Here is a 144,179-nt window from a genome sequence, read left to right as displayed (position 1 = left end):
AGCTTTAGTTAAAGTGGTCCACAGTCATTTTTAAATGCATGGGGGCCTAATACACATGAAGGTATGGCATTTTAATTAGAGTGCCTCTCTGGGAACCACTCTAATTAACATCCTCCCTCTCTCCCCCCCCCACCAAGCATGTGTATAGGCACCTGTTCAGAATTGAGGTGTAGTAACTACTAAGCATGTGTAAAATGGGATCTTCAGAGGTGTATAGTTCAGCTCAGTCTGGGTGACTTTTTCTGAAGACAGGAAAAGGCAACTCGCTAGGCCTAGGACTACCCTGGAGTACTGTGTATAGTTTGGGCCCCCCACTATAGAAAGAATATGGACAAATTGGAGAGAGCCCAAAGGAGGGAAACAAAAATAGTGAGGGGGCTGGGGATATGACTTACGAGGAGACACTGAGGAACTGGGCTTATTTAGTTTGGAGAAGAGAAGACTGAGGGGGGATTTAATAGCAGCCTTCAACTACCTGAAGTGAGGTTCAAAAGACAGTGGTGATGCACAGGAGGTGTGTAAGGGGTGCACAGGAGTGCATGTGCACCCCTGGACAGCCAGCGTTTCTGCTTAGGTGATGGGCGGGGGGGCAGGCGGGAGAGCTGGTGCCCCCCTGAGAGCACTGGCTGAGCAGTGGGGGTGCCAGGAGAAGTGCCGCTGGCACTTCCGGGTCGATGCGATCATCCCATGATCAGCCGTGGGGAGAACCCTCTCCCCTAGTCAGCAAGTGCCTCCCCGACTCAGGAGGTACCAGTTGCCCATGCCGAAAGAGGATGGAGCTAAACTGTTGTCAAACAGAACAAGGAGCAACGGTTCGCTTGCTGCAACGGTCTCAAATTGCAGCAAGGGAAGTTTAGGTTAGATATTAGGAAAAACTTTCACATGTGGAGTATAGTAAAACACTAGAACAGGTTATCCAGGGAGGTTGTGAAATCTCCATCCTTGGAGGTTTTTAAGACCCAGCTAGACAAAGCCTCGCCTGGAATGATATAGCTGGGGGTGGCCCTGTTTAAGCAGGATGTTGGATTAAATATCGTCCTGAGATCTCTTCCAAGTCTAATTTCCTATGATTCTATGACTTGTGAGAGCGCAGCGGTGGCGGCAGGGCAGTGTCCCAGATTTCCCAGATTATGTCCCGGATTTCTGGGATTTCCATAGAGTCAGACTAACTGGTACATCCCCAGCATGAACTATTTCAGTCCAAATAGTCAAAGCCTGGTAAAATTATAAGCAATAACAAAAAGTGGGCTTGGGAAGTATCAGGCAGCATTTATAATTAGTTGTGCTATCAGTCCATTCCACAATGCACATACAGATGTTGAACCCAGATCCCTCTTTAATAAAGGATAATTTTTGCTTTTTTTTGGTCAGACCTTCCTCTCCTTCCCATTTTATTAGTGCTCAGATCTTTCTGTTGAAGCATATATCAATGTCACCAAAGACGGTGTGTGTTGGGCAAGAGGGAGGCTTCCTCCCCTTTTATATTAGGGACATTTTTACTGATCCAAGCAAATTCCCTCATCGGTGGGCTGTATCATCCATTGGTGGAACTTACTCCATTTATGAGAGCCAAACCAATTCCAAAGGGCAGAATAAGTTCCCTTTCCTTGCTCCAGAAAAGGATTTTTGCTTTCTCTGACCCTCAAGAACTCTGCTATATCCCATTCTAACCATGGGTTGTGCTTGGCTGAGGAATTGGTTCTAAAATAATTAGAAAATATAAGAAACTTCAAATGCTGACATTTTGTTTGCTTTAGATGGATTTTTAATGATTCCTCTCTCTTCTCTTGTAGGAACAAAAATTTAAAAAGAAGGGACCAAAACGAGAGCAAAATAGAGATAAGCAACTGAATGGAAAGAGTGTGAAAAGTGAGGAGGAGAAGGAGGAAGAAAGAGGGCATATTCAAAGTGCAGAATACAATGATCACCAAGAGAGAAACAGTGTCTCAGAAAAAGTATAATGCCCCCCTTCCATTTTGGGGGCAGAACTATGGGTGAGCAGTGACTGCAAGAGCCTAGCATATTATCATCTTAAACAGGCTACCGTAAGTGTAGGTCTTAGGCATGTCAGGTCTTTATTATAATTAGGGAAGTGTAGGACAAGTAATGTAGGGTAGGATATGAAAACTCTTCTTTGTCATTGCCAAGAAATACCTAACACTGTATGACGGCTGATAAACATTAATGAAATAGGGAGCAAAGCTGCAACTATGAATTGATTTTAGTATAGGTAACTAATCCAGCTGACTCATACTAAATTTTTCCTCTTTTTTTAAAAATCATTTTAGTGTCCAAAGATCTACCAGTGAAAACTGACTTGGGTGACTGCATGCAGTTTTAAGCAGGGGGTTAAAATGTGTTTAGGGGCTGGACCATCTCTTTTGAACAGAGCAATGGCTGGATGAAGAACCTTCCCTCCTATTCACAATTACACAGACCACTTCCTTCCCTATTCATGACTGCATGCCACCTTTGTGTCAGTTACAGTAGTGTCACATGGGGTGGGCAAAGGAGCACATGCCCTGGGTACTGCCTAAGGGGGAGCCAGAAGGATGGGGCAGAGGGACTCCACTTTCCCCCAGGGCTACTACCTGCTTCACTGTTACCTTTACAGAGGGCTTCAGGAAGGCGCTGGCACAGACAATGTGTGTAATGAAGCACATGGCATTCTGGGAATCACAGTTTGGCAGGGCAGCAGTAGATTTCAGTGCTGTTGGGGGAAGAACTGAGCTCGTTTTTTTAGCCAATGAAATCAGCATTTTTTTGCCCTCTGGACATGCGCTTCAGTGGCCAAACCAGAGCGAAAGTTTCCCCCTGGTACTGCTCTAGAAAACTATGATTCCCAGAACATCTTGCATCGGCTGCTGCTTGCTGCTGTTCTTCCACCTGCAAGCCAGAAGGTACAGGGAGGAAGGGAGTTTAGGGGAGGGTGAGATGACTGCCCAGGGTACATTTTGTCCATGGTAGGCCCTAGTCAGTTATGGTAACTGCATTCAGAGACTGTACCATTAGAAGGATATGAAATATATTCCTAGCTTCCTTTAATGGAATCAAGTGGCTTAAAGCAAGGAGACACAGCACAGCGTGACCAGCTAGCCCTATATGCACAACCAGGAAGTGTTCTACAAGCCACCAAGGGCCTACAGGATAGAGCGTGGGAACTTCCCTACTAGAGGATGCATCCCATGTTATTTAGTTTTAAAATGTAATACTTCATAAGCAGGGATCCTGGTTTTCTCTAATTAAAAAAAAAAATCCCTAATTTTCAGTTTAAAAAAAAGTAACCCCAAATCCACATTTTTCCATGATTTAAATGAAACACCTAAATATCTATATATTAGTGGTGTTTCATTTAAATCATGGAAAAATGTGGATTTGGGGTTACTTTTTTTTAAACTGAAAATTAGGGATTTTTTTTAAATCAGAGAAAACCAGGATCCCTGTTCATAAGAAACACCCAGTAAACCCACAAACAAGTGTACTAAGCCAGACAAATCAAGTGAAACTTCAGCTCCCTTAGAGGATAGAAAACCTGAAGCCAAATAAAAGGCTGTATTAAGTATTGGCTTTTGCTTGTTTGCAATAAAATGTACATCTCTGACTAACGTACTCTTGGAGACTAGTAACTCTCTTTAGAGACGTTCTTCTAATAATATTTTACATGTCAGAGACTGTTGAACTGAACATGTTCTCAATTGTAATGGAACTATGGTTCAAATAACTGACTCTGTGGTCATCATGTAGCTCGCAGCTATTACCTCTGGAAAATCTACTAACCCCTAATATGGCCTGATCCAACGTCTACTGAAGTCAAGAGAAAAGTCAGTATTGGCTTATGTGTTTTGGACCCTGGGCCAAGCACTGAAGAGCTTAGACCAGCCCCCTTTTTCTATGGGTCAGCCATTAGAGTGCAGTATAGCTGCATCACCTTCAGCAGGTGTGCTCCATATCTAATGCCATTACCCATCCATATCAGACCATTGCACGGTTAGATGACACTTGTTCCCAAACATCCATGATTTGCAGGAGTGCTAATACAGGAGTGTCTATCCACAGCAAACCTATTGTTTCTGAGCACATATTTGTTACAGAATATTATGCAAGAGCACAGGGTTTGATTCAGCATCGTTTCATTCTTAGGTAGATATTTAACAGCACAATTATTCTAGCAAAAAAACCCTGTAGTTCACTCTAACTCTCCCTTGATACAGAAGAAACAGGCTGGCCTGTTTTTTTAAAAGAATTAATACATTGCATCAGTATATACACCGGTGCCAATAAACCAAAACAAAACACAAAAAAAACCCCTCCAACAAATGATCCCAGGGAGTCATTATACCATTTCTATAAAAGGGTGCAAAGTATCCCTAGCAATTTTGATGGCTGAATCAAAATTCTTGTTTGCTTTTTGTTTGGTAAATGCATCAAATTAGGATAACACGACCCCCCATAAAAGATTGTTGAATGCCCCTGAAGTATAATTGACCAGAATGGCTATTCTTTTCCAAAGCCTTGGAACCATGATGAAAAACTTTTTACTTAAATTTTGTAGACTTTAGGTTTTATTGGAATTTCAGTATAAATGGTTATTTTGAACACAATATAAGATTACAGAAAGAACTGTCATAGATTTGGGGTCAAATTCCACTTCCAATTATACTGGATTTTTACATCTTTAGAAATGACATAATTTGTTTCTTTATGTAGTTTAAACTGAATTTGTTAATTTTGTACCAGACTTGTTTGCATAGGTTTGCAGTTCCTGACTTACAACAAAATTAGCATTTGGTCTGAAACTCTTTAAGATTGTCTAACACAAAGTTTTAAAAGCATGTGACTGGCCTCTTAAAATAATGAGATTTTATCTGAAGTCATGAGATAAACAATCTTTTGCATTTTTCTATTTGCGTGGCTGTTTTGGAGCCTTTAGGTTCTATGTTTTCAAGCTCTTCTTTGCAATCATGAGAACTGTAAACTTTCAAAAGAAGGAAACTAAGATTCTAACATAATATGAGAGGAACAATAAATAACCTGCCAAAATGAAAAGTCACGATAAAATTAACAACTTTGAACTCTCACAGGAATGGTTAACCCATAAGCAAAGTTTGAGTTCAAGCACATTCTCCTGTGTCTGAATAAGTTTATAATCAGTTCATCAGAACAATATTCAAAACACAGTGGTGGGTTTTATCTGGAGAAAGAACAAAACATATATATATTAAAAGCAACCGCCCCCCCCCCCCCCCAAAGAACAGTGGAGAAGTGAGAGCAGTAGACTAAGGTGTAGTGACACCTGGTGGATACCGGGATAAACTACAGCCTAGTTTCTGGGACAGTTTTATTGCAGGAAGCTGTGTCATCTGCAGTCCAAATTACTTACATGGACTTCATCATCATTATCTGAACATGCCCAGTTATTAAAAAAACTAATTATTGGCCCAACACACCCCTCTGCGAGGTTGCAAAGCAATATTATTTCCTTTTTAGAGAGGAGGAACTGAGGGACAGGGAACCAAGGCCTAGATGCACACAAATCAATAGGAGTTAGGTGCCTAAATACTTTTGTGGACCGGTCCTAAGTGAATTACCCAAAGTGCCACAAGAAATTGGACTTCAACACAGTGCTGAACCCAGGTTTTACCCAAGGGAAAGTACCCTAACCACTAGACAAGCCTTCCTCTTTCAGACAGACAGAACTGGCTTGATCTGAACAAGCAGGATTTACAAGGACATGTAGTAGCATCTTGGGGCTGTGGAAAGATAGGAGAGTATTTCCCTACAGAGCTTCCTATAAGCCTTGACAGATATCCTTGCAGGCCATGAGAGAAGAAGAACTTAAACAATGGAGAGCAAGAGTAAGTAAATGGACTGGGGACTTCTGAAGGAGGCAAAGATGACTCTTCTTAGGAAAAGGTAAAGGTGATCCAACTGCTCCCCCACTACTCTTCGACAAGCCAGTGGTGTGACTGAGAAAAAGGCGCCTTGCCTCCCAGTCCTCTAGTACAGATGCATCATTTCTGCCTCAAGCAGACGAAGAAAAGTTAAATGAGGAAGGAAAATTGGAATGGAAAGTTCCAGTCAACTCCACATCCTGCATCACCCTGGCTCTCTTTACAAGACAAACATAGCCCAGATTTGTTTATTTTTGAAATGGCAGATGGCCTTCCTTTTAAATTAAATCTTACAACATTGCTAAGAAAATGTATCAGCTCAAACACAGAAGCAATTCGCTTGCCGTTTGCCAAAATAATACTTGCAAAAATTATGTATACGTTTACATATCTTTGAGCAACTGATCTGCCTGTCAAAAAATCCTGATACTAGCCGTAGCCAAATAAAATTTTGCTATAAAAATATGTTTAAGTAACAATGAGGTCTTTCTCCCAACCACAGGAGTTTGAAGTTTAATACCGCATTACAGGAATAAGAATAAAATGTATCAGCAGAAAAACTTGACATAAATTTTAGTTACTTTCGTTCCATGACTTGCTGAAAGTCTTTTTGATCAGCCCTTAATGGTTGTATAAAGGAGAATTTCAAAGAGACGGGTGAGTGAGAAAAAGACCTGCTGTCTAAAACCTGCTTCTTCAATGTTTGCCAGGAAGACAAATATGCCCCAAACTCTGCAGCAATCTGGTGCAGCAAACAGCAAATTCTGTAAGTCTTGTTTAAGTTTTAAAACTTGTATTTTATCATGAATTCAATACAGAGCCACATTATAAGTACAGCAGTTCTGGTGGTTTTAAATTTAATAATGCATATAATTTCTCTCCCCTGAGTTTCAGTAAGCCAAAACTTCTGTGTTGCCATCCAACAAGTATGTGAAATGGTTAGAAAGATATTTGAAATTGTGCATCTCACTTGCACAGTGCAGACACACATGTATACCTATTAAAGTGCATTGAACCAAACTATGTGGTGGTTTAATTCCAATAATTTCAGTATTTGGTCCATTAAAAAGCAGTAGCTAATCCCTTCTTGACAATCTAATTTGGTTGTTGTTTTAGGTCTGCCTATTCTCAACAGCATAGTTTCATAGTTGGTAGGGTCGGAAGGGACCTGAGCAGATCATCAAGTCTGACCCCCTGCCATGGGCAGGAAAGAATGCTGGGGTCAAATGACCCCGGCTAGGTGTCTATCTAGCCTCCTTTTGAAGACCCCCAGGGTAGGAGTGAGCACCACTTTCCTTGGAAGTTGGTTCCAGATCCTAGCTGCCCTGACTATGAAGTAGCGCCTCCTGATATCTAGCCTGAATCTACTCACCATCAACTTATGGCCGTTATTCCTTGTTACTCCTGGTAGTGCTCGGGGGAACAGGGACTCTCCCATTGCCTGCTGGTCTCCCTTGCCCAGTTTATAGACAGCCACCAGATCCCCTCTCAGCCTTCTCTGGTGGAGACTGAACAGGCTGAACAGCAAGATTTTTAGAAAATAGCATTTTATTGATAGGTAATGTTATTTACCTGCACTGTACTGCATTGCAGCAGAAACACACAAACCATTACATAGTGCCACAGTGGCCAAACCGCAGCTCGCGAGTCACATGCAGCCTGCTGGCATAGTACTTGCAGCTCTTGCCCCAGTTCTTGAAGCCTTGCTCACTTCTCCTGGGACTGCCGGTTTGGGCTGCCAGGGTGGGGGCTGCAGTTGTGCTGCTTACTCTGGGTCGCACTCCCTGCGGGAAAAGTCAGAGCAGCTCAACACTGACCACCTCCCCCCCACTCTGTCACTGGGTCACTCAGCACCCCCACCCCACTCCCCCCAGCTTTTGAACTGTAGGGTAGAATTGGATGTGGCTCCCAGGGTGAGTAACTTTTTGACAGATTAGAAGTGTGCCTACATGGCACAATGCACCAGTAACTGAGGCAGCGCTGGTGGAGATAATTAGCCATGCAGAGAAGCAAGTAGAGTAGCATAAGTAGCATTCTAAATTAGACTTCAGCAACCTGAAAATAGCGTTGCATTTTGCTGTATAGACACACCAAACAGATACACTACCTTGTCTACAGGGCAAAAAAAGCATTGTGTTCATAATTTGGGTTTGTCACTCATGTTATAGTAACAAAGTAGGCAAGATTACTTGCATTAGCAACTTAATTTCAAGCCCATCAGGTTAGGTCTACACAGCAAAATTAAAGGGGTGACTGCGAGATGCAGCTGCATGCATGGATTCAGGCCAGCCCAGCAGCAAAAGCACGAGACTTCCCAGACCCCAATTCCTTTCCCTGTTTCTGTATCTTCTGCCATTGTTACCTGTGCTAGCTAGCTTGCTGATAATGCAAGCTTGCCTACTTATGCTGCAGTCGCACCTGCAATTTGCTATGCAGTTAATCTAGTCATGCTCTTACAGACTTAGGCTCAAGCCGCTAACCCAAGTTAAATTCCAAATGACTTTGTCTTCATGGCTACTTTAACTTTAGTTAACTCACTCATGTTAATCGAGCCAAGTTAAGAAGGGTTAAGGGTCTGGGGCACATGACTTCGGAGGAGAGGCTGAGGGAACTGGGTTTATTTATTCTAGAGAAGAGAAGACTGAGGGGATTTAATAGCAGTCTTCAGCTACCTGAAGGAGGGTTCGAAAGAGGATGGAGCTAGACTGTTCTCAGTGGTAGTAGATGACAGAACAAGGAGCAATGGTCTCAAGTTGTAGCACGGGAAGTTTTGGTTAGATATTAAGAAACACTTTCTTACAACGAGAGTAGTAAAGCACTGGAACAGGTTATCCAGAGAGGTTGTAGACTGGCTATCCTTGGAGGTTTTTAAGACCTGGCTAGACGAAGCCTTGTCTGGGATTATCTAGTTGGGGATGGTTGTGCTCTGAGCAGGGGTTGGACTAGGTAACCTCCTGAGATCCCTTCCAACCTTAATTTTCGAAGATGCTAAGAATGCCTTTTTTTCCTGGTGTAGATATAGAGTATGTGGAGACATTGATAGTGCTCTCATCCCCCTTTACCTGTGAAGTTAGGACATTCTTGGTGTTTTGGGGCACTGTGCCTGGTAGTAGTGCAAGAGGGTTGTTCATGCATTTTTGAGAATGTTAGACAAACAGTTGCATAGGATGGTTTAGATAGGGATATCCTACCTTGAGATAGATGGGAGTGCAGGTGGTAAGGCATGCAACAACTTCATAGCTCAGAAGTCACAAGTTTGAGGCCATAGTAGAAGTGCTTAGGGCTTGGCCCTGTCAGATTTTAATGAAACTGAATTCTGCTAAATACCTTGTCAGAGGGACATGGAAAAGGAAGGACCTTGAGCTAGGTGACCTCCATCTCTATTTCTCTAGGATTCTGTGCCTTTGAAATGTTCCAAATCCTGGAGTACTTCAAATCTGGCACACTTTAACACCATGCAGATGTGCACATCCACACTCACCCCTCCAGAGCATTTCAAAATGGCCAGGAAGGCTTGCAGTGACACTGCTCGCCAGTCAGAATTTAAAGCTGTGGATGTTACCAGGTCTAAGCTAACACATTCTACATAGCACCTTCTAAACCTGCAGCCAAGAATATAGCCATAGATGGAGCACTTCAAAAAGCACATCTAAGTGCCTTCGAAAGAGAAACATCTCTTCTGGAGGCTGGAGAGCAGTAATCCCTGCATGTTTCTGGACCTACAGCCTCTGGCCACTGGAAAGCTCAAGGACAGCCAAGCCGCAGGAGAGCATTCATTGTGTGTCCATCCTGCTCTGCTGTCTGCATAGGAAGTGTGGTGGGGTGCAGAACACTGTAGCATGCCAGAGGGATGCAGACGTTTCAGGAAGAATTTAAGAATGAAGCACTTCAAATATTATTATTGTTATTATTATTTAGATTTATATCCTACCCTAGCCAGAAAGGCTCCAAGCAAATTACAATATATTACAGGCAACCCACAGACAAGAAAATAAGTTTTTCTTTTTTTTGAGGGTTATTGATGAAGTGCTTTAGATATTTTTTGAAGCATTTCTTTGGCTGTGAACATTAGTACCTTGCTGTTTAGAGCACTTCAAAGGCACTTGAAACACTTCAACCAGCAGAGTTTGCTGCAGTTTTAGAAGGTACTACCTTAATGCAGTAATTTAGACCATTAACACCACTGCTTGAAATCTGGGCTAGACAAGGCTTCACCTATGGAACTAAAAATAAATAACAGGCAAGATGACAGACTGGCAGAGCCAGATATATGATTAAAAAAAAGAGAGAGACAAGATTTCAGTGCAACTCCATTGACTTCAGTGGACTTATAACAGCAGTGAACTATCTACTTTACCCCTCTGAGTCAAGGAAACTCAGCTGAAGTGCACCTATGTCAGGTATGAGAAGTCAGGTAAAATGATTTTGGCAGACCATCAAGTACTTCAGCTATGGTCATCTAATCAGGTGTGTAACCCCCCCCCCCCCCCCAAACAAAACCCTGGTTCAAACTCTAGTCAGTGGTGAAAAAAATCTGTGGCCATGTCCAGATGTGCAGGGGTGTGCATTTGCAGCAGCAAAAATAATAGCGGCACACATTTGTGCTGCTACTTTTTGCCTCAGTGTACGCCCTTGTATGTGTGTTTTGCTGAGGGACAAATTGTTCCACTTCAGGCAAACTGCTCTTGCCCAGATTCTCTCAGCATGCTGGAGGAGTTTAGGCATAACTGAAGGAGTGGAGATGCTTTGGCTCACAGCCAAAGCATCCCCCTGGAGGACCACGCCTCTGTGTCTGCCAACACATGTTCCTGTTGTGTGTGCCACACTGTGTTTTTTCCCAGCGTTTTTTTTCCTATCAGAATTTTTCAGTACCAAATTATGGTCCTGCTCTGCAAATTTGCAGTGCAGGGCACGTTTTAACATTCTCCATGTGCAATTTGTGGCATCACAAACTGCACACCCCTCTTTGTCTGGATACAGCTGGTGTCTGCACATTTTCATATACACTTAAAAGGAGACTCATGCCTATTTTTTTGCTGAAAAGTTGACACGAAATTCCAGCAAACCAGTACCAGTGCAAAAAGCCAGTCTGAACTGGCAATTAGTCAATACTGATTTCAAGTGTGTTAGAGGTTTGAGTTGAATACTTTGCACAGTTCTAGCTTTCTCAAGCTTTGATTTTGCAAGTTGGAGGCTGCAGCCCATTTATTTTATGCTGAGTGCAACTAATAACAGCTGTAAAATGGTGCTGGCTGCTTGACAGGGCATAATACTTTTATCCTCTGACCTTTCTGAGAGAAGAAGCAAGGTTGGAGTATATGCACACTCGTGCATTTTTTCCATAGTAGAAAATATTATACTGATGCATTTAATTATTATACAGACTGATTAACAGTTTCCACTTTTACTAAACTAGTAAACAACTATGATTTAAATCATATTTATTTTTTGTACCTTACTTGGAAAGGGTCTCTTTTGTAATGTATGTTGAAATTACATTACTTCTGATGTCAATCTGTTCTCCTTGATCTGCAAATTCTACAGCCACCGGGATAACAGGGCAGTCCTGCATAGAAGTCTGAAACAAATTTGGGGCACTAAAGTTAGGCACCTAACTGAATTGTCTCTTTTCAAAGATGTAAGTGGTCAGTTCCTGTGGGAGAGGGAGACACAAAATAAAACACAGCTAACAGAGGTGTAACAATGTGGCCAGGCACCCAGGGCAGGGCAACTAAGGCGGACATAGAGCTAAGACTAGCATCCAAGATCAAAGATAATAAAAAGTCCTTTTTCAAATATATAGGGAGGATGAAGAAGGCGCCGGAAAATGTGGGGCCCCTGCAAGATACATTGGGAAATCTGGTGGTCACGCCAGAGGAGAAGGCAGACATCTTTCACAAATTCTTCACCTCCGTTTTCTTGTGCAGGGACAGGGACTCCCCCACCGTGATTCAAGACGGACTCGAGGGGAACGCCTCCAGACCTAAGGTTGAGGAGGACCAGGTTAGAGTGCTTCTGGAGGGGCTGGACGTGTTCAAATCAGCAGGTCCAGCTGCTCTCCACCCCAGGGTGTTGAGGGAGCTAGCAGGGGTTATTGCAGGGCCCTTGGCACAGCTTTACAAGCGCTCGTGGTGTTTGGGCCAGGTGCCAGATGATTGGAAGATAGCCAATGTGGTCCCCATCTTTAAAAAAGGGAGGAGGGAGGACCCGGGCAACTATAGGCCCGTCAGTCTTACCTCAATCCTGGGGAAACTCTTTGAGAAGATCAAGGAGCACATCTGTGATGGGCAGGCATCGGTGATCATGCTCAAGGGCAACCAGCATGGTTTCATTAAGGGCAGGTCATGTCAGACCAACCTGATTGCCTTCTACGATCAGGTCACAAAAGCATTGGATGCAGGTGTCGCCGTGGATGTAGTCTTTCTGGACTTCAGCAAGGCCTTTGACACTGTGTCCCACCCCATCCTCATTAAAAAACTAGGTGACTGTGGCATCGATGCCTACATGGTCAGATGGATTGCAAATTGGCTGAAGGGTTGTACTCAGAGGGTGGTGGTGGACGGGTCATATTTGACCTGGGGGGAAGTGGGCAGCGCAGTCCCCCAGGGCTCAGTCCTTGGGCCCGCGCTGTTCAATTTCTTTATCAGCAATTTGGACAACAGGGTGAAAAGCAACCTGTTCAAATTTGCTGATGATACCAAAATATGGGGAGAGGTGGGCACATTAGCAGGGAGGGAAAGACTGCAGAAAGACCTGGATACGTTGCAAGGGTGGGCTAACAAAAACAGGATGCGTTTCAGTACTGACAAGTGCAGGGTGGTGCACTTGGGCAGTAGTAACCAGCAGCACACTTATAAGATGGGAAACTCCCTTCTTGAGAGCAGAAAGGGATCTTGGAGTCGTTATTGACTCCAAGATGAACATGAGCCGACAATGCGAGGTCACGGTCGGCAGGGCTAACCGGACTCTATTGTGCATCCACAGGTGCATCTCAAGTAGGTCCAAGGAGGTGATCCTCCCCCTCTACGCGACACTGGTCAGGCCACAGCTGGAGTACTGTGTCCAGTTCTGGGCACCCCACTTCAAGACGGATGTGGACAACATTGAGAGGGTCCAGAGGAGGGCCACCCACATGATCCGGGGACAGCAGGGCAGACCCTACAATGAGAGGCTACGGGACCTGAACCTGTTCAGCCTTCACAAGAAAAGGCTGAGGGGGGACCTTGTGACCGTCTATAAACTCACTAGGGGGGACCAGAAGGGTTTGGGGGAGACCTTGTTTCCCCTAGCGCCCCCCGGGATAACAAAGAATAACAGCCACAAGTTGTTGGAGAGTAGGTTTAGATTAGACATCTGTAGGAACTACTTCACAGTTAGGGCGGCTAGGATCTGGAACCAACTTCCAAGGGAAGTGGTGCTGGCTCCTACCCTGGGGGTCTTTAAGCGGCTTGATGCTTACCTGGCTGGGGTCACTTGAGCCCAGTTTTCTTCCTGCCCAGGCAGGGGGTCGGACCTGAAGATCTGCAAGGTCCCTTCCGACCCTACTTCTGTGATTCTATGAACTTCTGGTTGCTGCTGCTATCCGTGCTGTGCTCACATGGGAATGGTGGCAGCCATTCCACTCCTCTCTCCTTCTCTCCACATCCCCCCACCCCTCCCAAGTAAGTTACCAGGGCAGAAACACCAGGGTATTTCTTCCTCAGGATAGGAGTGGGGGTGCAATCTTCTGTACACACTGCAGTTGTAAGAGGTTTTGCTCACTAACTCCTGGAAAGGGCTTGTGGCATATGCAGAGCATGGGACTCCCACAAACCATCTGTGCCCCAGCACAGGTGACTGGTAGGGGGAGCATGGGGGGTATGGGGGACACATGCTCCACCTGAGATTGGCCTCTGACTCGGCACCACTCAGGTCAGGGCAGTTTTTTTTGCCACGCAGGCCAGCAGCATGTTGCGGGGGCAGGGGGGCACTAAGCCATGGCACGGAAGTATAGGGGTGGATATGGGGCTTTTGGCCCACCCCCGGGCCCACCCACAAATTGTGCCCCCCCCAGACTCAGGAGGCACCAGTCACCCCTGTGCCCCAGATTGCCCCAGATTTCAAGATCGAGCCAGTTCTTCAGCTTTCTTTTCATGCTAAATGAGCTATGCTGCTATGTGACAACTGCTGGCAGCAGCTGCACAAAATAAATTCAAGCAAATGTAAGAGGGAATGGGTGGAGATTTACAGTCATACAGGGAAGTATTTTGTTATTTGTCCCACCAGCAAAATCTTGTGGGAAATATGCCTGTATCCAAGAGGAATTGTTTCCTACCCTTTAAGTGGCAGAACTTCTGTTCTTTACTCCTGAATGGTGTGAAGAAAACTTCATCTGTATCACTGTTCCCACAACATTGTGGGTTTCATCCCTTATGGTGGCAAGTGAAGTTTTCCAGAGATAAGTTTTTGGCTAAGTACAGACAGTCAAAAAACCCAAGGCTGAATCGATTCAATCTTTGCAGGTTAGTCTAAGCTGTGTAGACTGAACCAATAAGCAAGCAGACAGACATTCACTTGTGATTCCCAAATGCAGCCACATGCTTGCAGTGGCCCAGGCCAGAAGCCCCAGGGGGCACTAGATCATGCCTCCCTCCTTGGCTGGAGCTTGGGCGAAGGCTAGCCCACCTACCCTGTAGGGGCGGGAGGGGAGAAGGTTATGTGGGGGTGTAAAACATCCTGGGATGCCATGGGACTGAGAGTTAACTTGAATCTGCAGAGAATATAGGACACAAGTTCAATAAACGAATTTAACCTAAATCAGTTAAGTCTGATACTGCATCCATCCAGGTTTATCTTAAACTGGTTTTGGCCACTATAAAAGCAGTTTATGTGCACAGAACTTCTGTTGTGTTACAGATTGGAATTGGTTTCTGATCATGTATACCAGTTTACGTGTTATTTCTGTCTCTAGCCCTTATAACCAAAATGTTTATATTTTGGGTAATTGAAGCAACCAAAATTAACTGAAAAAAGTAAAAGAAGTCTAAATAGCTTGTTGACTTCTTTAATGAAAGTTTCTGATTTTGTTTCAAAAGGACACATTTTAAATATAGGAAGAAATAGAGAAATTTGAAGAAGATTAATGCCCTGACCCCTGGGAAAAGAACATTTAATTCAACCTGAAAAAAACTTTGTTTTTCATTTCAGCATGCAAATGATGGTGGGGGAACAAAACAAGAACAATAACAAAACCTGTATTTGCACAGCTCTAGTCTCTAACCCAGCACACTGGGTAGAAGGTAATGTGCAACTCTAACTTACAGTTAAGCATTCAAACTAGTTGAAATGATTGAAGAAGTAATAAATACAATCTGACTACATATAGAAATGCCTAAGATTCTTGTAGGGCTCCATGCGTTGTCAGATACAATCTGTCTGTCTCTTTCTCCACTGTTCTGCAGCAATGACTTCTCTAGTCATCTCCATATTCCCAACAAGGAATTTCAGTCTCAAGGTGATTAAACATATAGATCTTTTAGTGCTCCGTGATTGTGACTCACGTCTACAAGGACATTCCAGTCAGTACAAAATTGGTAAGACACTTCATAAGTTAAATTCCAGTAGGGGATTCCAGAGTTCTCAGCCTCTTTGAGCTGAATAGTTGAGTCTTTTGAGGCTCAGAATCTTGAAACCAGACAGTGCTACTTTCAGCAAAGAGAAAGGGTCTGTTGTCTAGGGCTAAATACAGACAGTCAAAAAGCCCAAAGCTGAATTGATTCAGTTTTTGCAGGTTAGTCTAAACTGTGTAGATTGATCTGATAAGCAAGTGAACAGACATTAACTTTTGATTCCAGAAATGCAGTCACATGCCTGCAGTGACCCAGGCCAGAAGCCAGGTTGTGGGGCACTACAGCATGCCTCCCTGCTTGGCTGGAGCAGACAGCTTGAGCCAAGGCTAGCCCACCCACCCTGCAAGGGAGGAGAGGGGGTGTTGGGGAGGTGCAAAGCATCCTGGGATGCTGGGGGACTGTGCATTAACTAGAATCGGGAGGGGATCTGTGACAGAAGTTCAATTAAGTCTGATACTACATCCATTCAGGTTTATCTTAAACCGGTTTTGGCCATTTTGAAAGTGGTTTATGTACACTGAACTTCTGTTGTGTTACAGATTTGAACTGGTTTCCGATCGCTTGTACTGGTTTATGTATAATTTTTGTCCCTAGCCTAGAAGTCAGAATGGGAAATTTTAGAGCAGTGGTTTTCAAACTGTGTTTTGTGGAATCCTGGGGTCCACAATCGGTCATTGAGGGTTCTGGAAAGAGACTGGAGGTAGTGGTGGGCCAGGGCCAGGAGGCAGTGAGCTGCCATTGCGGTACCAAATTTCCTGGCTCCATGTCAGTCCTTAGGGTAGGGGTAGGAGATCTGTGGCACAAGAAGTGATACAAAAGCGTTCTGTGACTTTAGGAAGTTTGAAAAGCACTGGCTTAGAGGTATAAGAGTTGCCCTATTTCCCTTACTTTGTATTTGTAGGTGACTGGGAATTTAAGATTTAAGTAACATGAACTTTGTAGTCAAGCTGCTCCATGGTATATTTTCTCCACTCCCAGCACAGGGAATGGGATGGAAAGGAAAAGGAGCCATTGATGCATCAAGGAGAAGGCTACATCTCCCTGATCCGCTAGCCTCACTAAATAGCAAACTAGGGTCTGCTCTAACTCAATTTGAATAACCACTCTCTCTCAGCACTAATCCCCAGGTCTAGCTCTGCCACAACCCTTGTCCCACAACCTCCAGCTGAGACCCTGTTCCATCAGAAAGGAATGCTTGTATTCATCCTTCCACCAACAGAAATCCATTTGAATGAAGGCTACCCCAGATGGAAAAGCTCTTTCATTTATCAAATGGAGTAGTTAACAAGTGCTGGCTTTATCAGGCGTCTAGCAGACAGATGCCACAAGTGGGTCTAATAAGAAAGGGTCACAAAACATTTGATAATAACCCATAACAAAGCTATCCTGTGATGCTACTAAAAGAATGTGTTTAACCAAGTTGCTAGAACAATCAGATTGGCAGTCACAAAAATAAAATGCAATTCTGCCAAACCATCTGAAATGCCACCCCTGTTCCTAATATTAACAATCATGAATAGCCAAAAAAACACATTTCAGTATGAGGAAATGTAGCACTGTTATCCATGATAAATGCAGATCTCAATGAGAAGCCAAAAAGAGACAAGGGATGTAATTGTTAAATACTACCTGTGAGACGTGTCCAAATTTCACATGCTGTGTTCAATTCCTGTGATGCATCAGTAAAAGGAATGGGACCATGAAATGATTTCTGGTTCTCCCGTTATAATTTAATTAATATGTAGCATGCCTATAGTTTAACAGTATTTTGCAAACATATTAAGAGGGGAGCTTCACTGAATACAGTAAAAGTTCTGTTATCCAGCCTCCATGGGGGATGGGGGGTGCTGGTTAATCAAATATGCCAGTTATCTGAGACCTTATCTCCAGTGGGTTGGAGACGTCTTTGCCAGTGCACCAGGGCTTTCACTCCCTGGCATCAGTATGCCAGTGGACAGGGAGAGGGGTCCCATGCAGGTTGCTTTGCCCCAGGCTGTGGTCCTCAAGGAAGAACTGGGTGACAAAACCGGAAGTGCCACGATGGGACTTCTGGTTTCGCTTTTGCCGCGTTGATCTACTGTCATAAACAACAGATGCCATTTATGACAAATGCCGGTTAATGGAGCATTCTGGATGGTAAAGTGCCAGATAACACATCTTTTACTGTATTTTCAACATGGCACAAAATATGGGGGGGGGGGGGGCACGAGACCCTAGCACCAACTTAGTGGGGGGCTCAGAATAGTACCCCCACCCCTGCAGCCTTTGTCATGGCAGAAACAGCCCTTCTCTAATGGCTGGAAGAGTTGGGCTGGGCTGTAACAGCCCTGTACTACCAGCCAGAGGAGCCAGGTGCAGGGACACCTGGGGAAGTAGGGTGTCCCTGCACCCGCCCTTTCCCGTCTTTCCAGGGCTTGGAATCTATGCGCTCCTCAGGGCACAAAACTCATAAGTTCTGCCTCTGTGGGCAGGTCTTAATGATTTTTTTGGAACCTCACCACTTGACGACAGGAAAGAAGTTCAGAAGGTCAGGCTGAGGATTTATATGTCCTGTGGCCTTTGAGGAATGGTAACACTCCCTGGAATAACACATAGAGGAACAAGCTTTAGGACCTGTTTCCGAGTCTCTGCCCTTTTCTCAGTGGTTTTATAATCATCTGCATATTTTACTGCAGATACTAGAGGAAAGGATAAACTGAGAAATATCCTTAGAGTAAAATGCAACCCTGGGAACAAATGATGCATGAGAGGTCAGATGGCTTGTATTAAATGTGAAATTCTCACCCATGCCAATAGCCAGGCCAAGGCCTAAAAAATACTTGTTTTACTTTGGCAGACAAAACTCTTGGTGCAGAAGTGATATATTTTTTTATTAGATCAACTAAATAGTAGCAAAAAATCCTTTCTTTGCAAGTTTTTGGGCTCAAACTCCAGATTCAACTCCAAAGTGAGTCCCATTTTCCATTTCTGGTTGCCCAATTCCCTCCCTCTCCCCCACAAAAACTGCAAACCAATAGGACTGATGACTAGAATATAGCCTGAAATTTCAGGGTTGATTCCATATAATCAGAACTTTAAAAAAATTATATCCAAACAAGAAGTATAATGGAGGCATCAGGATGCGCTTTCTAAATCATATAATGAAGGCATCAAGACGCACTTCCTAAATCTCTTTTGCTGTGAGCACTAATTTACCTTACACCTGGCCTTCCTCATTAGCTATCCCAGTCATAATTTTTCATATTACTAGACAACTTTGTCTAGCTTTAGAGATGGATACTTTATGAGACATATTTATTGCCTTTCTATTCATTTCATATTCTGTTGAAAGTTTCTCCATATTAAAGAATTCTGCTAAGACTACAACACCAGCTATCATGTGGGCTCTATAAAGGCACACACCATATTGTCCTTCCATTCTCCTGCATGGTGAACGGCAATGGACACATCATGTCAGGTACAGCACAACATACACCCATTCATACAATAAGGTATTTTTTCACATGATTCACAACATTGAATTAAGGCTGATGCAATTTTTTCCCCTCCTGCTGCTATGTCCAGGACTTTTTTTTTTTTAAAGCTTTCCTCAGGACTGTTGGGTGTTGACTGCAGTCAAAGCTGAGGACTTTGACTGGGGTGTGTCAGGTTCCTATCAGGTCTTGCCCTTCTGTTCAAGGTCAGACCAATTACCATTTTTGGGGTCAGGAATTAATTTAACCCATGGTCAGATTGGTGTGAACTGTGGAGGTTTTTGCCTTTCTCTGTAGTGGTGGATATAGCTATCTTTCTTGGATCTCCCAAACTTTGCAGCAGCAGGATGTTGGCCACCATGGTCCTCTTGCTTCACCTGTGGCAGGTTAGGATGTTATGTCTTGTGGTTTTGTCAGGGTTGACAGTGGATTTGTATAGGATGGTTTGGATAGGGCTGATCCTGCCTCAGGCAGGGGGGCAGACTAGATGACCTATGGAGGTCCCTTCCAGCCCTGCTTCTCCATGATTCTATGTACCGTCAGTCTGAGATAAAACAAGAAGGTGTTGGCTACAAATGTCCAATTCAGGATCCTTAAAATTCTGGTTTATTAGGCGGATTGAAGCACTGTAATGAAGTTAAATCATAAACCTTGGGGCTGGTCCCCACACACACACACACACACAAACACACACACACATGCACACACACAGTAGCAAGCTACAAGAGTCAGGTATACCTATCCTACAAGCGCTGGAGTCTGCTGTTGATGGCCAGTCAAGGCTTTTTTCAGCGTGGTGTTATCCTCCAGAAGGGGGTTGCCAGCTGGTCCTTCTGGCTGGACAGGTCGGGTGCTGGTTGAGTTGGAGATCAAGAGGGCGCCACTGAGGATCACTTTTCACTGCTTTTTATCTGTCCTTGGCAGACTTTGGTGACTCCCCAGTTTTCAGGTTTGCCCAATCCAGGGGTCGTTGATCCTCATGGGACTTCCCCCTCGGTGGCTACTGGATGGCATCTGTCAGCCCCAGGGGTCATCCGCATGTACGTGCAGGTTTGGGAGTCCATTGATGAATTTTGAATAGGGCTCTGGGAGCGGTCGATCTGGAGATATTCAGCCCAAAAGTTGGTCCCCGGCGTTGATTAACTCAGGCCAGGGCTTCTAGCCCTTGATCAGTGACGTTTAGAGATGTCCTGGTTGCTACATTGTCTTCTATTGAGTTCTTCCCTTCGTTGATCTGCAGTTTCCTTAGGTGTTAATTGCTGCCTGCTACTGCGTTACACATTCAATCACTGATTCACTCGCTCTTTCAGGGGCCAGCCTGATACAGGGAAGCGGCAGTTTGACTCCTGCCCTTGTTAACATTGTTACTAAACACATTTACAGTTGAAAGTTGAAAGGTGAGGAGTATAAAATATAAGCTACAAATGCCATGGCACACAAATAGATAAACATACCAAAATACAAGGGGAGATATAAAATGCACACATACAAATTTTAAAACACAATTCCTTATCTTAAAGTGCAAGAAAGAGGAAGGAAGAAAAGGTAGAAGAGGAAAAATATATCCAAGGAGGGGAGAGCAACTGCAGGCAAGAGGAAAAGGGGGCTTTCTGCTACAAAGGGATATTTCCAAAATGAAAATATTTTTTTCCTAGGATAAGGATCTAATTCATCCCCAGTAAAGGAGAAAAGGCATTGGGGCACAAGCAGTGGGGCTGCTCTGATGCACTGTAATTACAGTGCATCAGAGCAGGCTTGATTAATCAAATCTGCTGGAGGTTGGTAATTACTGTGCTCCAGCAGACTCATGTATAAGCATTCCTGTGCTGAAAAATGGCAGTGGGGGCACTTTAAGTAAAACTCATTGAAAAAGCTTAATTAAAGCAACCCTGCCACCATTTTTAAGTGTGGGGATGCTAATACATGAGATGCTCTGGGTGCTTTAATTAGAGCGGCTCTTAGAGCCACTCTAATTAAATCACCCCTTCCCCACTCCTCGAGCATGTGTATAAATGCCCATTGGGAGTGAGATTCTGTCCATTTATGTATGCTGGCTTCAGTCCTAAGGAACCAATTTGGTGAGGCACAGAAAGCATCTTCAACTCCCATTGATTCCAATTAGAACTGAGGGTACTATGCACTGTAGGAGTGGGCCCTATGTCTGGTCCAGTAAGTCTAGACAGTGAAAAGCTATTCATCTTGGCTTGTATATATGTAGTAAAGAGACAAAGGTTGTTTTAAAAAAAAATCATTGACTGTTGGAATAAATAAGCCTGGGAATTTGCAAACAAGAAACAAAACCTTGGAGTTTAGCATCACCAGCAGAAAGAAGGTAGATGTTTTGCTATACGAAAATTCTAAAGCCTAAATACCCTAGCAATCATCAGTTTTGTGTCAGGAACTGAAAGCATTTTTGGAAGACAAATGTCTTATAAAGAACTGCTACTTCTTGCTCTTGGATGAAGTAGAGCAGCCAGAGAAATAAATTGTTCGATACCAATATTAAAGTGTGCCAGTGTCAGGAAACTCAGGGTTAACTACAAGTATTAATCCACAGCAAGCAATAACTATATGAAACATTGCCCCCTAGTGCTTAATTAGCATATATTTTCATTTTCTTTTAAGTGGTTATTCAAGGGGAAAAGCAATTCAGATTAAAATAAATCTGCCACTGTACTGTATGGTGCTTCTGATAGTCTGAACAGATCATTAGGACTGTGTGAAGTTTTGGTCTCTGATTCGATTCAGTGGAGATTCAACCTGATTCGGTGGCTGAATCTCCAAATCTGAATCGAATCAAAGGACCCTTTAATCTCTCCAAATCGAACTGGAACCCTCTGAATTGATTTGGAAAGATTTGGCGATTCGGACATAGACACAGCGTTAAATGTTTTCTCTACATACCTCTAGGTAGCAGGGGGCTCATGAATGCTGCGATGCTGGGGTGCATGGAGCATCCCACAGACGTGCATGGAGCATCCCACAGGAGCGCGGGGGGGTGGGTCCCTTAGCACGCCTGGCAGCAGACCCAGAAGTGGACCAGAAGCACTTCCAGTCCACTTCTGGGTCCACTGGGGAGTGTGCGGTAGCAGGGCTCCCCACGCTTCCCTGGCTCAGCAACTGGTGCCTGGGTTGGGGGGGGCACCCAAGGTCTTTCTGTGGCCAATCGCTGAGCCAGAGGGCGCCAAGGGTCCCCCTGTGCGCTACCCGGTGGACTCAGAAGTGGATCAGAAGTATTTCTGGCCCACTTCTGGGTTCGCCACTAAGCACATAGAGGCTCCCCCCCCCCACTCCTGTGGGACTCTCCATGTGCCCCAACATCCAGGCATTCACAAGCCACACTGGAACCTTGAGGTATGTAGAAAAAACATTTAAAGATGTCTGTCTGAATCGCTGATTCTCCAAATCAAATCTTCAGATTTGGATTTGGTGGAATCTAATCAATGAACTGAATCACTGTCCTGGATTTGGCCCAAATCCAAATCTAATAGTGCCCGCTTTGCACACCCCTACAGATCATCTGCTTAAGTGTTTAACGCTGAACAGGTCCACAGACACAATCCTGCAGAAATTCAGTGCTAAATTGTATCTAGATTATCAGTTTCCTTTTAGCCTTAGGTCAAATACAAAGGCCCATTTAATATTTGTCCAGAGGAGGATTTGTATTGACAAGTATCTGGTCATGATACATGGATGGTTAAACAAAAGAGCTCCATCGTATCTGCCGATAGAAAACTGGATTAACTAAATTGGGGTGGCCAACCTACAGCACATGTGCCACAAGTGGCATGGGCAACCTCTGTGTGTGGCATGGGATAGATCTGAGAGGGGACAGGAAGGGCAGCAGACAAGGTAGGAAGGAGAAAGCAGAGCAGCAGATCAGGCAGGGGAAGGGGAATACATGGTCACTTGAGGAGGCTACAGAGCTAATTTGTGGCAAGCCTACCAAACAAGTTGGCCCACAATGCATGAAATATTACTTCATATTCAAAGTTTAATTTTATCTGCTTCTTCTCATTGCAGTGCTTCCTCTCTCATCTCCACTCTGGTTATGTAACTGGATGCCATATAATGCTCCCCTAACAAATATTTTAAATCCAATTTGGGGGATTCCCTGAGTAATGACGGTTGACTAGCTCCTCTGAGAACTGATATGGATATTAGAGGCTACAACCCATTTCCAGGTATACACCTTAGTCAGCAGATAGAAGAGAGAGCAGGGGAGGGGGATATAGGGTTTGGGGACAATGGGGTATAAAACAGACATCTCATTTGAGGCTGTTCTGATTAATCAGACTCAAAACCAGGAACAAAAGAGGAGTAGCACAGCCCTTTACACAGAGTTGTTAATAGCTCATCTGGTAATTAACTCAAATGAAACAGGACTACACAGCTTTGTCCTGGAAAAAGTGTTAGCATATTTTATTTTGCGTACTTCACAGCTACTTAGAGTGGGTTTGTAGGTCTGTGCGATTCCAGGATAAAAGACTTCCTTCTGAAAAAAAATTAAAGGTATGTTTTTACTTAAAGAATCATGGAGAGGAGTCAGGGGACATGGCTACACCAGATGTTTATTGCTGAGTTGCCTAATTAGCTCTGCAGTAAACATCTCATGTCTTCATGTGTAGCCCTATTAGGCCACAGGATACTAAATAACTTCGCAGCAGGGTAGTATTTGTAAATACAAGTGATACTCTGCTATGGAGTTTTTTGCTCCACAGCAGCTCATGTGTAGACACTGACATAGCTGGCTGGGGCACAAGGATGTTTCAGTGCGGGGGCTGCATAGCAGCTAGACCTGCACTGGAGCACCCTCATGCACCAGCCAGGCCCTCCATAACACATTGAGATGGGTTGGAGTAGCCCCAGGCTGGCAGGCTGACCCACAGGGCCCCCTGCCAGCCAGGGCTGCTTTGATCTGGCTCAGTGTGCTGTGGTCCCAGGCACACATGTAAACGTGGTACCCAGGAGCAATAAACTGTGGTCCAATATGCACCAGAGTTTATTGCTGCATGCGGATAGCATGTGCAGATGCACCTACTGAGAACTAGTGGATTGTATTCATTTTTCCAAAGCTCTTACATGGTTTTTCTTCACACAAAACCCCATTGACTTCACTTATATAGAGACTTTCATCCAAGCACTTATACACATTGATTAAACCGTATAAATAATAAACAAATCAGTTGATTAAACTCTGTTCACTGAGTCACTGAAATTCAGCCACTACTGGGGTGAATATTCTACCTATTTTACAGTTTGAAGACTACATAACTGCTAAGTATCAAGTGATTTTTCTGGTTATCCCCCTACTTCACTTTTGCCTGTTTCAACAACACTCCAACCCTACTCAAGAAGTAATGGAAAGACAGCCAGTCCATGTGATGTATTAGAAGCAGCAGCAAAAGCCAATGGCATAAGTATGCACATTTACAGAGGAAAACATGAAGCCAAGGGAACAAGAAAACTGACATTTTCACTCTCTGCCAGAGACATTACAAAGAGACAGCAGAACCTCCTGATCACAACGCTCACTTTTACAAAACCAGTTGAAGTGTTTTGTTAATGTAGACTAGTACCCTTTGTTTGGCAGCAGACAGTATCTGCCAGCATAGCAATTTACTCACTCACATCAGCATCAAATCCTGCAGTGGTAAAAAAAACAAACTACTGGGATAATTAAGGGCTTGACCTGCAAGTATGAGTTGAGGTCACTTAACATCTTGCAGTAAATTCTCAGCACTGTATAGACTGGGCTTTACCAAATACATACCTCTAGTATACTACTCTCAGGGCTGGGGTGTCAAGCGTTGGGGGGAGGGGATAGGATTGATTCAGGGATTTTAAAAGCCCCTGGCCGCTATTCTATGGTGTGGTCTCTCCACTCTTAGGGGAAGGGGGAGGAGTTGGGAATGAAGGTGCAGCCACTCCTTCTGCACTACTCCCAAATCTCTCTTTACAAAACCTTGGATCTGCCCATGGAAGTTGATAAAAGTATGTTGTTAAAGTAAAAAGGGAAGAAAGTAACTAATAATAACTATCATATAAATTCGATGAGCTTATAAAGGAAGAGCACTTTGATTTACTGATACAAATGTTGCTCAAGAAGTTTTTTAAGGCACTTGCAAAGAAGCAGCCCTTGAACTAGCAAAGCCAACAATGGCTTGAAGTTGCATCAAGCTAGGTGTAGACTTAATATCCAGGAAAATGTCTTCACTGTTAGAACAGTGAGGCAGTGGAGAACACTGCCTGGGGAATTTGGAGGTGATCAAGAAGAAGCTGGATAAGTATTGGTCAGGGATGAACTAAAAGTAGCTATTCCTATGCTATGTTCATAGAAAGCATTATAGGAATTTCCTGTGCTTCTTGGTTTTGCTGGTTGCTGCCTGGGTTGGAAAAGAATATTTTCTCCCCCGTTTGTTTCCGGGTTTGTTTTTTTGGTTTAGTTTGTTTGCCTCTCTCAGTAGCAGTGGGTGCTGGCTGCAACCAAGGCTGGGAAGTTTGACTGGGGAGTACCAATACTTCTGCTGCAACTAAAACTGGGAGATTCCTGGCTAGAGGGTCCTGACACTCTACTCAGGGTCAATTAAAAATATTTTTACCCCACTGTCAAATTGGTATGGACTGTGTCTGTTAGCTTGACCCCTGAGCAACCTCTGATAGTCGCTCTCTCTTCCACTCTTGAAAAAGAGGCTTTTAAACTACTTATAGCCTCTGGATTTGTTGGTTCTCAGCTGTGTTACTTCATCCTGGAGTTGGAAGTATGTGCTTGCCTTCAGTGACTGCCAAAAGATTGTTTATCTACTACGTTTTCCTGCTTCCCTTTCATTGTCACCTCTTAAATGAGATCAATATATTTATAAAGGGAAGGTTAATAACCACAGTCAGTAACTTCACTTCACGTATAGTATTCATCAAGTCAATTCATAACATGTAGCCACATCTGTCACATTCTAATTCTCATAAAGGCACTGATACAGCAAAGAAATAAGCTTATGCTTAACTTTAAGTTTGGGATTAGTCATGGGCTTAGAGTTCAGGGGTGGGCAAAATGTGGCCCAGGAGCCAGATGTGGCCCACCAGGCCATACTATCCGGCCCGCAGGGCGCCTAAAAAATTTAGAAAATTAATATTAATCTGCCCTGGGCTACCTGTCATGTGGCCCTCAATGGCTTGCCGAAACTCAGTAAGCGGCCCTCTGCCCAGAATAATTGCCCACCCCTGGCCTAGACTCTGATCCAGCAAAGCACTTTTGTCTATAGAAGTCCTATAATTCTCCTCACATCAACATTTACTACAGGAAGGCTGGACAGATACGCACCTTTATAGACTGACAAAATAAGATACATATAGAGCACAAGCTTTCATGAACTCGCTTCATCAGAAGTTGTGAAAGGATATGCAGAAAGCGGAGTACAAGGAGAGAGAAATTAGAATATAAAAACAAGGGAAGGGGGCAGGGGGAAAGAGAGAGAGAGAGAGAGAGAGAGAGATTTAGGTGAATGGGGCAGTGCTAGGAGAGAAAAGCAAATGAGCAGTAAACACATACGGACAAAGTGGGTCCTGAGATTATTGTTATTAGAAATAAGAAAAGAAAAACAGTGTCCCTTTGCAGTTCTCTCACCCAATAAAAATAAGTTGGATACTAGCTGAACAGCAGGATTAGCTTGAGATACAACATTTGGGTCTCAGAATTTTTTCCGTCAGCATCTTATGGTCTTTTCACCTAGACGTTTTGTTTAGTCCATCATATCAAGATACAGGCCAGCCATGGAGTGTAGATCCTGACCCAATCCAAATTGCTAAGAATTGAAGAATAATCAAATACAGGTTTTGATTTGGGCCCATCTCTAAATAATGTATTAATATGGAATAAGATTACAGAAGTAAAAAATGATCTTCAGGCTTTCAAAGGACTCCAGTAGAAAATATCACAGCCCTGGCTAGGCATGCAAAGCACCCACATTACTTCTAGAAGAGAAGCTTTCTAATGTTAACAAAGCTAAAGAGGCAAAGGTTTGATTTCCCTTCCGTTGTAGATCAAGAGTGAAGTCAATTGAGTTATATACCATGTACAGGACACCTGCAGAAACACTTCTTTTCAATGAACATGAAGGGCATGAGTAGGGCCAGACAGCAGTTCACAGTGTGTCAAATGCATCAACTCTCTCTGCCAGAGTGGCTCCAGAGTCCAATTTCACCCTTGGCAAGTACTCTAGTTTCATGCCATGAAATCAAAGAGTCGCATAGTAACATTCACATTCACTCAGTAGTGATGGGAACAGAGCTTTTAAATTAATATATATTTCCCTGCCTCAAGAGATGTGACTCCTTGCCACACAATTAATCTTCAAAAAGTGAGCAACACATTGGAAATGTGTACTCAGATGCAGGGGTGCTTAGAACTAATTCTTACTACTCACTTATTCAGATCCCCCTTTCAAACACTGGAAGTTGTAACTTTCTTATTGTACCATTTCTGTCTCATTAAACTCAGGTCTATAGGCAACTATCTACTTTGCCCTTCTGGTGAGCACAGGTGGGCACAGTGCTTCTCAATAGCAGTCTTACAAAGATGCCTGGAACTGAATAAGAACGAATGTAATAATGTGACTATTAGGCTAGGTACCGACATTCAGAAAGGCGAAGACAGACTGGATCTAAGTGTAACCCTTCTGCCAGGCATTGGTCAGCAGCAAAAAGGGCTGGGTTCACATTTCAAAGTACCTTATAAATTATACCAGTGGCTCAAGCCCCCACCCAGAAATCTGGGAACACTAAATTTGCTGGGGCATCCCATGTAGACAAACCCCCACCCCCCATACGGTGTAAACACAAAACACAAATTTATTACAAAGAACAACAAAAAAAGCCAAAAGAAAACACTAACTATATTTTTAAAATACTATATACTATAAAACAAAGTCTGTAGGTGGCACCCCTTTGGGGTGGCTTTACCCATGCCCAGGGAGTCTGGGACTTGGGGCTCCCCAATGGGTAGTTCTGGGGGCCAGCACCTCTATACCTGCCCTTTAGCAATGGGCTGGAGAGAGGGGCCCACACCGGAAAGTCCTAAGCTGCTTTTTGGGTTCACTGCACTGTGGGCAGCTGCTTGAGAACATGGGTCCTTCTGCATTGTCAGGGGCTCCAGGAGACATGGTAGAGTGCCAACCTCCACTTCTGCGTGGTGGCTTTGAGGGGTTAACTGCAACTCTCGTCAGCATAGATTTCATAGACATTCAGACTGGAAGGGATCTCACGAGATCATTGGGTCCAGCGCCCTGCCCAAAGGGCAGGAAGTCAGCTGAGGTCAGATTATCCCAGAAAGATAAGCATCCAAGTGTTTCTTAAAGGTATCCAGAGTAGGTGCTTGCACCACTTCTGGGGGGGGGAGTCTATTCCAGATTCTGTGGACTCGGATAGTAAAGAATATTTTCCTTATGTCCAGTCTAAGATGGTCTTCCAGCAGTTTGTGACCATTAGACCTTGTCTTCCCTTGGGGTCCCCTGGTGAACAGGCATTCCCCCAGTTCCTGATGCACACCCCTTATATACTTATAGGTGGCTACCAAGTCCCCCCGGAGCCTTCTCTTCTCCAGGCTGAAGAGTCCTATGCCTCTCAGCCTCTCCTCATAAGGCCTGTTCTCTTGACCTCTAATCATGTGCGTGGCTCTTCTTTGGACTCTCTCAAGATTCACCACATTCTTTCTAAAGTGTGGAGCCCAGATTTGGATGCAGTACTCCAGCTTCAGCCTCACCAAGGCCAAATAAAGTGGAAGAATGACTTCTTGGGTCTTGCTTGAGATGCAAACCAGAGTGTTATTTGCTTTGCTGGCTGCAGCATTGCATTGGTGGCTCATGTTCATCGCGTGGTCAGTCATGACCCCCAAGTCTCTTTCAGTAATGGTGCTAGCGAGTGTAGCACGGCCAAGCCCATAAGTATGATGTGGGTTTTTTCTCCCGAGGTGGAGCACCTTGCATTTCTCTGTGTTGAATGCCATCAGGTTTTGATCTGCCCACCTTGCGAGCCTGTCCAGGTCAGCCTGAATTGCCAGCCTATCCTCTAGAGTAATCGCCCTTCCCCATAATTTGGTGTCGCCTGTGAACTTAGCCAGTCTGCTTCTGACACCCAAATCTGGATCATTTATGAATATTAAAGAGTACTGGTCTGAGTACTGAGTCCTGGGGGAATGCCACTGGTCACCATCCACCATGTTGACTCCGTTCCATCAACTATCACTATCTGGGTCTGACCACGGAGCCAGTTCCCCAGCCATTGGACTGTAAGGTTGTCAAGGCCACAGTTCCCCAATTTTACCATGAGGACATCAAGGGAGGCCAAGTCAAAGGTTTTTTTGAAATCTAAATATATGGTATATATTTAGATACCGCGCCTCAAAATTTCTAGTTCCAATCCCAGCCCTGCAGGGAACCAAACTGCAAAAGGACTCAAAGAAAAGGTTGATCCTTTCTTGGCTTGGGCCTGAACTACAACCACACTGCTTAGTTGGGACATAAACTACAAAAAGTGACAAAAGGAGGCCTAGGCCTATCTCGCTGGGCCTGAACTGGGCAGCAGAAAGCCAGCCATGCCTATACTGCACTGAGGCCTGGATAGACAACAAGTAGTGTCAGGTCTCATCCTGGTTCAAACTGTGCCAGGGTTTACCCTGGCCCAAATGTGCCAGCCAAACTTACGGCTGGTGTTCAGCCATACAGCTAGACTGAAATTTAACAGCTGTGAAACATCAAAAAGGACCCAGGCCTATGGCTGCAGCTGGACATCTGTTCTCAGCTATACCACAATGCTGATCTCTAAATACAGGGGCCCAGTAACAGTCAGGACCCCATTCCTGGTCAGTCTGCTCCAGGGATTAATACACCCATGGTATTACCCCACTCAAGAAAAAGAAATGGGGAAGAGGGAGGGAAATCAGAATCTCAAACTCTAAGACAGACTTTCTCTCCCTGTACTTGAGGCTTTCCCATGACATAGCTTTGCTTGTCTCTCTAGTGAGGAGGGGGGGAACCCCACATGGGGAGCAGGTTTCCTGGCTCCCAGTTTAGCTATGTAGCTCTCAGAAGCCCCAGGAGAAAGAGAGATCAGCCCGGGTGGGCAGAACCTTAACTTTTCTGACATCATCACAGGGTCCCAATCAAGAAACAGCATCATTTGAACTCTGTTAAATGAGGTCAGTGCTCCTGGTTCTGGCCGGATTCACTAAACTGGTTTTATGGGTTCTTTAAAGGAATCTTAATACAATAGTCTGGACACAATGAGGGAGAGGGGAGGTGGTTGTCTTCCAGTCCCCTCCCCAACCCCCCCCGGAAACCCTCCCCACAATATACAACAATCAAAAGTACACGCTTTATCCCACACAACCCCAAGTGTGTGTAGGTGTTATGTAAGTTACACTGTTTTCTGTAAGAGGCATTTAGATCGGTAGTGAACAGAACATACATTCACCTTTTGTTTGCAGGGAGGAGAGTAAATCTTAGACCAGGTTCCACCATTTTTAAGCCAGTCTGTGCGTGCCAAACTTTTATTCTGTTATGACTGTAGACTGGTTTCTGTTCACTTGTACCAGTAAAAGTGTAATGTGTGTACCTAGCCTTAAGGTAGATTAGTATTTGCTCAGTATTAACTTCCTTGAGACTCACTGTTTGTGGGAATGTTACCATTATAGTGTATGTTCATAGCTTTGTCCCTATGAGATGTGATGACCAAGAGATCACAGTGTCCACTAACATAGCATGCATAAGGTGATAACAGGGCAGTGAGAATTGCTGCTATACATTTACTAGCAGCCACTGTTTCAACAAGAGGATAAATGTATTTTGATGATATCTTTTGAGGTACACAATACAGGGTTTTCTTTGGTGGATGCCTAGCATAAGCCCAGTGCTTTTAACACCCAACTTATCAGAGACTGATATGAATCAGGATACAGTACAGTCAGAATCACCCAGCAAGTGAGCTACTGCTACACCATTCTTCAGATCTCAACAAAATTTATGGAGCTGAAATTCAGTGTTTGTGAATCTGCCCAGAGTTTCATTTCATCACTGTCAGGTAACAGGTCAAGTCCTTGGGAAGAGGCCATAAGAAGGCTCAGCTCCATACCTGATTGCATAGAGAAAGATTGGTATTTAGACTGGAAAGCCAGCTGAAGAAGCAACATTACAGCAAAAACCAGAAGCTATTTTTTTCCTCTGTCAACATCCAAGTTCCAATCTGAGAGGAATAAACTTGAAAATATGTTTTACCAGTAATCCAAGCCCCTGTCTGAATGCTGAATTTGTGAAATCATAGTACAGACTTCAAAGAATTACAGCTCCATCTGTATCAGGGACATAAGTGGTCTGTTGATGCTATGGCTAACACCACATGAAACACTATATAAAGGAGGAGATATGAGCCATTGGGGGCGGGGGCACATTCGGTTTGTTTCTACCTTAGATTTCTAACAGTGATCCTCTAGCAGAATACAGTTTAGGGCAGGGTATCTTAATGGAGATCCTCCTACATATGGCCATGAATGCGCTGTGTGTTGTTACAATTCATAGGATACACGGAACACAATTTCTTTGGGCCTCATCTTAAGAGGTGCAAAGTAAAGCTTTTCCTACTAGAAGGAAAGATAGAGCAGGCCCTTATCAATGGCATCTCTCCCTCAAAGAAAACGAAAGACGTTGCAGCATGCAACAACTAAAGTAGTTGGTGCCTTTTTTGTGACTTGAAGGGGTAGAGACATGCAAATTACCACGGCCTAATCAATTTGGAATTGTAATTGCATCAGCAGCAATTTTTAGTGGCTGGATGTGCCAGGTAATATAATACTTCCAGGAAAAAGAGAAAAAAAATCTAGACTGAGAGCAGAACAAGCCAAAAGCATCTCATCTTTCTTTCCAGTATATCTAGTTTGGCTTGTCACTTTTACTATTTTTAGATTGGGTCCTCCTCTCTTGTATCCTTTTCAACCTTACTTTGCTTCTAACCTACATAACCCATTACAGTATCCTGACAAAGCAGTCTAAGGGATACAAGACAAATTAGTAAAGACAAAAATAACATGTAGGGCCAAGTCCACCTACACATGCATCAGTATAATCTGTTTAGCTTCAACAAAGAGGAGGCCAAGTTGGGGTGAACATGATCTCTATGCTAAGGGCTGCCTTTTGTTGCCTTCAGTTTTGGCTTCTGAATGTCTGGACATATCCTCACTCTGTCTGATCTTATTTATTTATTTAAAAAACAACCCTAATTTCTTCAAAGAGCCTTTTTCCAAGTCAAAATTATTTAAATACATTAAGAATTCTCTGTAGACAAATAAAATAGATCTATTGAAATATAAAAATCACATAAAATAGTATGAAACTGATTGTGAAAGCAAAACCTGTAAAATAGAATTATTTGGACAGAAAAAGAGAGCCAAGTTTTGATTTTGGCTATTAGGGTATATATCCAATAAAAAATTCCTAACAGTGACTGAAATTGCTCTGGGTCTACACCATTACAACAGTTCAAAAATCTACCCAAAAGAACACCAGATACACTAAGACTTCTTAATTTAAATAATCCAACAATAAATTTACTTGCTGTAAAAAACATGAAAAAATAGAGATAAAGCCAAAAGAAAAAAAAAAAGGACAAAGCAAAATAGTTAAATAATGAAGGTAATTTGTAATAAGTAGGTAGAAGGCTACAGTAAATAATTAAATAAATAAATAATGATCTGGCAGTAGAAAGGAATGCTTTACTACAGAAGCCTATCTAGAGAAAAAGGAAAAGTCATTATTTGGTTCCTGTCTAAAAAATGAACAAGTTTCCTAAAATATTTTTGTACAATAACCTGGTAGAAAATTTGGCAAAACTAATGGGAACATTTACAATCCCCCATCTCCCTATAGGCAGGGTTTGCTTCTAATCTGCTTCAAACACAGTCCACACACTACATGTTGTCAAAACTCACCCCTTTTCTGGGGTCTGGCTTATTACACAGAGATTAACAAGTGCAACTAAGTCCGACAGCCCACTCTTCCGGCTGTTCCTAATATTTCCACTGCAGGACTCCTCCCTCCCACATTCTAGCTCTTTGCCACTACAGCCACTCATACTTTCCCTATATCTAGACAGGAATAGGAGCCACCTGCGTTGGTCATTCAGCAGTAACCTCAAAACCTTTTCCCAGGAGGATCAACACCTCCCAGCAAGGTGAGGGCTTTCAGACAAATATTCCCACCTCCATTAAATTCCTATGAAGACTTACTATAACTTCAAAACACCACTGGGGAAACCTCTTTAGGAGGGAAAGGAAATCTTTCAGTAGATAAAACCTGACACCCCAAAACAACTAAAATGAATGTAAACAGTTTCAATTGTATTTAATGAGGAGTCAGAAAAATAAATCAATAAATACTGACAGACATTTGAAGGAAATAAAGTAGGGTACAACTTTAAGGCAACTGAACCAAACTGCCAAGTATAAAAAGTTAAGAGGACAGTTGGGGGATGGGGAGGGGGGAAACCCAGGAGATATAAAATATTAGAGTTCTACTTCTGCAAACAAGTTTTTTAACCTGGCTGCCTGGACAATTTTGATAACACCCTACAACTAGGGTGGCCATCAAGGTTCATCAAGAATACAGGCATGGGTGTCTGGTGCCTCCCCTGGCACATACCCTCCTGACACCAGTCAGTGACCACAGGGGAGCAAGAGGGATCCCCTGGCAGCTGATCCCGCTGACCCGGTGGGGGGGAAATCTCACTCACCATAAAACTCACAGAATTCTTGCGGTCACTTCTGGTTTTGCTGGTGGTCCCACTCCCTGGCCAGCACTCACAGGGAGGGCACTGGTGCTCCTGCCTGCCTGCTGGCTAAACAGGGAGTGTGGCCTGACAGGGGGTGCACCAGCACTCTCAGGGGTTGCACGTGTACTCTCTACACATTGCCCCTGAATACAGGACAGTGCCCCCTCCAGCCTCCTGAGGCAGGGGGAGCATGGCAAGCTCCCACAGGTGTCAGCAGCAGGGGCCTGGCGGCGGTGAGCAGGGAGCTCCTGTAGGCAGCCACAGCGTTGTCTGTGGCAGGTGGAGAGAGGTGCTGCTGAGCGCTGAAAAACAGAGGACATAAAGGCAGCCAGTAGAGGACAAAGGACAGAGGATGAGAAAACTGGACTGTACTCTATAAAACCAAACAAATGGCCACCCTACCTACAACAGATACCATTAGCAAGCCAGTGAACAAATCAACACTTCTCAAAAGTAACATGAATGCACGTAATTTTCAAAAAGTTCGGCTTATTGCTAGCGATACTACAAATCAGCTTTTGACCAGGGGAACTGTGCACTCTTGGATACTAGTTCAGGGAGCTTTTTCTTTCTCATCCCGAAGTATTCACTCATGGGTGTCAGGCATCAATTTAAAGTTAGAGCACAACGTTTTTTGGAACAGTTCACAGTGCCATGACCCCACATATGCAATACAGCACGACGGATCTGCAGGGGAACTCTGAAATTAATCACAAGCTGGCAAAGTGGATCTACTCCCTCACGCAGCATTCAACGGAGCACTGCCTTGGAGATCAATCCACTGGGCCCAGATACTCTTAAGCTTTCCTTGGCCTGAGCAAGCCACAGCTACAAGCTATCAGAGGGGCAAAGAGGCTCTCCTCCCTCATGCACCATTCAATAGAGCGCAGCTTAGATCCCAATCCAGAGTCCAGATGCTCTTAAACTTCCTTAGGCCTGAGCGAGTTGCAGCTCTGCTTCTTTCTGTGGTTTTTCTAAACCAGCGGTTTTCAACCTGTGGTCTGTGGACCTTTGTGGGTCCATCAGTAGATACCCCTGTGGGTCCGTAGACCATGTCTAAAGGGCCTGCAAAAGATGACTATGATCAATCAAAAGTATGTGAACACCCACGCTTACAATTCGAAGTGGTCTGTACCTCCACTCAAATTTTTTAGAAGTCCGGAAAGAAAAAAAAGGTTGAAAAATCACTGGTCTAGTATAAAGGGTGCCTGTACACGAGTGCAGAGGCTGCTCCCATGTACTGTAATTACACATTGGAGCAGACTTGATTAATCAAGTCTGCTGGAGGGTGGTAAATACTGCGTTCCAGCAGCCTCCCATGTGCCACGTATCACTATCCCCACGCTTCAAAATGGCAGCTGGGGGGCTTGAACTAAAACTCATCAAACGAGCTTTAGTTCAAGCACCCTTGCTGCCATTTTGAAACATGGGGGGACATGCACATGATGCTTCAGGCACTTTAATTAGAGTGGCTCTTCAAGTCGCTCTAATTAAAGCGCTGCCTTCATCCCTGAGCATGTCTATACAGCACCATTGGAGCTGCTCTAATTAAAGCGCTTCCCCCCCTCAGAGTACATGTATTAGTGCCCCAAAAGTTAAGAGGGTGGTAAAGGAAGGGGAACTCGGGAGATGGGTGCTCCGGTTCCGCAGGCAGACCCTCTGCCCACTGCTGCTGCGTGCAAACAGGTCCCCACCCCCAGACGCTCAGAAACTGGAACACAGCGAATGGGGACCACGAGGGAGGCAGGACACTACGTGGGATGCTCCAGCCCTGCTTCTCTCTGAGTCTAGTGGCAGGCGCTCAATGAGGCAGGTCCCCCTTACCGTCTGCCCCAGAGTCAAACAGGCCGCACACACCCTGCCCCTGGTTTGTACGTGTATCGGCCGCGCGCGCACCAAGGCCACCTAGCCCCGCGCGCCGGGGGGAGGCGGGGCCAGTCTTGCGCCCCGCCCCCGGGCGCTGGAACCGCCCGGAACCATTCTCCTAGGCCCGCCGTTTCCGGGGGAAGGGGTGCGGCGGCGCACTGTAACGCCGGCGCTGGGAAGCGTTGGTGTGGGGCGCGCGGCGTGGAACGCGGCTGCGGCGGAGCCGGGGCTGGGGGGACGCCGTTACCCTGCGTGTATCCCCTCCTCCCCTCTCGCGAGACCTCGCGCTCCCCTGCGGCGCGCGCGGGAGGATGAACCTGGAGCACCTGCGGCGGCGCGTGCGGCAGTACATCGACCAGGTGCGCGCCGGGGGGGGCCCTGGCCCTGGCCCTGGCCCTGGCCATGTGCTCTGCTGGGTGCTGCAGCCTGGGGCGGGGGCGGAAATCCTCCCTTGCTGCTGCTTCCTGTTTCAGGTGGTTTTTAAGCCTCGAGATGAAAATCTGGACCGCTTTCGGGGACAGAGCAGCCAGGGATGGGGATGGGGACCGGGGGGCACCGCTGCTCCAGCTGGGACCTGAGGCTGGAGGGGCTGGTCCCTTTGCTTGGGGTCAGCCCTCTGATTTGCTCCTTTTAGGGATTATGGGCACAGGACCACCAAGAAAATGTATAACCTGCCCTTAAGTGGGGACTGAGAAAGGAACCATGAATTTCTTGGGGCAAACAAAACCAGGAACAGGGAAGGGAGTGAGGTCGCAGGGTCAAAATAAGGGGTCCGGAAGGGGACACTGGCCAGCACCCGCTAGCCCCTGAAGGAGTTGAGGGAGCTTGTGGACTAGGGATGGGAATATAATTTAAAAATGTGTCAATTTAAGCTCTTCTAATGATATCACTTAAATGATTAACTGATAGCACAGCAGCTGGGATGGGGCTGCTGCTAGCAGCTGCTTCCCTTGGGCCTTTGTTGGTGGGAGGGAGGGGGAGATGGAGGTGGTGGGGGGCTCCCCTGGGCCTGTGAGGTGGTGGGCAGCAGCAGAAGGCGAGCACTGGGAAGGAGCAGCTAACTGCTTAATGTGGGTCCCAAACTTTGACAGATTGAGCACCACCAGTTTAAAACGATACAACTTTAAGTGCCACCAGCAATTTTTTGTCTTATAGAGTAATTATAATAAATCTGTTAATGTGTATCACTGACGGGTTGTCTGGGGACCACTGGCGGTACACAAATGCCACAGATTGTGAACCTCTTAATTGATGAGTCATTAGGTCACCCCCTGTTTTCCTCTTAGGTTATGGGTACTAGTCCCCCCCATTTGTCCCTCCCTCTTCCCTCCTTGCTCCTTCCTGCCTGCCCTGCTGTCTTCTTGTTCTAGAGACACTGTGCTGCTTCCTTTACGTTAACTGGTAATGTGTTACTGGTATAAATATACTTATTGTTTAAACATTTAACATTTCACACCCCTACTGTGGAAGTGGAGAGTGAAACTCTGCTCGGACAGGTGAGTGGAGGAGTTACAGGACATCAGCCTCATTCACCCAGGTTCCTTCCGGCCAGAGGCTTCTTCCTGGACTTATAGGTGGCCAGCTTGGTAAGAGCCAGGAGGAGGTTGACTAGGAGGTTCCAGGGCTTGGTGGGGCCACATACGGGATAGGGAGCGCATAACAGTAAAGGTGCAGGGAGAAGTGCAGCCAGACCTCAACTGTAGGTTCAGGAGGAGGCAGAAGAGAGGCTGCAACCTGGTGCACTTGAGGTAGGCATGTGCCAGTTGGGGACAGCCATGTCACCATGTTTCATAGAAATCAGAGAGAAGCAAGGCTGGAAGGGACCTCCAGAGGCCATCTAGCATGACCCCCTGCCTGAAGCAGAATCATCCCCGTCCAAGCTATCCCACAGAAACTATAATTGAACCTCTTTGTAAGACTACTGTCCATATTTGGGGTTAGCAAGGAATTTTGCCCCATGCCCAGATTAGTACAGATTAGGAGTGTGGGCGGAGTTTGTCTTCCTCTTTAATTGGCATGCAGCTGTCTCCCTGGGATCTCTTGAGCATATGTTAACAGCCAGTTACAGCAGCTGGATGTTGGTGGTTGTGGTCCCCCTGCTTTGCCTGTGGTTGATATGGGGGTTATATTTTGTGTTGTGTCAGGGTTGACTAGTTTTGCCAAGAGATAAGACAGTGGATTTGGATAGGGATGATCCTGCCTCAGACAGGGGTTAGACTAGATGGCCTCTGGAGGTCCCTTCTGGACCTGCTTCTGTATGGGTATTTATACACACACATTTTTGTGATCCAGTGCACCAGAGATGTGTTGCATTGCTCTGCATGCAAACTGGTGTGCACTGTGCTGCACTGCATGCAGTTGTATAAGTGGTGAAATGCATGTCAGCACGCACAAAATGGCAGCGGTGTGCTTTTGACTAAAACACCTTGGCGGCCCCCTCTTCCCCCTCCCCCCCATGCCACTCCCAGTGCCACCCCCCTGCCTGCCACAGCCCCAGCTCTTCCCAGCATGTGGGTGAAGGTGGGGGGTTGAAATGGGTGTGCGGGGTGACAGCAGCACTGGGAGCAGTGCTGTGGCGGGGCTACAGTGAAATCTGGTGTGGCTGCAGCCCCCTCCCAGTGCCACTGCTTCCCACCCTGAACCCAGGCCCCACTGAGAAGAGTCTGGCTCAGTCAAGCCTGCAGCTGCCGCTTGCCCGCCCTGCCCCCACGCAGATCCAGGGGCACCCTCCCCCTCATCATCAACCCCCACCCCCAACGAGCTGCAGCTCTGTCCCATGTGCTGCCTCACCCTGGCTGGGTAGTGCCTGTACCTGCCCCCTCCCTTCTTCACTGAGGGGGGGCCTTGATCTGCCTCCACTCCCCTTCCCTCCCCACTCCCCTTCCATTACAACAGACTTACCAGCTGCATGCAGCTGTATCGGAAATCAGATTGGTATTGGCTGATATGCCTCCTTAAATATCAGCTATTGGTATTGGCTCCCAAAATCTCTGTCGGTGCACCCCTAATTCTGTGAGCCCCTTTGTTGGGTGCTGTCATGGCCAGGTGGAGCTGCCCCATGCATCATCTCCACAGCTAGACTGAGGAGCAGCTGTAACCCAAACCTGTGCTTTTCTCACAGCCCTTCCCTGTCTGGCCCATGCACTTCTTCCAGAACAGGCACACCACGCTGGTGGGACTACCCCACACCCCTCTATTTCCAAGCAGAGCATCCAGGGTCAGCTCAGGAAGGGCTGTGGCAAAAGCATGCACTCCGGCCACAGCCTTTGGCTCTGCCCAGCAAGAGAGATTAGGCTAGTCGGGAGCAGCCCAGTGGGGTGTAATGGTAGGTGGTGCTACAGAGAAATGACTGTACACTTCCTGTTTATATAGTGCTCTTCTAGGTTCAAAATGCCCCTTTAGGCTTTATTTATGCAAGTTTCATGCTGTTGCTTTTTATCCCAGAAGAAATAGCAAACCACATAAATGCATAAAAGCTTGAGTGGAGAAAATGCATAAAAGCTTGAGTGGAGAAAATGTTTTGGTTAAAGATACATGACCCTTTGATCAAAAAGGAAATAAAAAATACAGACACAGCAACAAAAGCTGTTTTTACCACAGTCTGAAAGATTTCCATTTGTTACAAATAGTATTTTAGTCAAGTGCAAGATGTTATATAAATAAATAATACTTTTAGATCTTCCGTGTCCCTTATTCCTAAGATTCAAGGCCCCTTCTCTCAGACTTGGGTAAATTGCTGAGAAGTGTTTGGGAAGTGCATAATTTGGCCTTTGTAAATGTGTTAGCGGCTGTGAATTATTTGGTCATCAGTTAACTTAGCATAAAAAATACAAAAACTAGCCTTCATAGCCATTTGTGAAGATTTTGGTGGTGGTGTAGTTACTGTTGGTAACTAGAATATCCCAAATATATTTTAAACTAATCTAAACACTTTTAACATTCTTCTACAGCAACAGTATCAAAGTGCCCTATTTTGGGCAGACAAAGTTGCTTCACTATCTCATGGTAAGTAATCCTTTTTATGTCAGATTTCATATAATTTAAAATCTTAACTTCATTCAGACTTGTTCCTATTGATTTTTTTTCAGGGACTTGTATATTTGTAGGCTTTTTTACGTATTGCTCTTCTGCGAATTTCTTTATAATTCTACCTATTCAGCTAGTGCATCAATGATTCCAGCTCAAAAATCAAGTGAATATAATCCATTCTTCATTCATGCGTAACCCTTTTGCCAGGTAACGGGCAGCAGTAACAAGGTCTGGGTTCAAATTTAGGGGTAAAGATCAATTTTTTAAATTTAGCTCAAACCCCCACCCAGAAACATGGGAAAATAAATGTTAACTAGGTGTTCTAATGTGAACAGGCCTCCTCCCTCAAGCAAATATTAAATTAAACTAGGGTTTATTACAAGGGGAAAAAGGGGAGCAAATGGGGATCATAACCAAAACCATAACTATTATAATAGTAACTAAAACTCTACAGAGGTCATAGTTACCAGCAAACCAATTCAGCACCCACCTAGTCCAGGCAGATGGGAAGGGAGACTCCCCTAAGGGTACCATCTAGGGGCCCTACCAGCCGTGGCAGCAAAAGTAGCAAATGCTTGGTAGGAAGGTTTACCCCAGAAACCTTGTTGCTCTTCCCTGCCAGGGGTTGCTGCTCTGCTCTTGGGGTTTTACCGCATACGCCAACCAAAATAGCAAGTACTCAGGAGGAAGACCTATGCTGAATTTACTGCCACTCTGATGCTGGGGACACTGCTAGGATGCAAGGCTGGGGTCCACTGCTTTGGCCACTGGGGCGCATTGGTAGAGATTGCTTCTAGGGAGTGCTGCGCTGACTGCTGCCTCCAGGGGTTACTGCTGCTCCACATCGCTGGGGTGGCTACTGCTAGTCCCCTTCAAGGTTTACTTATATAAACCTAAGTACTTCTCAGTCTTGACCTTCAGTTTTAACTACAATGAATGTCAGGCTTCTACTATGAGGTCCTGTGCACAGAAACACTTTTACTTTGAGGAGCTGGTGAACCACAAGGCCGTCCCAGGAATGACTCCTGTCTGGGTCTCTTCTTTCCTTACACACACAACTTCGTACTAAAACTGAAGGCCACTCCATTGCAGATCTCTGCACAGCTCACAGTGTGGTCTGACTTTTGTATAGCTTAGTATTAATAATGGTTTTGTGCCTACAAACTTCATACATCTGGAAGGGAGGGCTGGTGGACACACAATCTGATCCACCTGTCCTTTACTGGTGCACACTTTTACCTATCCTCAGACAGTATAAACTAAGTCCACAGGCAGTGAAAATGGGCATGAATAGCCCACAAAACCTTTATACAAATGAGGCTATACAGATACAGAATACAGAAAGTTACTAGTATAGAACATAAACATAATCAAACATGCAGAACACAAGAAGGATTACACACGTTTGATTCCTGGCCTGAAAATATACTACTTAACTTACAGTGTTCAATCTTTTTAGCCAATCTTTTTTAAGTACTTCTCCTTCACTTTCCTGAATTTTGCAGGACCCCATTTTAGAATTGATGAGCTAGAACCTGAATTCAGCTAGGATTTAACTGATCTAGCTGGTATTAGTTAAGAGTGGGGGGGGGCAGGGCCTAACCCTCCTGTGCTCTGCTATTTGCACTGTCTGCCTCCTCCCTGCTCCCCACCATCTGTGCCTGAGCAGGCAAGGGAAGTGCTTGCTGCTGAGACTGATCCTGTAGTGTCTCGTACACCAGCAACCATTGCTGCAGCCACACCCACTGACCTCTGGATTTTGTGAGGGTGAAGGGCAAGAGCTGGGCTACAGATCTCATCTCTGTCTACATGTCTGCCAGCCTGCGAGAGCATGCTGCTGGGGGTGTGGGAGGGCAGCAGTAATGGCAGTCCTCAAAGAAGCAGCTGTAGGCACCATTGGGTAGCTGCAGGGGGAGGGAAGAAACAGTGCAGGACTGGGAAAGAGAGCATTGACCGCCTTGCACACTGGCCAGACAGCACAGTACCTGTAAGCAGGGGTGGGCAATTTTATGGGCCCAGGGGCAACATATGGAGTTTTGATGAGTTGTCATGGGCTGGGTGGAGGAGGGGCAAGAGGGTGTGCACATCAGAGCTGACCCATTGCCAAGCCCTGCCCTCTGCCACCTGGGGCAGCCTGTGCCATGCTCCCACTTGCACCTGCCAGGCTGCTCCTAGTACAGCTGCAACTGCCTGGGTGCTGCTCAGCTCCTCTTCCTGTTCAGCCCGGAACAGCACAGCAGGGAGGAAGCTTCAGCCAGGCAGCTCCTGCCCTAGCTCCTGGCTGCCTTTCACTACTCGGCTGCCTGTGCCAGACTGGTGGAGTGGGTGGAAGGCAGCTGAGAGATGGAGCCCCATGGAGCACTGCTGCCAAGAACCCTTCAAAAAGTCCAGCAAAGCCACCTCAAAGAAGTCCTTCCAAATCAATATGATTGCTATTTACAATATAAATACATTATGTAACTATATTACTTATCTATAATTGATTGAGTACAAAATCCTGGGTTATTTTTGATGAAAATAGGGTATTGGGCCTTGGTTCAGGAACCAATCCCCCATTTATAACGTTTCCTGTGGGAAAATCAGTTCTGAGTTATGTTTTGACTTCAGACATGGTTTTCAGGAACCAATTGTATTGGTAAGTCTGAGGACTGCCTGTAATAATTTGTTTTATCCATCCCTTTTTCAGTGTAAAATTGTTTCCTACAGTGGCTCCGTAGTGCTTAGTCTATTTTACATATATAGAACCAGCATTGCTATATCTTCTGTATTTTGAAGAATAGTAAAGTGTCGACAATTTTGAAGAGTCTCCCAGTATATCATGACTTAACACAGGTTGTGTGTCACCCAGATTAATTGATCTTTTTTCCAAATATTTATTTTCAGTTCTTTATCTGTGTCTATCTTAAAATGACTTTATATAAATCTGATCCTGCAGAAGCTTGAATTACTAATGGTACATAAAGTGTAACATATACATAAGTTCTTACTGGATCTGAGCGTACTATTATACATCTACAACTTGGAAAAAATTGTTTTATTTAACAAGTACTTGATTCCACAAAAGCTTTAAGTGTGGGGAAGGGAAGAAGAAATAGATGACACCTGTGTTTTCTTCTGTGGCCTCATTCAGGGGCAGGATCTACTTATAACAGTCATGCATGCTGTTTTTCTTGTCTTCATTAATTATAATCCCCTTCTATTATGATACGCAAACTGATGGTAGATTGTTTACATTCTTGCTTGACAGTTATTTTTGCTGGAGTCCTGGAGGGTGAACTTCCATCTTTTCTTTTCAGACATGTACCCTAGGGTGCATTTTTAATTATCACAAAGTGAAGGTTTAATTATTAATTTCTAATTCTAGAGATGATTAGTACAAGGAAAAATAGGGTAATAACTTTCTAATGACCTGAAAATATATATGCCTTTCAAAAGTTGTGATATTTATAATAAAGTGGTTTAGAATTGTGTTTAATTTGATATAATATATTACATATATTAAGTATAATAATATAAATCTTGTATTTTTATAAAGAGGAACCTCAGGACATCTATTGGCTGGCCCAGTGTCTTTACTTGACAGCACAATATCATAGGGCAGCACATGCCCTGCGATCACGCAAGTTGGATAAGGCAAGTAATTTCAGGCAAGAAGTATTATTTCTGTTTTAAAACAAAACACCTGCTAAGCAGTTGATCTGTACTAAATGTAGGGGTTTTTTTTGCCCCCTTTAGATCTTACGGTCTAAGGAGTGGCCATGCTGCAGCATGGGTGCCACAAGTGATGCGGACAGCCTCTGTGGTGCACAGCAGATTGGGAGGGGACAGGTAGCACAGTTCCAGATAGGGTAAGGAGCAAAAAACAGCATCAGATCAGACAGGGAGCACAGGGCAGAAAGCAGAATGCAGAACAGCATAGCAGGTAAGGGAAAGGGATCGAACTAGCACTTGGAGAGGGTTTAGGGCTAATTTGTGGCACATCTGCCAAAAGGCCTATCTCCCACTGATCTAAAGGGAAAGTAACTGCATTGTATTGCATTATGCAGTCTGTAAAAACAAATATAGCCACTTGCTCATGTAACCAGAATGCAAAGAGTAGGACCAACTAAAGTCAGAGAGAATTCTAAAGAGGAAAGGGGAGGGACAAATATGAGGAAAGCAAGGAGTTGGTCAAAGGCTGTGCTATTCTATTTCTCCCACTTTGCTAGTGATAGTTATGGAGGCCTGGAAAGGAGAAAGTATTGCTGGAATAAGAGCCCTTAAAAATAATATTGAAGTGCATCACAGGCTGGGTCTGATCATTAATAACTATGATAAGGGAGGTTCTGCTGAGATAGTAAAAGGTTAACCAGACTGCAAGACGCAAAGAAAAGAGAGCAGACTAAATCCAGTAGCTGGCTTAAACAGCATGCTGTGTGACACTAAAGTCAAAAAAGAGAAAGGAAATACTGTGAGATATAAAAGCATGTTGCAGTAACATAACAAAATGGGGATGAAAAAATAGAAGAGGCTGTGTTGTCAGACCAACTGCCACCATGTTGCCAGAAGAGCAGACAGTGATACTGCCCTGCCTATGTATCACTACTACCCAGGCACCACGTTGCATCTCTGGTATGTTGATATGGAATGGGGAAAAAGAGTGCCTAATGTGTGCAAAGAGGAATGGAGGGGGATAAGTTCAGACCGAGGAGATAGAATGGTGCTTGAGAAATCTGGAGTCAAAGTTTTAAGTAAATGATGCAAAGGTAGTACCATCTTTAGGTAGATTTTTAGTTAGAAAACAGGTGTTTTTTACAGTAGTAGCTTTTTGCTGTTGAATATTTGGGACTTTTGCTTGCAGCTTCTTTAAGTTTAATATAATTTACACTTCTGTTTCTTTCTCAGTTATATGAAGCATGTCGATACCTTGCAGCAAGATGTCATGTAAGTATATATTTTAGTTAATACTAGAAACAAATCAAACTAAACAAAACTTACAATGTAAGTGTGCATCTTGCACATCAGAAGATTGTAGACTAGAGGAGGGATATGTATTGGTCTAAATCTGAGGTTTGCAACAATTCGCTGAAGCTGTGGGTTCATATTCTCTGATGCTAGTCTTGTTTTGTCATTGTTCTAAGCTAGATTTTTTTTTTGGAACCATATTGTGTGGGTCTTTTGAATGAGACTAGAAAATACCAACACCTCTTTGTTCATCCCAAATGCTAAATTTCTGAGAGTATGGAGTTTGGTTGTTACCTATGCATCAGAATTTCCTTAGTCTACAATGTTGTTTGTGAGGATATGCCCCAAAGATGGCTTTGTTGTAGTGGTGCCATGAATGCAAAAGTGTTGCATTTATAGTTACATATGTAGAAGAATGAGTAAAGTAAAATTGAATAGTATGTATTTCAGTTGGGTTTTGTATCATTTGTTGCAACTTGTTGTTTATTTCAAGATAAATATCTTTAGACGTCTATAATCAGACAGTGTTAAACAATATGATAAATGCCTATGAATAATTTAATTTCCAGTTTCTGATTTGATTTAATTGTTTGGTTGTACAATATAGAAATATTTAATAAACTACTAGTCTACTAGTAATTATTTTTTAATAAACTACTAATACTAGTGGGGTGCATCTGCACAAGACATTTACTGTGGAGCTGCCTAATTAGCTTTGCAGTAAACATCTCAGCGTCTACAGGTACAGCCCTATTAAGCTTCAGTAAACTAATAAACTCTGCAGAGGATAGTACTTGTACTTACACTGCTGCAGTTTTTTAGTGTGCAGCAGTGCATGTGTAGATGCTGACTTGGCTGGCTGGGGCACAAGGGTGCTTCAGTGTGGGGGCTGCCTGCTGCAATATGTTGAGCTGGGCAGGAGCAGCCCCAGGCTGGCAGGCTGACTCCCAGGGGCCTCTGCCAGCCAGAGCTGCTCCAAGCCAACTCAAGTGTGCTGTGGTCCTAAGTGAATGTTCAGCCAGCATGCCCAGGAGCAATACACTCCAGTGTGATAAGTGCTGGAGTTCATTGCTGTGCCTTTATTGCACGTGCAGACAAACACATGGGCTACTAGATTATGTTGATAAATTAATCCGCAACCAAAATAAATGTCTAAATACAAATAATGCCCTAGGTTATTAAAAGCATTTATGCTTTTCTTATGATAGTATATTTATTTGTGCTTTAATTTATATAAATGCTTAAAACCTAAATCATTTTTTTTCCTGTAGTATGCTGCAAAAGAGCATCAACAGGCCCTTGATATTCTTGACATGGAAGAGCCAATCAACAAAAGACTATTTGAGAAATACATGAAAGATGAAAGTGGGCTCAAAGACTCCAGCAGTGATTGGGAGATGTCACAATCCTCTGTAAGTATCATTTTTTAAATATCATATTTTAATTGTTGAAAAAAATGTTTAATTAGTACAGGTATTTATCAAAGTACTGGCACTGCAATCATCTTCACTGTGTTTTCTCAGAAACCTGTTTCTGAAATTGAGGAGCATTATTATTATTATTAGCTGCCTTGGTTATTGCCTCTGTGGAATAATTATCTTGGCCTGTCAGTAGTAGCAGTCCCACGCAAATACTTCCTCAGAATTGGTAGCTGAAGATTTAAATTCTAGGCTTGCTGAGTTGTGACTTGAGATTTGACAACATAGGTTCACTTGCACTGTAGGCTCAGAAAGCAGCAGTCCTCTGCCCATCAACTATTTTAATGAGGTATTACTTTAATTACTTCAGTACTGCTTTCAAGGGGCCATTCCTCATCTGTACTTGAAAGGTAGGAAGTGTACTTAAAGTACAGCAGTTATTCTTGCTTGATTCCATATTTAGACAGACTTGTGCTCTAATCAGAGTTAAAGGTACAAAACAATTTTATTTATAATAATACTGTTTTATTAACTCCATAAATTTCTGAAACATGTACGATTTGCTATACAATAAAAAATGCGATTGGTCCTTACCCAAAATATTTTTTTAAATATTTGAACCAATTGTTCTTAATCTCTCTTTTTTTCCCTCATCCTGATTTGGGTATTCTGTTTCATATGCCTAAACTCATATTCCTACCCCCATCCAAACACAAGCAGCTGAATTCTGCTTATTCACACTTAAGTCCTCTCCTACAACCACAGATTCATTCCTGGGATATCTTATAGTTGTGAAACAATACATTAAGCCAGTGGTTTCTTTAATCTTCATAGGCCCTTGTTTGAAATACTGACTGCCTACTTTTTTCAAGCATATATTTTACTAGTTCTCATTTGTTAGAAGCCTGCTATAGTCTTTATATTGGTTTAGCTTATGAATAACTTTTTTTAAATTTCAAGGTAGTACTAGAAAATCAAATCACATCATGTAAAATGCTTTTTACTTTTCAGGGAGTCCATTTGCTATGTGCTCAAAACCCAATTGCAAACATTGATTCAGTCTCTGACCTCCAGCCCTGCTTTTCCACCAGATTAAGAGCTCTATATGCCTTTTGCGAGGGAAGATCTATGATGCTTTGGATAATAGAACCCTAGCAACCTACAGCTACAAAGAGGCATTGAAGCTTGATGTTTACTGCTTTGAAGCATTTGACCTTTTAACATCACACCACATGTTAACAGCACAAGAAGGTTTGGAGAACAATATTTATTTTTCAGATGTAAACAAAATTAAACCTCCAGTTTCACAGTCCTGAATAAAATTAATGTTGCATATTACAAATCTTAGTTCTGAACTAATTTGAAAGAATAGCATGTACTCAGTTTTATTTGTATTTATTAAAGATTCTGGTTATGTTAAATAGATAAAGTATTCTAACTTTCTGAAATTTGCACTTAAACTTTAGATTTCAGCTCATGGGGTGCAATCTCTGGGTTATGTTAGGTGACTACTACATCTTAAAAATCAGCAAAATTATGTAACTATTAAGACTTGAAAAGAGCAAAGTAAGCCCAGCCTCTGTGGCTAGTTTTCTCCAGTAACTTCCATGCCCATTACTTAGATTTAGCATCTGTTTTCTCTATGAGCTCAATGCCATAGTCCTTTGAAGCCACAAAGCATTGTGAGATTACGGTGAAAAGTCATAGTTGTTTTTGGCATTGTGTATGGAAAAAGGTTAAAAGTAATTGTTTTATCCAGTGCCCCCCTCTTCAGTGAAAAACCTTAACCCTAGAGTCAATATAAAACTGTAGATTGTAGTACCCCATCAAGTTGAATTTGACTCAGTTAAGTTCTGTAGAGAAGAATTTAAAAAGTAAGAATTCAGTCATTCACCTTCATGCTTAGGATTACTGTATCATAATGCAGTTGTTTAGGATCATTAATAACGTGATGCTTTACTTGTATTGGAACAGACATTTCAAACTTGTGTTTTTGAGCCCTGTGAATTTTTTACTTGTTTGGGGTTTTTTTGTGCTTGTTTTAATTTACACAGAAAAAGAACTGCTTGAATCTCTACCTCTTAGTAAACAGTGTATGGAAGAACAAGAATTGCTACATTTTCTGTTTGAGAATAAACTGAAAAAGGTAAAAAATAAAAAAATAAATAAAAAAAAAGGAAAAGCAAAAAAATGTTTGAATTGGAAAACTTGTCCTAAATGCTAATTTTATATGATTGTGTTTTGTTTTGAGCTTTTGAAACATCAAAATTAAAAAATGTATTTTTACTTTTGCTTATAATTACTTCATGTATTAAATTACCCAGTTCATTAAATTATTAAATGTAATTACTTAATTTATATTACTGCTTTTCATATATAGAAATATAAAAAAGATAAGTGTTTCATGTAGGCTTTATTCCACAAATTTTATAGTTTCGTTTGATAAAAATCACTACATGGCTGACTTGCAGTTTTTTGAGAAACATCCAAGTATAGAATAATGCTGTAACAATTGCTTTAATAATGTTGGTGCACTGAAGCTTGTTTGTATAAAAGGATGTAAGGGATTTTACAGTAAGAATATATTATGTCTAAAGTGCTGTTGCTGGAACTGCACCACAGCATTGGCCAACATGGGGGTCAGCAAGTGCCCTGTCACTCAGCATTGTTCTTTCAGAGACTGCACTTGAAAAACTGGTAATGAAATATCTTTCACTGTCTAAAACTTGTTGACATGAGTCAATGAGCTATTAATAAATATTAGTTTTTTACTTAACGCAGACCTTCTAAGCACAAGTCAATTTTAAGAGATCCAGAAAAATATTAAAATACCTTTGAATTATTATTTCAGACAGAACCTAAAAGCAGATATTATTAAAATCATTTTTTTCATTTTATACAAATTCTTATGGTTGTTAAAATGCCTTCTTTTTCAGTATAACAAACCTAGTGAAACAGTGATTCCGGAATCTGTAGATGGCCTCCAGGACAATCTGGATGTTGTAGTATCCTTAGCCGAAAGACATTATTATAACTGTGATTTCAAAATGTGCTACAAGCTTACATCTGTGTAAGTACATAAAGCAACTGTGATATTTCAAGATTTTATTTCTGCTACTTCTCAGGTGTCATGTAGGAAATATCATATGATCACAAATATACCCAAATCTATCATTCAGTTGTTTAATATATCTTTTGCAAACTAATATTATCTCAGCTGAGGTAAGTTTCATGGTTTCATACCAAAGTCCCAGCTGGTTAAGAAACTGTGAAAATAAATATGTTTTGTTTTGAACAAACACACAACAAAATGTGATAGTGTTCTATAAAGCTTCTTTATCTTAAGCTCTAGATTTACTACATGTCAGTACTCAAACTATTGGTCTTGTAAAATAAAATAAGCTTTCAGCAAAGACAGTGCTATATTGAATCTAATCTTGTTTCCAGCAGTGGCAGGACCTGAGAATGCTGTAAAGGCAGTATACTAAATTTGTCAGTAGAAATATTTGATTGCTATCCTAATTGCATATTCCATCTGCCAAGTGTTTTGTTAACCAGTTCAGCTAAATTAATTCTAGCTGGTTCTAAATTAGCTATTATTATGCTAGTAACATCATGTAGCTAGAACATGACTGTTGGCTTATTCAAGTGCTGATTGCTTGCAGTATTACATGTTGTTATAACATTATTTTCTTTCTAATTCAGTTAAGTTACATGAACCATTTATTGTATAATATGTTTTGTTTTTAATAGGGTAATGGAAAAAGATCCCTTCCATGCAAATTGTTTACCTGTGCATATAGGGACACTTGTGGAATTGAATAAAGCAAATGGTGAGAATTGTTATTGACTAACAATCTAATAAGACTCAAATGAATGTAGAGTTTTAAAAGCATCATAGCTAATTTTGACAGTGCCTTTTGAATAGATTTCTCAACAGTCAAGCAGAAAGTAGCATTTTCTACAAATAAACCCCAAAAAATGAGATTAAGGAAAAAAACATTTTAAACTTTAAATTAAAAAATGTAAACGTTGCAGAGCTGGGTAGGGATCACATGAGTGGTTTTCCTGTGCTCTAACAGCATTTTCTGCCTCTTGGGTTATATAGCCAATGAGTTGCAGAGAACCAAACTTTTTATTAATGTCTACTGTGTGTTGAATACTGTGGTAAATGTAGGTTTATTTTCCTTCCAAAAATTAAAGAAAATATATTTTCAACAAATATAAGAGGGAAATTTTTAAGAATGGCTACTTGTGACCACAAAATCTGTGGATAGATCTATTGTGTTTTTCAGGTAGGATCAGATTTATTTTCTGTAGAGTGAACTGCCTGCAAACAGAGACCTGTTTCATAAGTTATCTCTTCCTATTTGCAGTTATAAACACTGCTTCAATTATGACCCTGTTCATAACCATACAGTCTTCTTGTGACAGTTACATCAATAGTTTAGCTACAGTTTGTTTCCAGACTCTTTCCAAGAAGGTCTTGGAAGTATTTGGAAACAATTTGAAATGAGAATGAGGACATGACATCAAATGGCCTTCACTCTTTCAGTGTATTAATCTGAAATAAAGTATGAAAATTCCACTTTTGTACAAACAGGTAGGCCATTACATATGCTAGTATATCTTTGTAAGCAGTTGGTGTGCTTCAGCTTCTTTAATTGCAAGAGTCAACAATTTTTTTTTTTTTTTTTAATTTGGCCAGTAGTCTACTTTTTCTGAGGGTCAGTTGAGAGCTACTTCTATAAAAAGTGAGAAGTACTGTGAACAGAATTTTTATAATAGGCCTCCATTTAAAGTTTTGAATTGGGGGAAAGAACTCCAGTGGTGAGACTTGCACTGTGGATCTTTCATTACATTCAGAGAACAATGTTTTTTTGTTATTCCTTCCCATGGGGAGGAGAAGACCTGGGGAAAGGAGGGTAGTGTTGTTACACTTTGTAAGTGTTATTGATAGTAAAGTGCTGGAACAGGTTACCCAGAAAGGTTGTGGAATCTCCATCCTTGGACATTTTTAAGACCTGGGTAGACAAAGCCTTGGCTGGGATGATCTCACTGGGGATAGTCTTGCTTTGAGGAGGGTGTTGAAGTAGGTGACCTCCTGAGGTCTCTTCTAACCCTAATTTTCTATGATTCTATATAGTTCTGCTTTTATTTATTAAAGTAATTAAGTGATAAAACACTTCAGGATTATTTTTATTCAACATACAGAAACTTTGGTTACGTGTTTAGGTCCTTGATCTCTTAATTTTAGTAATTCTGAGGCAGAATTCTTTAAACACTAAGTTATCGTACATTGTCAATGTTGAAAGTAGAAACAAGTCATTGTAGTTAATTTATAAGAAGCGGAACTTTTAAAATTATTTCAAGTATACGTGGCAATATTTTTGAAAATGTAATACTGTACTTTAGCTGACTATGTTCTAATTTGCTCCAACATTACGTAGGCTAGGATTTTCTTAATAACCCGGTTGAGTCAAATGCACAACTTGTCTGTTATGCTCTTCACATACTCAGGCTGGAAACTGACATCTCATTTGAGGTGATCATGACTCAACCAGATTTTAACTCTGGTAAAAGCACAAGTGGCATAGCCGTTTATACACTTAGGTTTTTCAAGCTGTATTGCTGCCCCTCTGACAGGTCTGTCCTGGGATGACTGGCAGTTAACTTGAATGAGCTGTGGTTAATTTCCAGACATACACAGCATTGTCCTGGGGAAAAATATTATCACACTTTACCTCACTTATTTCACAGGTACTTGAAGTGGGACAATGGACGTGTGTGTCTGTGGGATCCTGGGGCAAGCAGCTTTCTCTTGGGAGAAATGCTATCTATGTGCATCTACAGTGCTTTGAATTTGTATTCAAATACACACAAACTTATTCAAGCTTTAGGTTTTGTAAAAATAGATTAAAATAGAAAGTTAAAGGGTCATTTTTTAAAGGATCTGTTTAAAGAGTAAAACATTTAGCTCTGAGTTTATAGACTAACTTTCAACACGTAGTGCGAGATGCATGTAATGATACTTTATAACTATATGTTGTCCAGAATTGTCTTTTGTTTAATGTACTATAATTTTCTCTCCTCCCACCCCCTGCCCTTTACAGAGCTTTTCTATCTTTCTCATAAATTGGTGGATTTGTACCCAAACAATCCTGTAAGTTTTTACTTTACTTTTTAAAATAAAAAAAAATCCTTATGTGAAATACATTTAACCTCAGGAATTGATCAAGGTTTTAAATCTAGTTTTAGAATACCTAATATTTAAACTATTCAAAGTAAAATAGAATATTTTATGCTTCCGAATATAAACACTCAAGAATTTTCTGTCATATCAGATATTATATAACTAATTCTTTCAAAGTTCTGTGATGGTGAGGGTCTTCATCATTTTTAGGAGTTTTGTTATATAGTTTAAGCCATTTTTTGAAAAGTCTTAATCAACTTTCTGCTCCTTCATATTGGAGATTGTGTACAGGGAAAGCATGTTTTACTGCCTAGAATTGTTTCCTGTGCTTTTGATTAACCAAAAAGGCTTTAACTTTTAAAACTTTCAGACTTGGCATTAGTGAGAACTTACTTTTAGATGGTTGAAGAAATGTGGTGTATAAATAGCAATATTGTGATAGTTTAAAAGTATACTGTGCAGGCAGTTTGCTCCTTTCTACTTATTTAAGTACATACAGGTATACAGTTCCAGATATACATCTATCTGGAGTAGTTTACATCTGAAAAAAGCATATCTGTATGTACACCACCTTTCTGCTGTCCTGTGAAATATGAATTTTCATTTCTACCTAGGAGAAATATTACAATCTGTGTACTCTTCTATGCCTGAGGAAGGGTGTGTGCGCCCAAAAACTTGCAGATAAACATTTCTTTTGCAACCATCTAGTTGGTCTAATAAAAGTTATCACCTCCCCAAGAGTTCTGATTACTTTTTTATTCATTGAGTACACATTCAAATGAGCATCCTATATAAATCTGAAACTTATTGAAGTATTGTCATAATTGATAAGTGAAGTTCAAATATGTTTGTATGCTTACATATATGAGTTGCATTTGTTCGTGATTAATTTATTTTCTCTTTTAGAAAACAAATTTTAAAAAGCTAATACCAAGTTTACATCGAGTGTGCAAAATTCAAAGCCTTCTAGGGTTACTACTGTGTAGCTTTACTTGTGGGCTGCAAACTTATATCCAAAACTTTGTGTATTCTCACATACCACATGCCTCCAGATAAGATATGCACCTCCTTTTTAGAAGGTAAAATATAGAGGCAAAACTATTTTTCTGGAGTCCTGGCCTAGAGCTGGCTGCTTTTTGTGGAGGTAGTGCTGCAAGATGGCTGCCAACTTCTTTCTGAGATAGCAAGCACGAGGGTTGTATTCAATATTAACCTTTTCACAGCTAGTCACAAAGGCAAAAGAGAGAGCTGGTTTATCCTGGGGTTGATTGTCCCAGACTTCAATGGTGGTTGCATCGAACTATCTCAGGACAGTCATAATGCACAGTGTAATTTGCAGCTCGAATGGCAATTAACTCAAATTAACTGCTATTGTCCCAGAGAAAAAACAGTTATCTCCGTACTTCACAGGATCCCAGGGAGAAATTACATGTGTGTTTTAATGCAAATTTGAGAGAGTCTATGAAAGGATTAACACTGCATTCCACTCTTTCCTGCTTGCTGCCTGAGAGAGAAGCTGGTAGCCCTCTTGTAGCACAGCATCTCCATGCTTCTGGTCTTCCATGCTTCTGTTCTTGCAAAGAAAAAAAAAAAAAGCTTCCCTACTTAAGAAACACCTCAATTTCGGAGGGCTGATTTTTGTGGGGAAAGGTGTGCATGTAGTATGCGAATACATATGGTACTGGTGAGGTTCAAGAATTTCCTGAACCTGAGGACTGAATGTGTCCTTTTTGTGGTACTAAATGTTTGACGGAAATCTAAATTTCCATTTAACTTTTACTGCATCACATTTCAGGTGTAAGGGATCTTCATCGTGTCTGCAAAATTTTTCTAGGATTTTTAATTATGAACTGAGCCTCAGAGCCTCCTCATAGATTCATAGATGTTAGGGTCAGAAGGGACCCTAGATCATCGAGTCCAACCCCCTGCATAAGCAGGAAAGAGTGCTGGGTCTAGATGACCCCAGCTAGATACTCATCTAACCTCCTCTTGAAGACCCCCAGGGTAGGGGAGAGCACCACCTCCCTTGGGAGCCCGTTCCAGACCTTGGCCACTCTAACTGTGAAGAAGTTCTTCCTAATGTCCAATCTAAATCTGCTCTCTGCTAGCTTGTGGCCATTGTTTCTTGTAACCCCTGGGGGCGCCTGGGTGAATAAATCCTCACCAATTTCCTTCTGTGCCCCCGTGATGAACTTATAGGCAGCCACAAGGTCGCCTCTCAACCTTCTCTTGCGGAGGCTGAAAAGGTCCAGTTTCTCTAGTCTCTCCTCGTAGGGCTTGGTCTGCAGGCCCTTGACCATACGAGTTGCCCTTCTCTGGACCCTCTCCAGGTTATCCGCATCCTTCTTGAAGTGTGGCGCCCAGAATTGCACGCAGTACTCCAACTGCGGTCTGACCAGTGCCCGATAGAGGGGAAGTATCACCTCCTTGGACCTATTCGTCATACATCTGCTGATGCATGATGAAGTACCATTGGCTTTTCTGATGGCTTCGTTACACTGCCGACTCATGTTCATCTTGGAGTCCACTAGGACTCCAAGATCCCTTTCCACTTCTGTGCCATCCAGCAGGTCATTTCCTAGGCTGTAGGTGTGCTGGACATTTTTCCTCCCTAGGTGCAGCACTTTGCATTTCTCCTTGTTGAACTGCATTCTGTTGTTTTCTGCCCACTTGTCCAACCTGTCCAGGTCTGCTTGCAGCTGTTCCCTGCCCTCCGGCGTGTCCACTTCTCCCCATAGCTTTGTCATCCGCAAACTTGGACAGAGTACATTTCACTCCCTCGTCCAAGTCACTGATGAAGACATTAAAGAGTATTGGTCCAAGGACCGCGCCCTGCGGGACCCCACTGCCCACACGCTTCCAGGTCGAAACCGACCCATCCACCACGACTCTCTGGGTGCGACCCTCCAGCCAATTCGCCACCCACCGGACTGTGTAGTCATCCAAGTCACAGCCTCTTAACTTGTTCACCAGTATGGGGTGGGATACCGTATCGAAGGCCTTCCCGAAGTCTAAGTATACGACATCCACCCCTCCTCCTGCGTCCAGGCGTTTCGTAACCTGGTCATAAAAAGAGACTAGATTGGTCCGGCACGATCCGCCTGCCATGAACCCATGCTGGTTTCCCCTCAGCATAATTTGTCCTGCCAGCCTCTCACAAATGTGAGCCTTGATAATTTTTTCAAAGACTTTGCCAAGGATGGAGGTGAGACTGACTGGCCTATAGTTGCCGGGGTCCTCCTTCCTCCCCTTCTTGAAAATGGGGACCACATTGGCCCTTTTCCAGTCCTCCGGGACTTTGCCCGTGTGCCACGAGCGTTCGAATATTCCCGCCAGTGGCTCTGCAAAGATGTCGGCCAGTGCCTTCAGCACCCTCGGATGGAGCTCATCCGGGCCTGCCGACTTAAAGGCATCCAGTTCTTCCAAGTGACACTGCACCATCTCAGGGTCTACGCATGGAAGTCTGGCGCCTTGCTGCTGCCTCTCTACAACCCCAGTGAGAGACTTGTCGTGCCCCTCGCTTAGGAACACTGAGGCAAAGAACTCGTTGAGGAGTTCAGCCTTGTCCCCTCTGTCCGTCACCAATTGTTTCTGCCCATTTAGCAGGGGTCCTATTCCTCCCTGGGCCTTCCTTTTACTCCCTATATATCTAAAAAACAATTTCTTGTTGTCTTTTACTTGGGTTGCCATCCTCAGCTCCATGGTAGCTTTGGCTCATCTAACTGCCTCCCTACAAGCACGAGCAGAGGAGGTATATTCGTCTTTGGTGATCTCTCCCTGTTTCCACTTTTTATGTGCTCCCCTTTTGGCCCCTAGGCTGCCCTGGATTTCTCTGGTCAGCCAGGGAAGCCTCCTGGCCCCTTTCCCTCTTTTACCTCGCATGGGGATCGTCTTGCTTTGTGCCCGAAGGATCGTTTCCTTAAGGCACAGCCACCCTTCTTGGGCTCCCATCACTTCAAAACTCCTACTCTGCAGTGCGTCCTTGACTAATCGCCTGAGTTCATTGAGATCAGCTTTCCTAAAGTCTAGCGCTTTCACCCTACTAGTTACCTTACCCAATCAACGTCTTATGGTGAATTCTATTATTAGGTGATCACTGTCCCCCAGATGGCTTCCTCTGACGTGATCTGGCTGTTAGCTCTTGGGAGCAGCTTCATGGGGTTCCAGATTCGGACAGGGACAGCAGTGGCAGCACATGGGTTACTCCTTCCAGTGCCTGCATCCTGTCTGGTTACCTTCCTCCACATCCCTCCCTGGAGTGTCTTCTGCTGCACTGGAGTAGGGCCTGGAAGGAGGAACCTGCATTCCTCTGTCACTGCTGTCCCTGGCCAAGCCCAGCACCCTGTGAGCCACTCTGTGTTGCCCACAGTTGGAGCAGAGCTGTGGGGGACAGGGGACTCTGGGTCTCCCCCCCATGCCTGCATCAGCTGTGGACAGTGGCAGCAGGGGATTGTGGGTCCCTACCTTCAGTGCTTGCTTCTGGCCAGTGGAGATCACAGTAGGGAAGTGGCAGGTGCAGAAAAGGGAAACCTTTCCACAGCTACCACTGTTCTCACAGTACCCTACACAGCTCTAGCCTGTCCCTGGAGCAGGGCAGGAGTAGATTTCGGGCTTCCCCTGTACCAAAGTCGGTCAGAAAGAGCAGTGCAAGGGGAAGGGGTGCATCTGCCTTACTGCACTCCACTGGATCTGTCCCTGGCTGTGCCTGATTTGAGTCATGTGAACATTGTTATTCCATTTATAATGCTGTCTAAAATGGATGTTACAGCTTATTCAGTTGTTTATATATAGTGAAAATAGAACTAGTGTAGCATTATTTTTAGTGTGCAACTTTAGCCACTTTTTTATATGCATTTTAATACTGCTTTATTTTGAATTGGATGTTTAGGTCTCGTGGTTTGCTGTAGGATGTTACTATCTCATGGTTGGCCACAAAAATGAGCATGCCAGAAGGTATCTCAGGTAAGAACTTATTACTTGATAGCAGTGTAGTCTATGTGATTTTTTTTTTGCTAGAGCAGTATTATTCAGTACTTAATTTTCAAGTAAAGGGTATGGCAAATGTACATTTAAGCTGCTCTGGAGTATGCAGCAGCTTTTACAGTCAGCTGTTATATTTTCATGATCCTGTAGCAATATAAATTAGCTTTAGCACCCCAACTTTAGCCTTGAGTGGAGAAGAGTTAAAGATGGAGTGGTTCTGCTACACTTCAATGACTGTAGGATCATTCAGATATAACACTTGTATTGTAACAACTTATATCAGTATACTTTAATAGCAATAGAATTTGTCTGTCTATACACAACAAATAGTTAATAATTAGAGTATTATGAAAGTTTCTGCATGTCTATATTTACTTGCAATAAATCTAGGTATCCTAGCTCTCGCTAAAATATCCTCTATATATTGACCCTTTTGATACAGTAGTTAACATGATACCATCTAAATTACATCTAAAAATATGTACAGTTTGACTCCAAATCCTCCATCCAGTTACCATTCTGTTGCTAATGGACCCATTTCCTGCATCCTAAATGCTTCCAAGCCAGTTGGGCTGGTTCTGGCTCTATCTCTTCGACTCTAGGGCATAGTCTGAGCTTTATGAATCTTACGTCTTCCCATATAAAATAAACAGCACCATTCAGCTGCATCTTAGCAAAAAAAGGTACAATGCTTCAGGCCCCCTCCCCTCCCCCAAGCCTTCAGTTGCTTAAATATGCCCCTTCGGAGTTTTGAGTAAGCATTCTCTTAGGAAACAGCAGGGTAGGAAAACGGAAAACACATGCTTATCTGAGAAATTTCTCAACTACAGTGACTTTGCAGAGCATCCCAGAATTACGAATCTCTGAAATAACAGAAGCGTTCCTCTCATCAGAACTTGCCTTTTCAAGTGTGAATCTGTGATTCATCAGCATTTCAGGCTGGGTAGTCCTAGTCCTGTATATCCTTTACACATTCTTCGAGTGGCATGGTCAGTTTCCTGAACAGATCAGATTCTTGGACTTTATTGAGATGAAGGCTCTATTTAAGTTTGCTCATACTGAGGGATAGAAGGAATAAAACAATTAATCCCCTAAAGTGACAAGAACTAATCGTAACAATGGATTATCAGAATTCTAAATACAACCTCGTTGTTAAAAACTTAACACTTTAAAAAAATGTGCAGGTACACAAATAGCTTTACTCTTACTCATTTTTGATTAGTATAATCATTTGATTGCTTTTTTAGCAAAGCCACTACACTTGAGAGAACCTATGGACCTGCATGGATAGCATATGGGCATTCATTCGCAGTTGAGAGTGAGCATGACCAAGCAATGGCTGCCTACTTCACAGCAGCACAACTGATGAAAGGGTATGTCAGAAGTGGATTGTGCTATTTTATATGTAATGAAATTCTGGGAAGTTTAAAAAGCTGTCCAAAAGTATTGTAGGGGTATGTTCTCTTCATTTACCAGTAAAAATACACTTAGGGCTAAACAGAAAACAAGACAGGCAAAGAATAGGAACTTTTTTTCAAATTCTGGTACACGTTGAGTACATCATTTTTGTCTGAGTGTTTCTTCTCACTGGTTTCTTGTCTAAATGGGACTTATTTCCTGTGGTTAACACGATTTCTCTATTTTCTACATACTGTACTCAGTTTGACTTCTAGGATTTAATGCAAGATATTCAGCCCAGACCCACATGTTGAGGATATGGCATAAAGCAAGAGCTCACTCATTTCTGAATTGTCAGAGAGACCTTGACTCTCTCCTGCTAAGACCTAGTACTGAACTCCCATTGCCTTTTTCTAATCATTTGGGATAAATCTTCTCCTGCCTCTAGCTTATCTAGTTGGTCTTTTTGTCTAGTTCAAGATGCTCAACCCCTGGCCCATGCCCTGTGGAGCCATGGCATCCAGTCCATGGGGTTCCCCATGGGTCAGAAGATTTGGAGGTGGGGAGCAGTGACAGTTAATACTGCCATCCCTCCCCACTGCTAAATTCCCATACCCCAAATTGGCTGGGTCAGGGCTTGGTAGGCCCCCTTTCTTTTGTGCAGCTGGATTTTGGCTGGACCATACCTCCTTCTCCCCTACAAGGCTGGATTGGAGCTGGGCCACTCCCCCTCCCCCTCTGTGGCTGGATTGGGGCTGGGCTGCTCACATAGCTGCTCTGTGTACCAGATCCAGTCCATCTGCCAGCTCTGGCCTGTGAACAGACCCGGCACCGCCCATTCAGCCCACAGGACAAAAAGATTGAGCACTATTGTTTTAGTTTGAAGCAGTCTATACTGTGCTGTTGGAGTTTGAGCTCTATTGCAAGTGATGCTTAAAAGGAATTTCATGGCTGCATGCAACACTTCAAAAAAAATCTTTTATCTTTTAAATTAATTTGCAACCTAGGACTTTTTTTTAACATAGGGTTATGTTAAAATTGGTTGTTTAGGTTGTAAAATCATGCACTTTCACGTCAGACTTTGTCAGATGTATGGCTGCACGTGGGACGTTAATTGCGCTCCTTCCTGTATGTATCATAATATGATTATAATTTCATAACTGCATACAGTGTGCCTCTTATCTTATTTGGGATGGATGTATAAAAAGAGAAAAATTAAGGTTGGCTGCACAATTTTGTTTCCTGGCCCAGTTTAAAATAAGCAGAATATAAATTAGGTAAATGAAACTCCCCTGAAGTTTTATGTGAATCTCCTATATTTCATTGCATATTAGAAGCTGCTATTCAGTTGAATAGCTGTTCCGTTTTATTCCAGAGGTAGTAGCAAACAAAAATAATAGTAGATTAATGGATCCTTGTATACATGCAACATTTGGGGATACAGTGTAGTGTAGTCTATTTGCATGCATACATTGGATAATTACATAACTAACTTATTTGTGTGACAATGCCAGTCATAATTTTTTTGCCTGTTGCTTAAACCAGATGTGCTCAACCTGCATCCCCTGACACAGCATCATCCATCCTTCAGGTCTGTGTGGAGTCCTGTGGGCCGTGGCCCTGTGCATCAAGTCAAGTGCACGGAGCAGTGTGAGGTCCAATCCTGGTGTGCATGGGCCCCTAGAGCCTGATCCCTGAACATGGGACTGGGCAGGTGTGCGGGTGGCGCTGAGCCCTGGGATCCATCCTGGGATCAGGCAACAGCAGCCCGCAGACTGGCCCTGTGCTCCTCATCTGGTCCATGGGGCCAAAGGTTGAGCACCACTGGCTTAAACTATAACAGATTTCAGTTACCCACATACTGGTGAAGTTCTTAAACTTTTTAAGCGCATAGCATTTTTCAGGCCCGCTCTTGCTTTGCATTGTGAGTATAATAGTAGTTTGCCTTGTGACAGAAATAGTGAACAGAAAGCAACTGTTGAAGAGCTGCTGTTAGAAGCCTTGAGAGCTAGGCAGCTGGGGGTGGGGGGGGAGGGTGCTATTAGAAGCTTTAAAATAAGGACAAATAGCAGCCCTGAAACTTGCTAGCTTCCCTTATTTTCAAGGCTTCTAATAGCAACCCCACATTTACTATTAGAAGTCATGACAATGGTTGTAATTGGTCAGTTTTGGAACTGCTGCTACCAAAGCCCTGATGGCACTGTGTACTTAAACAAGAATTGTTTCAGTAAATGCATACCTTTCCCCCTCTAGTCCTGAGGCTGAGGTGTTACATCTATGAAATGGAATACTAACTACAGGATTATCAGTGTCCATCTATCTTTTTCAGTTTATAGGTGAAAAAAAATACCTAGATTAAACTCAGAATTAATTTGGGGAAAGTTAGGAAAATATCCACAGTGATTTCCAGACTAAAATACTATTAAACATAATGATTTTTTTCTTCTTAACTAGCTGGAGTGGGCTGTTTTTCCTCAGAAAAGAACCCTTCAGGATAGGACTTTGGGAATCCATTTTGCATGGTAGTGTTACATGATAAATATTTTTGAATATTCATTATTTAAGATATACTGAAAACATTTAAGTTTGTGATGCAGTTTATAAGATTTTTGCAAACTTTTTCCATGCTGAGTAATAAATATATGAAATGTTCTGTTGTCTTGTAGCTGTCACTTGCCAATGCTGTACATTGGACTGGAGTATGGTTTGACCAACAACTCAAAGTTAGCCGAAAGGTTTTTCAGCCAAGCCTTAAGCATCGCACCTGAAGATCCTTTTGTTATGCATGAAGTCGGAGTGGTTGCTTTTCAAAATGGAGAGTAAGTAATGGAATAAATAGGTCTATTTTATTAAGTAATGTGTTCAGCTCACCATGGAGATAATACAAGTTCAAGACTCTGGTACAGTGCAGGAGCTGGGACTGCCTGGCATTGCATCAGAGCCAGTTCAAGATTGCCAGCAGCATGAACCTTACTCACTTCTTGAATCCAGCAGCAGGAGTGACACCCTCTCCTGGGCTTGGCTTCCTGTGACTTCCACTGCCAGTGGCAGGGACCTAGCTGGCCCCAGCATGCCAGAGGCAGGCACTTCCAAGCTGGGCAATGGGGAGAATATTGCAGGCAGGACACAGGCTCTAAACATTGGGAGTTACATGTTCTCACAGACAGACATGTGAGCTTCAGTACCCAGTGCTAGGGTTAGTACCCTGGGACAGGGGGAGGACCCTGCTGGCTCTAGACCTGTCCAAAGTGGGCTGAGATCATAGTAAGCATTACCATGCAACAGCTCAGAACATATTCTATTTTTTTTAATATGGCACAATAATGCTTATAATGATTTCAGATTGAATATATGCAAAATCCCATGCAGTGAGGTCCATAGAAATCAGTCAGCTGTCTCTTGATTTCATGCTAAAGGTAACTAAATGTTTGAACTCGTATTTGTCATAGAATAAAGCATGGTGTCAAACTCACACCGGGCCAGATCCAGACCTCAGGGCCCCTTAGGCTAGGTCCATGGGGTCAGCAGCAGCTGTTGTGGGTCGTGCCAGTAGAGAGTATCTGGGAACTGTAAGGTGAGCCAGTTCTGAATCAGGCTCCATACCCCCAACTTCAGGTAACGCTGTGGGCTGGATTTGACCCATGAGCCATATATATTTGACAACCTTGGAATAAAGTATTATATAATAAACTTGGCAAATCAGGAAGTATCACAAATATTCTGCAGAGATGAACAAATATAAAAAGAATGTTTACTTGAGTCACCTTTTTAGTTGGGGATGTGTGGGATGAAGAATTTAATGCATGTCCTTGGACTGTATTCTGTTTTAATTCTCTTTCAATGCATCAGATTTAACTTAATATTCCTTTCTGGACAAGGTGTTGCTAAATGTGGATTTTGCCTTTAATTTATGAGAATAGTTATTTGTAACGAACAGTGTAAAAGTAACTTATTTTTCTATTACAGATTTTTCACAATTTCAAGGGGAAAGAACTGTTTATTAGAATCATGTAGTAGCTACTTTATCATTCCAGTATTTATGTATTTATTTTAGCTGGAAAACTGCAGAGAAGTGGTTTCTTGATGCATTAGAGAAAATCAAAGCTATTGGAAATGAGGTATGTGCTAAATTAAAGTGTATTTAATTTCATATTGAAGTATTTATTAAAATTCCAGGTTCTTGTATTATTCTGCTTTATATAAATGGAACATTAAAATAAACAAGTTCTAAAACATGACCCTTCCCAACAATATAAGCCTTTGGCCATTCAATTTCGGCATTCTTTAAAACATGAGGATACTATCACATATTCTGTTTTAGCTTTTCCCATGATATGTAGAACAAGCCTCTGGATGAAATCAGAAAGCAATACATTATAATGTGTGCCTCTGATACAGTGGGAAGCAGAATCTAGGTCTGACTTCCAGTCATAGTTTTAATTTCTAGGCTAAGCGTTGGCAACCTACAGCTTGCTGGCCAGATCTTTCAAGCCGGGGCTTCAGCAGTGACATTTCAGCAGTAACATTGTGGAGGTGGGGGTTGCCTGCACTGTGGCTGGGTAGTGTGAGAAGCAGTAGTTTCCCATTTAGACGTGCTGCCCCATCTTAACCCCCTGTTGGGTAGTTTCAGCCTACCACGCCTGAATATTGCTGATCCCTGTCATAGACCATTCTTTTCATATCTACGTTACTGTTAACACAGATTACTCATTGCAGCAAAATAGTAATACAGATATTCACTTTTCCAAACATTAGACAATTGTAAGAATCAAGAATAGCATTTGTACTTACACTGCCTGCTCTGGGACTTTGTATGCTATTTAAAAGGATAGGTTAGTGTCTAACATCAAATTGAAATTTTCCTCTGTGTTCTTGTATGTCTATGAGAATGTTGTTGGATGTCTTCAAAGAACAAACAGATACTAGGAAAGATGCGCTAGGATGCACTAGTCTTCCTACAAGTATAAGAAATGCAAGAACCTGTAAAATACAATTAAACTGGGGAAGAAGGCTCACATTAAGTAAATAAGTAGTTCACTGGGTGACATTTTTGCTAATTTTACCTGTAAAATGCTTTTTTGGCCGTAGGAAAGGTATGCTTAATATTAAATTTAAAATGTTTGTCACCTTTTCATTGTCCATGGATATATATTGTCTTCTATGCTTATATCACCTCTTTTCTAATTGGGGATTGTGACACTCGAAGGGGACTGAGAGTCCCAAGGAAATTCCGTTGTTGTAGTGTTTGGGCTTGTGTTAGAAATAAGGTCACCTGCATAAAAAGATTGGGGACCCACTGACTTATGTTGATTTCTCTAGTGACAGTAACAGGAAGATTTACCTGAAGGTTGCCAAGCATATGCTAATAGGTTTGATGGAATATTTTTCAGGTAACAGTTGACAAGTGGGAGCCTTTATTGAACAACTTAGGACACGTGTGTAGAAAGCTGAAGTAAGTTGAAAAACTGAAATGTTTTAAGGCTACATTTACCTAATACACTGTAAAGTCATACGCTACATTGGTTCACTTCATAATTACACTGTGATAGCACTATAAAAGGATGTTTTATAGTAAATGAGAATGTTCCTAAGCATGTCACTCTAGGTAAAGAATTCTTCATGTGAAAATTATGTACAAAAGTTTTTCTTACTGTGGAAATGACATCAAATCATAATGCAGACCAGCTATAAGTATGCATGCTCTTGTATTCTTTGGGGTCTAAAATTAGTAATTAAAATATACAGTTAATTCTTGTTCATCCTAAATTCAAGAAAGGATAGGATACTTGAAGGGAACTGTGGATGCATGTAAATCTATACGAAGCAAACTAAAGAATTCTATAATTGTTGAAAGCTTTAAAATATTTTAAAAGCCATCATGATCCCAATAATGTCAAGATATTTATTTTGATAAATGTCATGTTATTGCCTACTCCCGGAAGGCAGAATTAGAAGCAGAGAGTAACATACTCATTATTGTCTGCTCCACCACAGCAGCTTGAGCAATGGCAGTAGCAGAACTGAAATAATTTTGATGGTCTTGCTTAGTATAATGGCCATATCCAAATAGCAAGAAAGATTAAAGCTGATGCTGCAACATTTAGACCTCTACAACAGTTTGCTACACAAGCTGATAATCATCAACACCTACCATTTTGCAGCCAGCTACAGTTGTTCATGTGCAATGTGCTTTTCAGTAGAAAGACATTCTTTCCACGCATTGGCTGTGGATTTAAACAACCTATTCTTCTCAAAGATTTTTCATGCATAAAGTTTTTTAAAGCCTTGAGTTTAAGGAAAAACTGATTTCTCAGTTACCCTGAATAATATCATGATTATCATGAAAGCGTGTAATGTATTCCTTTATGTTGCAAATATGAAACAATAATTTAATTATTTCATATTGTTAGCCTAGGCTAATGGCTTTAGGCCAGGATATTATTGTGTCAGATGAAATATGAATATAGGCAATCAGGACTCATTGTAGAGATGATTGCCTTTTCCTCTAGACCAATACGGCTACAACCTGGATACCTAATGTACGAATATAATTCAGTGACCCTCTGCACCAGAAAACTTAGTAATATATGCCATGCTTAAACTTAACAGGAAGTATGAAGAAGCATTAGAATATCATCGGCAGGCTCTAGTATTGATTCCTCAGAATGCCTCTACCTATTCTGCCATTGGATACATACACAGTCTCATGGGCAATTTTGAAAGTGCAATTGACTATTTTCATACGGTATGTATGTGCTTTATATTAAGGTGGTGCTGCTCACGGATCCGGAATTAAGGTTAAATTTTCTTTGGCATTTAATATAGAAATTCATGAAAAATTATGTATGTGAAAAATAAATGTATTCTTCTCCAACTTAGAGCAGGTTTTGAATACAGAATTAATTTTGTTTCATTTTCCAAGTCATATGTTAATTAGGCTAAAATAGAACCTTCCAGGATTTATTTTTTATCCCAAATAAATTAAACAGGTGCTTCTCAGACATTTAAAACTAATTGAAATATAGAATTAATATAACAAGAAAAGGTTATATATGAACCAATTTTAGTGATCATGAGGAAAAAATATTTTTAAGTAGTTTTAATTAGTTTAATTTGGGCTTCAAAACCCCTAAAACGCCTTTATAATGGTTAAGGTTAAAAATTAAGGTTCTTTTGATTGCTAATGGATTTCTGTACTTAAATATTTGACTTTCTAAGCCCTTAATTTTGAATATCCTGAGATTGTAGTGAGTGGTTCATTTGACAGAGTAACTGTTCTGCTGGGTTTCTTTTTACCATGCAGTTAGTGTTACATGTATTTAGCATTGGCTTTATCTTAATTTATGTTTTTTGAGCTGCATATAAATGAAGTCCATTTTATCTATAGGGACACTTGTTCACAAATACTTACCTTAAAAGCTTTGAATAATATATTTTGTTAGTCTTCCTTTATAGTGTATGAAAGATTGCACTGTAGTATATGGAGTAGAACAGAAGGGAAGTGCACTGTAACTGGATTTTGGGCTTTTTTTAATTATTAATTTTAGTACCTTTCTGGCCAGTTAAATACATTCATCATCTTGGTTGAAGGGGAACCTTTGTTTCATAGTGAGGATCAGTTTTACAAAAGGTTAATTTAGTTGTCATGATGTAAATATTTATTTCTGATGCTGAACATTCTATATCTTTTTACAGGCACTTGGTCTTAGGAGGGATGATACATTTTCTGTTACTATGCTTGGACATTGCATAGAAATGTACATTGGTGATTCCGAAGCTTACATCGGTAATTCTGTTGTTTATTACTATATAAGAGAGCAATATGAGCAGTAAAAAAAAATGACCTGTTAATGTTCATTAAATAAAAGATCTTCTAGTGCTACAGTAGTACCCCAGCAGAAAAATTCCCTCCGAAGTCCAGCTGCTGCTGAATCTTCCTGCCCCGCTCCCCCCAAAAGGCAGTTACATCTTAGTGGGAAGAAGCTAATGTAAGGGTCAAAAACCGACATAGAATTTTGTACATAAAATACTGTAAAGCCTATCCAGAATACTGGAAAATATTTACTCCAATACGATGGCGTGTTTGGTTACCACTTGCTGAACTTCTAGGGAAGCTTATTTTAGAAGTCAGGGTAGATATTCACACTTATAGGTTAACATAAGCCCTCTACACACGTAGCTAAAGACGTGATTGGATCTAATGTGTGATCCACACAGTGACACCTCCTGTCAGGCCACACATGCGTGGTAGGAGGCAGAGTTGTAGGAGCGCACATTAGATCTAATTGCGCCTTATTGCCAGTGTAGGGAGAGCCTGATTCTGGGCTTCCCCTGGACTGGCAGATAAGTAAGCTCCCATGGCTGGGAGCCCCCTTTGCTGAGGGGGCTTCCAGCTGAAAAGGCCACATGCAGCCAGGGCCAAGAATCCTGCACCTGCCAGGGCTCAGCCAGGAACATGAGTCCCATCAGGCCACAGATTCTCAGTCCCAGCCGCTGCAGTCTCCTCACAGACTGCCTGCATGTGCAAATTAAATCTGGACAGAAACCAGCTATAAAGTTATTATACATATTCAAGCCATAACTTTATAGCTGTTTGGACCTTCTAAGGCGGGATAGTTAATTTGCATGTGTAGCCAGTCTAAATTTATTGCACAGTGAACAAGGTAATTGCGCCACAGATGGAACATGTAGAAGGGGCCTAAATAACTTATTTTAGCTCACTTTTTACAAATAATTTCTGTAGCTATTTTACAAAGTAAAGTGATGCTTAAGGCAGAGATGGTTCAAATAAAGGAACAAGTTATAGACAAGAATGAAGAATTTTGAGAGAAAAACCAAACACATTAAAAATGGAAAGAGTAGAAAAAATGTTTCATCTTTTCATAAGAGACAACCAGGGATTGTTTGTTTAAAATTATATTAACTATTAGGGTTTAGAGAAAAGCCTGAAAATAATCAAAGTGTAAAAGTAATACCACATGTAGGAGTTGGTCACAAATGATAAAAATATGGCTGAGAATTTTGGTTTTGTTTTGTTTTTTAGTAGTCTATGAATATCACAGTTGTCATTTGGAATGGGTTAGGATTAACACATCTGTTGTCTCCCCTCACCTGGAAATTCAGGATTATACAAATGAAAAATAAAGTCTACATGCCTATAACTTTAAGATGTTCATGAAATACAGAAATATTTTTCCACTTGCAACTTCATAATGCACAATTTTTCTGTTGTATTGGACTTGGGCATTTCTCCATAGTGAATAATTATTCATTTAATATACTGTGACATATGGTAATGAGCATGAGTGCAGTTAGAAAGTAGCATCTGTCTACTACCTGTTGCTGTTTGCATCAGTGAATGGGTTTGTCAGTGTGAAAATTGGTTGGACAAGCATTTTCTCTAATTTTTCATATTGTAAATGTATTATTGCAAAGAATATATCCTGAAGTACCATATAGCTGTATGATTGTAAGTTTGCATCTCTGTCTTAAGGAACTGACAAATTAGTTGTTTCACCTGCGTTGCTGGCTGTAGCCTGCAGCCCCAGTAGTTTCTAAGCATGCCAGATGGGGGACACAACAGGGAACTGTACAGCTGTCTGATGGTTGAAACAGCACATCTTTTTTTAAATCTTTCCAAAACAGTTTCAAATAAACACCTGAAGTATCACAGTTATTTGCTGATAGACTCTATTTTATAAGATAGTGATCTTTGCAAAATTCACTTGGAGAGTAGTAACCATTTTGTGTGTTTTTTAGGAACAGAAATTAAAGACAAATTAAGATGTTATGACTTTGATGTTCACACCATGAAGACATTAAAGAACATTATTTCACCTCCCTGGGATTTCAGGGAATTTGATATAGAAAGACAGACTCTGTTTGAAAGTGGTATTGTGACATTGGAAGCACCACATCAGAAGAAAACTACAGATGCCAGTCGTCCATTAGAAGAAACCTTTGAGATTGAAATGAACGAAAGTGATATGATGTTGGAAACATCAATGTCAGATCATAGCACATGACTCTAAACACTGGAACAGATCTCATCTTTGTCAAATTGTAACACACTTTGTTTTTGTGGGTTTTTTTCCTCTCCTTGTCATGGATTTGGGAATTTGATATTTTTATATGAAACCCAACTACTCTATGTGTAACACCGGAAGTAATGCCTGCCTTAAGAATGATATAATATTAATTCCCAAAGGTTAATTCAAACTTTGTTTCTACAGAATAATCATACACAATGAAACAAGTAAAATGCATGTATTGTTCTTAGAACTGTTTACTGTATCCTGTGACTGCCATTAAGACTGTGAAAGCTTAAAAATAGTACTTAAAATAGTTTACAGTTCATTTCAAATTGAGTAGCTGAGACCTGTTGTAGTGTTGTTGTGGCTGCAAAGGTTTCTCTCATCTGTGAGGAACATACCATTAATTGTTGAAAAATAACTAGAGTTTTGATGCTAATATATTTTAGTCTTTTAAGACAGGAATTATTGCAACAATCTTCATTATTTTGTTTAACCCCTGCTTACATTCAGGGAGAGCCTTTTTTATCAATTCAATCGAATTTGGTATATATTAAATTAATGTCAAAGCTTTTAAAGCATGGTAGTGAATGTGTGTTGTCCTGTTTAATCACTTTTGTTCATTAAAATCATACTCATATTTCTATGCTATATTACTAGACAATTTAAGCAGAACTGATTAGGTGGGAAATGTGAATTGCACATATTTGGAATAGCAAAGAAATTTTGAGTTGCATCTGATTTACAATTTTCTGAAATCAGTGATGCCCTTGGAACTATTTTTAAAAGTTAGTTTGACAATAAACACAATGCAAGCCACACAGTACTGCTGTAGGGCTGTAGAAATTCTCTACCTTGACAAAATAAGTGAGTGTAAAAGAAAAAGGGAAGTGTGTGTACAGTTTTTATGAAGTCTCTAAACCTGTGGTATTTTACTTTTGAATATGCTACTTGTTCATTGAAAATAGTGAAGCAAAGTTTGTCTTTCATGAACTGAGATGCTGACTAAACCATAAATCATTCAATAAACTTAGCAAGGCCTTCTATGCTTCTGCTTAAAAAGAATATTACACATTTTATATAAAACTTCTCTCTTCTTCCCTATCCATAACTGCTTAAGTCTAAGTTAAACAATCGGTTCCCTCATCATCATGTTAACTGAGTTTTGTGTTTAATGTGAGGACAGCTAAGAACGAAACAGATGAAGTATATAATCTTAACATTACTCCAGTCTTTCAGAGCTCAGGAACCATCAAATATACTTCACAAAATTTTTCTTCAAATAGGAAGGTGATTTGTATGACTAAAAGTTCATTAGGTCATAGGTCTAATAGGTCATAAGGGACTTTGAAAAGGAGCACTTTGTAGAAGAAGCAGCCCCTCTTCAGCAATAATCACTACATTTGTGTGTAGTGGTGGGTCTCAGGTGGTACTTGTATTTTATGTGATCTGTTTGTGTAGGAGATGGTGTAGTTTTAAGTGTATGCTAGACGGTTTTGTTGGGCAGGGTTTTAGAGGTCTTTGTTTTTTTCTCACTGGCATCTGGGTCCCCTGGGAGTTTTGAGAGGATATGGGAAAAGGGAATTTGGTGTTGTTCATTTTTTCTTTTGCACAAGATTTTTTTTTTTTTTTTTTAATGTAAGGGGCAGCAGATGGCAATTGCAGCTGGAAGAGTTACCAGATATGAGACCGGAAATGAGAATGATAGGAAGTGACAGCTGTAGAGACATTTATCATCCTTGAATAGGTTTCTGATGCCAGCTATATCTGCATGAAGTGTTGCTTGACAGAGGTGGTCAAAGGACTGGAACTGCGGCAAGGCAGAGATGGAGGTCAGATAGGATTTGAGCGGGTAATGCAAGAAAGGAGAAATGAAGTTCCATATACAAACGAAAGACCTGATGCCTATCTAAAAAGATGATTGGATCTTCAGAACAGGGGAGCCCTTGAGATCGTGTGACTAAAAATAAGGCAAAGGAAGGAACCAGCTGGTGGAGGTGAAATAGAATTGAGGTTTAGTTTGTTGGTAAACAAAGAAGATGGGATGGCGTGGAAGAAAAGAGAAGAAGCTCGTTCAAAGAGGGGTGGGGAGAATGGAGATAATGAATCATCTTAGCCCAAGAAGGATAGAGGAAGGACCAAGGAAGATAAAAAAGACAGAATGTGGTAATTGGATACATAAAAGGATAAAAAGGAAAAGTATCAGGGATACAAATACCAGGAAAAGGCATTTCTATGTAATCAGTGATTCACTGATTAATAATAATCAGACCACTTATAAGGTACAACCTGTAAAACAGAAAGGAATGCTATATATTGGAAGCAAAGATATGGGATAGACCTAAGACTGAAGAGGATTTTCATGGGAGCAGACATTAATTGGCCTTCAGGTGAGTCATAAATGACATGACAATTACTGACAGGTGTAAAGGACAACTACAGTAGTGTAGGGAAGCTGTTTAAACTTCTAGAAGTTCAAATGATTTTTTTCAGTGGGATTCTTCCTGTCCCAAGAGAAGGTAGGAGAAGATTATGACAATTAATAGATGACTCAGAAGATTGGTGCTCCTGGGAAGAGTTTTGGATGTTTGATCACTGGCTAGTAATTGTGGATAGGGAACTTTTTCTCTAGGGATCAGCTTCACTTGGGATCAAGGTTGACCTGACTGAGGAATGGCTTTAATCAAGGAACTTGAAGTGAGGGGGAAGCTGGGGAAAGTTCAGAATGAGAAATAAAAATGAACAGTAACTCATTATGTAGGATGTAAAACCAGATGTTATAGGAATAATGGAAACATGGTGGAATAGTAGCAACTTTTCTGTGATTCCTCCTTGATAGGTCATTTAAGAGCTCCCAATTTAGCTCAATTGGTGTCTTACTACATTTCCTTTTCTCTTTTCATTGAGTTGGTTTCTACTTGTGCCCTTTAATACTGCCACTTCCTGAATTCCTTTGTCCAATAGACTCACTTCACATGAAAGTTTACCTACCAATTCTCTATGTGTGTTGATTTTGTTTATTTTACTGTTTTGATCTGAGTAGAAGTTTTTCACATTTATGCTCCTACAATCTTATTTGAACCTGGTTCTTAGTAATTGCTCTTGGCACTGTTAAGGAACCAAATGGTAGTTGAATTGTGTAGAACCTTTCTTATTTCTTGGTATCAGGACAGGTCAAACAGAAAGGTCAAACAGTTGCATGGTAGTCCTGTGGTTCCAGGAAGGTAAAAGCCATTCTGAAACTGAACTGGGTTAAGGTATTTAGTCGTCTTCAGACCAGAATTGGGTGAACCCCCTGCCCTGCCCCAGATGAGAGAGAGTATTTAAAAGAAAAAACAATTGCCCTATAATCCAGAGGAACTTCTAAGTAAACTTAAAGTGGCTACTCCCAAACAGAAATTATAGTCAGATGCTGATGGCTGGCCTACTGTAGAAAGATGCTGATCCATGCTGGTTGACTAAAAGGTTTCCCAAGTGCTAGCAGCTATTCTGCACTTGGCTTGTTCCCTGAACAGCTTCTCCCTAACAGTCCTACATAGTTTACGTGCTGTCTGTGAGGAAACTAGCTGTCTCTGCTGCCAGGACTACGCTGCTAATCCAGCTGGGAATGGGATGTTCTAGTAGCTGTCCCCACATCTAACTTGTTTAGTATTAATATCAAGCTATGCAATGTGTTACAATGACCAAGTCAAAACCAACAAATCAATCATGAGATGCACTGTAGAATTGGAGTCAAATGAGCAGATTAATTTAGTAATCATATTAATGAAAACTCCTTATATGAGAGGTAGGCACTTCTTTTCCAACTGAGCCAGAATAACTCACCCTGAGTCAGAGGCAGGCAGGCATTTGTTAGGACCCAGTGGTCACACCCACTTGTCTGTGAACTGGCACGGGGAGAGTGTCTGCTCATCCCCACCATGCCATGGGACGAGTACCCCAAATCACACTAGCCAAAGTCCCGCATCTCTGTGTTGGACCCAGTGGTTCCATGGCGAATCTGGTCCATAGACTAGGTTGCCAATTTGCTGCTTTATACAAATTGTAAGATGGCTGTCTTGGTTGTAAATGTAAGCTGAAGAACTTGACTGAAGTTAATTGACTTGCTAGTTAGCTGATTTCAGTATTAAGCCACTTCTCTAATATTCTGTTATCTAATGTCTGAACACAGCTTCACAGCCAGTAAAGCTTAGACTTCAGGTTTTATCTAGTGGCTTTTCCTTTTTCTCCCTTCACTGCAACAGAAATAAGATACAGACATTAACAGAATGCTGTTTGTAACAGATGTTTCACAGCTTTTATTTGCTAGGATTAAAAGTACCAATCTTCTGTTTCCTAGGATGTTGAGAAGATAGAGCACTTTGAACCTAGAACTGTCGATAAGTTCTTCACATGTCCATGTCTCATGTGGCTTGTTAGCTCCCTGCATTTGAACTTGGATTTTTTTTGAGCCACATCTTTATCCTGAATGTCTTTATAACTCTGGATCTGAGGTCATTTTTGACAGGCCCTCGCATCAACTTTTGTCTTTGAGTCAGACTTTTGTGAGTGAGCTTCACACTCACTATAAAACATGTTCCTGTGATGTAAGACAGACAAGTACTTTTTCATAGCATTTTATTTTTAAAAATCTGAGAAACTTGCTGTGTGCAAGGTTTAGCCCTTATGGCAGACAAGAAGTCTCCAAAATCTAAAAATGTTCTATTGCTTGCCCTTGCAGATGGTGTGTCCTCAATTATGGGCATACCAGATGTTGATTATAGGGATTGTGTCCTTGAGAGAGGAGCTGTTTGCTTGTAGTTCTCCAAGGAAAATACAGAGGTGTGAGAGATTTTTATTAGTCATCTTTGCAGGAGAGGTCTGTTATCCCTCTTCAGACTTTGGAGGGGCAGAGACTGCAACCTCAGAGTAGTCCTCTTCAAACATGCTTTCACTTTGTGAAAAAAGACACTAGCTTTGCAAGGGGCATAATTTTAGACTGAGCTTGCTAGGTTCTGGCACTAAAAAGACAGAAAGACACTAATTTGGCCCCTGAAAAAAATGGCTTGGGAAGAATTCCCTTACAACCAGCTCGTTTGCAGTTACATGCATTACCCAGTACCCACAATATAGTCTCACAGCTACCAGTGTTCTCATTTCTGAATAGGGTGACATTAACATTGCATCTCCCATAGTACCATTGTGTCTGATGCAGCATCTTCATGGCACTAGGAGATCTTGTTTTCTGCACTACCCAAATCATAACTAGAGACTGGTAGTTAATGGTGTTAGTCTGAAGTAAGGCAGAAAGCAGGGCAAGCTAACTTGTTCAGAGAGACATGCTTTTGTAGGTGCTATACTTCATCATAGCATCTGATGAAGTAGGCATTTGCTTATGAAAGCTAAAGTTAGTCTCTAAGGTATGTCCTGCACTCCTTCAATCAAATGTGTTAATGGTGGTAAAGGTTCCCCCTGCCGTATCAAGGACCCCTCCAGCTCAGTAACCAGCTCCTGGATAGTACAAATTTGTGTTTAAGATGATCTCTGTTTTTCTGGGATAATGCACAAGTTTGGAAGATGTAAAGAATCTCTCTCTTGCTACTTAAAAAGTTGAGAAACCCTGCTCTAGATACAGCCGCTTTGATGTTCTCTCTGCTGCTTGTGCCAAAGCCAGGAATTGGCTTATTTGATGCGTATTGGGGGTCAGGGCCTTATGTCCACAGTGCATCAGTTAGTCCCTCCCCCTACTATGGAAAGAGGGGGCAGTGTGTCCCTCACCCAGAAGACTGACAGCATACTGGGCTGCATTGGTAGGTGTGTTGCCAGCAGATGGAGGAAAGTGATTTTTTTTCCCTCTATTCAGCATTGGTGAGGCCACATCTGGAGTAATGTGCCCAAGTTTGCCCTCGGCAAAGGTTGTGGGCAAATTGGAGAGTCCAGTGGATGGGGGATGGGAGGGGGGCAGGACTTCTGAGGAGAGACTGAGGGAAGGGGCTTATTTATTCTGGAGAAGAGGAGACGAGGGATTTGAGAGCAGCCTTCAGCTCCCTCAAAGCTGGTCACAGAGAGGAGGAGCTGGACTGTTCTCAGTGGTGGCAGATGAGAGAAGGAGCAGCGGCCTCAAGTTGCAGCAAGGGAGGCTGAGGTTGGACAGCAGAAAAATACTCTCCCGAAGAGGGTGGTGAACAGGGATCCTGGTTTTCTCTGGTTAAAAAAAAATCCCCAATTTTCAGACTTAAAAAAAGTAACCCCCAATCCATTTTCCATGATTAAAGTGAAGCACCACTATAACATACGAGCGGATTTTTGGTTACATTAGTTGACCCCGCACGGGACGCGGGAGTGAGGCGTGAGACGCACCTCACACGGGGCTCCAGGTACGGACAAGGAGCGGGGGCGCGGCCGGCGCTCGGGTGGGGACGGGATTCTGAGGGAGCGACCCCCAGCACCTCGCTGAGATCTCGTGAGACTTCTTGACAACAGAACCCGTTCTCGCGATATTTTCTTCCTCCCCTCACCCCCGCCCCTTCCCCTTTCCGCGGCTGAACAGTTGCAGCAGTAGTCTGATGAAGTCGGAGCGGGAGGCTGCGCCGGGGCTGGGGCCTATGCGTGGCGGCGGCAGCGGTAGCGGTAGCGGTGGAGGTGGAGGGCGGGACAAGCGACTCATGGAGCCTCCGCTCCGTCGGGAATCGCCGCGCCGAGAGCCCGAGACCCCGCCCCAACCGCCGCCGCCGTCCTCCTCCTCCCCCCTGGGGCCGCCGCTGCCGCCGGGCCCGGGAAAAGCGCGGGACGAGAAGAAAACTGCGCTGAGCAAAGTGAGCGCTGGGCCGCGGGGCTGGGGGCGGGGTCGGGCGGTCAGGGCAGCAGCACCGGGGACAGCGCCGGGAGGCGGGGCTGCGCCAGGGGAACTTCCCCCTCCCCCCCCCACCTCCACTGAGAGCGCCGGGATTGGGTAGGGAGACGGCCTGCTGCTCGCACGTCTCTCCTCCCGCCCCGTTAGCACGTCATAGCGTTCTGTTCCTTTCCTCGCCCTGCTGCTCGCAAGTCATAGCGTTCTATTCCCTCCTCCTCCTCCCCCGTTCGCACGTCATAGCGTTGTTCCTTGCCTGGCTCTGCTGATCGCACGTCATAGCGTTCTGTTCCCCCCTCCCCCTGCTCGCAGGTCACAGCTTTCTATCCCCCCAACCCTTGGCCACCCTAGTGAGGGTGTCCCCTGGGCGATTCCCCTGTGCCCCCTGCCTGGTCCTTGCCCAGCCCTTGGGAAGTGTTGTCCTTGCTCTGGGCCCTGTGTCTGCAAGGGGGTGGCCAGCCAGGCGCTTGGAACCCGATATTCTGCATTCACCCCCAACCAGGTCCCTTTTCTTTTCTTTTTTTCTCCCTCCCTACTAAAGCTGGTTGCTTCAGGCATGGCAGGCAGGGCCCGTTCTCCAGGCCCTGTCCCTGCCAGCGCTCCTCTCCCAGCCCAGCTTCTTTGTCTCCTCCTTAAAGGGCCCCCAAACTAGACAAAGTCCTCTCTCACCTGAAGCTGGACTGCCATCAGTGGTGTGGTGCCAGAGGTGGCACCAAGTCTCTTCTCACTATAGGGGTTGAGGTGGGCTAGACAGAAAAATTGGGGGGGGGGGGGGTTGAGGTACACATCTTCTGGCCAAACAAATGTATTTGGTTTTTTTAACAATTCCCGCTTAAATATGTGTTTTATCTATGTTATCCACAAAAGGAGAATAAAAATATATACTGTATGTAGACAGATCAGGCCAGGCTGGGAGTGCTGCGCCTCTGCAGGCAGGAGTAGGGCAGGCGGCAGCATCTCTGAGGGAGGCAGGGGGTTTGGACAGGGGCAGTGCTGGCAGAGATGGCTACTGGGGGGACTAAGGCAAATTTTAGGGCAGCTATAGCCACCCCCACAGTGCCATCCCTGTGTGGTGCTAACCTTTTCAGGGCGGTAGAGTCAGTCCGGATGTGGAGTGGATGTGCTCCCCATGGACACGTCCACACATGCAAGTACGTGCGCTTGCAGCAGCTTAAATAGAAATGGTACAAATTTGAGCCGGGGCTTTTTGCCTCGGCGCACTTTGGACATGCACTTTGAGGAGCAAATTGTGCCACTTGGGGCAAAGTAACCCTGCCTGGTTCCTCCCAGACCTGCAGCCAGGGGGAGCTAGAGCCCTGGGCCAGCACCTGTCCTGGCCCCAGCAATACAAAAAACTGCCCTGGTAAGTAGCTCGGGGCTACTCACTCTCAGGAGCATCTGGGGCCCAGCCAGTTAGTACCTGGGGACACTACCTCTTGTGCCAGCTGGACTGCTGAAGCTGCTCTGAGAGTTCCCTGCACCCTTTACCCACTGAGGCACTCTGGCAGTGGGGGCTGCTGCCTGGTTGTGACGTGCTGCGCACCTGCCAGACCCAGATGGGGATTGCACAGCCAGTAGAGGCATCTGTCCTCTGTGCCAGCTGTGGACTGTGGCTGCAGAGTTGGCCTCTGCGGCACTACTGCCAGGTGGGCCTCTGCCCGTCCATCTGGGCAGCTATTGCCTGAAAGATGTTTCGGGTGTGGTGGTCTGCTTTGAACTGTTAAAGCATGTCCTCCTGGCCCCAGCTTGCCAGGTCAGCCCAGCCAGCTGGGTCCAAAGTGCCAGCTCTGAGCAGGCAGGGTCCTGCCACTGGCCTCCCTGGCAGGAATTCTGGTGTTCCCTATTGGAAAAGTGAAAAAATCCCTGATTTAAAAAAAAAAAAAAAAATTCCAAAGTCACTCTGTAAAATACCCCCAAATCCATGTTCCTCCACAATTAAAACAAAAGACCACTATAAAGAGAGAAAGAGTGAGACAGAGACAGCAATCAATTGGGCAATGTTTTATTGTTATATCTACTGTGTTAAAGCAATGTGGAAGCCTACCAGTGTCTTTATCATAATAATAAAGTGAACTCTAAATACGTTTCATGAATTCATGAAACATGAATATATATTTGGCTGCCCCCCACACAAGGGCTATGGCCCCCCAACAGGGGCCAAATGGCCACCGCAGGGGCTACCACAAGGCCACAAGGCTCACGTGCCCCACCCTAGCCCCTTATTGTTGCCCCACCTGGCCCCATCCTACTCCAGCTGCTGCAACCCCCCCGCCCATGGCTGCCCCACCCAGCCCCACCCCCGTTCCCCCAAATCCCCCAATGACTTCCGTGCCAGGCCCCATCCCCCACTTGCACCCCTAGGTAGGCCCCCATGGCTGCCCCCCAACCCCAGGCACTGTCACTTAAAAAGACAAAACAAAACACAAGGAAAAAAAAACCCAAGAAAAAAAGCCTCTATTTACCCTAGAAGCAGGGGCTGGGGGGGTCTCTGGGGCCTCCTGGCAGAACCCCCCCCAGGAAGCAGAGGGCAGCAGGGGGTGGGAGGGCCCAGGCTCGGGCCACTGGGGCTGTCCCTCTGCCCCATGCTGTGCAGGCGGGGCCCCAGTGACCCTGACGGCAGCTGAACTGCCGGTAAGTGCTAGCGTTTTTTTTGGTATGGGGATGCTGGGGTGGGGAGGCAGGGCTGGGGCCGGGCAGAGCAGGGGTCAGAGGGGCTTGGAGGGCAGGGGGTGGGGGGTCAGGCAGAGTGGGGGGGGCGGGGCCATATAGAACAGGGGTCGATGGGGCTTGGGGCGAGCGGAGGGTCAAGCCAGGCAGAGCAGGAATTGGGTGGGCTGGGGGAGTGGGGGGGGGGCAGGAGGGGGTGTCCCCCATAGTCCCCTCCCCCCTCCTCCAGCCCTACCCTGACCCCTTACTTATGGCACTGGAGCACTGGTGCTGCGCTGTCTGGCAGGCCGCGTGTTTAGCACCAGGGAAAGGGGCCAACCATAGAGGTGCTCTGGCAGCCAGAACGTCTCTGTGGAGGACCCAGCCTCCGGTTGCCCCGCTTTTTTAAACTTTGGATTTTTTTAGACCCCTGGATATCCAGGGGTCTAATTTTCTCTCTGCGCTGCAAGTTGGCAGTGCGGGGAACATTTTTTCATTCCCGCATGTGCCTTTTGCCCCATCTCAAAAGGGTTTGAGACAGGGCAAGAGGCATGTGCATGCTTGTCCGGATGCGCCTCTTGGGTCCAGGAGTGGGGCACACATGCCCCTTTATATACATATATGTATTATATAGTCTATATGTATACATGTATGAGAGAGCACAAGCTCTGTGGCCTGAAGCTCACTTCATCAGTTGCTGTGAAAGGCCATGCAGAAAACAAGAGCATAAGAAGAAGAGAGAAATGAGAATACACCCCTGCAAACATGCAACACACATTTGCATTTTTTTTGCAACAGCATTGCATTGTTGACTGATACTGAGTTTGTCATCCACTGTAAGCACCCCTCTCTTCCTTAGCTATGTTAGAGCCAAACCCATCATGTCCCATTTCATGTTTGTGCATTTCTTTTTATTTCTTTGTTTGTAGCACTTTATATTTGTCTTTGTTAAATGTAATCTTGGTGACTATGATCCAGTCCTCCAATTTATAAAGACAACTTTGGATTTCAGTCCTGTCCCCTAAAGTTTTGACATGCTCACCCACCTTAGTGGCATCTACAGGTCTGACCACCAGGGATCCTGGTTTACTTGAATTAAAAAAAAAAAAATCCCCAATTTTCATATTAAAAAAATAACCCAAAATCCACATTTGTCCATGATTAAAATGAAACATCACTAATATATAGACCTGCATATAGTGGTGTTTCATTTGAATAATGGAAAAATGTGGAGTTTGGGTTACTTTTTTAATCTGAAAATTGGGGATTTTTTTTGTTGGAGAAAACCAGGATCCCTGCTGATCACCATATTCTCTGTCCTTGTATCCATACCATGAATAGAAATGTTAAGCAGCCTTAGCCCAAAAACAGACCACAGTGAAACTCCACTTAAGACTTGCTGCCAGATCCATTATTAGGTATGTTTTCCTAGCAATAAATTTGGCTTTATGTAATTCGTTAATGTCGTTTATTTTTGACTGAAGTATCCTGGCTCTTAAGCTCTTTGTTGTAAGATATTTCCTCTCTCCTAGAATCACACTATATGTGATAGCTGTCAATTCCTCTCCTTTATGTGACAGAAACAGAAATTAGCTGTAGGTTGTCCACTCCACTTGCCTGCTGGTGCAAGCAAATGCATACCAAATGAAAGTTTAAATTCTAGAGAGAGTTTTTGGAAAACTACTATTTAATTTGTTTACTATTTTTGCAATAATTTTATCTCTAGATTAGTGCTAATGTTACTTTTCTTTTCTCTTTGGTACTTTGCAGGTAGTTATTCGCCGGCTTCCTCCTTGCCTAACTAAAGAGCAGCTGGAGGAGCAGCTGCATCCTCTACCTGCCCATGATTATTTTGAATTTTGCACTGCTGATCCCAGGTGAGGAGAAGCTGTTTCTTAGTATTAAGAAGAAAAGAGGTATTTCTGTGCTTTTGCAAGCAACCTGTCTAAGGTACCTTGGGCATAGCTGCATACAAAATTGCATATTTTGTCCCCAGAACCTCTATCTTTTTGTTTTGTTGGTTACCTAGATTTTGCTTTTTTTTATGCAGGGAACTTTAAAACAGAAAATTATCATCTTGTTGCTGAAAATACTCAAGTTCTGTTCCAGTTTTCACTGGTGAAGTAGAAGAGAGCTTTTCCTCAATTTATATTATGCCTTCCTAATGCTGAAAAGAGCAGAGCTGGCCAAATGTTCATTTGAATTTAAATGAACTCCTTAATTGCTTCCACATTTACATTAGCTTTTTATAGACTTTCAAAAATCTAGTTTTATTCTCATGAATATTTTAAAAAGCAAACGTTAAAGATACACAACTGGTCAGTCAAGGGTAGAGCTTTTATTTCTTTCAGTATATTTTGTAATTATTTCATCGGCAATTTAAGAATAATGAAACAAAGGAAGTTTACTAACTATTTGTAGTGGGCGGTATCAACCAAGTTAAGAAAACTTTCTAACAAAAGAAGTTTCAGAAAGGGAGGAAATAGAACAATTAAAGTAACTGAAACACTTTTAACATTGTCATATTGCAATGGGACACATCTGTTTGGATGTTGAAGTCACAAAGTATGTATCATAGGGATATGTATGCTTAACTATATGCTGAATTATCTCTCTAGCCAACCCATGTATGTACCTCTGGTCACAATTCTGGAATGGTTTATTAGAGCCTGTGACTCCTAAAGCTTGAACCTTTCAGAAATATAATCACCAAGCACATTCAAGGAGATGGGGGGGAAAAGTTGCCAACAGCCAAATTTGGCTTGTCATATGCATAACATCAGAAGCTTTGGTACCAGCAATACGTTACCAGTGAAAAATTAGGCAGAGAGTGAGTTTAGGCACCTGCAGTGCTAGGATGGGTTTTTTGAGCATGTGTTAGCATCTGTATGTTGTACTTCAGCAGGATCTTAGTTTCCTTATGTCTTTCTTGAGAATCTAGTCACCATGATTTAGGAAAGCCTTTTAGGTTTCTGTTCAACTTGTGCTGCAAAAAAACCCACTAAAACATCTCTTAAAAAGACTCTCTGTGTTCAATACATAGTATTTGGTGAAATGCCAGGGAATGTTCCAGGGTTTGTGTAGCTTGATAATTCCTTGAACATTTAGGCAATTGAGAATAGGTCATATATTTACCTTTTAATTCTCTCTTACGTTCACGCAAACTAGGAATTGTCTCACAGCCTTAACTGACAAGGCTCCAGTCATCTCCTTCTATGCCTTATCTAATTGTCTCCGCAAGGACCCTGAGTGTTTTGCAAACTCCATCACATGCTGTGTTAATCTTTGTCCTCTCCTATGTAAGGAGTAAGAAAATATGTACAAAAGAAACACTGCCATATTGCTTACATAACCAGCACAGCTCACATTTGGAGTACAAACAAAACCTTTGGTGAGGAGAGATTGTCAAGGAATTTTTAACAATATGTATGAAAAATGTATTATTCTGAAGGATATTGCATATGTAAAGAGAGAGCCTGAAAAGATTGAGTGAATTATTTGCTGTGAATTATTTTCCCAGCTGAATGCTTACAACACACTGACTTGCTGGTGTTGCTGTCAGTATTCCACTTTTGCTTAAGAAGTAGATAATTCTGGATAACTGGAAAAAAAGATGAGGGCATGCTTAAAGCACTTTAAAAAATTATCTGCTTTATAGAGTAAGTCTTAAAATCTGAAAACACGGCTTTATTTTTATTTGGTTACTGTATTTTGAGAAGTTGAAAACTGACTAACATTTTAGAGACTAGACAAAAGAGACTCTAAAGTCTGGTGTTTCAGATTTATTTAGTGGCTCTTATTAATCTTTTGATAAAATAATGGTCTGGAAGGCACTTTTTTCACTGGTGATATGTATTCCAGTTCCTTGCTGTCTTCATAGAAACTAGAGCATTGTCTGTGTGGAAAAGATTTTTGGTCTAACTTTGGCTGTTTTAGAAGGAACTACCTTATGTCCATATACACATAATTTATTTATTTATTATTGCTTTGTCTTGCATTGTATGCTATTATAATTATTTTTCCTGGCACATGACAAAATTATAATTTAGAATGAGTTATACCCCTGTAACATTTCTACGTATGCACCCCCATTTCAGAATAATTATGAAACAGTCCTTCAGCTGCTATCCCACACTGCATTGCATCACATCTGCTTTGGCTTTCCTAGTTACCTTTTCTCTCTGCTGCTTAAGGTTTCTGTTGACTTGATATTCCACCCTGTGCCCTGCATTTTGAGTAATGTCACGCTCCCAAGCACATCTCTTTGTGATTTCAGCTAATGCCAAGTTCAGACACCCCAAGTGCCATGTAGTCATTATGTTTAATGCTTCTGCGTGGATTTGTCAGGAGGTCCTGGACTTCCTTGCAATTTTGGGAAAGGAGTGAATTCAATCTCAACTTCCTGTGGTCACTAAAATGCAAAGATCTACAAGCAACAGGCAGACCAAATGCAGTAGCAGTAGTCACAGTACAATCAAGGAGCTGTAATGGATTTACAAAAACAGTACTACAAAATCAAGACCTTCCAGTACCTGTACAGCCTACAAGGAGCTGGACCAGGTTTTTGCTCTAAAAGCTATCGCATATATCCAAGTGTATATTGGAAAATACGGCAACAGCCTATGGTGAGTCTTCAGAATCCACAAAGTCAGTTATGAACTCCCACACAGGAAGACATACACATGGACAACTAAGATCCCTTGAGCACTCTTTGACCCTAGCTGGTGATTCAGTTGGAAATTATCCACAAGACCCATCTGGAGACATATAGTGACTATGCAGCAGATGGGACAACATTTGTAAGTATGAAGTGCTATATTACAGCAGTCTGTCTCATTAGTATCTGTTAGAAGACTTTCTGCCAGGTACTGTCAATATACTGTCAACAGTTATGATTAGCAGATATTATCGCAACAGAGGCAGACATATCTGCTTCTATTCAGTGCCTTTAACCTTTCATTGGCTTGGCTATTTTTCCAGCTCCCACGCTGCGTCCATAAGAATACCAAAATTGGAAAATTTTGGGAGTAAAAGTATATTTTTTTTATACAAAAAAAAAAAAAAAGAAAAATTAATCCTGTGCCTATGGACCAAAATGTGAACTTCCTCAGGTCTTATTCTACTTGCTGGGCACATCTACACATGTGCATTTACTGTGTAGTGACCAAAATTACTGTGCAGTACGGGCATACATCTACATGTGCATGCACGTACTGCGCAGTAAATATGGTGACATACTCTAGCTTGATTTATGTTGCTAATTTACGCCCAATTAGTTATTGCACAGTAACATTGTGCCTTACTGCGCAGTAACATTGTATGTGTGGACTGATTTGGGACTAATTTTTGTTTGCTCAAAAAATTGTTGCACTGTGCTTATATGTCTCATCTTAATGATATCTTGTAGTCTGTTGAGGACAAAGGAGACAAAGAACTCTCTTTCCCTGTTCCCACCATAGAATATTGGAAGTGCCTGTGGTGTCCCATTCAGACAAGATAGAGCTACAATGCCATCTACACACTTAAACCTAGTATCTGCACAAATCTGTTAACTTTGTACTTTCATGGTTCCTTCAGTTTTAATCGTGTTTCAGTTTGCACTATTTTGTTGCACATAAACTCTGCTATTTAAAAAAAAAATGTGGATTTGATTAAGAACAGCTGTCTTTAATAAGTAGGGACTTTCCAAAATCACAATTTTTGTGGAAGCTGCGATTTCAGGTGTGCTCTGTGCTTTAGGTGGTCTCCCTAAAAAAACAAAACAAAACCAAAACCCCCCCCAAAACCCCTGCTGAAAATAAAATGCTGGCTCCCTCTAGAGAGCCAACAGTCCTCATGGCCACTGTGGCTGGGCCACGCAACCTGCTGAGAGTGGAAGGGGTGAGGAGGACTGCTAGTACAACAAGATGGCTGCTATCCCTCGCCACTGATTGACTGCAAGATCTATCCATCATATGGCCCCACCCATCTTCACCAATCAGCCGTGAGGGGTGGAGCCGCATAACAGACGGCCCTCGCAGCCAGTCAACAGTGACAGGCAAAGCCACTGGAGCCCCTCGACCAGTCAGAGGGTTAAGGGGGCCTGGCATGCTCCGCCCACAAAAATAGCTGCCTACCCCATGATTTTCCTGTGAAATCGGCTGACAGCATCCTCAAGTTCAATAAATCCCTATTAAAATGTTGTCTTAAAGTCAGTCTATAAAGTGCATGCATTATGATGTATTTATTTAATCTATTCAATTTCATTCATGAATTAATTTATTCAATTTCATTCAAATGTATTCATAAGGTACATGCATTGCAATGTTTTTAATTTATTCAAGCATGGCAGGTTTCTATACAATGATGATGGCCAGATGCTCTTCTCCAGTCCGAAAAACTCTCAAGTTGGTAATACAACTTTGCAGTTCTGGAGTGAGTTTTATACGGATTTAAGGAAAGAGGAGAGGGTTTCTGCATGCTGAAGTCCTGCAGTCGCTGATGCTCATGCCAGATTTGAAGCCTTAGCAATCACTCTGTTGGCTAGGCTTGCAATCAGTGCTCCATTAAGTAAAACCTGTTTGGTATTATGTCTGTAGCGGGTTTGGGGTTTATCCCATTTCTCTCAGGTTTCTCCCAATCTTTAAATCATACACATCTTTATCTTCTGGGCCCACCGGACCCTCCGGAGTCCTTTTAATCACCAATTATTCCTTATTATTAAACCTTACCATAGTCCATAAAGGATTAACCCTTCCCTCCCCTTGTGGTCTCTTAGACCTGGAGAGAGACTTGGCTGATGCCTGATACCTTCAGCCTCTCTCCCGTGCTTCCTCTTCCTGCCCATTTTTAATGTCCTTTGGCCAGCCAGTTATTCTAATCAGCTGATCTGGTCCTCCTTAGGCAGGCCTGTAACCATCCTCCACTGCCTGCAGCTGTGCTGCAGACCCATTGGCTTGCAGTCTGTCACAATGTCATGCATAGAAGTAACCACATGGCTGCAGCTTTCTCAGCTTTCACTACCCATGAAGCATCCTGGTTACAGTCATGGTGATTTTCCATGTCCTTCAAAACCACATGCCTTCATGATTGTCAATATATCTAGAATACCCTGTTCATCAGAGTTGTAGTACTCAGTAATGGTAATTCAACAGTTCTTGAACGTGGTTTGAAATTGAAGCATTTTCAAAATGTTTTGCTTGTAAAACCCATACCCATTACAGGTAGCAAAGGATTAGATGCAGTGGATTTTATCGTGTCATGATTGTGTATTTTATGTTGTCAAATTTTGTTCTCAACCTGCATTTTAGTATATACGTGAATAGAGGAATTTATTTCGTATGCTGCGATGTGAGTGAAGAACAAGGGATTGCTAACTGTTGCAAGATGCAATGAGAAACCCCTTCACTTTCTCACTTACCTCTGACAGGGTATGACAGGGTTGTGTTAGGAATCTTAGCTGTGAATCCTCATAGTTTTCGGGATATTATGCTATTTTACTGTAGTTTTTAAACAGAAATAGAAGAGTAACTGGTATAATTGCTATATTTTAAAGATGGTATCATGTTTTATTTCAATTGAAAAATTAATTATCAATCAAATTCATGAGGGGTCAAGATGAAGACGAATGGCTGATTGGTAAGTATTTTTGCTAAATTAGAATTGCATTTCTTGGGTTTTTTTTATACGTTAGTATTTGTTTAACAAGCCTTTTCTTTTTTATTTTAGGTAAAGGAAAACAAATTAAAATGGTTGTTCCTGTTCCTAATCCACACATTTATGAAGAAATATATTAGAAAAAATTAAATGGAGAATGTGTAAATTATTTGTTTAAAAAACATAGAGGAATGCATTATTCCATAGAAGTAAAGGCTTCGGTGATGATATGCAGCATGTTCATTTGTGGAAAAGATTACCTAGCAATCTAGTTGCCATATAGAGATCAGCATCAAGTGTGTTACACATCTTTGGTGCAGTGTGCATAGGATCTCAAAGGGTTTTGTGCACAGAGAAAGTGTTGGAAGACAGGTATCCAATATATTAATTGTTAGCTATTGAGATTGTGAACATTACAGAAATTAATTTCATTCAGAAGTTATATTTCACTGGTTACTCAGCAGAAAACAAACTGTCGGGGGTGCTGAGGAAATGTATTCAGCTAGTTACATTCTTATGAGGGTCTGATTTCCATAGAAAATGTCCTAACCAGCATCTCATACCAGCAAACACTGGGTACAGTAAGTCCATCCTAAATGTAGTGTGGATGCTCAGCAGTGCAGTAGTTTTTTTGTTGGAAATGTATGGCAAAATATGGAGTGGCCTTCAAAGAAATCAATCCCATACAACTTTATGAAGAAGCATTTTAAATATAGTACGAGAGGTACAATGGTAGGCATAAAAAAGAATGAAGTATCCCCAGTCATCTTAACGTCTCACAGTTTGAATATTCCCAAACAATCACATACCAGCTGACCTTACCCCTATTATTCACTTCAGAGGGTTTGGGCTAGATCCAGTAAAGGAATGTATGTACCTAAAGGAGGACTTACATACCTAAGTCTAACATTCCAATCCAGGACCCCTTGCTTATCTGCACCTATACCTGAAGGTGGCTGAACTTGCTATAAGCCTTCCTGTGTGAAGGATGTAGCCTAGAGTTCTGCTTCTGTAGAAGTGCCTTCATTTGATCAACAAGGTACCTAAGCCCATACAGGATTTGGAAACTAGTTGTTCTGCTGATTTTTGTGAACAGCCTAACTCAGTAGGTGTACTCTAAGAATACCTAACAGATGCAAGATCAGGCATCTCACAAACTGCAGTTATGGCAACTTTCTTCTAAGCAGGGCTCTCACAGGAGAAGTTGATGTGCCCAGGCATCTGTCTGTCTTGTGAGACAATAGATTTGCACTGAGTGAGGTATCAGCTTGTTGAGCCTCTGTGAGTGTGGCTGTGGAGCTGAGTTCTTGAATGAAAGCCCCTTCCTCAGTTATCGCATGTGAACTTTGTATGTAACAGTCCTGAATGTGGTGTGGGGTTCTTTCTAAGTCTTCTTTTTCCTTTGTGTATTGGGCTCTTCTTTCTTCGAGCCTCCATTCTACACTTATAAACTGTTTACAGGCACTTTGATCTTCTCCCAGTCATTTCACTCAGGGTTCATTGCTTTCATATTTCTCATGTAAACATCTTTGAAATGGAGCTAAAGAGTCCTACATGGTATCTTCCTCAAAAGATTTCTCCATACAAGAGATCCATGGGTATATGGCCATCATCGAAGTCAATGCTGACTGAGAAGAGAATGGGTGCTTGGATTGTTGAAACATTCCAAGACCTCAGTGTGGGCAACTTTCTCCTGCCAAAAATTCCTAGAGTGCAGCAAAGGCAACATAAATGGAAGCCCACATTTTATATAAATACTCCAGGACTTAAGGTACTTGCCCAAGAAATGGGAAACCCACGTTTAATACTCTTGTTGGCCTGAAAAGGCTCAAACCTATGTCTTCCTTCACTAACACCCCACTCACTGGAGTCTAGTCTAGATCAGGGGTGTTCAACCCTTAGTCTGTAAGCCAAATCCAGCCCATGAAGCCATTTCATCCAGCCCACAGGACTCTTTATTGGTCCAAAAATTTGGCGGGGGGGAGGGGGCAGTGGCAGCATTAATTGCTGTTCCCCTGCTGCCAAATTTCCAGACCTGGGGAAAGCCCTGTTGGCTGGATAGTGTGGCTCTGCATACCAGATTGTGCCAGCTTGCAGAGCTGGCCTACCACACAGCTACATTGGGGCATGCTGGCTTGGGCCAGCTCGTGGCTGCTTCTGGGTGTGCAGGGCTGAGCTGGGCTGGTGCATGGCCACATCCTTCATGAAGGGCCTAGTTCCACGTGCCAGACCTGTGTGAGATCTGGCCCACAGACCAGGCTTGCACCACTTATCTGGTTCACGGTGACAAAAGGTTGGGCACCACTGGCCTAAATTAAGTCAGAGCAGTCTCCATCCTTCTTGAATATGTGCCAACATGTAGCACTGAATGTCAGGTTTATAGGGCCAGAGAGATGGCAGGCAAGAGAAAACTAGTTTAAGTGGCAGTCCATTAGGAGGTGTGTGTCCTGAGGCTGCAGGACCAGGGCTGGTTCTATATTTTATTCAAAGACGGTTGAATGTAAAATGCAGAAGTAGCCCAGGAAGCTGGACATGCTCCTCCAGCCTTAGTGCTTAGTACGGTACATGTACTGACCACTAAGCTAAAGAATTAGCCTTCCTATTTGGTCATATGAATCTTACAATATTTGCTGCATGGAAGCACACCTTTAATAATATGGGCAGATAGTGTCCCTCTAAAATAGTCCATGACTTTCCAGTGAGGTGCAAGAAGTCAGTTTAAAGCCACCTAGCTGAAAAGGACATCAAATCTGTTTTATTTTTTGGTTGAGAACCACTGGGCCTGTGATTAAGAGGGGGATGGTTCAATTTTCTCTGGCTGTTTTAAAAGAAATTCGTGAGGCCTGCTCAGTTCTTTGAAAGAACAGTAACAGTTCTGGATTCCACCTGGGAAGATAGGCACCTGGAAGTTAGACATTGTCATGTTTGCTTTATAGATGCCTGAGCCCTGTGTATTTTCAGTCCAGCTATTTGTCTTTGGAGCCACCTGCATTTGAGAAACAGACCTGTAATTGCTAATCACTCTCCTAGCCACATGTTGAAATAGCATAATATAAAAGCTATAACTAGGGACTGTCTCAGTTTGGTAGTGTTACTAGGCACTAGGGCTGCATGAAACTTCGGTCGCTGATTCAATTAGGTGGTGATTCGGACTGATTCGGTGACTGAATCTCCGAATTGAATCAGAAGACCCTTTAATCTCTCTGAATCAAATCAGAACCCTCCGAATCGATTCAGAAAGACTCAATGATTCGGACATAGACACAGCTTTAAATGTTTTTTCGACATACCTCAAGGTACCAGGCAGCTCATGAATGCTGTGATGCTGGGGCTAATGGAGCATCCCACAGGAGCATGGAGGGTCCCCAGCATGCTTGGCAGCAGACCTGGAAATGGACCAGAAGCACTTCCAGTTCACTTCTGGGTTCGCCAGGAAGCGCGCCCCGGCTCAGCGACTGGTGCCACGTGAGTCTGCGGGGGCACCCAGGGTCCCCCTGCAGCCAATCACCGAGCCGGGGGGACGCAGGAGGGCCCCCCTGCGTGATCGACAGTGGACCTGGAAGTGGACCAGAAGTACTTCCACTTCTAGGTTCACTGCCAAGCATGCAGGGGGGGCCCCCGCACTCCTGTGGGACACTCTATCCACCCCACCATTGCAGCGTTCATGAGCTGCACCTGGTACCCCGAGGTACGTAGAAAAAACATTTAAAGCTGTATCTGTGACCGAATCAGCATCGAAGCTTCAGATTTGGCTGAATCGAATCTAGACAGTGATCCAAATCAACAGATTGAATCACTGTCCCTGATTCAGGCCGAATCCAAATCGAATACAGCCCGTTTTGCACACCCCTGATAGGCACACATTTTTGTGTTTCTACATTTGTATGTGTTTCTGATACTGCAGGTGATGGTTCTGGTCCTGAATATCTTTTATTATTTTATTAATGTAAAACTGGTGGCTACACTGGATCCTTTGGCACAATATAATTCTGAAGTCTGCACTGTAGAAAATACTGTCCTGGCTATATTTTCCTATAATTTTCTTCTGCTGATCAGTAATAAATGCTTAGTTGAAAAATTAACTGTTTAAAATGTTTGGTTCTGTTTTGAAATGTATTCACTTCTACAAGTCTAAGTGTAAGGGAATAGAGAAGTGCTGCTGTTTTGTGAAAGAAAGGAGAAAGAAATCAATTGTGGTGCCAAAATGGACAGAAACCACCTGTGGGTCTAACATATCCAAAAATGTTTGAGGAATCCTATTTTTATTTCCTATATTCTTTGGCATTTTTCAGTGTCTGAACCACATGGCTATAAGTTTTATTTGGAGAGGGGGGCAGGCCAGTGCCTCCCCTTTCTCTTGAAGGTGTTTCACTTTGCAGAAAATGTTTGTTGACTGGAGAGAGGGAGAATTACTAGCTTATGAGTTGGTGTACTTCTCTGAAGAGGAGAGTAATAAATACCTTAAATGCTAGACATGATTCCTGCTCAAAGAACTACTTATGCACTTTATGTGAAACTATAATTTGATTAAAATATTAAAACAGTCCTTGGATAACGACCTGAAACTAAAGACTCCACCATACCCTAAATTGGTGATTCTCAACCAGGGGTCCATGGTATCTTGGGGTGCATTGAGATCCTTTTAGGGGTGCTGTGGGGTGTCACACACTGTTAACCCTGTTAGGTTTATAAACAAGATGAACCCAGATATTTTGAATATAAATCTATGGTGGTCTTTCTGAGTTCTTTGCAACAGTAAAACATACCCCCCTCCCACCTGATGAGTAGTCTGTAGCTTAGTCATTAAGGCATTCTTCATGAAGGTGGTTTTGAATCCCTTCAGGGAAAGGAGTGAATAGAATTTGGATTTTGTCCTCAGTAAGTGCAATATGTACTGAGTATTGTATGAAAGAAAAAGGTTGTTTTAATTAAAACTGACCCCTACTCAGTTTTTTAAAGAAGGGGCATAGGAGTCAGCCACTAGGATAAGGTTCTGAATCCTGAGTAATAGGAGAGTGGGAATTAAGATACAGGTTTGGATGCCAGTACTGACATACACCTTTATTGTTTATAAAGAAAACAAAACCAATTCAATCATACACATAGGGAGCGTCTACACGTGCAATTAATGTGACTGAGTAAATTCTGGCGTAATTTGAGCCAGAGTAAACTAATTCAGACATCACCATCCATACATGTATTTAAGCACAGTAATTTACTATGCCATCGAATAGTACTCAACAAGACTATTGGACTGCTTAGTAAATTCGTCTACACTGGATTAATTGCTATGCACACTTGGATGGTGACACTTTACTTCACAGCAAATTAGTGTGCTGTACAGTAAAGTACACGTGTAGATGTGCCTCTTGTAAACTTTAAAAAAGTGCTGAATTTATTTCCCATTAAAATCAATGGGTGGGATATTGATTCTGTTTTATTTTGACCTTTTTCATGGCTGCATCACTATAGTGCTGTGTACTTTCTCAGAAACGTTGAAAATGTCACCAATATGTTTCATTAACTTTAATTCTTATCAACATGTATTAATTTTCTTTGTGAAGTTTAATGTTACTGTCACTGGAGTTTTCCTCCAAAGCGAAATCTTTCATAAAGATATAAATGCAGCGTTTCTGTTTTTTAACTTATTTGTAAAGTAAGAGATGTCTCAGTTAAGACCCCAGTGTTGCAAACATACAGGTAAGTAACTTTGTTTGCATGCATAATTATCCATGTAAGTGCTCAGGAGCAATGCTTTATCATTGTACACCATTAGCAGGATGTGTTTTTCTTTATGCCAAGTTTTGGCTCTACAACCAGCAATCTGACCTGGCCACCACTTAGCTTTTCTTTATTCTATAGGTGTAAGGCTTCCTAGAAATGCTAGATAATAAACTAATTTGCTGTTCTGGAAATGTTTATCTGTCACAACCAGAACATGGGTGGTTAGGCCTAGTAGTGTTTAGGCCTGGGGTCAGGAGTTGGAGTCCAAGATCTAGAGCCAGTTGACAAACTGGAATTCAAAGGTCAAGTCATGGTCAAGGACAGGCAAGGGTCATGGAACTAGAATTGGGGAACTCTGATTCAAGCCAGGGCTGGAAGCCAGAGTCACCAGCCAGAGATCTCACTGGGCTCAAGCTAGGTTCAAGGACTGGAATCAAAGCAAGCACAAGGATTAAGACTATGCAAGCTCACCAGCTGTTTTGTTGTGCAGATACCTTACTGGTGTCTGCCTGCTGCTTTTAGGGCTTTGTTCAGGATGGTATTGGCTTCTTGTAAATACAGCAGCCAGTGACTGACTGCATGAGGTATCTGCAGCTGGAGCATGACTCACTTGGGTATCCACTCCTAACAACAAACTAATTCAGAAGGATAAAAAAATTATTCCAGATATATGTCCGAGTGTATCCTGTCCTAGGTGTGCATACACCCTCTGCATCCAAAACTGAAGACCTTTGAATAGCAGTTGGGTTGTGTTAGCACTGTGCTTGTCCTCATATCTCCCTTACCCAAGGGCAAAATGGACAGAGTAGCCTCAACCATTCCTCAGGCTCTTCTTACTACCTGTGTTAGGAAGACAGAACAAGCAATTGCCTTTTGCAGTCCATGCACTGCCTTTTGCAGTCTGAATAATGGACAGCTGGTAAAGTTAACTTTATTTTATTTCTCTTGTCCCCCTCCCCTCCAATACCCTTACATGTAATATGTCCTGCCTCAATTTTGTCTCTACCCACAACCAAAAAGACATTCAAAGCTGGCAAGCTCCAAATTATCTTCATTCAATGATACATATTTTACTCATGGACAGCTACTCTCTGTTCTGTCTTGCTGGTAGCAATGTGCCAGAGTACTAGTTAGTGTGCCATTCCTTGAGCAATGTGAGGACTGTCAAATCCTGAAAAGTGAGGGTCAGTTTTTAAGCCAGAACCAGTCTTTTCTAATATCCATGTAATCCAGTATCCCAGTCAACCAGTATACTACACCCACAGCTGATGTTGGCAAAAAAACCCTTCAGCACCATCAGGACGGGGTCTAGTGTTGAAGACTGCTTTGCTACTGGCTGCCACATTGACACCAACCACCAGTTCCACATCTACCTGAGACGGAGGAGGTAGGAATGGGATAGGCATGATACCAGGCAGCAGTCCCTTTCTGTTCATAAGGAGAAAGTTCAAGTCTTCAATTTCCAGGGAATAGAGCACTAGGATTATTTTTTCCAACAGAAGCAAGTGACACTTTGGCTTAATATAAAAAAATTGTGAATAATGTTTGGTACTCAAACTTGAAAATATTGGCAAAACACGAAATCCAGTATTGACATCAATACTGACATCAGCAATGATATCAATATCAGGTTTGATGCAAGGTACTGACATTGACAACAGCAGTGGAAGCTGTGGCAGTACTTATTAATACAGTTTTGAAGGAAGTGACCTATATTATCACCAGCATGGGTGCCTTTGTTTGGCAACTATATGTTTCTGATATCACAGTACCAAGGCTGCTTCAAAGATTGGTACGGTCTTTGAATGTATTTCTTCTTTGTCTCCATTACCAGGCCACATCTTCTATTTGTGATCCAGCAAGAAATCTTTTTGATCAGAAATGTCAGAGATTCTCACTTTAGAGCTCCAGACATAGCCAATGGCAGGTAAATCTTGCCAGAAGCAGACTTACAAATGAATATACGAGTTGTCAGCTTTTTGTGGTTGGACACCAAGAATTTTCTCTGCTTCTCCTTTTGCAAAGGCATTATTCATAGATGCATCAGGTACAGGTTGCATTGAACACTCAAGCCACATCTAAGTAAAAAGGGCTTTGTTTGAAAAGTATTCATTCACATAAATGTTCTAAAACTCAGCAATCAGATAGGCTTGTATGGCATTTCATCCTGTTCTACAGAACTTCATAGTGCTGATTCTTACAAACAAGTTCAGTGTCGCATATATTATGACGTAATATCGAATATCTATTAGGGGTGCACTGATAAAGATTTTCTCGGCCAATACTGATAACCACTTATTCACCAGGCATATCAGCTGATACCAATCTGATAACTGATTTACAGGAATGCAGCTGGGCAGCATGGAGAGCAGTGCCCTGCAGGTAAGTCTGTGGAGGGGAAGGAGTGGGGAGGGGCAGATTGAGGCCTCCCCTGGTGAGGGAGGGAGTGGGGTTGGGGCTGAGGTTGGGGCAGGGCGGTGAATGGAACCCCGGGGCCAAGGTGGGGAGTGAAACAGAGCCACAGGCGGCTTGTCCAGGGGATCAGTGTCCCGGTACTTAAAAATGGGGGGGGGCCTTTTACTAAAGCTCAAAGAATGAGCTTTAGTTCAAGTGCTGCTGCCACCATGTTTAAGCACCAGGAAGCTTTTACTAGTGGAGCCATGTGGGGCGAAGGCAGAGGTGGGCTGCCCGCTGTGGGCTCAGGGCACACCACTGGCCAGGGGACACGTGGCCAGTGTGCAGCTCCTGGGGCAAAGCAGCAGGGTGGAGAGCCCTGAGCGCACAGTAGGCAGCTTACATTTGCCCTCACCCTGCTCAGCTCTGCTCCTAAAACATCCCAGCACTTAAAAGTGGTGGTGGTGGTGCACTGGGATGCTGATCTCGTGGATGAGCAACCTGTGGCTCTGTCCTGCTCCCTGACCCTGCCCTACTCCTCACTGTGGGGGCCTCAATTTGCCCTGTTCCCCCACACCTCTTCCCCTTCACAGACTTACCTGCAGAGCACTGCTCTCCACACTGCCCGGCTGTATTCCTGGCCATGTTTGGAGGCCCTGGCTGGAAGACATTATATTTATCGGTACATTATTGGCTACACCAGCCCATAAAAGCTGATAGCCAGTAATGTTAATTTTCCTTTTATCAGTGCCAATCTGATATGGTGCCAATATATCTGTGCACCTCTAATATATATTACACTTGGTGTGTGTGTGTGTGTGTGTGTGTGTGTGTGTGTGTGTGTGTGTGTGTGTAAAGTACAGGTCGCCACTCATCATCCTTGTGTCAGGACACAGTAACGTTGTTAGCCTTGTGGCAACACCACAGACAAATCTCAGTTGTTCTTCATCTTCTCGAAGTTAGCAAATGCCTACTGGACTTCTTAACCACCAACCAAGAGTGATGTCTGAAGAGTTCTGTCCAGTCAAGATTCCATTAGTGAGGAAATCCCCTTAGAAACTTGTTACCACCAAGGACAATATAAAATATCTGGCATTTTGTTCCAGTGAGTCATAATGATCTTCATATAGTTGGAAAGGATCTCATGTATGTAGTTCTGATGCTTTTGATTCCAAGTAAAATGCCAAGTCAGAAGCAATACAACAGCACTAATTCTGATAGCTCAATATTGGAGTTAGCCATTTCTGGCTAACATCTTTTATAGATGTCTACTCAGCATCAGATACCACTTCCAAACTGGCCAGACATACTGTTATAGAACAAAGATCAGATAATTTATTCAGAACCACTGTTACTACATCAGGCAGCTTACCTTTTGGCTGATAGAGACTAACAGAGACTATTCCACAAAAGCACAAGAGGTCTTACTGCAAAGTAGAAAGCTTTCCATGTAGAAGAATAAATAGAAATAATTTTCATTTTGGGCCACTTGGCACAACATTGACCTAGTGAAGGGTTCCATAAGTGAAATCCTCCATTCTATTCTGTATTTTAACTTTTTTGGACTCCCATTCAAACTTGTTATAGTGCCTGCTTACGTAATCATACAAACTTGGGTGGAAGGTTGGGCAGAGATGCACCTTACAGACCTACTAAATCAGATGCATACATTTTCATGAGCAAAAGCTCACTTCAGAAGCTATAAAAGACGTACACAGAGCAGACTATCAAATAGAATGCTCTAAAAAGAAAAGGGAAAAGAGCAAGGTCGGGGCAATGCTGAACAAGGCAAGGAAGTTATAAAATTTTCACCCCACCCCTCCATCAACATGACCCTGGAATACTTCACTCAGCAAATTCATTTTCTAGATACCATGATGATGTAGGTTTGCAATGGCCACGTTGCTACCATATTGTTTTGGAAACCTACCAACTGCCACAGCTACACCCATGCCACTAGCTTTCATCCTAAGCACACTGCTAGATCCACTGTCTACAGCCAAGCTCTTCATTACCAACCGCTTCACCTCCACCTACTTCCCTTCCCTCATTTATATTTAGATCATTCTCTCTGATAGCCTTCTATCTGCATGTTCTTTCATAGTATCTACTGAAGTGAACTTTTGCTCACAAAAGCTTTTGTATCTCACATTCAATACATCTCTAATCTGCCCTCTGCCTGACTTCACACTAACACAGCTAACTATCTCTTTCTCCTCATATGAACTTAGAAACATAGGACTAGAAGGGAATTGCTGGATCATCAAATCCAATTCTCCACATACCCTACCCGAAAGAAACAGAAGTCGAAGAAGATAAGTAATATATTTGAGGAAGGTAGAGAATTTCCTTTTGGCCTTTTCAGACAATCTTGTAATAATCAGGTGTCCAGAATGGTCCACAGAGACATCCACTCTAGCCCATCCCATGAGCTATAGGTTCAAAGTATGCCATACAAACTTAATATCCTTAGTGCCAAAAGAAAAAAAGAAAAGGGAAAAAAACTCACCTGCAATCTGTCACAGGAAGACAGAGAAGAGAGGGGACACAACCAGTGCTATAAGTCCCTGCAATGTCAGAAAATTAGTTATGTAAAATATACAGATAATCCTAGGAAGTGGACTCTTACCCATGCTACAGAAGGCAAAACTGTCTAATGGTGTCTGCCAATCTATCATGGGGAAAATGTCCTTCTTTATCCCAAATCTGGTGTCCAGTTTAATCCTGAGTGCATGAGGAAGACCCAACAGCTAGCCCCTGGAGATTTCAAATTAACATTTAGGAGCATTCTGGCCAATGTGTGATATGGCAGAAGGAGGGGAAAAGAACCACAGAAGCCAAAGAAGGTATTTACGACAAAGGAAATTCCTTTCTGGTTCCTGCAGGCAGCCAACCTAAGTTATGAAGCGTGCAATGTAATCTACTGGAAAAGGAATTCAAGCATGAGGCAAATTCAGAAGTCAAAAGAATTAACAAGGAAAGGACAAGGAATCTAACCCAGAAAAGGCTATCGCAGCTACCTAGCCCAGCCTTCCTTATGTGCACATAAAAATATAGAAACTTAAAGCATGTATTCAAAACACAAATTGCCCCAAGAATCTGGGGATATTGAAAGCCTACCATCACAGTGTAGAAGTGTTCTAGTGTTCCACTTCCCCAGTGTTGGCAAGCTGTGTCTTATTCTGAAATTGCTTTCTCCAGCTTCATTCTGTGCCTCTAAATCCTGCCCTTATATAGCCAATCCATGCATTCATTTTCTTTTAGCCCTTCCTGGGAATACCAAACACCTGAAGTCTGATATTACATGTCCTGCTTACTGTTCCAAGTACATTGTTAATTTATCATACTATCCCTTCCATAAACTTAGCAAATTCCATCTTGAAGCATTTTGGGTTTCCTCACTGCTTTATGGTGCTCTGATTGCTTTGTTTAGAAAACCATTCTAAAATTGCACTCTGGTGGTTAGAAGCCACCTTTTTATTTCTAGTCAGAATTTATTCATTGTTATTTATTTGACCTTGTACCAGTATTGTCCTTCATCTTGACTTTTCTTCTGTCCTGCTCTGTGTCTTCTTCTTTCCTGAAATCCTGTTCTGTTTTTTTTCTCACCCCACATTATCAGAAGGGGACTATCCTACATCAGAGTTAATTTACTGCACCCTAATACTAGTGCACATATAGACTGTGACTCTTTACTGCGGAGCTAATTAGTCAACTGCATTAAAGCACACAAGTAGATGCACCCAGTATGTATCAGTCTGTGATTATATGATTAATATACCCATTACACCAACTATTAAAGCTCACTACATGAGAGCGAAAACTTCATCCTGGATGTTTACCCTACATCTGCAAATTTTCAAGTAAACTACAAGGCATAATTCCTTTATTTTTGTTAAACAGTTGTTCTGGCCACAAGACCAGATGCCAAATTTGGTACGACAGTATTACAGTCATATTTTCCTTTTTGATAAGCAATGTTCCTCAGTCCCACATTTCATACTGGGCACTGCTTTCTACCACCCTAGTTTGTGATTCACATGGACTTATACTCAGAAAGAAAGAACAATTACTTAACTAAAAATAACCACAGTCCTTTAAAATGCGTTCTTGTGGAACCCACAGCATGCTCTTGATCCTTGCTTTTTCTGAGTCCATGTTATCTGGGATTCTTAATTAGTAAGGAAACTGAGGAATAGTTGCAGCCCCTTTTTCATTTGGGTCCTTGAGTGGCAAAGGCCTGAGAACAAGCATAGGCATAGGCCAGAGGATACTGCTATTTTTTAGCTGTTGATCCAGCGTACATTGAACATGTGTACTTAAGAGTAGGTTCTTCATAGAAAACATCATAGCTAACAAGCACAGGGTAGATAACTGTTCTTTTTAATGGGAAACTTTGGCTGGTAGAAATAATTGTCCTTTATGGGTGTAAACTGTCTGCTAGAGTCATATATAATGTCTGCCAAGGTTCCATCATATGTTTTTATTTTGATGCCCCTCAGATATTTTCTTGCCACTTACTAAAATGTTTTATGCACAGATACAAAGATTCACCATGGCAGCTTTGTAGCTGCCAAGCAGCCTGATTCTTCTTTGCTCAAGAGGGGCAACAAAATATTTCATGAGCATGCTCAAAAAGTTCGCCAATAGCTCTTATGCCACTGTTACAGAAAGGAAGCTTCAAGGGATTAAAGGGGCACTGAGATTAGAGAAAGAGGTATTTGTCTCCTAATTCAGAATTAATGTTCTTGGTATAGCTGCAACACCCAGTTCCACTTGACTTAAATCTTTGTTAAGTATATATGGAAATGTTGCCTTCTGTGATATATAATTTTAATGCAGACTTTTCTGCAAGGAGATGAGGTTTATGAAAAATTGTTTCTTGTTGCAGCCTTTATCCACATCTCTACTCCAGAGCATACATTAACTTTAGAAATCCTGAGGACATCCTTCTTTTTAGAGATCGATTTGATGGCTATGTCTTCATTGATAATAAAGGTTGGACTCTTTGTATTTTTAAAAATCTCAGTGCAACCTGTTGATCATATACTTGATATTTTTCCTGAAATGTCTGGAATTGACATGCATAAAGGGATTCTGTAACTCTCAAGAACAGGAATTATTTTGGAAATTTTTGCTGAATATAAATAATTACGTCCCAAAAAAACTATATTAAAAAACCTTCAGATTGTGAAATTAAGCTATACAAGTTAGGAAATACCAGAAATAAGTGTGCCTATGCAATCTTCATTTGTCTCGTGTGTATACATATTCTAGTAGTCTCTAATTAAACGATCAGACTGTTTTTTTTTTTTCCTCTGGACTCCTGCTTCATTCCATTCCATTGATGATGCTCATGAATGGACAGCAGTTCAGTAGTTTGAATAATGGATGGGAGCACACACTGAGAGATGTGAATAAAAGTCGCATCTCTCAATCTGTGCTCACATCCATTATTCTTTAAAGCACCCAAACCCTGTTAATAATCACATAGGCCTTTCTGTGGCATTCATCACTGTGCTATTTGAGTAATTTACATGCATTTATTAATTTATCTTCACAGTAGTCCTGTAAGATAAGGTGGTATGGTTTATCTCCATTTTCTACCTGGGAAATATAGAACAATTTTAAGTCTACACTAATTTTGGGTGCTCCATTTTTGCTACATGTGGCTGTATTTTACAGAGTACTTTCATTTTACACACTTTATATGTTCAGAGAACAGTTTCCATTTGACTACGGTGTCAGTTGTGACACTGTACTTCTATTGATGAGACCCCAGGTGTCTCAAGTTGGGTCCCAAGAAAATGAGACACACAAAGTTAGTTGTCATCTATGAAAAGTTTGATCTAAATAGTGTGGCCACCATCACATAGAACTCTGTGATTTAAAGTGCCATCTCTAGGTGAAGGTTTTTACTTTAATTCCCTTCTTAATTCATTTGAGCTAATTGGCTACAGTATAGTAGTACAGTAGACTAATTAGTAGCAGTATCAAGCTATTAACTTCTTTGTGAACCAGCCAATAGTAGGTGATGAGGCACTTAATTAGCCAGTGGGTTTCACAGTTGTTTGCTAGCCAGCAAAGAGATGTTGTGACATAGAAACGTGTTAATTCTAGAGTCTAGATAGAAATAGACTCTTGTGATTAGGGTCCCATCATATCCCTGGGCCTTCAGCCTGTCCCTGTTGTCCTCTGCCTTCTGCTCTTTCATCTCTTGAGTTTCTGGACCTGTGCTCCTGTTCCCTTCTTGAGCTAATGTTTTTGCCTCCCCTCCTGCCTCTCTTCCCTTGGACTCCTCTCTCCTGCCCTCTTTCCATGCTATTGCATCCCAGTTCCCATCCCAATCCCCAGCTCTCTCAGCCATATGGGGATTGGGATGGTCCCAATGGTGGGGAGACAGCTGCCCTTGCAGCAGGCACAACTCCCCTCTGCTATTGCGATGTTCCTTTCCTTTCTTTACATATTCTCCCTTGCACCTGTTCCTGTCCATCCCCTACTCCTATCCCTATTTCCCAGCTATACCGCATACTCTTCCCATTCATTCTGGTCCTGTCTTACTTCACAGCTCAGACTTTTGTCCTATCCTGGCTCCTCTTTTTACCTCCATTTCTACTTAGAGACAGATTTTTTTCTTCCTCCTGCACATTCTTTAGAGGCAAACAGGGTTACCACTCAGAGCACAGGCAAGGTAATCTCTCTGCTTTCAATTTTGGTGCTTGGTTACCAGGAAGAGTATCTCAGGGAAAGTCCAGCTTGGCTCCAGTAGTCCTGGCAAAAAGCATGCTCAGCTGCAGTGTAATGATGTAGCTGGGAGCCCGGAACAAACGGAAGAGACAACTTCCAGTTGCCACCATGATCAGGAACTCGAATGTGCAGTTAGCAGCAGCAGCTGCTTTTTTGACCCCCAGTTGGTGCCCGGAGTGGTTGCCTCTATCATCCTCCCCCCAGCCTCCTGGTTATGCCACTGATACTCAGTGGCCACATCTACATGTGCAGTTAATGTGCCTGAACTTTCTTCGCAGAAAATTCAGACTCATTAAAGTGCTCTGGGGTGCATGTCTACACCTGTGCCCCCATTGAGAGCAAATTGCACCTGACAGGAGCAGCCCCAGTCCAGTCTACACCTGTGTCGCACTGCAACAGCCAGGGGGAGCTCCAGGCTCCCTGGGGTATAAGCCCCAGGGCAGGCAGGGGGCACAGGGGCTGGGCCCGATCCCCATATGGCTGGGATGCAGCAGTCTCAGCTGCCAAGACAGTTCTCCCAGTCACGTGGGGATCAGTATGGGACCCAGTCTCCATGTGGCTGAGACACAGCACTCCAAGCTGCTGGGACAGCTCTCTCAGCCCCGTGTGGATTGGGATGATCCCAATCCCCATATGGCAGAAAGACAACTGCCCTTGCAGCTGGCACAGCTGCCTTCTGCCCCTCCCCCACTGCATTGGGACTTAACCACGCAGCAGCAGGCCCCCTGCTGCTACCTGGGCTGTCTACATGTACGCTACTGCACAGTAGCTAATGCACCCTTAATCTAGTACTTGTTTTTCCTGATGCTGGCAAATAGCGCATTAGCCTAACTTACTGTGCAGTGAGTCCTGCACACGTGTAGATGGTACTTTTTTATTGCACGTTAGATTAGTCTAATGCGGAGTAAAGTGTCTCATGTAGATGTGCCCAGTCACTCATTGCAGTAATCTATGCACAGGCTGGCCCACAGAAGGGATGAAGATATAGAGAAGGGGTGCCAACCTGTGGCATGTGTGCGACAACTGGCATGGGCAACCTCTGTGTGTGGCATGTGACAGACCGGGGAGGGGACTGGCAGCATAGTTGCAAATAGGGTAGGAACCAGAAAGCGGAACAGCAGATTGCGTAGTGGCACAGGGCATGGAGCGGAAAGAGCAGCCAAGCGGGTGGGGGAAGAGGATCAGATGGGTACTTGGGGAGAGTGCAAGGCTAATTGGTGGCCTACCTGCCAAAAAGGCTTGCTCCCGCTCCCCCACTCTCACTCCAGTATAGACCATGTTCAATGGAGGAGAAATTTTTGGATAATTTAGCTGCCAAACTCTGATAACCTTCTACTGAGTGGCTGACCCCACTGCCAGATTTCAATTCCTTGCCCCTGTGCAAAGAAATGCTAGAGCTTCCCAATAGAGCACATTGAGTATTTTTTTAACATGGCAAAACATTACCCTTTTCCTAATTTTTTTTTAAGTAACAAGTGGGCTGTTTTAGCTTACATTTTACACAGAAAAAAATTATCCTCAGGCAAACACTTAGTGTCGCAGGGCACCTCAGTGCCTGCTCCTAGAGAGGAGAAACTGCCAGGGAGAGAGCCCTGGCAGAGCCAATTGAGCACAGCTGCGGGTTGCCAGGGTAACAAGCACAGCTGCGGGTTGCCGGAGCAACTAAGGGGAGCCAGCTGCCTGTAAGGGGCAGGGCCTGGCCCTTATAAAGCCCAGGGCTGAGGCTAAGCTGGCAGTTCCCTGCCAGCAGTCAGAGAGGCAGGAGCTCACAGGGGCTAAGATACGAGTAATGCTCGAGCAGGCTGAAGGATGGTGGCTCTGTGGCGCAGGAGCTATGTTATTGCAGCCAGGCAGCCTTAAGTTAAGTTACAGCCAGGAGGCTTGTGTTTTGTTTGGTTAGTGTTGGTATTACACCTGGAGGCTTGGGTGAGGCTGTAGGGGTTGGAGGAGGCCTCATAGGGACCCCCATAGGGGTGGGGTGCCCTAGCGCCAGTGAGGATGCAGTCTAGCGCCAAGAGGGCGCATTATCTTCATAGGTACCCCAGTGGTATGGGGACCCCAGCGCCAGTGAGGGCACAGCGCCAGTGCGGGCACAGCTCACAGTGAGGAGCGCAACCAGTGGGTTGCAGACGGGGGACACAGACCCCGGTTTGTGTGCGGGGTATGTAGACCCCAGCCCCAGAGAGAGGGGCGATTCTATCGGGGAAGCCCAGTGTGGGCACGGCGAGCCCCAAAGAGGGGGAGCGCCATATTAGGAAGCCCAGGACTGGCGCAGCAGATGCCAGCAAGGACGTCACTTGCGGGGTGCATAGACCCCAGCCCCAGGGAGGGGAGCCCGGGAGGGGCCATACTGAGGAGCCCGGTAACAGGCTAGCACCGTGGAAAACCCAGAGGAGGGCAAGGTGCTGCAGTTGCCCCAAGAGGACGGGGAGTATCAGCGCGGTAAGCCCGTATCAGAAAGGGTGGTAGTGCGGTGGGCCTAAAAGACCGGTGGCTCGAGGGGACATCCCAGAGGGGACTAGCGTATTATAGAAGAAGGGCCTGGGAAGCGGGCGTGCAGACACACCAACGTCTTTCACATCAGCGAGGCTTGGGGCGTGGTATTAGGGGTGGTAGGAGCCACGCGCAGCCCATAAGGCTAGGGTGCCTGGGGAGCACCCATTACACTGGGAGACCCCAGGGGGTCCAGGAACACACGGGGACAGAGGTCCCGAGTAGCCGTGCCCAGGGAGTCGTAGGCAGCCTCCCAACCTTATATTTACCAGCAAGACGTGGTGGACGAGAATAAGAGGGTGCCTTGGGCTGGCCTTGACACGGAGTGAGGGACCTCGAGGAGATCACGGCCCTCCTAAAGGACCCTGCTGTGACACTCAGTATGGACATTTTCATTCCATATGGTTGAAGTTTGCAAAATTATAGGCAAATGAAAATAGATCTTGTAATGGGAAGTATCAGACACTTAGTTATAGCTGACCCTATTAGCTCTACCTTTAATACAGTTTTAAGTTTGAGTACAACTAGCAAATGAAATGCTGCTAACTTATAAAGTAGGGGTTGGCAGTGTTTTTGGGCAGAGTTCCAAAAACACCCAGAACTTCAACTTGGAAGATGTTGGTGAGCCAGGGGCAGATGGCAGGAGAGCCACAAGGAGCCCAGTCCTTGTTGTGGCATCACAGCACTGGCCCGTGCCATGCCATCTGCCCCAAGGCACTCGTGCCAAGCAAAATGCTTTCACATGCCACACTGGTACCAGTGCAAGGGGTTGCCTACCCCTTTATAAACCATGTCCTGCTACCTGCAGAGACTGCAATTAGTCTGCATCGATTATGTGCTTAACTGATTTTTCTAGGTTGGGCCCACCTTACAGGCTTGAGCCCATGACAGTTTTATTTTCAAACCAAACAAAAGCACAGTTGGTTTACCTTTGGAGGTGGGGGGGTTCTTTCAAGATTTATTTTTATTTTAGGGCAGAATATAGGATTAGTTAACTCATGGAATTGAAAACAAACAAACAAACAAAAAAGACTCGTATGATCTGCTATAAATTGAACTAACTGAGGTTCAGAGGTTCATAGGGTTCTTAGTTTTAGTATTTCATTCCGAAAGATGTCATTTCTTTCTGGTGTATATTGCCCAGCATTGTCGGCTTTCTGGTAACAAAATATCATTGAGATAATGTTTTGGTACACCTTTTCCAGATAATTCTTAGTATTCTTTATCCATCAGACTGAACTCTGATATGCCAGTTTTTCTACCCAATTTCTTTAAATTTATAGGTAAATAATAAAATAGGGTTTAGGGTGGCTATGCAGATTTCTCTTACTTTTAAAAATCCTAGTAAGCATTTCAAAATAAATAAACCAAGATTTTTTTTTCCCCAATTCTTTTGTAAATGCATATCCAGGAGTCAAATGTGTAGTTCAAAAGCTTGTTATTTTACTCTGTAGATTTTATGATACAAAATATTATTTATTTCTATTGCAGTAGTCATTTAAATTTATGGTTCAGGTTTGGATTTTCAAAAACACTCTTTTGACTTTAATGGAAACAGAGTTTGGCAAATGTTGGGCACTGCTTAAAAATCTCAGTGTTAAATCACAGTTATTCCATATTTAAAAAATATGTATTTGGTGTCTCTCTAAAGGTTTGGAATATCCTGCTGTGGTAGAATTTGCACCATTCCAAAAGATTTCAAAAAAGAAGCTAAAGAAAAAAGATGCGAAAGCTGGGAGCATTGAAGATGGTAAACATATTTTCTTGATATCATCATGTAAAACCTTCTTTCTGTCTGTCAGGTCTTGCATACTTTTAAACTTCTTTTTTTTCAAAAATTTTCCCTCACAGATCCAGAATATAGAAAATTTTTAGAAAGTTATTGTGCCGATGAAGAGAAAATCTGTGCCAATCCTGAGACTCTGTTGGGAGAGATTGAGGCAAAAACAAGGGAACTCATTGGTCTGTTTTATTTACTTTTTCCTCATTATTGAGTATTTTGAGTATTTTCTTCTTCATATTTTATAATGCTACCAGCAGGATCTACTCCATTCAGTCTGGTAAAAATTAAGACTATTGCAGAATTAATGTTCCTAGTCTCCAGGAGTGGCTGGGAAAACCTCACATTGCTCATTCTGCTGCTTCTGCTTTCATGGAACTCATCAACTTCCATGAGAATTTTGCTGGCTCATTGGTTTCGGAAAAATCCTTAGTACTTATCAATTGATAGTCCATGAGTCCATTATTTAAAAATAGCAGAAGGGCAGAAAAGACAACCTAAGGAGAGCCTGAAAAGTGCACTCAGATTCATTCATAATTCTGGTTGTCTGATAGAAGGTGAATTACCCTCTCTTAGTTCTCATGGTCAAGATCACCTGGGCTCTGTCTGAAAAGGAATCAGATTACAAATATCTTGTTAACTATAAAAGCATAATTTCCCTTTTCTGGAGTAAAATTGGGTCAAGATTAATTTCTTCAGGATTAAGGTGCATCATGTTTGTTTAAGTTTCTACCACGTGAACATTATTTATTCTAGGTGTATGTACATAGTTCATTGAAGTATTGAAAGTAAGTAGCAAATTATATTTATTTCCTATTGTGCTTCATTGCACTATATAAAAATAACCTATTTTTTCATAATATGCAGCTGTTGGGCTAATCTTAATGGCTAAAATTCTGAACTTTCATGTCAGAAGTCTAGATTTGATTGCCACCCCAGGTTTCTGGCCCTAGGGGGAAGTTGTTGTTAGGCAATCCAAGGTATGGCTTACCCTTATACTACAAAATATGAATTAAACAAGCATCAGAATCAAATTATGGTCTCTAGAATAGCAGTGCCAAGTACTGACTGCTGGACTAGCCACCACAAGTCTGCCAGTGCTATAGTTGTTTTTTTGGAAAAATGAACTACAAAGAGAAAAATTATTTTTTTTTATAGAGAGAAAAAAGGAGTAGGCAGAGGGTAAACACAAATCTTAATTAAGAATAAGTGTTGCAGAACCTCAGGGTGCAGAGAGAAGTACCTATCTGTGTTAGCCTGTAATCGGGCAGAATCTGAAGAAGCAGGCCTGCTGCTTATGAAAACTTTAGCTCTATATCTCCGATTTAGTTAGTCTGTAAGATGGAAATCTATCCTAAGGGTGTAAATAGGGGTCATGACCAAAGCTACATGTCTGTTGTTCCACTTTAGATGCCTGTGAAGTATGCAAAATTTTGTGTGATAAATTAATTTAAAGAGTATTCATTTACAACCTGGATACCTGTAAATTAATGGCTTATTCAAGTTAATTGCCAGTCATTCCAGAGATAAACCAGGAAGGCTGCTAAATTTGCTTACACACTGTCATATATAAATAAGTAATTGCATGATAATGGTTAATAAAAATAAATGAATAAACCAGATACTTGGATGTCTATGTTCAAACATCTTCAGGCTACAAATTTAGGTGTGGTTTAGACTTCATTATTTTAAATTTGATGGGTCAGATAAATTAAGAACAGTTCCAAGGGAATGTTCTTTTTTCCCCCAATGCTGTTTAGTTGTTTTTTAAATTATACTATACATCATGATGGTCAGATTCTCCCATGCTGTTTCTCTGTCTTCAGTGAGACCCCTCATATACATTCAAGAGCAGTTTTTGGCCCTATCTTTTCTCCTTCATTATAATTTTACTCCTGTGCTAGTAAGACTAACAGAAAATACTTAACATTCTTTATAGTTCCTCTCAGCTCTAGGAACAAGTGTCAAGTTTCAGCCCACTATTAAGGACTAAGTAGGGAAATTGGGAGTTAAAATTAGAAGCAGTAGTTTGGATATGACTTCAAATTGTAAAGTTCATAATGTTTTAAACTATGAGTCTCATACTTAAAATGGAAAAAATGAGAGACCTGTTCACAAGGAAGGGTGTGTGGGCTAGTGGATAGAACATCTGACTAGAAGCCTGGATTCTGTCACTGGCTATGCTGCTAGCCTGCTCTGTGACTCGAGGCAAGTCACTTCACTTTTCAGTGTGTCATTATCCCCATCTTTAAAATGAGTATAATGATGTTTCCTTTGCAAGGTGCTTTGACATCAGGGGGTGAAAAGTGCCAAAATGATGGTAGTATTTCAAGAGTAGGACAGACAGGTACCAGTATTAATATTTAGGAATATATTTTAACATACTTCTTTTTTGTAAATAATATTTTGCTGAACTGTATAGAAGTTTCTTAATTGATAATGACAATATATGATTATTGCTTAGTAGTTTAAAATAATCAGAAACTATCCCTGGTTCACTTCTAATTTTAATGATGTTTCAGTAACAGAATGGGAATGCTTTCCAACAAATATAAAATAAATAGCATTTATATAATTTAGTTCCAATACAGTTAAGAGCTAACAGAAGAAGCAAGTACTTTTAATAAACAAATACATATTTTAGGAGTTGAACACTACATCATACATTTTTTGTGTTTTAGCTAGAAGAACAACACCTCTTTTGGAATATATTAAAAATAGAAAATTAGAAAAGCAGGTACGTCCAGACTTTCAACTGAAGTTCAACTTCTATGTTTTACATACGTTTTTTCTTGTGGACAATTTTATCTAAACAACATTCTAACTCTTCAGAGGATACGGGAAGAGAAAAGAGAAGAACGGAGGAGAAGGGAACTGGAAAAGAAACGTCTGAGAGAAGAAGAGAAAAGAAAGCGCAGAGAAGAAGAAAGACGTAAAAGAAAAGAAGCAGAGAAGCAAAAGAAAATTGCTGAAAAAGAAATAAGGATCAAGGTATTTTTAAGAAGAAGATTGAAATTGTTCTTTACTGGAAGTTAGATATTTTTTTCTGTGTCCCAGTAACTCCCAAAGTACCAACATCAGTCAGGTAGGATAAGGGAAAATCTAACTTGAAAACCTGTATTAAAGAAGCCCATCAAGCTGCCGGGGTCATTTGAGTCATAGGGCATTTTTTCCATTTTTTTTATAGACATCTTAGCATCCCTCTTTCTGAACCATTGCTTTTCTGATTCACTTCCTTTACCTTTGCTTTTTAGCTCATATTGTAGACGTATTGTGGAACCTTAACATGAAGGCTAAGTGAATTATTGTGGAACTTCTGTATTTCATTTCCACCACAGGTTCCTTGTAAGCAATGTGCTACCCATTATTCTCTGTCATCCATAAACTAAGAGTCTGCCACATATGCTGAGCTTGGGCCACAGGAAGAGGTGCGGGCAGCTCCATGCCCTCCTGGCCAGCTGCAGTAGCTATTTTTTCATTCCTGGCCAAAGGTGTTTTGCAGGGCTGCTGTCCTGGTCACCCTCCTCAGTTATTTAACGGGCCTCTTGCTAAAGTGGAGTTATAGGTTAGATTAATTTGGATAGGACTGCTTGTTGGCTTAAAATAAGTTTCTTCTTGGGAAATATAATGGTCTATGAATCCATTCAACTTGGCCTTTATACAATCCTTCAGAATCACAGAGAAGTATCATTCTTATTTGTGTATAAAACCATATTCCTATTGTATTCTGTCAGATTTTTTTTGCCAGCACTTTATTTTGACATGATTTTTCTACATGAGACTATAGTCTCATTAATTACTTATTAATGTTATTCAGCAAAGAAGTGGGAAGCTGTGTTAGTCTTAAGTCAGGCAGAAGGCAGGGCAAGGTGACCTCTTAAGGCGCCTGTACACGTGCTCTGGAATGGGGGGGGCGTGTTTTAATTAGAGCAGCTCTTGGGAGCCACTCTAATTAAAATGTCTGCAGTGTCTTTTGCATTCAGTGTCCTGCATTTCAAAATGGTGTTGGGGGCACTTTAGTTAAAGCTTGTTTGAAGCACCAAATGTTGCAGCATGCTAGACTGGTATGATTAGAATGCTCCAGCAGACTCAATTAATCAGCAACCAGGACCTGATTAATCGAGCAACTGGACTCAATTAATTGAGTCTGCTTCAACACATCCTAATGAGAACACATCAGAGCACATGTAAAAGTGCCCTAAGAGCACGGGTGAGCAAAATACGGCCCACGGGCTAGATCTGGACCACAGAGGGACTTTATCTGGCCCAGGTGCCATCTGGCCTGTGAGACATCCTGCCAGCTCTGGGGTGCACAGGGGGGCTGGGGCAGCTCTGTAGCTGGACTCCATTTCTAGTTAGCCCAGGTGGCGGTGGCTTCTTCTGGCTGCCACCACCACTGGCCCCAACGCCATGGAGCCTGGCGGGAACCCTTGTGCACAGCCCTGGCTCTGGTCCCATCCTGCTGTGCATCTGCTCTGGACTCGCCCCAGCTGGAGTGGACCAGCTGGGACCTGCGTACAGAGCCTCAACCCACTACATGCCCACTCCAGACTCGCCCACCCATGCTGAGCAGCGGCAGTAGCGATGGTGGCCAGGCAGAAGCTGCTGCTGCGTGTGGGGAAAAAGCAGCTGCCTCCCCCTTGCCGCTGTCAGGCCCTTCTTGCTGCAGCCACCTGGACTCCTCTCTGCCACAGTCATCACCACCACCAGCACTGTCTCTGGGCCTCCCAGCAGGGCAGCGGTGGCTGTGGAGCCACAGGGCAACCTGGGAATAGACTCTAGGCAGCCACAACAAGAAGGGCCTGGCAGGAAGGAAGTGGGAGGCAGCTGCTTTTCCCCCATGCCCAGCAGCAGCTTCTGTCCAGCTGCTGCTGCTGCTGCCATTGCTCATCATGGGTGTGTGGTCTGGAGCAGGCAGGTATGCAGCATGCCAAGGTCAGGACTGTGTGTGCAGGTCCTGGCTGTTCTGGAGCTGGTCTGCTCGGGCTGGGGTGAGTCTGGAGTGGGTGTGGGGTGGGCTGGGGCCAGGACTGTGCACTCAGTTGCTGCTTGGGCACTGGCGGCTCCTCCCTGCCATTGCCACAGGGCACGTGGGCTTCGAGCTGTTGCTGGGAGGGGGAGGTGAGACGGGTGCTGACCGGCTTGCAGTAGCTCCTCAAAACTATCCATGTTGCCTGCAGGCCCGAGTGATTGCTCACTCCTGCCTTGGAGACTGGTTCCAAGAGGCCTGTGCTTTCATAGGCAACAACCTATTTTATCAGAAACTTCTGCCTGACTTCAGACTAACACAGTTTACCACCTCCCTGCTGAATACAGTATTCAGCAATCCTCCCACGCCTCTTACAAAATATGGCACCCAATTTGAGTAACAGAAGAACAGATTCCAGTTATGAGCATAAGGATTCTACTTTTTTGTGATATGAGGGGCCTATATAATATTTTGAATATACTGAATATATATATATATATATATATATATATATATATATATATATATATATATATATATATATATATTTAATTTTATGATTTTACATGTGCTGAACTACTGCTTTATTAAGCAGTATAATAATCTGATTTAACATACAATCAACTTAACATTGTACTAATATTATGTGAATAAAATAAGTATTTGTTAAAAATGTAAACAACACTGCTCATTTGAATACAAAATTTAATGCAAATTGTCTATTTTCTGCTAGTTTTTAGTTAGTACTAAACAGTTTCTAGTTAGTACAAAAATGTACTCAACGTACGTGTTTTGTAATGTGTGTACTTAAAGGTATTTTTACTTCCATCTTTGTGTCTTTTGTTATATTTTTAACAAGATGGTTCAAATTCCAAACCAGTTTTTCTCATCTATTTTATAAGTAAATCTTAATCTAGCCCTACATAAAGTTTTCCATAGTTATGTTCAAGAACAGATTTTCACAGTATTTTTAAACATATTATTACAAACACTTGCTAACTTCAGGCATTTTTGCCTTTAATTTCTTCTGTATCAAATTTGAAGTGGTCCAGATTATGATACCCTTTATTTGTTTAATAGATGGTGGCTACAACCAGAGGGTGGATCAGGGGAGTGCAACAATGCAGTTGCGCGCCCCCCCCCTTCCTTCTCTCCCCCGCCCCCGCTTTCATTCCTTCTCCACCCAGACTTAAAAACCAACTCCCTGGAGGTGCAGCAGCATTTTTATTCATGCATACTGAGATAATCAATTGACTTCACCGCTCATTATCATCTCCCCAGTTCCTGCTAATCTCTCTCCAGTCCGCAGGTGTTAATAATCCTCTGTACTTTTTTACTGGTCTTAATGTTCATATTCTAACTATTCTTTTTTCTGGAATTTTGCTGTCTGTTGGCCATTGCTGGTAATGTCTCTTTTATTTCACAGCCCTACAGACTCTTTTTAGCTCTACCTAAAAACCTTAACTCAGGTGTGGTAATAGTAACTCAGGTGTAGAAATGACTGATAGTGAAGGTACTATTAAGATGCTCAAGAAAGCTAGATTTTGCTTTATGAATCCAAATAAGAGATGTATATTGAACTATAGTGACTATGGGACTAATGACGCAATGTCTCTTGACTATTTTGACTCTTTTTGACTAAATTGTTGTATTTTTTTAACATAATATGTAATCCAGCAAATTAGTGCACATTCAAATAGTTATATTTGTTTTTGCTTTGATCTTATACTGAATAACATGGTGCTAGCTTCCTAATTGTATTTAAATGGAGAAAAATAAGTGTTGTATTATTTGTGATGATGTGTCATACCGTTTGCAACCCTCCTTTTCAAAATCCTAGCTCTGCCCATGGCTATAGCAATATTTTATGCCATTATTCAGTCCAGTTCAAAGCTTTATCAACATAGATTAATGTTAAGAACTATTCAAATGATAAAGGTTTTGCAAGCTTGGGCCCAAATTTTACAGGAAGTTCAGGGTGTAATTAATTATATGTTCTGTTGCAGTAATTTGCTTTTTTGATCAACAAGATGCAAAACCTATTCTAGCTCTCCAGATGAAAAGAAAAAGAAAATTATTTCTTTTGAAAATTTATTGTCCCCAAAATTAGTACTGCTCATGTGGCAATTGGATCTTGAAAGCTGGTTTCTCTGCCAAGAGAAGAGAAAAGTATTCTCCATTTTACAAAGTGTCTGTATTGCTACAAGGGGAATATAGTAGATCTTAAATATCAGTGTTCTCAATTAAGACAAATTGGTGGAATGAGTAAATAGGTATGTTTTAGCCTATACATTGGAGCAGTAGTTAAAGAATGGTTCGTCTTTCTGCAAAAATTGTTCTTGTAATGCTGTATAGCTCAGATCCTGCACCCACTGAGAAAATGATGGTTAAAAATCTTAGTTCCTGAAAGGAAAATGCAATTTGATTTCTTCTGCCATTTTTTCCTTCTTGTTTGTTCAGTTTTTGATTTCTTCATGCTTAATATCTACCACTTGTTGACAAAATGCTGCCAATTTTTATAAATTACAGGAGTAAACAATTGATTCTCCTTCTTTAAAGCATTATAGCTGGTTGGCCATTGATTTCATTGGGAGTAGGATTGAGCTCTGCTTTAGGATTACTCCACGTAAGTGATACCATCATGTACCTGTCCCTTTGTGACTTTGGAAGTTATTGCAGAATAAGAACCTTTGTAGGTAATACCCTAGAGAAAAAAATGGGTAAGTGTGTATTCTCCTGTTTTGTTTTTTTTTTCCATAAGCCTATAATTTAACAATTGTGGCTGTATGACTTGTATTATGCTCTAATCATCCATCAGAATAAGTAAATTGTACTTTTAAAATGGCACTTTAATGTTGTACTTTGCAAAAAATTCAAATAATTCAAGTAAAATAGGAATGAAATAGATTTTAGAGCTCAACATCAGTTGGTGCTAATTGGAATATTGCAGTAAGTTATTAACATTTCTGTAACAGTATAAAAACATTTTATTTTATATCATAATATAAAAATTATTTCTTAGCTTCTTAAGAAGCCTGAAAAGGGAGATGAACAGGCCAGTGAAAAACACAAGGAAAAAGGGGAAGAAGCTGATATTGAAGAAGGCAAATGGGAAAAATCATCTGGATCTGGGAGTATAAAATCCAAGTCATTGGAGGGTCCATTAAAGGAACTTAAGGAAAAGTAAGTAATATTTATTGTTCATGTTCAGAGTTGATCCTGACTTGCCATGTTTTGAGAGCTTAAATGCATCACAGGTCATGGTGCCTGGGTCATGAGCTGTCTCATTGTGGGGTGAATTTTACTCTGAAAGGATCTCAAAATATTATGCAAGCAGGGATAGACTGTCTCATGACACCTTTACACAGGAAATACATTTCTAAAACTAGAATTATAGGTCTGTGATGTAAAAGATACAGCCCACAGAGCCCCATTGTCCAGCCTCCTGTGCTGACCCTGAGCCTCAAGTTCACCCACACTGCACACGGCACATGGTAGACCAGCCCTGCACAAAAGGCCTGGGATGCAAGCTGCTTGTGGTGCTCACCTCAGCCAATCCAGGACACATGCCACATGCAGTGCCTGTTCCAGCCAGCCCAAGACTGTGCCACACATGGCACCTTCTCTGTTCAGTCCAGGACTGCACCACGCGCAGGGCCTGCTCCATCTAGTCCAGGACTACACCTGCATCAGCTGTTCTGGGACCTGTGCTGCATCAAGTGCCGGCCCTGATCTAGGTGGGTTGGATACATTGGTTCTGGACCATCCAAAATGGGTGCTGCATGCAGTGCACATCCTGGACTGGTCAGAGCAGGTGCCACATGCATACAGAAGGAGTGGTGGTCTGTGGGCCCACTCTAGCCTGTGGGACTGGCCCTATACCAGTCATCCAGCTTGTGGGGGCCAGATGAGTGTGAGACCCCTGCTATAGATGATTGATTCCCAGCGGGTGTGCCACAGCACACCAGTGTGCTACAAGAGCAGCAAAAGTGGGTCGTGAAAAATGGACTGGATGGGATCCCAGCTGGAGCCCCGTGCTGAGGCATGTGGAGACAGGGGAGCAGGCAGCCCTGGGCTGGTTGCTCCCTGGTCTTGGTACGGTGTGCCTCAGTGTGGGGGCTCCATGTGCCTTAGCACAGGGGCTCCACAGCAGAGCCCCACTCTGAGGTAGGTGGAGATGGAAGCAGCCAGCCGAGGGCTGCCTGCTTCCCCTTCGCCAGGTACACTCCACCCCAGCCAGCTGGGCTGCCTGCTCCCCCGTCTCCGTGTTTGTCCCAGTGTATGCCACTTTGGTGTGCTTTGTGACACTTTTTTTTATTTAGGATTTTGTTATGCTACTGGGAAATTCTGGTAGCAAATTTTGCCCCGTTGCAGCAACTTAGCAGTGCTGCACACAGTTTAACATGCAATGCATGTGCTTTGTAGTGCCACAAAGAGGTATGCGGTGCCACAAACTGCACATACCTGCACATCTGGATCCGGCCTTAGGGTTTTTCTGCAGTAAAGAGGCTGCAGCAAGAGGGTGCAAACGTAACTCTACCACTTGTGTTTTCAGAGATTTGTCTCTTGGAGATATAAACAAGAAAGTTTGTTAAAGAAAAAAGCAAAGAGAATTTGTTCATTCAATGTAAAGTAAAAATGCTGAATTAACTAGTTGGAGAAATGATTTGCCATCATGCAATACCTTTTGCATTTATTATTGAAGATTTATCATCTGTGAAATCATAGTTTACAGGAGACTCATGGAGCCCAACTGAGATGGAGCTGCAACAGAGGCAGCCTGCATCATGTTATACAGGCAGGCGCACTGCTTCTGCTTTAGCCTCTTCTGATTTCTAGCCATGTTCCTCCTGGAAACCAAGGAATATGGAGCAATTTCACCCTGCGGCAGTAGAAGCCTAGTGATAGAAGCTGCTGCCACCAGCTAGAAATACCTCATGCACCTTAGTATTTGGGAGGTATATCAGAGCCAAACTGGGAAGAGCTGCAGCAGAAACAGCACACCTGTCTGCCTAATGTAATGCATGCAGAGCCTTTCTCCTGTAGCTATTTCTCAGTCCGGGTCCTCCTGAAAATGAAGATGCTCAGGGCAGTTCCACCTACCCTGCATACCTGTTTACAGGAAATACTGTGCAAAGAAGGGATGCAGCAAAAGCATATGCTCTTAGTTTCATAGTAGGTAGGGTCAGAAGGAACCTGAGCAGATCATCAAGTCTGACCCCCTGCCATGGCAGGAAAGAGTACTGGGGTCAAATGACCCCGGCAAGGTGTTCATCCAGCCTCCTCTTAAAGACCCCCAGGGTAGGAGCCAGCACCACTTCTCTTGGAAGTTGGTTCCAGATCCTAGCTGCCCTGACAGTGAAGTAGTACCTCCTAATGTCTAGTCTGAATCTACCCTCTGCCAGCTCGTGGCCGTTATTTCTAGTCACTCCTGGTAGTGCTTGGGGGAACAGGAACTCCCCCAATGCCTGCTGGTCCCCTTTTGACTAGTTTGTAAACAGCCACTAGATCCCACTTCCTCCTTCTCTTGTGGACGCTGAACAGGTTCAGGTCCTGTAGCCTCTCCTCGTAGGGCCTGCCCTGCTGCCCCCCTGATCATGTGGGTGGCCCTCCTCTGGACCCTCTCTATGTTGTCCACATCCCTCCTGAAGTGTGGCACCCAGAACTGGACACAGTACTCCAACTGTGGCCTGACCAGTGTCGCATAGAGGGGGAGGATCACCTCCTTGGACCTGCTTGAGATGCATCTGTGAATGCATGACAAGGTACGGTTGGCCTGCCTGACCACGTCCCCACACTGTTGGCCCATGTTCATTGTGGCATCAATAATGATTCCAAGATCCTTTTCTGCCTCTGCCCTGACAAGAAGGGAGTTCCCCAGGGTATAGGTATGCTGCTGGTTCTTCCCCCCCCAGGTGCAGCACCTAGCACTTGTCAGTATTGAAACCCATCCTGTTCTCATCCGCCCACCCCTGTAACCTGTCTAGGTCCAATTGCAGCCTATTTCTCCCTTCTAGCATGCCCACATTCCCCCACTTCTTAGTGTCATCAGCCAATTTGAACAGGGTGCTCTTTACCCCCTCGTCCAAGTTGCTGATGAAGATGTTGAGCAGTGCAGGCCCAAGGACCGAGCCCTATGGAACCCCACTGCCCACAACCCTCCAGGTCAAATAAGACCCGTCCACCACCACTCTCTGGGTGCGGCCCTCCAGCCAGTTAGTGACCCATTTGACTCTGTAGGTGTCGATGCCACAGTCTCCTAGTTTTTTAATGAGTATGGGGTGAGAGACAGTGTCGAAGGCCTTCCTAAAGTCCAGAAAGACTATGTCCACTGCTACCCCTGCATCTAAGGATTTTGTAACCTGGTCATAGAAGGCTACCAGGTTTGGTCTGACAGGACCTGCCTCTAATGAACCTATGCTGGTTGCCCCTAAGCATAATCTCCCCTGCTGGCCCCTCGTGGACATGTGCCAGGATAATTCTCTCAAAAGCTTACCCAGGATCAAGGTAAGACTAACTGGCCTATAGTTTTCTGGGTCCTCCTTCTTCCCTGTTTTGAAAATGGGAACCACATTGGCCCTCTTCCAATCCTCTGGCACCACACCAGAGCATCATGAGTGCTCGAAAAGCCATGCCAGGGGTCCCGCAATGACCTCTGCTAATTCCTTCAGCACTCTGGGGTGGAGATTGTCAGGACCTGCTGATTTAAATATGCCCAGTCCCTCCAGAAGTTCCCTGACTAGATCCTCACTGACCCTAGGCCTGGGTGTGCCTCCCCTGGGTCCTATGGGAGGTGCACGGCTACTTCCCAATCTGGTTCTGCAGGAGGCACACAGCTTAGATCCACCTGGCCATGGCAGCAGTAGCAGTCAGTGAGCATAAGATAAGGATCCAATAAAAAAAAAAAAAGAATAATTAACAATGAAATTGTTTAGATTTTACTGTGTATAATATATTGGTTTCTAAAATGGAGTGCTATGAAATTTTGAGAAGTGCCTTGAGTCTAAAAGGTTGAGAACCACTGGACTAGACCCTTTATATGTACCAGGACTTTAATTCAATGGTCTCAGATGTAATACAGCATCAGATTTAACAAATATTAAGTTTTTTCTGTCTGAGTGCTTTTAAGATTGTAGTGAATGGTCCTGTTTATCTGTTCATAGACTTTAACTAGATTGGGAGCCATATCTGAAACTGTTTTGCTGTGTACTGAAAAAGCAGTAATGAATTACAGTCCCTAGAGCTACATCAGAGGGGTTGGCTGCCTACTGGAGGTCACTTTGTAAATCCTAATGGTAATAGAGTTCCACTGTAAATGGACATTTAAAAAAGTGCATGAATGTGCAGACTCATCTGTATGTCTGAAATTATGCCATGTGCAAATAAGTTTTCTCCCTCTCATTTATGCTTTTTCCCTAGCTGCCTTCCTTCTCCTCCTCCTCTGTCTCTCTCCAGCTTTTAATTATTTTGTTTCTCATGACTCCCACCCATACATATCAGTTCCTTAGAACTCATCTTTGGAAAGATACAGTAGCCAATATTAAACGTGAATTTGTCATCCAATGACCTGCCAGTCTCAGAGCTACCATTAGGTAAATCTGCCCTGCCACCTTTGTTCCTGCATCATCTCTAATTGAGACATTCTCTGTACTCAGTAACAGGCAGACTAGGAAGCAATGTTCCAAGCAGGTTCAACAGCAACAAATCCAGGCATGTTCTCCAAGCAGGTGGGAAGGTTGTTGCAGAATGAGTGGACTACAAAACTTGTCAGGAGTACAGGCACTTACAGTGCCTACAGTGGCATGCTTACATTTAAAAGGTTAATACATCAAATAAAGCAGGCATGGCTTGTCATACCCTGGGGAACTAACACGGTATTTACGAATAATACACATATTTAGAAATATACCTTATAGACTTGCAGACCTCATCAGTGTTGTCTGATTAAATGAGGTCTTGCTCACGAAAGCTTATGCATTTCTGATTCAATTAGTCTATACGATGTATCTTTACCCTGCCTTACTTCTGACTACCTCTCTCTGTCCATTTAGAAATATGTGCCACTATTCATAATTGTACAATGTTTTAGTGTCTCTCTCAGTGGATGCACAACTGCACATGCACAACTACATGTGCAATTAATGTGATGCGATAAACTCTGGAGTGCTGGAATACACTACTCCCAGGCACAGCATATACACATGTGCCCAGGACAGCAGCACTGAGCTATGGCAGAGCAGGCCTGGGCTGGCAGCGGGCTTGTGGGGGTCAGGCCTGGGCTCCATGTGGCAGTGTTGGGTAGCAGAGAGACTGGCTGGGGCATGAGAGTGCCGAACATGTGGAGCCATTTGGCTAGGCAGGGGTCTGGCCACCTGGCAAAGCTGAAATTCCTGTTTCAGTTTTAATTTTCCTCTTTTATTATATATAAGACAGAGTTTAAGGAAATATAAGAAAAGTTTAAGAAACTACTAGCTATTTACTCTTGTCTGTAATTAGATTAAAATATTCTATAATCTGTCATAATTTCCAGTTTTGCTTTAGGAGGAAGATATCTGGTTACTGCACAAGACCAGTGAGATGAATAATGGGGCTAAAAGTTGCATCAACTTAAAAGAGTGTTGAAAGCAAAAGGCATTATTAAGAACATAAATCTCTTCAGGCATATATAAAATAAAATATTGTGATAAAGGTCGTTTGCCTAAATAAATGTAGGTTATGTTACCTAGCAACTTGATGTGAAAAGGCTGGGGTAGAAGCATTAGTGCTTATTTTTCTAATACTTTCCATGTCGTGCAAAGTCTGTGAACAATTTTTGTGATGAGGATCCATAATACCTTATGAATTCAGACTGGAGCTTGCATGTTTTGAATGCTGCTACTGAAGACAGGAAGTTTCTCACATGCTTACATTGTCACAGGATCAGACTCATAGGGTCTATACCTGGAACACTTACTCACATGAGGAATCTCATTAACATCAATGTTATTATTTCTTTAAGGATTCCAAATATGAAAAAGAGTTACAGGATAGTCTTCTTAAACAGTTCTAAAGTACATCTGGTTTTCTTTGGAAGCCACTGCAAGACTTTAATGGTTTTTTTTATGTTTTGTTTTGAACTGAATGCACACCATAGAGCTGAGTTTATCTGTACAAGATGAACAGCAAAAGAGCAGTGCATCTCATTTGTTCTTAAAAAGTAGATGTGGTTTCACTGCAGGCCTGATGTAAAGCACAGTGAAACCTATGGGAGAGTTGGTATCATGTCCAGTGAGCAGAGATTCTTTTCCTAAATTAATTATTTGGATGTTTTTCCTTTTTATACACATGCAGGTCACAAAATGATAGTGATAAAGAGCAAAGGGATTTGGAGAGAAGATTTCGAGAAAAAGAACCTGAAAGACAAAGGTATCGGTTGGATGATGGCAGAAAGCATAGAGCGCACTATGAGTTTGACAAGTTTGTGAGAAGGAATGAAGAAGAGCTGAAATGGGGGAAAGGATACAACCAAGACAGAGGAAAGAAAGGGAACCACAACTACAGCTTCACTGTGGAGGCAGTAGACAAACTGGGTAAAGAGGACAAGTGTGATGACATGGCATCCAAAAAGGAGCGCATAAGAAATAAGGTTCTTTTATTCATTTAGGATAATCTTTCATTAGTAAAGTATACTTCGAGGTCACAGGTTTTACTTTTGCAAAATCAGCATAAAGATGCTTTTTCAAGGAAAACAAATTAATAATTTGATTTTTCAGTAAAACCAAGACTTCTTTACAAAAATAGCTAAAATAAGGTGATTGGATATGTCTTCCCTCATTATCTATATTTACAAAATCTGGGGTACATTTTCTTTCTTGGCATCTTAGCAGTTTACAGAACTTTATTCTTGGAAGCTTAGCATTTTTTTTGAATGTTTTAAAGCTTGTTATATCAAGGTGATCTGTAGTGTGATTTGAGAATTGTGGCCTGCTAGTCTTTTAAGAGCTAATTTATGCTGCATAGAGTCTTAAATAGTCTAGTTAATTACTGGGTGGCCATCAGTTGTCCAGTGATGCAATTAAAAGTGAATCAATAAGTAATTTATCCAAAAACTAACATATTTAGATAACTTCAATATAAAAAATAAGGAAATAAAGAGCACATTAAGCAATCTTTATGTACTTTGCACTGAAGTAAAGGAGGATATCTTATCACATGAAGAAGTACTGAATGGGCCTGTTCACAAACCCACCAAAATTTTCCAGTCTTTTTGTCTGGAGAGAGATATAGAAACAGCATTCTCCTACCACCCTTGAAACCTGTGGATGAACAGAGGACAGTGCTATGTAGTTTTCTTGAAATAGCTTATTCTGTTTCTTTTTCTAGACTGAGCCTAGTACTTTAAATTAGATGTTAAATGGTGTTTCTGCATTCCATCAAAATCTAATTTTTGTGATAGTTAAAATAAAGAGCCTTACTCTAGAGGCTTTCAAATAGTAACAGGTAACTACTGTATTTGCTCAAATACAAGATGAGTGTTTTTATGAACTTAATTAAATGCAGCCATTAGTGAGCATGACTATAAAACAATGACCCCCCCACATTGGGCAAACATGCTGATGGGAAACCCTTTTATTTTTTTTATTTTTTTTTTTTTTTTTTTTTTTTTTTTTATTTTTTTTTTTTTTTTTTGCCCTTAAAAAAACAGGCAGGTGTTTCCTCCACAGGGGACTGGCATCAGGCTTGGGGATACTGGAATACAAGGCCAGCACTGGAAGGGCCAGATGCATTTGTGACACCCTCCCCTTGGTGCCAAAATTTTTTTACCTTAACCAAAAAGCTAAGGTGCTGATGGGAACCTACCACCAGAATATGTTAGTGTAGCTCATCTGAATAAGATGTATGGTAGTGCCCATTAAGTGCAGTCCCCCTCAGCACTAACTGTTTTTCAAGTCATGGTGAGCCACATTACATACAGTTCAGCCAAAATCCCTCTGTCGCTCCCCTCTTTCAGCCTGGTGCATACAATTAGTGTGGTCCTGCCTTCCATGAGGTAAAATCAAACCAGGTTGCCCTGTGCTTCATCTACATACAATTTTTTGGACCATGCCATGACACATGATGACAGGAACACCTGATTCAAGTTATAAGTGGGGGCTTATTAGCACATAGCTCCTTTGTCTGGGGTACCTGGAATACACACACATACTGAGCAGTGCTGAGCTTTGGGGTCACTGTGGCTTGAAATGCTGTTGACTCCACTGGGGCCCAGCCCAATGAACTGTATGGTAAGTTATGAGTCATTGTCTTTGGCCTAATATCTTGCAAACTATCTACATAGTTTGTACTTTGCAGCCTTTTGGCTAAGATCAAGGGAGATAGGGGTATTTGAACCCCAAGGCCTCCAGGCATGGGGCTTGCATGTAGGATGCCTGCCTGGATTTGGGGAGTATCCAAAGCCCCAGACCAGTGGTAGAGCCATACAGGCTTGATGACTGAGCTCTGCTCAATTTTGGAACTTGACTATTGGGCTTTGCCCAATTGATTTTGAAACTGATTTAGCCTTGAAAAAGATTTTTTTTAAAGTTTTATACTACATATAAGTAGGTACTGAAGTGCTGCTCAGCAGTGTGTTTATGGAATACCTGTGCTAAAAGTTGCAGTAGTTTCAAAAAAAGGTAACATGCATCAATTCTGAATAAACAAAGTGCATGGGTACTACATGCAAATTGCTACAGCCATGTTTAATTTCAAGTTTATTGTTTTCAAATTTGCTCTTCACTTCCATGGGTTCATGGAGAGCAGGGTCTGACACTAAGGAGGGAGGAAAGGAGCAGCCAGCAGAAAAAGTTGGAGAGAAGCAGAGATCAAAGGGCTACCTGACCCCCCAGATTTATTTTCCGTGCTGTAGCAATGGGAGGGGGACAAATTCAAGGCAAACATCCCATAATTAGATTCTATACCAAAATTATACATTTTTCCATATATAGAATCTAATTATTATGGGGCCATCTTATAATCAGGTATTCAAGTAAATATGGTATATTTTATTGCCATGGAAAGTCTGTAGCTTAGATAGGTATGTTTTAAAGGGCACTCGAGCTGTCAGACAACTTATTTTAGGGAGATTCAGGTGGTTTTTCTTACAAACAACTGATCAGCAAGTTTCTGGTGGTTTCAGTTACTATACTTCTGCAGCTAACCATCCTTGTATTGTCCATATTTTCTTGATTTATTCACAGTAGGTGAAATACATTCTGCCCACACACAACATGCATATGGGAGTAGTGTGTGGTGGCCATAGGAACCAGACTGAATTATATAGGTGTTTAAACATGCATCATGTTTAAATTTTATTAATAGCTCATGAGTTCATATGACCTTTGCACAAATATCAATGAGGGAGAAGCAATAAAGGCTATATACATCAGCTGCAGGTATATATTCTAGTTTTATCAGGCCTTGATTACCCTGGTATTATTTTATTCGTATTATTATTTTAACAGCTTTTTTCACAGATGTCTCTTGTCCTTCTTTTACTATTTTGTCAGATAATTATATCTTTAATATTTGTCATAGCTAAAATGAAATTTGTTTATAAGGACTGTAATTTATAGTTTGCTTAATTTACTCAAAATGTTTGGCTTCCAAGAATAGCGTTTTAAACAAAGTGGATAATAAATACTAAGGCAGTTCTAATTAGACTTCAGCTTTTTCCCAGTTCTTGTTTAATGTGAAGTGATTTGATACAAAATCCCCTTTTCACAAAAAATCAAGTTAATCGTTTTAGAATCCCACATATGTAAATAAATGATAATTTACAGAAAAAGTTAACCTTGTGCACTTCTTTCTAGGATCGTCCAGCCATGCAGTTATACCAGCCCGGAGCTCGCATTCGAACACATACGGGGTCTACAAATAAAACCTATGACTGCTATGGGAAGTTCTCTGAAGATACCTGTGATAGAAAATATGAGGCAGATAATTTAACTGGAGGTGGTTCTGAGAAGAGTGAAGAAGCAGAATAAAACAAAATGGATAGAAAACCTGTGAAAGAATTGTTAATTTTAACTTCTCCACAACATTCATAAGGCCATTTCAGAACTCCACAGATTATACCAACAAAAGTGTACTACATCTATCCTTTGCTTTCTTCAATAAGAAAAAAAATTATTTGAGACAGATGTCATATTAATATGGCAAAGAAATATAATTGTTTTTCTACAAAAAGTGTAAGCAAACACCATTTTCTTAATTTAATAGCAGTCCAATATTTTATTAGGCTTACCCCAAGATAAAAAAAAACTTTTAATAGTTTTCAACTTGTGTTTATATAAAACTTTTCAGATAACATTTCACCTTTTCAGATCTATTATACTTAGAGAAATAAACTGTAAGTTTGTGTCAGTTTGAAATCTGAAGCACTTTAAATGTGTTCTGTGAATGGCATTAACTGTACAGGACCTAGTCCTTCAAACATCACCAGGCATAAAGCTGACTATGAAGAACAGTGCTAGTGGAATCAATGACACCATGGCTAGAAGCATGCGCTGTAGCCAGTAATGTTTGCAGGATTTGGCCCAGGGTTTGCACATCTGCGAGCCATGTCTATTGGTATTTGTAGCTCATCGTTTACATTGTTTTCATTTAGCTATAGTGTCAGGTAAGTGTAATTAAAAACTACAATACATTGTTACAACATTTGCCATTCTCCTGACCATTTTTGCCTTGTAAGTTTTAATGTATTCCTGTGTTTAAAATGGAAACGCAATCCTCCACATTTAAATGCTGTATCTGGTTTTGCAATTGCAATTTTTTTAAATGTTTTTGGCACTGACTTTTAAAAGGTATTGTACAGTGGTGACTTTATCTATGTTAATGTTTCATATAAGTTGCAGTTGTAGGATTTGGAAATTCTATGATGCATATAAGTTATAAAATATAATTTCTTTGAGAAAATAAAACATCTAATAGTGACTCTGACATACTGTTCTGAAGATTTAGGCCAAATACTGCGCTCTGATCCATCTCAGTGACTCTAGTAACAGGTATGTGTACTGAAAGACAAAAAAAAAAGGCTTTTGATAATTGTCTGATGATTAATACACTTAAACTAAGATCTGCTTTATCAGTGAAGTTAAACACTAAAATATTTATTTTTGGCATATTGAAACTTTTTCTTATTAAGCATAACACTTGATTGGTCTAGTCTTAACAATAATTTATTGTATTTTCCAAATGTTAAACATTAAATATAAAAGTAAAAAATAGTTTTGGCTATTTAAGAAATGATCTTCCACAGTTTTTTTCACTTAGGACACCAAAAAGGATAAGAAAGATATTATATTACTCAGTAGTGTCAAAAGGTAGGTTAAATATACAGGTAATTAGTTAATATTAAGTTATCTGTCAGAGCATTGATATGCTAGAGGTTATCTAGTATTTAAGCTGCTTAAATTACTTCAAAGTAGAAAACTCTAATGTAAAACTGTTGTTATAGAATGGATTGTCCCTTTATTAGAATTGGGCCCAGCCTAGTTCTTTTTGCCCAGATGATGGATTTGCGCTTGGGCTAGCAGTTGGGTCAGGTGATGGTAACCCAGAGGTGGGGCTCCATATCAACAAAAGATGACTCATTCTGAAGGGTGAGACATCTCCAGAGAGCAGGAAGTTTCTCCTATAGTAGATCCAGATGCAGTCGCACTGAACTCTTTGCAGGATTAGAGCCTAATGAGAAAATATTCCTAGCCTGTTTGAATTGCAAGAGAGGATGGCAGAGCCCAGCAAATTAAAGTACTATTGATGTCAGCATCCATTTTCTTGAGGTTTGCCTTCAGTGTGTCCTTGTAGCGTTTCCTGTGTCTGCTGCAAGATCTCAGGTGGCAAGATCTCTCAGCTATACTGGGAGCAGAGCACTTGTTTTGGGAGTCAAGTTAGGCAGCTTCACAGAACATCCAGTCCAGTGAAGTTGGTGCTTGGGAATCACTGCCTCAATGCTGGTAACATTGGCTTCAGCAGGGATACTAGCATCTCTGATGCAGTCTTCCCATTTAATGTGGAGGATTTTCCAGAGGTATCGTGGGTGATACTCACAGAAGTCTGAGATGACAACAGTAGGTCGTCCTTGTTTCACATCTGTAAAGCAGAGTGGGGACGATGACTACATTGTAAACCTGGATCTTGATGTCTTTATGGAGATTGGGAAATTGCTTTGGTGTGTGTTTATGGATCACAAAGGAGGTGCTTGCACACTGGGTCCTGCATTTGATTTCCTTATCAATGTTCACTCTCTGAGACAGTTGGCTATGAAGGCAAGGGAAGTGCTTGACTACCTCCAGGGCCTACCTCCTCAATGGTAGTTTGAGGAAAGGGCAGTCATACTCACAGTATGACAGGCTTATAGAGCACTTCCATTTTCTTGATGTTGAGAGAGAGATCCACAGCTTGGCAGGCTTCTGCAAAGAGACCCAGCATGGTCTGGAGGTTTTCCTCAGCATGTGCAAGGATGATGCAGCTGTAGTGAAGGTCAAGGGTGGTTGTTTTGATTACTTTAGTCTTTGAGTGAAAAAGTCCCAGGTTGAAGAGCCCTCTATCTGTTCAGTACTCAGTGTCAGTTCTGGAAGGGAGGTGGCCCTTGATGAGAGCCAGAATGACAGTCAAAAAATGGAGAATAGAATTGGGGTAATGAGACACATCTTTGCTTGACTCCCATATGGATGACAAAAGGATCTGTCTCTGATCTGCTACAAAGAGCCATCACAGTCATCTGGTCTTGGAGAAGCCTCAGAACTTTGATGTATTTTTCATCAATAAATTCTATTTGTTTATAATTTCTGTAGAATAAATTGCATTCCATAAAAGTAGATTTAGGCACTGAAATGTGATTCTGATCCTCCCTGCTTGAGTCCTTGAAAAACAGATAACGAAAAAATTGGGTGGGTTCTTTTTCTTCTCACTGCTTTTTGTGATTCAATCTTAAGGGCAAAAGGATGGTATGTTACAAATTAGATACACTGATAGATTTTCAGGGACTCAAACAGGGTAGAATAGAATCTACTTAGGTGGGATTGAATCTGGTTCTTGGTGGGCACCTGTCCCATGACTTTGGGATCAGTATCTTTTGGCAAGCAGTGTCTCTTCCAGCTACATCTCTAACCTGCGTTCTGAAGGCATAAGGAACAAAGCAGAAGTGCTGACTTAAAATTCTGCTTGTGGTACTAACCATACCAATGCCAGAATTTCCAGTGCCAGGAGATTCAGCAGTGACATTTACTGAAGACTTTTTCTTTTACTGAATCACTGCAATTATTAGCAGCAATGAACATTCCTACAGCACACATTTCTTCAGCACTGCCTTTATGGTACCAATGAAAGAAGCGCTCAGATTGACCACTAGAAGTCTCACTAAACTGTCACCTCCATTAGGGGAGGAATATTCTTATCTTCAAGATATGGTGGAAGGCATCCAAGGGGAGGATTGGGGGTGTGGAGGCAGAGTCTCCAGGGAAGACTGGGGAGCAGGCATGGTCCATGGGGAGGTTGGTGGCATTGGGGGGCTTGCAGGGTCTGCAGGAGGGCTTGGGGTAATGAGGGATTCTCTCCCCCACCTGCTGGGACCAAGGGCTACTTTTAGCCCTCTGATCCCCCCCCACCCCCAGACAAACTGCCCCCCCACCAAGTGAACCTAGCTCCCTATTCCTTTTGCCCTTTCCCCCACTGGGACTTACTTCCTTGGCTTCTGGTATTGGTGAACATTGATAAAGCTAGCACCTGGAGTGGGTTGGGCAGTTTGGTGGTCTGGGGAGGACTGACTGGCCCATGGACAGGGGTGCTGTCCATCTGGGGATGGGGTGCAAGGGTGGGGCTAAAAGCCCAGTACCAGGAGTGGGTAGGAAAAGTGCAGCCTCTGGGGCTGGGTTTTTGCAGGTCTGGAGCTGCGCTGGGAATTACGGAACCGAAGTTCAGTTCAATCAGCCTCGCCAGACCAGAGCTGTTAGGCTACCCTGGAGGTACACTTAACTTAGATTGGGTCAGCCACTTTTAGACTGATCTAACTGGCCTGAACTTTTGTACAGTTCACAAGTACAGATGTAAGTATCATTAACAAAAATAGGCAGACAGGTTCTTTGGGTAGATTTGATGTCTTTTATTAGACCAACTACATAGTTGGAAAAATTGTTCTTTGCCTGCCCAGAGCGGGGGGGTTGGCCTCGATCTTTTGAGGTCCCTTCCAGCTCTTAATTTCTATGATTTTTTGGGGCACAAACACCTGTTTTCATTTAACCTCTAATTATTCATTTAACCGCCTTTAATTATATCAATTAACTGATACACAGCTGCTGCAGGGATCTGCTCCCAGGGCCCTTTGACTGGGGGAAGGAAGGGAGGAAGCAAGCACAGACCACAGCCCAGGTGAAGCCCTGTGCTGGGCAGGAGGGAGCACCTGTGAATAAGCAGCTAATTGCTTAACTGATGAGTCAGGCTGCTTGTTGTTTTCTTCTTAGACTATGGGTACTAGTCCCCCTCCACCCTCACATCTCCTTGCTCCTCTCCCTCCTGCCTGCCTGCCCTGCTGCCTTCTGATTCCTGCTGGGGCACCCTGTGGCCTCCCTTTTCCCCTTCTCTGCCAGACTGGACTCACCCAAAGCTAAAGGATAATTGGTAAGCTAACTGGTTATCACTGCACTTACTGGTTAAACAATTAATCATTTAACCATTTAACCTTTCACATCCTTATTTGCAGGTAGATCCACCTAAATAATGTATGGTCTGCATCTGGGCAAACTAAGCTAGATTGGGTAACCATTGGCCTGTTAGGTCCTAGAAATAATCCAAATAAAATACTTCAGTTTTACCATCTCCCTACTTACCTTCCTTTTCAGGGACTTCTCTTAGAAGAGGCTATTGCAACAGGAGATTAAATACATTTTTATTATGAGAGCTAAATATATTACGATTTTAATAAAGGTGAGGGAAAGTTTTTATATGTGCAATTATTTTATTCATATTAAAAAGGGTGATGGGGCCCTGTTCTGGATTTGACTCTGCAGTAACAAGAACACACCTATGTGACACTCTCCCCTGGTAGAGGTGTTCAAGTGATTGCCTCTTTTGGCAGAACTGTTTGATGGCCTCTCTTCAGGCAGACTCCAAGCATGTACCTTCAGGCTACTGCTTCTTGATCACCAAAAAAATGGAATACACCATATACACATTTGAAGAAAGAACAGTTACTTCCTTGTAACTGGTTCTCTAATGCATGTTATATATAAGTACTCCATGATCCAGCCCCATTAATACTACAGTGTAGTATTATAAAACCTGGATTCTGTATTGGTGATGGAGACAAGTTGGTCCCACTCTACCATCTATGCCCTCAGATGTGTGTGTTGTTGACTATTGAGGCAAGAAAGCTCAGGGCACAGGAAGGAAATTCAACAGGCACTGCTGGCCAAAAGGCTCTAATGTCAAATGTATGGAGTACACGAGTGCCCGAAGGGAACTCTAAGGATAGCATATTTCAAACAAAAGTGATAAAATAGGAATGGGAGTGTGGGTTAAAGGTTTAAAGCAGTGGAGCTGAACCTTTGAGAGAGACAAGCTAGGTGCTTGTGACCTGGCTACGCTGTGGGCCACCACTCCTTTCACATACAGAAAGGGAAGAAGAAGGTGGCTGCCAATGCTAGAGGGTGGGGAGAGAGGAGGAGAGCTTACCCCCAGCTGTGGACAGGATCAGTGGCATTGGAAGGGGAGGCATGGGCCAGATCCAGTTATTTTGGGGGCGAGATCTGGTCTGCAGGCTATAGATTGAGTACTGCAGGTTTAAAGCAAGAGCAGAGGAGGCCACTGAGCAGAAAACCCAGAGTATCCACTGTTCAGCAAAGGAGCTCAAGTAGTTAATGGCCACTTCCTTGAAGAATGCAGCCTAGAGAATGAGAGAGAGGCTCCACACTTGCAGAGAACATCCCCTCACCCTGGACTGACAGCTTGGTTGACTTGGCAGGGACACAGACTTGATACAGAGGCAGGGGCACATCGCAGGGTACAGGAAAGAAAGGATGCTTCATGTGTTAGACAAGCACTTTAGTCTCATCAGCCAGAGTCCAGAAGGGTCTGATTCTGATAACACCATCCAGGACTCACCTCCAATTGCCTGGGGGGCCTCCACTACTTGTACAGGAAGATGGGGATTATGTAGCAAGGGGTGGAGAGGAAGCTTCTCCTTTTGTAGCTACCATCAGTCTGACTTCTGAGCCAAGCTTCCAGGCCCTAAAATGTTCTTCGTAACCTTCATACTATGGGCCGGGACCAAATGGAAGGGAAGGTAAAAGGACTGACTCTACCAGCTGCTTGTTTAGAGCTCTTGGCTACAAAGACAACTGTCAGCTGGCCAAATACACTGGCTTTCTGGTACCATCGTTTTTGGAAAGAAATAGATTGCACTAAACTTGACAGCTGTATTCAGAAGATGTTCGCAGGGAAGGACAGACCAAGGTGTCTCTGAAAGGTCTTCATCTGCTCCTCCAACTTCACTCTCAAATGACACAAGTTGAACATGGTCTTAGCAGTAATTCCATAATACTACTGCTGTCAATATGCATTGTTTATTTTTCAGGAACAAACTAAATATTTGTCCCAAATGCACTTAGTGTACAGAATTTTAAAAAAGGTGTAACAAAGGGAGGGTATGAGGAACTGTTTCTGATTAGCTGTCACAACAAGCCAAATTGGCTTCCCAGTCCCTGACCCACTCCTCATTGCAGCATATGATCTACTAGTGGCTTTTTGTGCATGTTGAGGGGAGGGTAGGAGAGGCCTTTTTTAAATCTTTGGGAACACTTCCACATGTCTGCTGCTATGGAGAGGCAGTACTGCCTGAAGTTTCCTCTTCCCTCCCTCGGATCAGCCAGCGAGCTGCCACTTTCCTGTTACTAAGCAGTAGGAGCATGCTCAGTCTGCCCTAGAGAACAGAGAATAAAGCGCTTCTCTGCACTCCATCCTCTCACAGCTCAAACAGGAGTACAAATGTGCAGCTCACCACCACGTTTAATAAAAATAAGCTGAAAGATTTTATTTCGACACCAGTAACTTATTTTGACCATTCAGCCTTGCTGTGAGTAGGTCCAGCTTCATTGACCACTGGAGAACATTGGAACTGCCTGCATTTACACCACAACTGTATTCACTTCAATATATTTTCCTGCTTTATGATGGCTATGAGAAGTAGTATTTGGCATTTAACTTTTTCAAATGTAATGGCCAACCTGCTGCCTCCCCCGCCCTCAAGCTCCTTTGTATCACTTCTTAAGCCATTATTTAGGGCTCAAGTCTTTTGTTTATAATTCCTACTGCACCGCATGTACTATAATAAGTGTGCGTATGTCCAATGAGCTATTTTTGTAAGGTGGAGTGAGATAGAAGCTAAATAATCAGTAATATTCATGACTTGAAGCAGATTTAAAGGAATAACATTTTGAAAGATGTTACGTTTATGACTTTAAAAGCTCAATAAAGCTCAATTATCTCACATTGGCCCCTTTAAAAATTAAACTAAGAATTTAAAAGAGCAAACTGTTCCTTTTCCCTTGTTTCTTTATTTTTCAACTAGTCTTTTGCTGGGCCTATGCGTTATTCTCTAAGCCTGGTCAGGGTGACCCTCTTCCTCCTCCTTTTGTGTACAACTTTGTATACTTTACTGTTTACTTTAAGGTTCAACATTGTAGGGCCTGTATCAGCAGCATAACAAGAGCAGGGCAACCTGGGCAGCTGTCTCAGGTGCTGCCTTGGATGGGAGGAGGAGGGTGGCTAAAAAAAAATGCTGCTGCCACAGTTGCACAATCACGTTGGTGGCATGGTAGCAACCAGAATTTACCATTGATCTGTGTGTAACAGCTGCCCAGCTGACACACCCAGCTGCATTGGTATTCCTCTGATATGTATGAGAAGCTATAACGTCCACAAAAAATCCTTAACAAAAGAAAAAAGTATAAATATTGCTGTTGTTTCCATCCCAGTAAAATGATGGATTACTTGTAATTAAATAATTTCAAACAATTCAGATGGAAACGTGATTTGCAAACTAATGTTGCCATTCCAATTGTAACTAATGAGGGAACGGACTGATGAGATCTTAATCCTCTAGAGAAATTGATATTTATTTTAACTTCTTAATCTTCTTTTAGTAGTAGTGATATAATAGGAAAATGCATGATTGGCCTGTTGGGTATATTCCAATAATACTCAAACAACATTAAAAAAGTGTAGTCCGTCTTCTCTGCATCTGATGGTGCTTTTGATTTAAGTTCATTAGCTTCTTGTAGACTGGGAACGCCATCATCCTCTCATCAAGACTGTGTTTATTTTGAAGCATTCCAACTCTCTCCCAAAATGCTTTGCTGCTGCATAACTGAAAGATAAATATTTTCAATACATATTACACAATATGCACTTTCTAAAAGGTAGGTTCTCGTCTTATTTACGCTCCATTTACTCCAGATTTATGGCAGTGGAAAGAAGAGTATTACCTGACTCATTAATGAATGGTATTATGATTATTGCCAGGGGTTTTTTATATGCATATTATTCATTTTACTGAAGCCAATGGGGAAAAGCTGTTTGGTTAAAATTGGCATAAGTATAGAAAAGATTTGACTGTTATTGTTAAATAACACAGAACAAAAGGAATGCACAGAATAAAAGGAATTTGTACAGATCCAGGATTTTCCACAGAACAAATTCAACCCTTGGAAATTTATCCAAATTTTTCTGAAGCAACACTTCCAAAGGAAACCACAGCTTCCTTACAAGTTCAATGCCTACTCTCCAAATAGACTAGGCAGCTTCTATGCCAAAGTTTATTTTTAGAACCAGAATTGGGGTTGAAGATTCCTCATCTGGTTTCTAAATGGAAGGTAGAAAGAACAGAGACTGATGGAAGAAAAGGAGGCAGGAAATGAAGAAGGAGAGAATACAACTACATGTTAGAAGTGGAACTCTTAGTGGAATTCAAAACAGGAGGAAAGGAAACAGTAAAAGAGATAACACAACAAGGTAGAATTTTTCATTTGGTCAGCAAGATCCTAGGCACTACCTTCAGAGGCATAACCAGTAAGATCTGTGTCCTAGATGCAATATTCCTGGAAGCCCTGGTCCCATAGTCAGTCTTACACCTGTTGTAGGGGGAGGTGTTAGCACAGTCAACAATCAGGGGCTTAATGCCCCTGACAGCCATCACCTAATACTGCTGAATCCCATTGCCACCATGACAGGGAAACACTGATTTGGCAGCACTCCTCTGCAGCATGGCAGCCTCGAACTTTACACTGTCTCCAAATGTCACTCTGGCCCCTGCCCCCTTCTCAAATGCCACTTTAGCCCTGCCCTCTCTCCAAGTGCTACCACAACTCCTGTTATGGGCGACCCCTTGTACCTCAGCAACCTAGGACTCATGTCCCAGTCACCCACTACTAATTATACTTCTGATCAGTTCTTTTGAAGATGGGGTGACTGTGGACTTTAGAAACATTCATCTGGCCATTCAGAATATGGCTGTAGGTTATAAAGGTCTGTAGTCATATTCTTATTACCATTAGAGAGATGTCTGATCCTGATACCCCTGCTGCTTGATTCTATATCTATTTACCAGAGAAATCTACAATAGCAGATCCATCAATCATAGTAATGTGTTTCTTTAAATGATGCTGTAAAGCTTCATGAGTTTGGATGGATCCCAGCTATACCTCAACCTTACCTGCTGAAATTTTTTGCAAGTTTTTGACAGTTGTCCAATGGCATCAGTGTTAAGAAATGACAGGATATATATAAGCAGATTGTCAGGCATTCGAACCAGGAAATCATAATGTCCCTGGCACAGGTTTAGAATGTATTCCAACATCCTGTTACTAAAGACATCCTGTACCTTCCCTGTGATAGAAAAGAGAGAGGAACAAGAAAAATAAGTAAAAAGTATTCTGCAAATAAATAGATCTCTGGAAATTAGTTATCTAAAGAACTGATTAAAACTACAATGCTTAAAGTTTAGGTGTCTGGTCCCCCAGGATGGATCTCCAAATTTAGGACCCTTAGGGGAATCAGACATATCTGAAAAGTGATCTAAAAAACTCCATATGCTAATAGGGAATGGTGAGCAAAGGGGTGTATCTGAACTCTTGTCTTTTCTCTGGAGCTCTGGCACTTGAATCAGGGCAGCAAGGGAGGAGACTCCATCTGCTTGGCAATGAGAAACTGGAACCTCCTGCTGAGAGAAGCTGTTGAGGTTCAACAGACCATGTCAATACCTCACCTAATTCTTTTATTGCAATTAAAAGGCTGGCCAACTTCTATATGGATTACTTTAAGCATGATGCTACAAATGCTAGAAGTAACCTTGGCTATGCAAACCAACAAATATTACTGAAAGCATTTACCGTTTAGTTACACCCACACAATAAAGTCACAAGCATTTCATCAGAATATTTACAGCCCTTAAAAGTGAAGTTAACCTTTGCCTAAATAATATATAAAAAGCTACTGTGATTGGTGTTTATGGGAAGGAGGCTCTGGAAGACCATTCAGTTTTTAAAACCTGGGCAGAAATACTTTTTCTTAAGTCTAACATGGTGAGAGTAAAGAAAAATATAAAGGAGAGAAATTCCTTAATCTCTTCAAAATTACCCTAATCCTGTCTAAAACTGCATTTATGAGCGTCATAAGATCTCTTCCATTGACAAAACATTTGGCATCAACTTTAAAAGTAGAAAAAAAATCCCAATTATATTAAAGACAAATCAATGTGTACTGCTCATAACCAAAGAAAAGTCACCCTACTGCTGATGAAGAGGGGATTATCTGCTATCACAAAATATAAAAGGGTTGAAAAAGAACTCCCATGCTACCAAGTGAGCAGGCATGGGAGGGGATAATAGCTAGAAAATGGTATTTAGAAGTTTGCTTTTGGGAATTGGCTTATAGGTAAAGTAGATATGCACTAGAATAATGATCCAGGACAGCAGCAAGGGTTAATTGATTTCTAAAAAGCCTGTTTGTGCCTTCAAGGCCCACTGTGTTTGACACAGCCAAGCAGACATGCAGGCTGGGAAATTGAAGACATGTACCACAGTGTTCCATAACATGAAATAAAGTGGCATTAGGTGCCCGACTGCAGAACCCAACTGCAGAGCCCTTGAGATTTCCAGTTTCAGGGAACAGACCAAGTTAGGAGAAGACTGGAAAGAATCAAATTAGGATGTGTGCATGCGTTGGGTTTGTGAAACAAAGGAATATGCTGACAGGACAGAACATGGACAGTATAATGACCACAGAGAGGCCAATCAGCAATACCCAAAGATGAAGAGTCATCACAGAGGAAAAAAATATACAAAAGGAGGAATCTCAGAGCAGCAAAGGGTCCCTGAGAGGGGAACCCAAAGCCATCATGGACAGAGGGCATACCACTAACCCATCTCACCCACCCCACTGGAGAGGGAGGGCCTTGGCCTCCGACCTCCAGGCTGATGACAGCTGACATTCAAGAGAGAACCTCAGAGTGAAGTTTCCACTGACCAGATGTAGCGACTCTGTGCAGCTCTAGGACTGGTAGATATAGAATTGTTTGAATTATTCTTATCTGCTATCAATAAAATTTGCCTATTATTGAATGGAGAGGTTGTGGTCTGTCTGAGGGTTTGGGTCTGCCAGAAACAAGGTATCTGGGTCATAAATCTAGTGCTAACAGGGGATAGAGTAGACACTACATTGTGTCTATGACTTTTGTAAGGTTTAAAGAAATCCCAGATGCAAGTAAGAGATGCTAAACTCAATAATATTATATAGTTAAGAGTAACTCCCCCAGGAAAGTAACAACTAGAGGTGCAGAAATTTTGGGGGCCAATACCGATAGCTGATATTTAAGGAGGCATATCAGCCAATACCGGTCCAATATCTGATACAGCTGCCATCAGGTGGTAAGTCTGGTGTGGTGAAAGGAGAGGGGAGAGGGAAGGGGCATGGGGGTGCAGATCAATGCCCCCCACGGTGAGGGAGGAGGCAGGGGAGGCGCTGCCCAGCTGGGGTGAGGGGGGCATGGGATGGAGGTGCGGCTCATGGGATGGGGGCAGCTCCTGCCGCTGCTTGCACCCTAGGAGGGTGAGGAGGGAGCGTATGCCCCCAGATCTGTACAGGGCGGGCAGCAGCTGCAGGAGCCAGAGCTGGTGCTGCATAGTTCTTTTCACCAGGGGCTGGGCTCAGCGTGGGCTCCAGCAGCACTGGGAGGAGGCTGCAGCCACCCCAAATTTCGCCACAGGTCTGCTCCCAGCCCCATCACCCAGCGCAGCCCTGGCTTTTCCTGGGACTTGGGTGGAGGAGGGGCATTCAGCTAAGGCTGTGCCAGGTGGAGGGTGGCGGTGAGGGGCTGAGAGCAGAACAACTGAAGGTAATCCATCAAATGCAATTAACTACTGAGGAAAAATAATTTAGCACTAGGCAGAGGGCAAGTTTCCATTATAATTAAGAGTGAGGTAATAAATATGAATTGCCTAGGCATGTTAAATAAAAGATATATTGTTTCCTTCAGCTAAATAAAGCACAATGCATTTTCTTTCCTTATGACAATAACCTACAATGCAAATACCGTAACCATTCTATACTGAAAGCTTTTCAGTTTCCTATGTAAACATGAAATAGCTAAGAAAACACTTTTAACTGTATCGTATCTGTAAGAAGTGGCAGGAGGATTTTCCATGTGTATTTAAGGCACTAACAATGATTAATAGATTCCTTCCTAGCTACTTTTTTATATAGTGCTTACTCTGCTATTCATTATAAACACCACCATGTAATAACAAGAAATAGGTAGTTTTATAGAGTATTTGACTAATCTAAAAAGAGACTAAAATGAATTACAATAGCCATATGCAAGGATTACAGTGTAAATCATAACATTAGTACTGAGAGTCTCATTAAAAGACCAAGTTGATTTGCTAATGCACACAATTGTATTATTTCTATTCCTTGTTTTCAAACTCAATACTTGCTGTGTAACAGTTTGTCCAATAAAAAATGATTGTGGGGCTTTCTCACTTCTGTTGGAAAAACCTTTTCTTGATTTGGCCGAAAGGAAATCCTCCAAGTCCTCCAGATCACCTACAAGAAACAGCAATAAGGAAGGACAAGCATGGAGAAAGTTCAAAGCAGTCCCTTTTTAAGCTTTGCCAAAAACCAAAATACTAAATTCAAACAAAAAGCACCCATGCAGAAACTCATGCTGCAGCTTATTAGCAATGCACAAGAAAAGATACAGATTTGGTGCTAGATACACAAAGAAACTTTTCTCAGTGCTTATAAAGGTATTTGTAGAATGCATAATTTATCCAGTTCATTGCAGCAATTGCAGCCCTGTAGCTATGTACTCAAACACATTCATTTACAAATCTCTAGTTACAAAAATATTACCCCCTGACATGTACAGTTATCTACAAAGTTTCTTTTTTTCTGCACAGGCCAAGAAATTAACGTGTCAATATCACCGCGGTCTAATAAAGTCTATTCACTTGTTTATCTTTTGACATCTTTAATTTCCTCCATTATAATTAAAAAGATCTTGTAGATAAAATTATCATATTACATTTCATAGACTGTAAGGGTCTGGAGGGAACCTCAGAAGATCATCACGCCCAGCCCCCCTGTGCTAGGCAGGAAAGACAACTGGGGTCAGGTGACCCCAGAAAGGTGATTGTCCACTCTCCTCTTGAAGATTTCCAGGGTAGGTGATTGCACCACCTCTGATTCTATTCCACAGTCTGGACACCCTAACTATGAAGAAGTTTTTCCTAGTGTTAAGCCTGAAATGGTCTTCTAGGAGTTTGTGGCTATTACTCCTGGTTTTCCCCAAGGGTGCCCTGGGAAAGTTGTTTGCCAACCCCTTGATGTATTCCCCTGAAATAGAGGTAAGCTGCTACCAGGTCCCCTCTCAGCCTTCTCTTTTTTAGGCTGAAGAGACCCAAGTCCTTTAGCCTTTTCTCATATGGCTTGCCTTGCAAGTCTCTGATTATACAGGTGGCTCTTCCCTGGACTCTCTCAAGCTTTTGCATGTCTTTGTTGAACTGCAGTACCTAGAACTAGATGCAGTACTCCAGCTGTGGTCTCACCAATGCTGAGTAAAGTGGAAGAATCACTTCCTTGGTTTTGCTTGACAACTACAGACGCATTACTCTGACTTTCCATTTTTTTAATGTAAAAATAGCAATAAATGTTAGAGTAAAGGTAAACTGGATAAAATGCAACATGAAATTACAAGGTAGATTGTGTCAGATTAATTTGGTATCTTCCTTGGATACAATAACTTATTTTCTAGACAATGGAAATATGCTGGATATAATTTCTCTAGGATTCAGTAAAGCATTTGATAGAATGTCATGTGGGAAATGATTAGTTAAAATAAAGAAGGTAAGGATTAGTATGGCAATTGTAAGGCAAGTAAGAAATTGGCTAATGGGGAGAAGACAACAGTTCATGCTGAAAGCTGAAATATCGATCTGGAAGAAAATTACTAGAGTTTGAACTTTTGATTTTGGGAACAACTTTATTTTTCATTGATGACATCGACATGAAAAGTAGGAGTGTACTGATGAAATATGTTGGTGACATAAGGTTAGGAGGCATTATCAGTACAGAGCAGGACTGAAATAGCATGCAGGAAGACTTAAATGACATTGAGACTGGAGAAATAGGAACGGGATGAAATGTAATAATAAATAGTATCAAGTGCAAGGTTACATTGCTCATATCTAACTGGCAAAGTCACTAGGCACATCTACATGTGAAATTAATTTGACTGAATAAACTCTGGCGCAGTTTGCACTGGAGTTTATTGCTCTCAGGCAGAGCGTTTACACATGCACCTGGGACTGTAGCACATTGAGCCAGGGCACAGCAGCCCTGGCTTGCACAAGGATTTTATTAGTTTACTGCAGCCTAATAAGGCTGCACCTGTAGATGCTGACATTCTACTGCACAGCCAATTAGGCGACAGCAGTAAATGTCTTGTGTAAATGCTCCCACTGTGTCCAACAGTAGTGCCCTCAAGCATGCTACACTGTTCTTGGTTGAGCTGCCTCCTGAATCCAAAACAATACAACTTCTGTCATGTGACTCTGGAGTGGGCTAATTAATACTTCTGAGTGACACTGTCAATTAGCCTACTCCCAAGCTAATAGGCCTCCCTCTGGGTCAGGAAACAGCCCACCTGGGGCAGTGAAGTATGCTTGAGGGCACTGTCCTCATTTCCAGATATGATGAGCTAACCTTGGACATGCCCTTGCAGACTAGCAGACTTATTGCTACAAGCTGAGAACTTCCCAGAAATTACAAAGGAGAAAAAAACCCTAAGGGGGGTTGGTTGATCAGAGGATGCTTTTGAGCTATTGATGTAAAACAGCTATGAAAAAGCGTATGAAATCCTAGGATGTATCAGGTGAGCAATGTCCATTAGATATAGGGGAAGTACCAATTCCATTGAATAAGATACAAAGTTGTTAAGTAGTGGTCAGCAACTTTTTCAAGCTGTGGGCTAGAATGACCCAGTGGAGCTAAGAGATGGATAGAAAGGCAGGCACCAGAGGAAAGCTCTTGCTGCTGCTGCTTTTCCCTGCTGCAACATGGGAGAAGCTTCTACCACCAAGCACCACCAAAGCCCAGCATGTGTAGGTCAGATGCAATGGTTCCACAAGCCAAATCCAGCTTGCAGGCCACAGGTTGCTGATCCCCGCTGTGAACAATTCTGTATTCTTGTGCCCAAGGAAGATGGATTCCAACTAGAACTGGTGCAGAGAAGGCCTTTGAGAACAATCAGGGGAATAGAGAGCCTATTTTGCAAGAGAAGACTAAAAGAGTTTGGCTTATCAGCCAAACAAAATGTGAAAGGCAATACAATTGCTCTCAATAAATACATAGCTGGTAAAGGGCAAGGGGAAGGAGAAGAACTAGTTAAGATAAAGGAATATGGCAGCACAAGAACAAATGGCTATAAACTGGCCACAAGGAAATTAGAAAAAATGCTTTTAACCACTGGGGAAATGAGATTCTGGATTGACTGTCAGTAGCAGTACTAGGAACAAAAAACTTAAGTAATTTTAAGAGAGAGCTTGGTATACAAAGCATTTTCTGCAATAGCAGCAGAATGGACCTGGTGACCTAGGAAGTACCTTCCAATCCTGTGTTCTAAATTCAAAAGGAAACAAACCCTGAATATTAGAAACAAAACATAACTTTCATATAATCCACAATTCTATCCTGTAGCTCTAGTCTGTTAATTTTTTTCAGTAAATCAAGCTTAGACACATGCTTAGATGAAAAGTAATGGCCTTTAAATTTCTCTGTATAAAATAATGAAACTAAAATTTAACACCAATGGAGAATGTGTCCTTCTTTGTATCTGGAAGTTTCAGTCTATGAATGCCTGAAACTTCTAGATACAAGGAAAGAAACCTTGCTAGTGTTACATTTTAGTCTTAGTGCTCTGTACAGAGAAAACTACAGGTCTTTCATTTTCATCATTGTATGCTTAAGCTTGATTCTCTAAGAAGTTTTTTGGAAGGTGTGAAATAAAACCCTAGTTAAAAATATATATATTGGTCAGGATTTTGTTTGCTCAAAGTTTCTGTTTTGTCAGAATTTCCAACTCTCTCAGTTTCAGAGAGAGGAAAAATGGGGTGGGGGGTCTTTCTATTTCCCCCCTGTTGCATTCTGCATTCCCAATATGGAAAAAGTTAAGAATTACTGAGTCAGATGTGTTTGAAATAGAGGATGACATTTATAAAAATGTCTAAGTTCCATTTTCAGAAAATGGCTTAGGCCACTTTGAAGATGTAGCTCTGTTGACTTTTTATAAGAGTTCAGCTCTTAATTAAGCTCAAAAAGTCATTTTGAAAAACAGGATTTATAATTTCTAAGTCATAGATGCTGCTGAACACATTATGCATATACTGTAAGACAAAGCACATGTGAAAAACAACCAAGCTAATATTCCTGGTAAACACTTAGCTTTTGCATTTCTTACCTACATTATTTTAAATTCTTAATATCACAATCATTTTTGCATATATTGCTATAATAACATACTATTATGGCTTTGCCCTCAAACTACTGAAAATGATAGAACCAAATGAGTGAAAATGACAGTCTAACTACAACACAATAAATGTCAGAAAACATATAACATGTCTGAAAAAAAATGTTTATTCTTTGTCCAAAGATATGCTTTGTTTTGAGAAACTTGCATTGCACAACATGAAAAAGCAGTCAGTATAACACACTTTAATTTTGCCAAGGAAAACATCTTACAACATTACTACAAAATAAAAGATGGTTGGCACAGATGTGATGCTATATATAGTTAACATTTTTAGAAACCAGATCCGGAGAGGATAAACTTTCTTACAAAGCTAGTTGAATGTAAATGACACTAGAGAACAAATCTGGGACAGGAGTCCTGCTACCCTTTTACCTCTTTTTTGGTGATGGTAAGATGATGAAAATCTTTGCTGGGAGAAGGAGCCTGACAGTAGGTTTCATGAAGTTTATCGTGCAGGAGGGAGGTCATGGTGGCTTTTCCCTGTCACTTGCAGGCTGCAAGACAAACCACAGTCTCCAGACTGTTTCTATGGACTCTGGGAAGCGAGTAGTCAAACTCAACCTATTCCACGTGGCCTTATAACAACAAGAATGATTAGCACTCACATTCCTGAAGCCATCCTGCTTCATGGGAGAGTTAAGTATTGGGTAAACCTTTCGTTAGGTGCACAATATTTACAGCATTGACTGACAGTCAGGAGCTGTCAAAAAAAGAAAAAGATTAAGATGTGTATAGTGCAGTCACTGCCACAGCTGCAGCAGAGGTGTCCAAGACACACGTGAGCTAGATTTAAATACACAAGCTTGATTACCAGTAGCAATCTAGTCCTAGCAGCAGGAGCTAAACAGGGGCTCCTGTTTAGCCCGCCCACCCAAGAAACCCACCCAAGAATCTGAGTAAAATACCTGGGCAGTTAGTCCACGCTGAGCAGTGTGTTGAAGTGGTGACACAACTACCTACCTGAACTAGATAGTTTATAGCTAGCTTGGGGATGTCCACATTATGCTGAAGTCATAGTAACAACTGCAATGCAAATATATCCTAAAATACTATATTAGAGAGGAACTGGTAAGTGTGAAAACAATTTTCATCCTTCTACCATGAGTGGTTTATACTAGTGGCATGTTTCTCCAGTTATTGTGGATCAAAATATGTCCCATAGAGTATTTATATATATTAGTGATATAAAATATTACTTTAGAGCTAGTAAAGGAAAAATGGACAGAGATGGCTCTCATTCTGATATCAGTGTTATGTGATCAGGTGACTGTCTCGGACAGCCAGAGCTGACTCGAGGTGATTTAATAATTACTCATTCGTTGGGCGGGCTGGTGAATAGAGAGGCGGACAAAGCTTAATGGTTGCAAAACTTTACTTACGCCGCTTGTAGCTGCGACGCAGACGGTCCGGTCGTTTGAACAACTATGTTAGTTGTTCCAGCTGGCAGAGCTCAGGCTAGCTCGTCTGTCCACAAATCAAGCCGGCGGGGAAAGGGTACGTCGGGCATTGCGCTTGGCGATGGGGAGAAGAATCGATAGGTGATCAGTCTATCGATCAGCTCAGCCACAAGTCAGATCTCTTTTTAGAAGCACTCTGCAGCATGCTCAAAGTTCTCCGACTTGGGCAGAAGTCGCACAAAATTTTAAACGGCTAGCAAGCCAATTACTAGCCGCCACGTAGGAATAATTTAGAACTGGCCAATAGCGGGACACAAATTTGCATTCGAATGGTGGGAACTCTTTTGCACCGAGGTTTTTCTGTTGCAACAGAAAACCTTTGCTTTGCAAGAGGCTCTCATGTGGCGGGAAAATTCCATCGTGCTGAGGCACCAAAATCACTGGGTTGTGAAATGCCCCCTTGCTGGCGGCACAACTGGAATTTTAGACACATGAGCACATCATAAGGCATCTTTGTTTCGGGACTTACTGACCTGGCAAAGCTTTAACAACCAATATATATATATATATATATATATATATATATATATATATATATATAAACAAACAATTTGATAGACCGGTCTTCTTAACAAACTATAAAATATAATAACTTGAACATATAACAACAACTATTGATCATCGTCTGATTGGAGAACATCTGCTTGGGACTCTCCTCGTTTAGTAGTCAGTCCGTCTTCTCCTATTAACAGACAATGTCAATAAAATACTTAATAAAATGAGAGAAAATAGTGTTATAGTAAGTCCTGAGCGAATGGACGTTCACAGTCTCAGTGTCTCCTTCACAACCATCACTCTATTGACTCGAATGAACTGCAGTCTGGTACTCGATGAATCTCACAATCAGGCGGTTGTGGATTGCTGCTTTTGCTGGGGTTAAACCTGTGAAGAAAGAGGACAACAACACAAAACAAAAGAGATTCATAATTAAATTCACTGTAAGGATACTGGGTGAACGTCGGAGCGGTGAGTCATCCAGTTGTGATGAACGATAATAGGAGGACGATCAGGCTTTTCTTCTAATTGAACAGAATAGGTATTAGGATATTGTCCTGACCGTTGAACGGTTCCTTTGTGAACTTGTGGATGAGACTGATGGGGGTGTGGTATTGAGAGCCACACTAACTCATCTGGCTGGAACTTGGGTTCCCAAGGTGGAGGTTTCTGGACATTAGCTTCGTCCCATAACGGTTTAGTGGTGTTCAGTGAAATGAGAACATCATGATTGAATTTAGTCCAGTTTTTAAATGTCCCTCCTTCTCTGAGGCGAAGTTGTTCTTTGTACAGACCTATGTGTCTTTCCACAATGCTGTTGGACTGCGGGTAATATGGCAGATGGAGATGCCAGGCTACATTGTGAAGACGAGCAAATTTGTCTAGAGCGTTAGAGTTAAAAGGGGGTCCCCCATCAGACTGAATCTCATGAGGAGGTTGCCAGGTGGCAAATACAGCAGTTAAGGCAGAAATAACAGCAGTGGCATTGCTTTTTCGTAAGGGAATAACTTGTAACTGTCTTGTTCCCAAGTCAACAACAACTAATCCTTTATTTGGCGGCTTAGACCCTGGGAGAGTTCCTAGCAGATCTACCTGCCAAACTTTTCCTGCCTGAAACTGTGAAGAATCAAAAGCTCTGAGCTGATGTTTGGTTCTATGGCACTTTTCTTTAGCACATATCTCACAGGCCTGAGCTACCTTTTCCCAATCGCGCCGAGCTCCGTATGAGGCCGGCTCCGTAAGGGTTCGGCACCAACGTTGATGGCAGGCCCGTGGTCCTGGGTGACCCCAATTTTCGTGAAGCCACGCGAGGAATGGATTTACTTCAGGACCGGAGGTAGATGTGATAGGCAAGACTATGTCAGTCTGGAGTGGATCTTCTAAGAGCTTATCAATGACCTCATGTACTGGATCAGTATCCGGACGGTGTGACTTAGTGTGCCTAACCAACAGGAGGCGTACAAATTTAGTTAACATTTTCCAGATGTCTTGCCAATCATTCAAATTTTCAGAGGGAAAAGCTGTACTGGTAAGAATTTTATAAATGTATTGCGAATCAATTGCGATGATTGGAACGGGGAGCGAGTCGTTATGATGTGTCAGACAATGTTCTAGTACCTTGAGAAATCCTAACAATTCACATTTTTGGGCTGAATTATCATCTGGGTCGGCTTGAAACATTTCCCTATTGTTACAAGCTTTGCAATAGTACCCATAGCCTCCGCCATGTCGGGAGGTTCCATCTGAGGTCATCCACGCCGGGGCAGAAGTTCCATACAGTGTAGGGACCTTCTCCTCATCTTCTGGGCTTGGATCAGGTGCCATGTCTTCCAACCTCCAGCAATGCCAGTTGTAATGGTGGGTAAGCACTAGCGTATTCCAGGTCTTAGACTCCCCCTGAAAACGTGGGTCGACTCTTTCCGCATCCAGCAAGGGTAACAATGTGGCACCGGGAGTGCATAACATCCCATGCCCCCTTGCTAAAGGCTCCACCAGTTGTTCGGCTAGGAGGATTTTTCCTACGGTTTCATATCGATGTTGTGCCTCTTGAAGCGTCTTATGGGCCGTGTATACTAGCTCATTGCGAGGGTTGTGCACGACAGCCCACACGTGGTTTGTGGTGAACCCAAGGGTTGTAGTTAGTGACTCACCTAGATCGATGGCATGGAGCTATGTATCTTTAACCGTGGTTACCAGGCGAAGCAGGTTCTGCTCGTCTCCTTTCGTCCAGGGTGTGGACTTTTGGGATTTGTTACGGATCTG

General features: G+C 42.4%; 3 protein-coding genes, 1 long non-coding RNA gene and 1 other non-coding gene across 9 annotated transcripts in view; 3 read left to right on the top strand and 2 right to left on the bottom strand.

Annotated features, from left to right (window-relative positions):
• The window catches only part of CFAP97D2 (CFAP97 domain containing 2), a 19,916-nt gene extending 16,647 nt beyond the window's left edge, over positions 1-3,269 (top strand). Inside the window, exon 5 of the mRNA XM_014600347.3 lies at positions 1,794-3,269. Coding sequence (XP_014455833.1) covers positions 1,794-1,961 — 168 coding nt within the window. The 3' untranslated portion in view covers positions 1,962-3,269. The remainder of the gene's footprint in view (positions 1-1,793) is intronic.
• Positions 3,270-19,550: 16,281 nt separating this feature from the next.
• LOC132247774 (uncharacterized) lies at positions 19,551-35,742 on the bottom strand. The gene is made up of 2 exons (XR_009459195.1): positions 35,608-35,742; positions 19,551-23,467 (listed from the first exon to the last, which is right to left on the bottom strand). It is a non-coding gene; the product is annotated as an uncharacterized LOC132247774 (long non-coding RNA).
• Positions 35,743-35,868: 126 nt separating this feature from the next.
• On the top strand, positions 35,869-69,691 carry CDC16 (cell division cycle 16). Of its 2 annotated transcripts, XM_006268551.4 has the most exons (18): positions 35,869-36,008; positions 39,600-39,654; positions 43,214-43,311; positions 44,563-44,601; positions 45,894-46,034; positions 47,132-47,291; positions 48,095-48,186; positions 48,977-49,110; positions 49,794-49,873; positions 52,154-52,203; positions 57,122-57,195; positions 58,464-58,589; positions 61,281-61,433; positions 62,669-62,732; positions 64,005-64,066; positions 65,224-65,359; positions 66,310-66,400; positions 68,374-69,691. In XM_006268551.4, exons 1-18 carry the CDS (start codon positions 35,961-35,963, stop codon positions 68,637-68,639), a joined length of 1,869 nt encoding a protein of 622 aa, XP_006268613.1. In that variant the 5' UTR covers positions 35,869-35,960; the 3' UTR covers positions 68,640-69,691. The 2 variants fall into 2 exon arrangements, with proteins under 2 accessions (XP_006268613.1, XP_019340532.1); XM_019484987.2 differs by lacking the exon at positions 35,869-36,008 and having other exon boundaries at positions 43,216-43,311.
• Positions 69,692-75,152: 5,461 nt separating this feature from the next.
• UPF3A (UPF3A regulator of nonsense mediated mRNA decay) lies at positions 75,153-123,815 on the top strand. 4 transcript variants are annotated; one of them, XM_059721051.1, is made up of 11 exons: positions 75,153-75,439; positions 79,891-79,997; positions 93,314-93,406; positions 98,765-98,871; positions 104,765-104,863; positions 104,965-105,075; positions 107,575-107,630; positions 107,726-107,884; positions 112,885-113,045; positions 119,193-119,267; positions 122,693-123,815. In XM_059721051.1, the coding sequence occupies exons 1-11, from the start codon at positions 75,191-75,193 to the stop codon at positions 122,826-122,828; spliced, it is 1,353 nt and encodes a 450-aa protein (XP_059577034.1). In that variant the 5' UTR covers positions 75,153-75,190; the 3' UTR covers positions 122,829-123,815. The 4 variants fall into 4 exon arrangements, with proteins under 4 accessions (XP_059577034.1, XP_019340533.1, XP_059577033.1 ...); XM_019484988.2 differs by having other exon boundaries at positions 75,154-75,439; positions 119,193-119,487; XM_059721050.1 differs by having other exon boundaries at positions 75,154-75,439; positions 119,193-119,431; positions 122,693-122,860.
• A 6,166-nt stretch (positions 123,816-129,981) lies between these two features.
• LOC109282561 (uncharacterized) lies at positions 129,982-136,123 on the bottom strand. Its single transcript, XR_009459194.1, has 3 exons — positions 135,915-136,123; positions 132,589-132,761; positions 129,982-131,244 (listed from the first exon to the last, which is right to left on the bottom strand). It is a non-coding gene; the product is annotated as an uncharacterized LOC109282561 (transcript).
• Positions 136,124-144,179: the final 8,056 nt, after the last annotated feature.

This window comes from Alligator mississippiensis, chromosome 1, assembly GCF_030867095.1.
Source record: "Alligator mississippiensis isolate rAllMis1 chromosome 1, rAllMis1, whole genome shotgun sequence".
Classification (NCBI taxonomy): domain Eukaryota; kingdom Metazoa; phylum Chordata; order Crocodylia; family Alligatoridae; genus Alligator; species Alligator mississippiensis.
This window is presented reverse-complemented; position numbering and strand designations above follow the sequence as displayed.

What these genes read in the sequence shown, in the direction of transcription:
- CDC16 (XM_006268551.4), top strand. Translation starts at nt 35,961, where the DNA reads ATGAACCTGGAGCACCTGCGGCGGCGCGTGCGGCAGTACATCGACCAG. An exon ending in GGAATTGAATAAAGCAAATG is followed by an intron (nt 49,874 to 52,153) that starts GTGAGAATTGTT and finishes TGCCCTTTACAG; the next exon opens with AGCTTTTCTATCTTTCTCAT. An exon ending in CAATTGACTATTTTCATACG is followed by an intron (nt 65,360 to 66,309) that starts GTATGTATGTGC and finishes ATCTTTTTACAG; the next exon opens with GCACTTGGTCTTAGGAGGGA.
- UPF3A (XM_019484988.2), top strand. Translation starts at nt 75,191, where the DNA reads ATGAAGTCGGAGCGGGAGGCTGCGCCGGGGCTGGGGCCTATGCGTGGC. An exon ending in CCAGACATAGCCAATGGCAG is followed by an intron (nt 93,407 to 98,764) that starts GTAAATCTTGCC and finishes TTCTTGTTGCAG; the next exon opens with CCTTTATCCACATCTCTACT. An exon ending in AGGAGCGCATAAGAAATAAG is followed by an intron (nt 119,488 to 122,692) that starts GTTCTTTTATTC and finishes ACTTCTTTCTAG; the next exon opens with GATCGTCCAGCCATGCAGTT.